This window comes from Chenopodium quinoa, unplaced genomic scaffold, assembly GCF_001683475.1.
Source record: "Chenopodium quinoa cultivar QQ74 unplaced genomic scaffold, ASM168347v1, whole genome shotgun sequence".
In the NCBI taxonomy this organism is placed as follows: domain Eukaryota; kingdom Viridiplantae; phylum Streptophyta; class Magnoliopsida; order Caryophyllales; family Amaranthaceae; genus Chenopodium; species Chenopodium quinoa.
The window spans coordinates 4,514,363-4,658,541 of record NW_018743331.1 but is presented as its reverse complement, the minus strand read 5'-3'; the positions used below and the strand labels follow the sequence as shown (position 1 = coordinate 4,658,541).

Genomic DNA, 144,179 nt, shown 5'->3' with positions numbered 1-144,179 from the left:
TTTCCAAATAGATTCATATATGACTAATTCATATGAAGTATAATTTAGACATATAAGATAATGCTTTAGAAAAAAAAAAAAAAAAGTTGTCAAGGGTTTGAAATATAAACTGCTACTAACTTTAGCTAGGTGATTAATTAAAAAGTTATGGAGTATTATATAATAAAAAACTAAACTATATGAAACATAAATGTAGTGTTATTATATATTTGTAAACACCTGATTGTGTCTCCCCAAAAACCAAACCCAGTGATGAGTATCTTTCACGTCTTTGATTAACGAGTTCGGTAAAGAGTTGAAGAGTCTCGTGAAGTTTTCTAAGCCCTTGATCATACCCCTAACCTTGCCTAAATTGTTTCAATCCAAAATCATTCATTTCATGTCTTTAAACCCAAAATAATTCATTACGTGTCCTTAAAATCATTCATTTCGGGTCCAACAATAGAAACATCCGATTATTTTGGTCCATAATCCTGGTCAAATTATTTCTTAGTTGGATGGGTCTTGAAAAGATCTTTCCAATGATATATTATAAGCCCAAATCTGACTCAAAACGAATAAGTTATGACCAACATACTAAACCGAACCCAAACCGAGCCATTCTGATTTTCGTACCTCATAATTTTTATCCAGAACTTGGATAGTTGGATATCCCTTGAAATTATGTTTCCAATGATATATCATAATCCCAATTCCAATTAGAAACGAAAAAGATATGATTAAAATACTAAACTCTATCCAAAACTAACACTGTTTCACTATTTTTATTATATCTTAAATTCTATAAAATATATCAATCTGATTCTAATTGGGTTGGAAAGTAGACTTCCAAAGATTTCCAACGATATGTTATCTACTCTTATTCCGATTACTGGATCAGTAGTTATGATAAAAATCGCAAAACTGCAGGACCATCATGTCGCGATAAGGCCAACGTGTCGTGATACAACTGTCGCCCCGCATTGGAAAGAGTTCTATTGCGTTTCGAAATATGATTTTCTTTATAGTACTTTTTTCCTATAAATAAAGGTCGTTTTCCCCCGTTTTAGATCATGGACAATAGCCATCAACAACCATCAACAATCACCACAATCATCATAATCATCTATTCTCTCTCTTGATCCCCATGTTCTTAGCCTTAGCCTAAACACATCCTTGATACTCTCCCAAATCATCCACAATACCTCCTTCGCGAGATTCGAGTACTCCTAGCCATCCTCGACGTTGCCTTCGACCTCAACGTGAAAGGTTGATAGTTCTGAGGATTTGGTCCCAAATCTATATTTCAATTCATAGTTGATTTATTTACTTTATTGATTTAACTTTCTTGAAGTTTACTAACGTGTGTATTGTTTTGATAGCAAGAAAATCGAGGCATCAAAGTGAGTAGTTCCACTATCCTTATTCTTTGATTTTGGAGTAGAAATCATGTTATAATTCCTAGTATCATGCTTAGGATGTTTTTATGATTTCTAGTATCATGATTAGGATGTTGATTTTGATTTCCAGTATCATGTTTAGGATAACGCTTTGATTTGATTATTAGTGACATTCTAGGATTTGTTATCAATCCGTTTAGTATCATGCCTAGGATCTTACTATTAACGATGTTTTGATGATGTTGTTATGATGATGATTGTTGTATTAATCATATGCTGCTTGATTATTCATGATTTATTGTTATTGCTTGAACACGCCCCTTTTTGAAGGTTTAAAGGGAATTTGTGTTTGAAATAACGCCTAATAAGATAATTAATAATTTGATTTTAGGCTAATATGATTTTAATTCAAGTGATCACCAATAATAGATTTGATTGTGCATTAATAATCAATCAACGTAGATTAAACAGGTTTAGGGTTAATTTGATGTATGTCTGTTGGTCAAAAAGCGCACATGAATATCATAAGAATTAAGTAGAGGCCTATTTAGGGCGGATTCAATCTCTTTTAGGTTGGGTTCGTACCATCATCACCGAACATCCAGTCATTGTTCCAGACCACTATGGAGTAAGCGATCTCCGTGATTGTGAATGGGGTGTAACCTTCACACCGGTGAACGGTTTACAAGTTCCTAAAACTTGTTGGCGACTCTTTTATCTCTAGCTTCTTTTCCTTGGAACGTCGCCATGTTTAAAAGCATGAACCACAGCAGGGCTCAAAAATGAGTTTGAAAAATTCCCTATAATATTCTTTTAATGTATTTAAAAAGATAGTATCCCTTATGGTTTTCTTTACCAAATACCCCCGAGTTTTCATTTAATTTATCATATACACATAGTTTTTTTTTTTTTTTTTTTTTTTTTTTTAATCCCCGACCTTTCATAAATTTCCTAGATACCTACCCTTAATGACTAACAGTTGTTAGCTTCGTTAGTCATTAAGGTTAAATATGTCACGAAACCACCCCATATTCCTTACACCACCCCCAAAATCAACCCACTTCTCTTCTTCCACCCCTAAAACCACCCCAGTTCTCCTTCCCCCACCTCCTAAATTCAATCATATTATTAGGAGAGGGGATGGGGTAGGAGACTTGGGGTGGTTTCAGGGGTGGGAAAAGGGAGTGGGGGTGGCTTCGGGGGTAGGGGAAGGAATCTTGGGTGGTTTCAGGGAATAATCAACTAGATTCTGCTCATTGTGTAGTCATTAATGATATTTGATGCAGTTTTGTGAAAATTCTGGTCGGGGTATATATGTTGTATTTAAAAAACCCCACGGGTATATGGTGAATTAAGTGGAAACTCGGATTCGTATGGTGAAAATCATATTCCTAAAGTATCTTATAAAAAGTAAACACACTTAGTTACTTAACTAGGTAAAAAAAGCAAAAAACAAATTCTTTTATTTTTTGACAGAAAGGTAGAAAACCAAATTGTAGGGAATTTTTCAAACTCAACCTTGAGCCCCACCGTGATCATGCATTTAAGCATGGTGGCGCCCAAAGGGAAGGAAGCTAGAGATAGAAGAGTCGCCAACAAGTTTTAGGAACTTGTAAACCAATTACGGGTGTGAAGGTTACACCCCATTCACGATCACGGAGATTGCTAACTCCATAGTGGTCCGGAACCATGATTGGATATTCGAGGATGATGGTACGAATCCAACCTAAAAAAGATTGAACCCGCCCTAAATCAGCCTCTACTTAATTCTTTTGATATTCATGTGCGCTTTCCCATCAACATACGTACAATAAATTAACCCTAAGCATATTTAATCTACATTGGTTGACAATTAATGCATAAATAAATCTATTATTAACGGTCACTTGAATTAAAATCATATTAACCCTAAAACAAAATTATGAATTATCTTATTAGGCATGATTTCAAGTACAAATTCCCTTTAAAGCTGCAAAAAGGGGCATGATCAAGAAATTACAATCAATCATGAATAATCGAGCAATGTAGTAATTGACACAATAATATCATCATAATCACCACATTATCAAAACATCATTAGAACATTATTAGCAAGATTCTAGGCATGATACTAAACGGATTAATAACAAACCCTAGCATGTCACTTATAAAAATCAAAGCTTTATCCTAAACATGATACTAGAAAGCATGAGATTAGAAATATTAATCAACACCCTAAACATGATACTAGGAATCAAAATCAACATCCTAACATGATTTCTATATCAAAGGAATATATAAGTAATCGAATTACTTACTTTGATGCCTCGTATCTCTTTATATCAAAACAATACACACGTTAGTAACTTCAAGAAATATTAAATCAAACAAAACAAATAAATCAAATAAGAATTGAGATATAGATTAGGGACCAAACCCTCATAACTATCAACCTTTCACGTCGAGGTCGAAGGCAACTTCGAGATTGGCTAGGGGTAATCAAAGCTCGTGAAGGAGGTATGGTTTTTGTTTAGGGAAAAGCATCAAAAGATGTATATTTGGATGTGTTGGGGATGTGTTTAGGCTAAGGCTAGAAATCAAGAAAGAAGAAAGAGAGAAGCTTTTAGCTTAGACAGAGGATTAGATGATGATTGTTGGTGATCAAGCTTGTTGATGATTGAAAACGGAGGAAAACGACCTCTATTTATAAGGGAAAAAGAGGGTCGAAGGATCAAAAAAGAGTCAGAAATCAAATCAAAGTAAAACAGGTTCCATCGCGGCGCGACAGGACTATAACGGTGCGATAGACAACAGTTTTTGCGGTTTTTGTTTTTATCATAACTTTTGACCTAGAAATCGGAATAAGATAAATAATATATTGTTGAAAATCTCTAGAATTCTACTTTCCAACACAATTAGAATCAGACTGAATTGATATATTTTGCATAATAAAATATATGATCGAAATCGTAGAACAATGTCAGTTTTGGATAGAGTTTGGTATTTCATTCATATCTTTTTCGTTATAGCTCGGAATTGGGATTATGATATATATCATTGGAAAGATAATTTCAAGGGCTATCCAACCATACAAGATATGAATAATAATTGTAAGGCACGAAAATCATATCTGAACATATTTAAATTCGAATAGAACAAGGATTATCAAAAAGGGGAGTTTTTATTCAATTTCAAATTCTTTGATCTTTATCTTCCGAAAATGATAGATTAGAACCTTCTAAAGAATTATAGAAGTTTCTAATGAATCCTAATTGGTTTAGGAATGGTATTAAGGTATTTGGACCCTCACATGATCATTGGGTCGTAGGTAAGGTGGATCTAGGTCCGGTTTGTTCTTGGATTAGTATTTTGGCCATAATTTATTCATTATAAGTTGGATTTGGGCTTATAATATATCATTGGAAAGATATTTTCCCAACTACATAATTATTGGACCAGGATTATGGACCAAAACAAACTGGTTTGGACGTTTTTATAAAGAAGACACGAAATGAATGATTTTGAGGGACACGAAATGAATGATTTTAAGGGACACGAAATGATTGATTATAGGTTTAAAGACACGAAATGAATGATTTTGGTTTAAAACATATAAGGAAAGGTTAGAATATGGTCAAATATTAAGGGAATTTCACGAGACTTTTCAACTCTTCACCTAACTCGATAATCAAAGACGTAAAAGGTACTCATCACTAGGTTTGTTTTTGGGAAGACATAATCAGGTGTCTACACAAATTAAAATAATGGGTGGATTTATTAGTATACATATAAAAAAAAACTCATAATGATGATTTCTATAAAAATATGATAATTCTCTGTTATGGTTACAGCAATGATGCTAGAATTAGTTTCTATTAGGTTTAATTTCTTTGTTTGTTCGTCTTGCCATAATTGAAGATATAGAATTTTATAATTTTCGGAAGTATCTAGAAGACCATATGAGTATTTTCACTCAAACAACTATGCATTAATGGATTTCAAACGAATTAGTGTTAACTCACATATTGCATTGCTTTAGATGAAGTTTTTTATTAAGGCGATTGTTGATCGAATCTACGATGTAATTAGTTCTAAGGTAATATGTACTTATATTGAATTTTTAATTTCTTAGGAATTGTTTGTAACTTCCATTTGGATAAAAAAAATGATGCTAGAAAAAATTATTAATAACTTTATTTGGTTGATTAGGTGAAATGTTATATAATTGAGATATTTAATTCATTTAGTAGTTACTTGAAATTTACTTTAGGGTAGTAATAATGTTATTCAAACATAATCTTATAGCTTTGTAATGGACGAAAATGCAATCCAAGATAACAACAAAGAGCTTAATGGAGGGGATATAATAAGAGGCGTACGTTAGACAATCACACGGCTGAACAAAGAGAATATGCGAATAATGTAGGACTTTAGGTACTATAAGCGGAATTTCATGAATCATATTCATACGCACCTAAATCAGGATCACAAGCATAACACACAAGAATCACATAATTATACCTTTGAAGTGTGAATTCCACGTAGCTATTCGATTGATAAATAAGGGAGAGAATAGAGCCCCAAGCGTGACTCCTCTACTTAGTCCACGGGATTTGATCAAGCATCCACCAATGCCAGATTGGTCGAGTGAAGGAAAAAACCACAATCACCACTGTTCTTGGACAACCAAACACCACACGAATGAAGGGTTTATGTCTTCGTCAAGTGCAATTACAAGATATATCAAGGATCACTATTATGAAGATAATTAGTTCATTCTTTTGGGTCGTCATTGAATGTTACTAGATATGATAAATGATCTTTGGGCTAGTCAAATAGTCCAAAGCCCAATAGAATGGATCCTATGAGGTCACACACAAGGGTATTGGATTGAACAAGTATGAGGCCCATTAATGGGCCTCATGAGGTAATGACAAACCATGTAAGGAGTTGGGCTAGAGTAGTTAGAATTAAGTTAGGAATTTGGGCTTCACATGGACTCTAGTTATAGATGTGATCTATAAATATAGTCCTTGCCTGGGTTTTAATAAGACATCACAATTAATCATACAGTAAAGTGTGAAGCAAGGCAACCAAACTCCATTACCCCATTCTCTCTCTCACGCACAGCCCTCCCCCTCTCTCCTATCCGTACGATCGCCCCCTCCTTGGTGGCGCGTGGTGTTCGTGGTTAGATCGTTCCTTTCCTCTCCGTAGAAGGTTGATTGAAAGGATTTGATCATGACTAACTAGCGTTAGTGGAGGTTCAATTTGTGCCCGTGGACCAAGTAGAGGAATCACGTTTGGGGTTCTAGTTCTCCTATTGTTCTTGCTCGATCACACATGGAATCACGCTTCAATGGTATAATTTCATGTTCTTTATGTGTTGTGCATAGATCTTGATTATTAAATGCTTACGAATATGATTCATGAAATTTTGCTTACAGTATCTAAAGTCCTACAGTGGTATCAGTTAGCCTTATGCATGTACACATATTGAAATTAATTCAATTAAGAGGGAGAATAATTTAATTATGGGTCAATTACTATTTTAAATGTTGATTTAACATATAGAATCATTAAAGTGTTTAATTTTTCTCAATTTTAGCCTAGAATATGACCGATTTTTGCCCCCTTTAGGTTCCCCCCCCCCCCAACCCTAATTTCGAAAAATCCAAAACCCTAACCCTAAATTTTGATTTTGTGTTTTGGTTTTTTAAATAATTTCGAATAGTTTATGTTTCATTAATTTAATCTATTTGATTTCATGTATAAATTGTGAATTTTGCATGATCCAATTATTTTATTTAAGTTTAAATTGAATAGGGAATTAATTTCATGAAGAACCCTAATTTTGAGATTGAATGTGATTTAATTTTGAAATTTCTTGGACCAATTTAATTAATTATAACAAGTGTTGTTTAATTAAAACTCAAAAAAAAATATATGTATAATTTTGGGGCAGTTTTTAGGCGGCAGCCACGGCTGGGTGGCGTCGCTGCACAACAACGTACAACTGACGGTGTACGGCCACCGTGGATGGCTTCGGCTGGCCACACCACGATAGCTAGCGCAGGTTTTTCAAAAAAAAAATTAAAAATTCAAATTTAAAAATCAGATTTTAATTTTGAAAGATAATTGTCAAAATTAAAGTTGTTAATTTTGATAAGTTTTTAGGATATTTTGAGCAAAAGATTCTGTATGGATAATAATTGATTAAATAATGAGATTATCCCATAATTATTTTAGGAAAAAATTAATTTAAAATTATGTGCTTGGCTAAGTAATTAGGATAGAATCTCCTAAATTGGTTAGGATAATCATGGAGAATAAATATGATTTATCTCTCCTGATTAAAATAAGATTTGATTCTATCTCATACCTAAATTAAAATACATGATATTTTATAATTGGTCATGAATAATATATAATATTATCTAATTACAGTTTAAAATATGAGATATTTAGGTACCATGTTTCCTTAATTATGAACATTCGATGTTGTAGTTTAGGAAAGCATGTTGAGTTACTTATTATATGACAATTCTATATATGATACTATATGTGTGTGTGTGTGTGTGTGTGTGTGTGTGTGTGTGTGTGTATGTGTGTGTGTTTGTGTGTGTGTAGACTAGTATGGCCCTTAGATTCTAAATACAATATGCGCATCGTGATGTATTTTTGTAATCTAAATAAATACGGTCTGCGTACCGTTAAGTATTTTTATAATTCATTTTATTTTATTTAAGTAATAGATAAAATAGAATAGTATTACAGGTTGCAGTTAATCCAAGAAGCCAATGGTGTAAAGGCCCAAAGGAGCAGGTGGATGAGATCCATGAAGGTTCAAGTGGGAGTTTTTTGCTTTATTAGTTTCTTAGGATTAAGGGGCCATACTATGTCATGTTTTATTTATGCATTAGTAGATTATGCATGTTAGATTTTATTGATTCTTGTGATGATGCTCTAGAGTTCACTAAATAATCACAACATAATAAATCTAGGTCCCGATAATATTGAGATTGCTTTTCCAATTAGATACCCAACAATCCTTCATCGTGAGTGGTGGGTCTGCCTCCGCACGGTGTTACTTGTTATCTTAGATAATTTGGGGTGGATCACGTTCTACACATTTAATTGGTTATACTCAACAAGGTTACCTAAAGCGTTTAGAACCTTGAAGCAAGGGGTAATAATTAAACATGTGATGGGTAATTATTCAACCAAGAGTTACAAGAGTTGTAATTAGTAAAGAGTTTACTTACCTTGAAAATGTAATGCTTGATGGTAGGGCCTCAGTCCAGTTAACCATTACACAAATAAAGGATCTTGGAATCACTTAATTCAATTGGGATCAATTAATATTGAATAAAGTGTTTTAAAGTAACCAATTTGATTCGCTTATGGTGCTTTAAATTTTATTAAACATAATTATTAAACTTTGCCTCCTTTTTGTTTATAGATGAATAGCTTTAACGACAACACTAACTTGCCAACCAAATTGAAAACAAGGCTAAATCTCATAAATTTCAAGGATTGGGAAAATGAGCTAAGAAATGTTCTTAAGAGCCACAAGCTCGAAGCTCGGTTATACATTCCCATTGAAAGCAGATTCACAGTAGGGTTAACTCTTGAAAGGCATGCGAAAGATGTTTCAAATGCAGAGAAAATCAGGAATCTCATGTTAGCTTGAATTTCAACCTGTTGGAAGAAAAGGTTTAAGGATTATGAGCCAACCTTACTGCGAGAATGCCTACATGCTATCTATAGAGGTGGCATAGGGACATTAGGAAGTGGAGGCATCATTGACAAGAATGTCAAGGAAATTGTTGATTCGATTCCCACGGTATATTACTCCTGGACTAACAGTGTAAGGTTTGAGACTTACAATATTCATTGTAAGATAATGGCTAAGAAACTCATACCTGGTCAGTCAATTAGGACCCATGTCAAGGAACTGATTGAGTTACTCAATTGGATGGATATCCTAGGGAGACCAATTGATGATGATTCTGCTCATGACACTATTCTGTTTTCACTCCATGCTGGATTTGATCTCATCAAGCTAATTCATGATGATGAATTCTCTACAGTCACGCTTGTCGACTTATTGATCAATCACACAGAGGAGTACTTGAAGAAAGAAGGAAGCCACTGCTTCTATTGCGCTAGGTGGTCTTACCACTTACCAGGATGTCCCCACAACATGTCGTTGAAAACGGAAGGTAAGGAGTTACCTAATGTTTATGTTGTAGAAATTAACCTTACTTCCTCTTCCAAATGGGTATTCGATACCAGTTGTGGTGCTCACATTGTTAATGACATGTAGGGCTTAAGAGTGAGTAAAAGGCTAGCAAAGGGGGAGATGATGCTTCGAGTAGGAAATGGAGCAAATATTGCTGCATTTGCTATTGGAAGCTATGAACTAAAGCTCCCATCTGGACTCGTTTTGGTTCTTAATAACTGTTATTATGTTCCTGCAATTACTAAAATATTGTTTCAGTTCCTGTTTAGACACTGAAGGTTTTTTTTTTGAAATTAAAAACAAATGTTATTTTATTTCAAGGAATAACATGTTATATGCTAGTGCAAAATTGGTTAATGGTTTATATGTATTAGATCATACAACCCATGTCTATAACATAGATCATAAAAAGCAAAGAACAGATGGTTCAAACCCAACTTACCTATGACATTGTAGGTTAGGTCATATTAACCAATCGCGCATATAAAAATTACAAAAGGATGGACTCCTTTCATCATTTGATTATGAACCATTTGAAAATTGTGAGTCATGCTTGTTAGGTAAAAAGACTAAGTCACCTTTTACAGGAATAGGTGAAAGAGCTAGTGACCTTTTGGGACTCATACATACAGATGTGTGTGGACCAATGAGTTCAAAAGCTAGAGGTGGGTTTAGCTACTTCATTACTTTAACTGATGATTTAAGTAGATTTGGTTATATCTACTTAATGAAGCACAAGTCGAAAGCCTTTGAAAAGTTCAAAGAATTCCAGAATGAAGTAAAAAAATCAACTTGGGAAGACAATTAAAGCACTACGATCTGATAGTGGTGGAAAATATTTGACTCAAGACTTTGATGTTTATGTGAGGGATTGTGGAATAATTTCACAATTAACTCCCCCAGGGACACCACAGTTAAATGGTGTGTCAAAAAGGAGGAATCGAACCTTGCTAGACATGGTTCGATCCATGATGAGTTTTACTGATCTTCACATATCATTCTGGGGATATGCATTAGAAACAGCTGCAAACAGAAGCCCGTCCAAAGCAGTTGAAAAGACTCCATATGAGATGTGGAATGGAAAGGTTCCAAAGTTGTCTTTTCTCAAGATTTGGGGTTGTGAAGCCTATGTAAAGTGTTTACAAGGTGACAAACTAGGCCTTAAATCACAAAAATGTTTCTTCGTGGGTTATCCCAAGGAAACAAGAAGGTATTACTTCTACAATCGCGAAGACAAAGTGTCTGTTGCTCGCGATGGTGTCTTTCTAGAAAAGGAATTTCTTTCTAAAAAGCCAAGTGGGAGTAAAGTGGTTCTCGAAGAAATTCGAGACGAGCAACAAATGGATGTGGATAACACCACGTCAGAGGCGAGGGCACATGAGTCAACTAGTTTGACAAATCATGCGTCGTAGCAAGCTAATTCAACTAGCAAGACTCCTATCGCTTGCGAAAATCTTCAAAGAGTTGAAGAGAATATTTCTATTGTTGCTCCTACCCTACTTAGGTCTAGCAGAATCAGAAACAAATAGTTTGTTGATGTTCTATTAACTGAGGATTCTGAAATCTTCCTGTTGGAGAATGAGGAACCCACAACCTACAAGCAAGCTTTGGTGAGCCCCAACTTAGAGAAATGGCTTGAGGCCATGAAATCCGAAATGGACTCCATGCCTGAAAATGATGTGTGGGCCCTAGTAAATTACCTAATAGGGTCAAACCTATTGGTTGCAAAGGGGTCTACAAGATCAAAACAGACAAAGATGGAAATGCCTACATCTATAAAGCAAGACTGGTTGCAAAAGGGTTCAGACAAATTCATGGTATAGGCTATAATGAAACCTTTTCCCCAGTAGCAATGCTTAAGTCTATTCGAATTCTTCTAGCGATTGCTGCATTTTTCGATTAAGAAATCTGGCAGATGGATGTCAAAACCGCCTTCTTGAATGGGTTCTTGACGGAGGATGTGTATATGACACAACCTGAGAGTTTTGAAAATCTAGAAAATCCTGGAAAGGTATGCAAGCTTCAGAAATCCATTTATGGATTGAAGCAAGCATCAAGGAGTTGGAACATTCGTTTCGATGAGGCGATCAAACAGTTTGGTTTTCTCAAAAGCGAAGAAGAACCTTGTGTATACAAGAAGTGTAGTGGGAGCAGCCTAGTTTTCTTAGTCTTGTATGTAGATGACATACTGCTCATTGGGAACGATATACTAATGCTTGAGTCGGTCAAGGAATGGTTGAAGAGTTGTTTCTCCATGAAAGACTTGGGTGACGCCGAGTACATTTTGGGAATCAAGATCCATTGAGACAGGTCTTGAAGGATGATTGGACTTAGTCAAGAGACTTATTTTGATAAGATCCTTGACAGGTTTGACATGAAAGACTCCAAGAGAGGATTTCTTCCCATGTCTCATGGTATTACGCTTAGTAAAACTCAGTGCCCTCAAAAGCCAGAAAAGTTGAAGCGTATGGCTAGAGTACCTTATGCCTCTGCAATAGGGTCCATTATGTATGCCATGATATGTACAAGGCTGGATGTTGCATATGCTTTAAGCATGTGTAGCAGGTTTTAGGCAAATCCAGGTGAAGCACACTAGACAGCTACCAAGAACATCCTTAAGTACTTGATAAGGACTAAAGGAAGGTTTCTAGTATATGGTGGCTAAAATGAGTTGGTTGTCAAGGGCTATACGGATGCGAGTTTCCAAACAGACAGAGAAGATTTCAAATCCCCGGGTACATTTTCTGTTTGAATGGAGGAGTAGTGAGCTGGAAGAAGCAAAGCACTGTCGTAGACTCTACGACAGAATCTGAGTATTTGGTCGCGATTGAAGCAGCTAAGGAAGCAGTTTGTATCAAGAAGTTCCTTACTGAGCTGGACATTGTACCAAGTGCTCAAGAAGGAATAGAGTTGTTATGTGACAACAATGGCGCCATTGCTCAATCAAAGGAGCCAAGGTCACATTTCAAGTCCAAACATGTTGAGAGGAAGTATCACCTCATTCAAGAGATCCTTGGCAGGCGAGATGTTAAGATGAGCAAAGTTCATACATATGAGAATATCGCTGATCCACTTACTAAACCCCTTCCACGGCCCAAGCATGAAGCTCATACTAGGGCAACTGGATTGAAGCAGGTGATATAATTTAAGTTGTATTTGTTTTGAGAAAACTTATTACATATGTAATACATTTACTTGTAGAATTATGTTTAATCAAAAATTTATTATTTCTCTTATTTAATTGTGGTTTTTGAAATTAAATAAAATGTCCAAAATAATTATGAATTGATGGGTTCATCAAGTTGATGACTTGGTCAATGAAACCCCATAGGTGAACTAAATTCATAAATTATTTAAGTTCCTAGTTCGAAATCATTAAATTGGACATAAATGATTTCAATAAATGGACTAGCATGTAAGATTGATTGGATAACGCAGTTTCATGGGCAATAGGGGCATAGAGATGCTCGGTCAATCACATGGGTATGCATAAATGATGCATGATTGAACTATTGACCTACTTTAAAGTTCAAGTATAGAGCTTCCGGATATATTAGTGGAGAGTGGAACATTAATTTCATTCAATGATTAATTTAACTGTGGTACATCCAAACGTCATTCCGTAAAAGGGGACTATAAAAGGTGTTTCCTGGTTACTTCAAAAGTTTAGTGGGAGCCTTGGTTGCCACAAGATTGGACTGAGTCTACCTATTTAATTAGGAATGTGTCATGGCGCTTTGAAGTGGGAGAATTCAGAAAAATGCATGGCCGTGCTCAAATGGATTACATAGTAATCATTTATTTTTGTAATTCTAACTCAGTTTCAAGAAAAGATTTGTAGATTAATATGATCATGACATGAGATGCAATCATATTATCAAATCGACACACATTGACTTAAGGAATTTGAATATTGTGCACTTGTCTCAGACAAGTGGGAGATTGAAGGGTTTATGTCTTCGTCAAGTGCAAATACTATATATATCAAGGATCACTATTATGGAGATAATTAGTTCATTCTTTTGGGTCGTCATTGTCTATTGCTAGATATGATAAATGATCTTTGGGCTAGTCAAATAGTCCAAACCCCAATAGAATGGATCCTATGAGGTCACACACAAGGGTATTGGATTGAACAAGTATGAGGCTCATTAATGGGCCTCATGAGGTAATGGAAAACCATGTAAGGAGTTGGGCTAGAGTAGTTAGAATTAAGTTAGGAGTTTGGGCTTCACATGGACTCTAACTATAGATGTGATCTATAAATAAAGTCCTTGCCTGGGTTTTAATAAGACATCACAATTAATCATACAGTAAAGCGGGAATCAAGGTAACCAAACTCCCTAACCCCATTCTCTCTCTCACGTACGCCCTCCCCCTCTTTCCCATCCGTACCGCCGCCCCCTCCTTGGTGGCGCGTGGTGTTCGTGGTTAGTTAGTTCCTCTCCTCTCCGTAGAAGGTTTATTGAAAGGGTTCGATCACGACTAACTAGCAATAGTGGACATTCAATTTGTGCCCGTGGACCAAGTAGAGGAATCACGTTTGGGGTTCTAGTTTTCCTATTGTTCTTACTCGATCACACGTGGAATCACGCTTCAAAGGTATAATTACATGTTCTTTATGTGTCATGCATAGATCTTGGTTATTAGATGCTTATGAATATGATTCATGAAATTCCGCTTAAAGTATCTAAAGTCCTACAACGAACACCACCACCATGAGCATATTACCGACGCCTAGGGAGGAGGAGAGGGTCGTGTGAGAGAGGGGAAGTTTGATAGGGTTGGGTTTCGTGTTTTCTAATTAGGGTTTGATCTCACTGATCATGAATTATCAATTCAACCCTAGACACCTAGTCTATTTATAATCCTACTATAATTAGGCTAGAAGCAAAGCCTAAACCCTCCTAAACACCTCTATATGGCCGGCCACCTAGGGGATGAGGCCCATCACGGGCCTCGTCCTCTTATGCTTGATCTAAGCCCTTTGTGTGACCTTATAGGTTCCGTCCAATTGGGCTTTGGCCTATTTAACTAGCCCAAAGATCGTCAGTACCTCTAGCTATGATATAACGACGACCCAGATGGATGAGCTTAATTATCTCCATAATTTGATCCATTATATATCTAGTAATTGCACTTGACGAAGACATAAATCGTTTAATCTCCAACTTGTCTGAGGCGAGTGTGCAATATTCAAATTCCTTAAGTCAATATGTGTCGATTTGATAATATGATTGCATCCCATGTCGAGGTCATATTAAACTACAAATCATTTCTTGAAATTTGAGTTAGAATTACAAAACCAAATGATTACTGAGTAATACATTTGAACGCGGCCACGAGTTTTCTGAATTCTTTCTCTTCAAGCGGCCATGACACATTCCCTAATTAAATAGGTAGAGTCAATCCAATCTTGTGGCAACCAAAGCTCCCACTCAACTTTTGAAGTAACCGGGAAACATCTTTTATAGTCCCCTTTTACGGAATGACGTTTGGATGTACCACAGTTAAATCAATCATTAAATGAAATCAGTGTTCCACTCATGTCAAAGGAATCCACTAATATATCCGGAAGTTCTATTTTGAACTTCAAAGTAGTTCAATAGTTCGATCATGCATCATTCATGCATACCCATGTGATTGACCGAGCATCTCTATGCCCCTATAGCCCATGAAACTGCGCTATCCAATCAATCTTACATGCCAGTCCATTTATTGAAATCATTTATGTCCAATTTAACGATTTCGAACTAGGAACTTAAATAATATATGAATTTAGTTCACCTGTGGGGTTCCATTCACCAAATCATCGATTTGATGATCCCATCAATTCATAATTATTTTGGACATTTTATTTAATTTCAAAAACCATAATTAAATAAGAGATATAATAAATTTCTGATTAAACATAATTCTACAAGTTAATGTATTACTTATGTGATATGTTTTTTCAAAACACATACAACTTAAATTACATAATTTGCTTCAATCCAAGAGCCTTAGTATGACTCTCATACTTTGGTCTATGGAAGTGGTTTAGTAAGTAAATAAGTGATGTTCTCACTCATATGAAACTTTGCAGATCTTGACATCCCGCTAGCCAATGATCTCTTAAATGAGATGATACTTTATCTTAACATGTTTGGAATTGTAATGTGACCCTAACTCCTTTGATTGGGCAAAGGGGTAATTTTGTCACTAGATAACTTGATCCAAACTTCCTACTTAATTGCTTATACTACAGCTAAACATTTCATATTCTGACATTGAGTCTGCAACAATGCTCTGCTTTAATTTGAACTTTTCAAGCTCACTGTTTCTCCATTCAGACATAAAATGTATCTAGATCTAAATCTAAAGTCATCTTTGTCTGTTTGAAACTTGCATCCGTATAACCCTTGTTGACAACAAATTTACTTTTGCCACCATAAACTAGAAACATTCCTTTAGTCCTTCTCAAGTACTCAAGGAATTGGTCTTAGCAACTTTCAGTGTACTTATCCTGAATTTGCTTGAAACCTACTACACATAACCGAGGCATGTGCAACATCTAGCTTTGTACATATCATGGTATACCTAATGGAGCCTATTTCAAAAGCATGAGGTACATTATCCATACATCTCAACTCTTCTGGCTTTGAAGGCACTGTGTTTTACTAAGACCATGAGACATGGGAAGAAATCCTCTCTTAGAGTCTTCCTTTTCAAATCTGTCAAGAACCTTATCACCATAAGTCTCTTGATTTAGTTCAGTCATCCTTCGAGACCTTTCTCGATGAATCTTAATTCCCAATTTGTACTCGGCATCTCACAAGTCTTTCATATAGAAACAACTCTTTAACCATTACTTGACTGACTCAAGCATTGATATGTCGTTCCCTATGAACAGTATGTCATCTACATACAAGACTAAGAAAACCAGATTGCTCCCACTAAACTTCTTGTATACACAGGATTCTTTTCGTTCTTTAAGGAAATCAAACTGTTTGATTGCCTCATTGAAACAAATCTTCCAACTCCTTGATGCTTGCTTCAATCCATAAATGGATTTTTGAAGTTCGCAAAACTTTTTAGGATTTTCTGGATCTACAAAACCCTTAGGTTGTGTAATGTACGCATCCTCCATCAAGAACATTTCAAGAAGACGGTTTTGACATCCAACTGTCAGATTTCGTAATCGAAATTAGCAATCGCTAGAAGAATCCGAATAGACTTAAGCAACCAATAGGTTTGACCCATGTGCAAGTCTATCAAGGACTAACACATCATTTTTTTGACATGGAGTCCATTCTAGATTTTATGGCCTTAAGCCATTTCCTGAGTTGGTACTTACCAAAGCTTGCTTGTAGGCTGTGAGTTCCACATATTCCAATAGGAAAATTTTGAAATCCTCAGTTTATCAGAATTTTAACAAACTGTTTTTTTTTTATTCTAATCTACCTGCTTACTAGTATGAGCAGCATTAGAAATATACCCATCAACTCTTTGAAGTTTTTCACTCTAGTGGGACGATAGGAAACTCGCTAGTCGAATTATCTTGCTCCGACACATGATTCGTCAAATTAACTGACTCATGGGACTCGCCTCTGATATGGTGTTATCCACATCCGTTTGTTGCTTGTCTCGAATCTCTTCTAGAACCACTTTACTCCCACTTGGCTTTGTAGGAAGAGATTCCTTTCTATAAAGACACTATCGCGAGCAACAAACACTTTGTTATCTGTGCGATTGTAGAAGTAATACCTTTTTGTTTCTATGAGATAACCCATGAAGAAACATTTATCTGATTTTAGGGTCTATTTTGTCACCTTTGTAAAGAGTTTACATAGATTTCATAAACCAAAATTTGAGAAAAGACAACTTTGGAACATTTCCACTCCATAACTCTTATGACATCTTCTCAAGTGCTTCAGACGGGTTTCTTGTTTAGTATATTTGCAATTGTTTTCTAATGCATATCCTTAGAACGATATGTGAAGATCATCAAATATCATTATGGATCAAACTAAGTCAAGCAAAGTTCGATTCCTCCTTTCCAACACATTTGTTTGTGGTGTTCCTTTGATTGTGAAGTAATTCGACAATCACTTACATGATCATAAAATTCTTGAGTCAAATATTCACCACAACGATCAGATCGAAGTGCTTTAATTGTTTTCTCAAGCTGATAATTCCTTGAGCCTTTCAATGATTCCAAATATTTACTTAAATCATCAATAAAAAGTAATGAAATAGTTAAATCGATATCTAGGTTTTGAACTTATTGGTTCACATAAATCTATATGTTAAAGTTCCAGAAGGTCATTAGCTCTTTCACCCTTTCAACTAAAAGGTGACTTGATCATCTTACCTAACAAGAATGACTCACAATTCTCAAGTGATTCATAATCAAATGAGGATAAGAGTCCATCCAATTGTAATCTTTGGATGTGCAATTGGTTTTTGTGACCTAAACTTACTATGTTATAAGTAGGTTAGTTCTGAATCATCTATTTTTGCTTTTGTGATCTACTTATATCAATATTATAAAACAAAATTAACTCATAGCTAGCCAAATGAAAACAATTTATTACCTTGCCATGGATCAACACTTGTCCATGCCAAGTAAAACCAATCAGTATTTCAACAAAAACTGAAAAATTGTCTCATTAAAACCAGAAATAGTCTAAATTCATCATAAAATAATCTGAAATAAAACTATGAAGCTATCTCTGGCCACTTGAACACCTCTCGTGCACCTCAAGCTCCATTTCCAATGCTAGCCTCACTTCTTTGCAGTTTCTACACAACATGAACTTCAACTTGGTATCACATACCTAAGTGAAAGTTAAAATGTTTATAACAAGAATATTAGGTAACTCTTACCTCACACTTCATCGTAGTGGGGACATCCTTGTTGAAGCGTTGGCTCATTCTCCTTTCATGTAATTCTTTGCATGATTTTTGAGTAAATCAATCAACTTGATGGCTGAATCGTCATCATCATGTGATAGTTTCTCAAGGTCAAAACCATCATGCAATGAATGCAGAATTATATCATGAACCTCATGATCCTTGAATGGTTTCCCTAACATACTCATGTAGTTGAATAGTTGAACTATCATATCCACATGAATTTGTACAGACTGTCTTGGCATAAGCTTTCTGGTAATAATTTCACCAGTAATTTTGAAAGTTTCATGCCTAATACTTCCAATCCAGGAATCGTCGTTTCTAGGAACCATGTTAATGATTTCCTCGACGTTTCCATCCAATTTCCCATCACCATGGGACTTTATTATTCCATTACAACTATCACGTAAGCTGTTGAATAGGAGATAAGGTTCATAGTCCATAAATCTTCTAGCCCAATCTTCCGGAATAGAAGATAATATGACAGACACGAATCTCTTGGTTTCTGAAACATTTCTCAAATATTTCTCTGGAGTCATGCCTAGACTGAATCTGCCCTTGATTGGTAAGTCTAAACGAAATTCAAGCCTTTCATTCCTTAGAACATTTCTAAGTTCGCTTTCCCAATCGTTGAAGTTGAGAAAATTGAGCTTTGTTCTCATTGTTGGTGGTAAAGAGGTGTTGTCAGAATTGCTATTCATCTATGATAAAATAAGGTAAAGTCTAATAATTATGTTTAATTAAAATTAAAGTACCATAAACGAATTAAATTGGTTACTTTAAAGGACTTTATTCAATAATAAATGATCCCATTTGAATTAAGTGATTCCAAGATCCTTTATTTGTGTAATAGTTGACCGGACTGAGGCCCTACCATCAAGCATTACATTTTCAAGGTGAGTAAACTCTTTACTGATTACAACTCTTGTAACTCTTGGTTGAATAATTAACCATCACATGTTTAATTATTACCCTTTGTTTCAAGGTTCTAAACGCTTTAGGTAACCTTGTTGAGCACAACCAATTAAATGCGTAAAACGTTTTCTACCCCAAATTGCCTAAGATTTCAAGTGACACCCTATGGAGGCGGACCCATCACTCACGATCGAAGGGTTGTTGGGTATCTAATTGGAAAAGCAATGTCAATATTACCGGGACCTAGATTTATTATGTAGTGATTATTTAGTGAACTCTAGTGCATCATCACAAACATCAATAAAATCTAACATGCATGATCTACTAATGCATAAATAAAAACATGACATAGTATGCCCTTTAGTCCTAAGAAAACTAGAATTGAAAAACTCCCACTTGAACCTTCATGGATCTCCATCCACCTTGATCCTTTGGGCCTTCACTTCATAGGCTTCTTTGGACTAGACTATTTAAATAACTAATCTATTTACTTTAAATGAAAAGTTACAAAAATACTTAACGGTACGCACACCGTATTTAGATTACAAAAATACGTCATGATGTGGAGATCGTATTTAATCTATGGGTCATACTACTCTATATATAGCAACACAATATCATATATTATATAAAAGTGCCATATAATAAATCACTCAACATGCTTGCCTAAACTACAACATCGAATGTTCATAATTAAGGCAACGCGATTCCTAAAATATCTCATATTTTTAATTCATAATTAGATAATATCGTATATTATCCATTGACATCCATAAAATATCATATATTTTAAATATGGCATGAGTTAAAATCAAATCTTATTTTAATATGGAAAGATATATCATATTTATTTCCCATGATTATCCTAACTAATTTAGGAGATTCTATCCTAATTACTAGTCAATCAATTAATTTTAAAATCAATTATTTCCTAATCTAATTATGGGATAACCACATTATTTAAATCAATTATTATCCTTTTGGAATATGCTCAAAATATCCTAACTAATTTTATCCAAAATTAACCACTTTAATTATGGATAATTAATCAACGTTTGAAAATTTGATTTTATCCCCAAAAAAAAATTTGATTTTATTTCATTTCAAAAAATATTTTTAAAAACAGATTTTTTTTTTTTGAAATACCGTACTGCGTCGCTGCCCATTGTGGTTGGCTAGTCGAAGCTAGCTACGATGGCTAGCCGCTTTACAACAGCCCCTGCCGCCCTTCCAGCAGGGGCAGCCACGGCAGCAGCGTGCAACGCTTGCACAACTGCTGCCCAGCCACCCCCGGACCACCTGCCATTCCTTCCCCCCCCCCCCTCTTGGACTGTCTCCAGTCGGCAGCCACCATGGCTGCGCCACCCAGCCGTGGCTGTTGGCCATTAAAACCTTTTTTTTTAATTTAAATAAAAACAACTTTTGTAAAATTAAATTAAATAAGTCCAAAAATTAAAATTAAATCCCTATTTAATTTTAAAATTAGGGTTCTTCATAAATTTAATCCCAATTTAATTCTAACTCTTAAAATTAAATTGATAATCATACACACAACATTTTTATGCATGAATCAATTCTAATTAAAATTATGAAACATGAAACAAATCGAATTTAACCAAAAACTCAAGCATAGAATCAAGGGCTAGGGTTTTCGAAAATCCGAAAATTAGGGTTTAGGGTTTGAAATTTTCGAGCAAACTAAGGCAAATTTTTGGTCCTCTTTATGGCTACTTTGAGCAAATTAAATCACATTTAATCAATTCCAAGAGTTAACTCACATTTAATATAATAATTGAACCATAATTAAATTCATTTCTCCCTCTTAATTGATTATAAAATTATGAACATGGACTTCAAATAATCATATTATTATAATCAAGCATGTTCATGAAAGAGGCTAACTGATACCACTGTAGGACTTTAGGTACTATAAGCGAAATTTCATGAATCGTATTCATACGCACCTAAATCAGGATCACAAGCATAACACACAAGAATCACATAATTATACCTTTGAAGCGTGAATTCCATGTAGCTATTCAATTAACAAATCAAGGAAAGAATAGAGCCCCAAGCGTGACTCCTCTACTTAGTCCACGGGATTCGATCAAGCGTCCACCAATGCAAGATTGGTCGAGTGAAGGAGAAAATCGCAATCACCACCTTTCTTGGACAACCGAACACCACCACCACGAGCACACCACCAGCGCCTAGGGAGGAGGTGAGATCCGTGTGAGAGAGGGGAAGTTTGAGGGGGTTAGGTTTCGTGTTTGCTAATTAGGGTTTGATCTCACTGATCATGAATTATCAATTCAACCCTAGGCACCTAGTCTATTTATAATCCTATTATAATTATACTAGGAGCAAAGCCCAAACCCTACTAAACGCCTCCATATGGCCGACCACCTAGGGGATGAGGCTCATCACGGGCCTCGTCCTCTTATGCTTGATCTAGGCCATTTGTGTGACCTTATAGGATCCGTCCAATTAGACTTTGGCCTATTTTACTAGCCCAAAGATCGTCAGTACCTCTAGCTATGATATAACGACGACCCAAATGGATGAACTTAATTATCTCCATAATTTGACCCATTATATATCTAGTAATTGCACTTGATGAAGACATAAATCCTTCAAATACAATTAGGCGAATCAATTATGTAAATGGATATCAAACTAATACTAGAGCTCTAATTTGTGTACATAAAAGACTAGTACTCCCTCCGATTCTTTTATGTTCCCCATACCCTTGGGCACATAGTTTTAGGTAAAAGAATAAAATAGTATATAAGTGGGTATGGTTAGGATTAAAAAAATTTGGAAAAGAAAGAGAGAGAAATATGAATAGAGACCACTAGAAATAATGTGAAATGGAGAAAATATTATAAAATGATAGTGGGGTTAAAAGGAAGAGAGAGAAATAATGTATAATGTGAGTGGGGTTTCCTCTTTTGGTAATGGGGCACTTAAAAATAACAGTCGTTTATGGGATGTGGGGCACTTAAAAAAATGGAGGGATACTATTTAAGCCAACTCCATCTCGTAATTTTATTTTTTAAGTGAAATGTTTTAACCTTTTCACTATTCATCTAATCTAATTTGATTAATGTTAGTGATTTATACATAAGAAACAAAATATATAGTCTTGTTGGAATCTTCTCAATGAACTATTTATCACTATTCAACTGTTAAAATTTTACATTATTGGGTAAAGTTTTGCATTGACATACGTGTCTAGGAGAAACATTTCATTTAAAAGATACAAAGGGAATTTACTTAGTGATCCCTCAACCAATTAATTAGATTATTCAGAGAAAAAAAATTAAAAATTTGTTGGAGAAACATTGATAGAGTACAAGAGATAGAGATAGAGCAATGCATATAACGAACCAGAGGAAAGTAACCTTAGCTCTTTGATTTTAAACCAGAATCAACATCATGGATCTTTTTGTGGCTAGACCATTTGAATTAGAATCAGAGGTTTTTTTTATTATTATTTTTTTTTCTTTACAACAGCAAAACACAAAAGAAATAACAAGGAAATCTAAAATACATCAAATTCAATAGGGAAGGAGAAGGAGGAAACTACTAGTCGAGACTGATTAGCAATTTGGTGGGGACGCTTAACCTCTTCTCTATCAAATTTTAGGAGTGTGCAATGTTGAAAGGTACGACCCATGTCGCGAAACTCCTTCAAGGTCCAAAAAAGGGATATATTCGAAAACCACTTACCTTGCAATGAGTTTACAAGCAGGGTGTGTAGACACCTAAAAATGTATCCCCAAAACCAAACCCAATGATGAACAACCTTTCACCGTCACTATTGGTCGGGTTGCATATAGAATCCGTGGAGTGCTTAAAACTATATCCTTATCCTAATATTTCATTTATTTTCACCCAAACCAACCCAATTCCTAGCCCATTTCCCAAAACCACAATCCATTTTTCTCTTTTCGTGACCACAACTAAAAAATCGAATGAGTACCTTTCACGTCTTTGACTATCGAGTTAGGTGAAGAGTTGAAGAGTCTCATGAATTTCATTTAGCCTTAATCATTTCTAAACTTACTTTAAATGTTTTAAACCAAAATCATTTATTTCGTGTCTTTAAACCCAAAATCATTCATTTCATGTCCCTCAAAATCATCCATTTCATGTCCTCTTTATAAAATCGTCTAAATCAGTTTATTTTGGTCCATAATCCTGATCTAATTATTTTTTAGTTTGATGGGTCTTGAAAAGAGCTTTCCAACGATATATTATAAGCCTAAATCCGACTTATAACGAAGAAGTTATGGCCAAAATACTAAGCCGTGCCTTACCTACGACCCAATGACCATGTGGAGGGTCCATTACCCTTAGAGGTGATCATTGGGCGAGTCGGGCCGGGTTTGGGCCTGGCCGGAGCTAAAAAAATTATGCCCATTTGTCGGGTCGGGCCGGGCCAAGCTTCGGCCCGGATTTTTTTGTGCCCAAACCCGCCCAAAATGGTCGGGCCATGCGGGCTTTTCGGGCCGGGCCTAAAAAATCAACTAAATATGCATAAAAACGCATTCCCAAACCCGTCCAAAAAAAAAAAATCGAGCTGGGCCGGGTCATACTTGATCATCTCTAATTAACCTTAATCTCATTCCTAAACCAATCAGGATTTATTATAAGCTTCTAGAATTCTCTAGAAGGTTGTTTTCAATCCTAAATCCCTTAGGTTTTATTATTAGCTTCTAGAATCCTCTGGAAGGTTCTAATTTATCCTGTTTTCGAAAAGATAAAGGCTTAAGAATTTTACTTTGGGTGAAACATCAATTTTTCAATGATTTTAATCCCGGTCAAATTAGAATACTTACGGAAATTTGATTAACCCAATTCAATCTTTTCAAAAACTATCGCTAAGCGACAGAATTACCGCGACGCGACATGGCTGTCGCGCCACGATGGAATCTGTTTTACTTTGATTTGAATTTTGACTCTTTTTCTGATCCTTCGACCCTCTTTTTCCCCTATAAATAGAGTTCGTTTCACCCCGTTCAATCACTAACAATCATTATCTAATCCCCTCTCTAAGCTAAAAGCTTTTCTCTCTCTCTTCTTTCTTGATTTCTAGCCTTAGCCTAACATCCCAACACATCCAAACACACATCTTTTGATAATTTTCCTAATCAAACACCATACCTCCTTCACGACCCTTGAATACTCCAAGCCAATCTCAAAGTTGCCTTCGACCTCGACGTGAAAGGTTGATAGTTCTGAGGGTTTGGTCCCGAATGTATATTTCATTCTTATTTAATTTATTTGTTTGATTTAATCTTTCTTGAAGTTATTAACGTGTGTATTGTTTTGATAGAAAGAGATACGAGCCATCAAAGTAAGTAATTCGATTACTTATTTATTCCTTTTATATAGAAATCATGCTTTCTAGTATCATATATTTTAATTAGTGTATTTTTTTAATAGAAAGAGATACGAGGCATCAAAGTGAGTAGATCTACTATCCTTATTCCGTTATTATAATTCCTAGTTTCATGTTAGGATGTTGATTTTGATTCTTAGTATCATGTTAGGATGTTGATTTTTTATTCTTAGTATCATGCCTAGGATCTTGCTAATCAAGTTTTGATAATGTTTTGAGAATATTATAGTTTAGGGTAAAAATACCCTTTGCCACGTGGCCCAGTAGCATGATGACACGTGGCAGCCCACCAGAGGCCCAACGGGATCCAATCGGATACTGAATGATGACAAGTGCCTCTATTTCTTCCGAGAAATCAGGAAGAGGTCTAGATTTGAATAGGGAGAAGAATCTGAAGCGGCATTTTAGAGGTTAAAGCAACACTTGCACTCTTTGCCAAGGCTAGTGAGCCCCCTGCCCCAGGAGGTTCTCTACATGTACCTAGCCATCTCAGATAACTCCCTTAGTGTCGTTCTCCTTGCTGAGAGAGAGGGCAAACAGCTCCTAGTGTATTTTATCAGCCATATACTCAAAAATGCTGAGCTCCGGTACCCAATGATTAAAAAATTTGGGCTGGCCCTCTACAAAGCAGTCAAGCGGTTGAAACCCTATTTTTTGGCTCATCTGGTGATTGTCTATACTGATCAACCACTCAAGCGCCCAATGACTACTATAGAGTCATCCGGCAGAATGATCAAGTGGGCTGTTGAAATACAAAGCCTGGAGATAACTTTCGAACCTAGGCGTGCAGTGAAAGGTCAGGCATTTGCCGACTTCATTGTTAAAATGACTAGGCCGGCTCAGCCGGAAAATACCAATCAGGTTTGGAAGTTATTCATAGAGGGTAGCTCTGCAATGAACGGCTGTGGTGTAGGCGTAATTTGTAAATCTCCGGAAGGGGATACATACGAGTATGCACTCCGGTTCAAGTTTCAAGCTTCAAACAATGAAGCTGAGTATGAGGCCCTGCTAGCCGGTATACGCATGTGTAAGGCGGCAGGGGCAAGAAAAGTTGACGCCTGCTCGGATTCTCAATTGATTGTTAGCCAATTCAATGGTGACTATGAGGCCACCCATCCGGCAATGATTAAGTACCTGCAGGCGGTCAAAGATGAGGCTAGGACACTTGATGAGTTTCATCTAAGTCAGGTGCCCCGGTCAGAGAACAATCAGGCGGATGCTTTGTCCAAACTGGCCTCATCCGCCACTTGTGATACGCCTAGGTCAGTCTTTTGGGATGTCATGGAAAAAAGAAGCATCGAACATGATCCCATTGGAGTTCTTGACCGAAGCTCTACGTGGATGGACCCCATCTGGGATTAATTGGTAGACGGCACTTTGCCGGATGCCCCTTCAGAGGCGGCATCATTGAAGAAGCGAGCTCTGAGCTTCGAAATGTACAGGGGGGAGCTCTTCCGGAAGGGCTACCTCCAGCCGTTGTTGAAGTGTGTTACCCCTTAAAGGGGAAAAGAGGTGCTAGAGGATCTGCATGCGGGCTTTTGTGCTTCACATATAGGCGGCAGAACTCTAGTAAAGAGGGCCAGGCGGCAAGGCTATTTTTGGCCCACTCTTGAGGCAGACGCCATGGAATTGATGAAGAAATGTGACAAGTGCCAGAGGTTTGGTCGGCTCATACACCGTCCGGCAACAGATCTGACAGCCATCTACAGCCCGGTTCCATTTGCAAAATGGGGCATGGACATCTTAGGCCCTTATACACCTGCATCAGGCGGAAGAAGATACATCCTTGTGGCTGTGGATTACTTCACCAAATGGGTTGAGGCAGAGGCGGTCAAGGGCATCAAGACAAAGGATGTCATCTCCTTCATTTGGAGAAACATCATCACCCGGTTTGGGTTCCCTATGTCTATGGTCTTTGACAATGGCCTTCAGTTTGAAACGCCTACCCTCAAGAATTGGTTGGAAGATCAAGGGATCTCACATTATTTTGCATCCGTTGCCGGCCCCAGGCAAACGGCCAAGTTGAAGCCCTCAACAAGCTTATCTCAGACGGCATAAAAAAGAAGATTGAAAGAGCTGGCGGTCTTTGGGCGGATGAGTTACCTCACGTCCTTTGGGCCATCAGAACAACTGAAAAGGGGGAAACCGGTGAAACCCCGTTTCTCATGGCATACGGCACTGAAGTCGTCCTGTCAATTGAACTTTATGAGCCAACACTCCGAGTCATGCTCTATGATGATGAGGCTAATTGGGAGGCCATGCATCTTGCATTGGATTCACTCCCAGAGCGCAGGGGCAATGCCGCCTTGCGTCATGAGATATACCGTCTGAGAATGATGAGGGCCTACAACAAAAGAGTACACAAGCGGCCCCTCAAAGTGGGGGACTTTGTGCTACGTAAGATGGAGGCAACCGGTAGGGCAAATGAACAAGGAAAGCCAACCCCTAATTGGGAAGGCCCCTACCGGATTTTTGAAGAAGTTAGAGGCGACACCTACCGCCTGGAAACACCAGACGGCAGGCAGCTAGCCAAAATCTGCAATGTAGATAACTTGAAAAAATACTACTTCTAAGGAGTTGTAAATATTTTTGTAAATAGAGTATATTAATGAAAAGAATACTTTATCTCAATTGCTTTTGTATATAGTCCCATGTGTAATGCACAGCCGGGCACCTTCTAAGTCCCTTGTGCAATGCACAACCGGGCACCTTCCAAGTCCCACATGTGCAATGCACAGCCGGGCACCTTCTAAGTTTCACCTGTGCAATGCACAACCGGGCACCCGTTTGTTCAAAATGAGTAAAAGGCTAAGTACCTAACTTAGCTATTCAAATGGCCCAAGGCCAACACATTTAAAACCACCTGCCCTAACCATGAGCAGGCATCCGGCGACGCCCATTTGGGTGAAATCGTCGAAGAGAACATCTCCCTTCCGGGTGGTACATTGTTCTACACGTCATAAACTCAAACGGATTTAACCGGTTAGGTTAAAGATAACCCATGGCCGTTCGAATGACCTGTCGCAATTAGGATACACCCGGTTATTGCCCCAAGGCAACACAGACGGTGAATTAAATCTTGTTAAGCAACCGGCTTTTGCCCAAAAGAACTACAGCCGGCTCCCGCTTCTATGCTGAAGTTCAACCCTCTTGACTTCAAAATTCACCTAGCTAACCGCCCCAATGCAATACAGCCAGTGAATTACATCATAGATTGCAACCGGCTATTGCCCCAAGGTAATACAGACGGTGAAATCAACCTTCATCAGCAGCCAACTTTTGCGAAAAAACACCCCAACCGGCCCAAGCTCCCATACGTAAGGTCAAACCTTGTTGGCCTCAGCATCGACCTGGCTATTGCCCCAAGGCAATACAGGCGGTAATCTATATTTTAGTACGCAACCGGCTTTTGCGAAGAAGCATTACAGCTGGCTACGATTTCAAACATTCGTTCATCCAGATGATTATGGACGGTTGCCTGCTTAGAGTTGGTAAATATAAGCAAACAACCATCCAGGGGCAGACAGAGCCAATGCATCCGGTATATAGCAAATTTCATTCATAGCAGAATTGCAAGAATTGAAGCAAAAAAGAAGTGAAATGAACAAAGTAAACCGACATAGTCGGCATATATATATATATATATTAAAAATTCAAATGTTAACCGGACCCCCGTCCGGTGAAATGTGATACACAAATACACGGCTCGCAGGCCAGATGAAAAGTAGGAGTTGGAAAAAAGTAGTTTGGCTACTGCTGCTGCTGCTGTTGTTGTTGTTGCTCCGGCTGCTGGCCCTGACCGGCATTAGGGGCATCTTGGGTCTGCTGGGGATGGGCCTATTTTGCCCCACCCGGCACTCTTTCCTCTGCCTGCTCATCCCCTATACCGGCCCACTCCTCGAAGGGCGCCGGCTGCTTAAGCCCGAGTACTTGAGCATCAAATACCTCTGTTGCGTATTTGTACCTCAAGTCGAAGAAGGCATAGTCGGTGTCCGAGTGGATCATGGACCATTCCATCTTCATGCGTGCTTCGCAGTCACGCTCATTCTCGGTGACCAGCCGGGTCTACTCAGCCGACAGCTGGTCCAGAGCTTTCTTCTTGGACTTAACCAGCTCGTCCTTAGTCTTGTCCAGCTCTTCTCTTAGCTGGGTGACTTCATCCTTCAACCCAGCACTCTCCTTTTCAGCCTCCTACAAAGCCTGGATGTCGGTTTTGAATTGGTCGATTTGGAGCTGCCGGTCGGCAGCAGTTTGATTGGCTGTATCAGCAGCAGCCGTAAGCTCCCGGTTGTGTTCCTCCTGTTTCATCTCCCGGGCTTTAGTTTGGATTTCAAGCATTAGGGAGTTGTATTGACAGACATCAATTAATTCGGCTGCCCGTTTTCAGGAATCCCTTACCTCCTCTTGCTTCTTTCGCAAGGGGGTTTTCATCCCATCCACCCTTAGCAGCACCTGCAGAGTTAGCCGGAAAAGAAGTTAGTTTCAGTCATAAGCAAACCGGCAACTAGCAATTTTGCACAAAAGTACCCCATCCGGTAAATCAGCAAAATTTCATGAAACTACCCCAACCAGTATTTTACCTCAGCTAGCAGTGAGGTGATCCAGTCAAGGTTGACGTGGTTGATACTCGGCACCGCCTTCCTCTCGGACCGGGTGAGGGTTCTCAGCATTCTCTTGGCGTAATTTTGCATATCCAGCCAACGAGAAGCAATATCTGCATCATGAGAGATATCGCTTAAGTGTTGGGCATAAACGGCTCCTATATTCAGCCGTTTGCCGGAAGAATCTCCTGACTGAGAAGCATGATACTTGACTCGAACTGGCCCAAGCGGCCAGGGGGGGTTAAAAGTGAAGTCCATACCTTGGTTATCAGGCTGAGGGGTGCCACCACCCCCAGCCGCATTTGAGCCGGATGCAACAGAAAGCACCCGGCCAGTGAGAGCCGCAGGCCCCTTCGATCCGGCCTCAGCCGACCCTGAGCTTAAACCCAGGCTTTGTAGACTTTTGCCTGCGGCTGAAGTTGGTCCAAGGCCTATTGAGACCCTCTGCCTCTGTGAAGCCGGCTGAGGGAGTTCCTCCCCTGGCCTCCTCACCATCTGCCTTAAGGTGCGAGGCACGTTCTGGCTCCCCCGTCTGCAAAACATAGCAAAGCAACAAGTTAGAATCAAAACTGATTGCAAGACATATAGATGGTTAAATATCAGTCGGTGCTTACCCCACCGCCTCTGGCCGCAAGTTGGGCCCGTTTCTGCTCGAGCTGCTCCTTCCTTATTTCAGCGGCTGACTTAGCCGGCGTTTTCTCTGGTGCAGTCATCTCAAGTCCTTTCTCTGCAAAATAGAAAAGGAAGAAAAATGTTAAGAGCATTCAAACACCACACTCAGGCGGCATAAATCGCCGATTAAGCAGTAAACCTTTGTCCCAAAAGGTGCTGAGACCATAGGCGGAAAGGAACGCCTCGTCTCTGAACCAGTCCGGATGAGGGACCCAGAATTTGGGGACAATGATTTGTGTCCCATCATCCATTGGTTGTGTAGTTTTCTTAAACAGTCCTGGCTCCATAATGGCATCCCAAGCCTCAGTCGGTACTCTTGGGAGGGCGCACTTCTTTCCCAATAGAGCCGGGTTCTTGTTGTAACGGCGCAGCCGGTGATAAGCAGCCGTAGATGGGGAAGAGACGAAATAAAATTTGCTCTTCCCGCTTGTCCATTTGGAGGGCTTCTCCAATGTCATCATGTATTCCGGATGCGTGGTGAGTGTGTACCACGCATTCCAGCCACCTGGGACACAGCTCAAGTAGTGCATGTGTGCGAACGCCTCCCAGCTAGGCGTCACGTCCTCCATCTCGCAGGCGGCAATATATCCCAAAATATTCACCCAAGAGTTGGGTGTGAGCTGCTAGACGCCAAGGTCGTAACCCCTTAGAATGGCTTTGATCGTTTTGTGAAGGGGGAACCGGAGGCCGGCTTTGAATGCCGCCTCGTAGCAGCCGAAGTAATTGTCGGCATGTTCTAAGTCGTCATCCTAGATGACGGTTGCATCAGCAGGCGGGACGCCAACCTCCCAGACGGCCCCTACCGGGTGCTTCTCCAAAAATGTCGGGAGTGTTGCGTTTAACGTCACAACATCCCGGGCGCTCATGTGCGCCTCCGTTGGATTATTTATTGAAGGCCAGTTATATTCCTCCTCATCATCTTGAGGGGCATCCGGTGTCATGGTAGCCTCAGTAGATCCATCTTCCTGATCGGTTTCTTCACCGCTTGAGCTCCCGGATTCTTCAAGAATCTCATCACCGGGCGTACTCGGGACGCCCGGTTGGTCAAAAAGAACATCCTCAACCAGAGTTCCGGCTGAATCATCTGATTGGTACTCGGGGTCAACAGTCGTTTTCCTTGTCCGAGCCATTATGTCCTGCACATGAACAGAGACGGTCGGATTCGTAGAAGAGTAAGGGTGGTCTACACACCCCCAGACGGCATCCCCAGTCCTAGATTCAGCCGTGTCCGGTGACCGGTTGACAACTGCCCTAAGCCGTGTCGTGTGTGTATTGGGGGAGTCCATTATTTTCTAACAACCTATACAACCGGTAAACTCAAAAAGTTTCAAGGGCGCAAAGGTGATACCTTGAATTTGTGAAGACGTTTGTAGAAGACTTGGTGTGCCTCAGTCGTATGCAACCAAAAATATCACAACTAAGCTAACTGCAAATAAACGTAGTTAGGGAAGTCGAGTTCGAATCCACAGGGAAAAAGGGACTAATAACTGGAAACCTAAGTGGAAATACTCTAGGACGGTAGTAACCTAAGTAACGAGGGGGGTTTTCACGAGCAATGATGATAAATGAACTAAGTAAGAACAACGAACGTAATGAATAGGTAATCAATGAGAAGAACGGTCTTGGTTATGCGAAATCCACTAATGAACATACAAATTGATCATAGAAGTCTCCTCAATCAAGCTCTATTGAACACCTTGTTGTAGAATTCCTAGATTCTAAATTCTCATAAATAGTTAGAAATAGCAAAGCGCTCCTTTCTAACCCTTTCCAATGCACAATTCAAGACAAGCGCTCTAAATTATCCACAAGAAGAAAATAAACGGAGAAATCAACAAGGATTGAATAAATTAACACAAGCGGTCTAATTTCTTCAATAATATTATTCCCTCTTCAAGTTATCAACCAAAAGCATGCATCAATAACCTAAAGTTGCTACTTTGGAAAGATTAATTAGATGCAAGCGAATCCAATAATTCTAACCTAGCAATTGATTAAAGCAAATCATGAAATTAATTCAAGGAACAATATATATTCAATAGATATTAAGAGAAGAAAGATCTCACAATTCGTAGCTAAAAGCTTCAATCTTTAACCAAGAATCCGGAAGATTAAGCTTCCATGGATTCTAATTCCAAAACAAAGAATTCTGAAAATTCCAAGAAAACCCTAGAAAGCTTTTTTTTTTCTCAAAACTTAATTCTCCTTTTTTAACTTAAAACTTAATTAAAACTAAGCTATTTATATGTTTCTATATTTTAATAACATAACACAATAATAATAATAAAATAATATCCAAAACACGAGCCAAAATAAAGCCAAATTGCTGAAAATTAACCAAAACAGCCCGAATTTCTGCCAGAGCCGCTGCCAGCTGCTCTGGACCCGCTGGCAGCTGCTCTGGCAGCCCCTCACTCTGGTATACCCGCTGCCAGCGGCTCTGGCCAGCTGCCAGCGGCCCTGGCAGCGGTTCCTGCTGTTTTCGCCTTCTTTCCTTGCTTCTTCTTCTTGCTTTGCTTCACCTTTTCCTCAAGCTTTCTTCCTTGCTCTTCCATGCTCCATCACAACTCTCAAATCACGAGCCAAGGTCCATCCTTCTTACATAACTCTTCATTGGTTCCCGAGCTCACTCACTCACTTATACTCATAAATCCCGCCTTTTGCACATAAGTGAGATCACAGCCCAAAACTCACAAAAGCTAACAAAAGTACATATAAAGCATCAAAACACACCCTAAAATGCTTCTCTCAACCCATGATAAGAAGGCTTATCAAATTCCCCCATGCTTGAACCTTTACTCGCCCTCGAGTAAACTTAGAGAATAAAACACATCCTCCTCACTAAGGTTCAAAACAGAAGATGGTGGAATCAAACTAGCTCTATGCACTCAAACTCAACAAAACATCCTAGTACTTATCAACCAATCACAATCACACTCCCCCATACTTCACACTTTGAATCTCCCTTTTTTCTTATTTATCAATTCATCCCCAAAATCAACTTGGAACGATAAACGCATAGCCATGAGTATGAATATTCTCAACCGCCTAAAGAAATGAAATTTTTGATAAAATTGGGCAAACAAAAACTCAACTTAACCAAAAATCTCATAAAAACACTTCCACATTCAAGAGTGAAAACAAACAACTCATGCTCTCAAATTCCTAAGATGATCAACAAATTCCCCCAAAATCTCAACTATCTCCCAAAATCACCAAGATGAAACCTACCCCGACACCTCCTTATATCTCCTCCCCTTATGACACCGACTCCGGCAAATAGATGCGAAATTTCCTTGAAAAATCAAATTCATGAACATTTCTCTCTTTTTTCTCTCATTTTGCCTAGGAGCCCTTTCGGGTTTTCATCCTAGCCTCTCATCTTTTTCCAAATCTCACTACCTCACCCGCTCATTAGCCACCTTTTTTCTTAGGTCGCCCTTTCGGGTTTTCAACCTAACCGGGCCCCCATTTTTGCCTAAGCCGCCTTTTCAGGTTTTCGACTTAGAGGGCTTCTTTTTCTTTTTCTTTTCTCTTTTTTTTTCAATTTTTCTTCTTTGTTTTTTTTTCTTTTTTTTCATTGAAACATAATTGAAATAGCTATACAAAACCATTAAATTAGGATAACTATACAAATTTCAAAAATATGCAAGAATTGCTTCCCCCCCCCCCTACTTGAATGAGACATTGTCCTCAATGCAAGAACAACAACAATAAAAACAAAAGTAAGGGAAAGGGAAGAAATAAGTACCACCTTAATGGGAAGGATTCCCGAAGTTGGAAGATTCGGCATTATCAAGGATTTCAAAACTCTCGAGAAGAAAAATGAACTATGGGGACCCCAAGTGTTGCCCATGGGAAGATTATTCCAACCAAACGCATTTCTAATTACCGCATAAGGCATGACATAGTTCTTATTGTTAAAATTGAAAGAAATTCTTGACATCCCTTAGTCAAAGTGGAAAGGAATTCATCTATACCTCACATAAGTAGGTGCGCTCGTGCTCCATCACTTCCTCCAAACCAACCACTTGCAATGCCTCCAAATCGACGACTTTTGTGCATTGCACCATTCTTTTGGGCTGTTGAAGTTGAACCCATGTAGTCTTTTCTTTCGTAGTTAGACGAATGCCCATGAAGTCATTTGCTTGGGGAAAAGAGGGTGATACACCCTCCCTTGAAGTATCCCCTTGTTGTCTACCCCCTTGCAACCCTTGTAGGTGAAGAGGTTGCCTTCACTTGTTATGTCTTCCCATTGCACAAGAACGAATTGCACAAATCTCACCTCCTCTTTCAAAATACAATGAGCAACCCACCAAACCTCCAAACACCAAGGTTCACAAAATTCCTCAAATTTCAAGTTTAGAATTTAGAAATTGAAACAATGTTAAGGTTTAATTGGACTTGAAATTGAGGGAAAAGAGGTTAGACGAGGGGTTTTTAAATTTCTGAATTTTGGATTGAAAATGGGGCAAATGGGTTGTTTTGGATAAAGAATACTTGCTAAGGGATAGAGGGAAGTGATTAATTGGGGTTTTGGATAAAGACTAGAATGAATTGGATTGTAGGATTGAAGAAAAAGGGGTTTAAAAGGGCAAAAATTCAGGTATGCAGGGAATGCCGCTGGTAGCGGCTTGGGGCCCGCTGCCAGCGGCTTAAGAAGGAATTTAGGGTGAATGTTGCTGGAAGACCCGCTGGCAGCGGCTTGGGACCCGCTGGCAGCGGCTGCTGTAAAAAAAAATATATTTATTTTTCTTTTTTTTTTTTTTTCTTTTTTTTTCTGAAGGACACCCGCTGGCAGCGGCACCAGACCCGCTGCCAGCGGCTGGGGCAGAACTTTGGGATTTTTTGGCTGCTTGGAGAGCCGCTGGTAGCGGCTACAGAGCAGCTGCCAGCCCGCTACCAGCGGCTCCTGCAGGGGCTGCCTCCCAAAGCCTGTTTTTACCTGTTTTGCTCTGTTTTTGCTCACAATACGTACTCCCAAAGCATCCTCCTACATAAATCCACCAAAAGCACTTGGTACATCAAAAAAAAAACAATAAAAACTAAAATAAATGAAAACGGGGAAGAGTTTTCGGGTTGCCTCCCGATTAGCGCCTTTGTTTTACGTCGTTGGCTCGACACAACTCATGAAACTTCGTTAATCAATTGATGGCTCGTAGAGATCGATGTTCTCCAAATTCTCGACCTTGAACCCTTCGTAGTATGGTTTAAGCCTTTTTCCATTCACTTTGAACATGTTGTTGGTCTCTAAACTCCGAATTTCTACCGCTCCATGCGGATAGACCTTGTCAACTTGAATTGGACCCTTCCAACGGGAGCTTATCTTGTCATGCCACACCTTATTCTTTGCTTTGTGGTATACCTGGGATAATTTCTTGCCCAGAAATGATGACGGGGTGGGTGTTGCCCCTAGTGGTATAGGTGGAAGCTTGGACTGTTCATTCAATTCCGCCACCTTCACCTGCACATTAGTAGGTATAGAAGAATCCAAGCAATCACCAGACACAACATTAGTAATAGGTGTGAGGAGCTCATCCCCATGATCAATGTTAGAAACATCATGCAATATTAGATCGACAACATTTATAGAATATAAAGAATGAGTATCAACAGGATACTTTATGGTATCATAAATGTTATACACAATTGCTTTCCCATCAACCTCCATAGTCAAAGAACCGGTAGACACATCGATTTTTGTCTTAGCAGTCTTTAAGAAAGGTCTTCCTAACAGGATGGGGGCTGCTTGTTTGTCATGTTCCATATCAAGGACGTAAAAGTCAGCAGGAAAGATCAATCCATCAACCTTAACAAGTACATCTTCTACTACCCCCTTAGGATATACATTGGACCTATCAGCTAACTGAATTACTACCCCAGTTTCATGCAAAGGCCCAAGTTCTAAAGATTTAAACAGGGAGTAGGGAATGACATTGATTGATGCACCTAGGTCCAACATGGCTCGGTGTAATGTGGTGTCTCCTATTGTAACAGGAATAGTAAACATACCAGGATCACCACATTTTTCTGGGAGTTTCTTTTGGAAAACTGCAGAAACATGAGCACTCACCTTCACTTTTTCTTTTCCTCCCAACCTGTGCTTTCTCTTGATCGTACACAGTTCCTTCATAAACTTAGCAAAACGAGGAACACTTTTAATCACATTCAAGAGGGGCATATTTACCTCACATTTGCTGAAAGTCTCATAAATATCCTTGTCTTTCTCATACCTTCGAGTATCTTGCAAGGCTTCTGGGAAAGGTGGCACAGGCTCATAAGAGGTAAAGGTTGGCGGATTCGCCTTAGTTTCTTGTTCTACTTCCTCCTCCTCAACTCCAATCAAGTCTTTAGCCTTCTTAGGTGCAACTACAGTTTCTTGCAACTTTTTGCCACTTCTCAATGTTATTGCATTAACTTGTTGCTTAGGGTTCAGCTCCGTTTGGGATGGAAGCTTTCCAGAGTCCTTAGCTTCAAGTCGGCTTACTGCACTTGAGATTTGACTGACTTGATTCTCCAGGTTTTGAATACTTGATCTGGTTTCTTGTTGAAACTGCATCATATTCTGCTGCATGGTAGAAACATTAGAAGTTAGTGATCTAATCATTTCTTCATTGACATATTACCTGAATTAGAGCTTTGGCCTTGAGGTGTTAGGAACGGTGCCCTATATTGCTGAAACTGTTGTTGACCTTGAGCATGCTGATGTTGTTGGTTTCCTTGGGAATTCCCATATCTCAAATTTGGATGATCTCTCCATCCTGGGTTGTAGGTATTTGAAAAGGGATCATATCTTCTCTGCGGACCTTGCCCTTGAAAACCTAAGGCGTTGGCCTGCTCATTCTGCTCCTCTTGTAATTGAGGACATGCATCAGTGGGATGTCCCATGGAGGCGCATAAACCACAAGCATTCAGTTGATGTGGATTCCTTGAGTTCACCATGAACTCACGCATCATAGAAGTCAAATCAGCTACTTGACTCTCTAACTCAGTTGTATTCGAATTTGCTAAATTCACCCGGCGCGTGGGAGTTCTCTGACTGAATTGCCTAGAATTTTCTGCTAGCTCTGCAATCAACCTAGTTGCATCTCCTGGAGTCTTATTCACTAGCCCTCCACCACTTGCTGCATTCACCATACTCAAGTCATCATCAGTTAGACCTCCATAGAAGTATAGGATGAGGTCTTGATCGGAATACCCATGGTAAGGACAACTAGCACACAATCTCTTAAATCTCTCCCAATACTCATACAAGGATTCATCTTCCTTCTGATCCACATTGCTGATAGCTTTCTTAAGGCTTGCAGAAATAGTGGCTGGGTAGTACTTCTCAAGGAAACACTTCTTTAAATCTGCCCAAGTTGTTATGCTACCTGGGGGAAGATAGTAAAACCAATCCTTTGCTGCATCTTTGAGAGAAAAAGGAAATGCTCTCAACTGAATTTGTTCATCAGTCATCCCAATCGGTTTCATGCTAGTGCAAACTACATGAAATTCTGCCAGATGTTTATTCGGATCTTCGCCTTTCATGCCATGGAATGCCGGCAATAGATGAATTAGACCGGATTTGATCTCAACATTAGTACCTTCCTCCAACTGCTGGTATGCAATGCACAACGGTTGTTGGTTCAAGTTGGGAGCTGTGAGTTCCCTTAGAGTTCGATTGTCAGCCATCTCCTCTTCTTCTTGAATATTGAAGGAGTATGTTGATTCACTGGGGGTTGTTCTTGCCTCTTTTCGCAACCTGGAAATATTCCTTTCAATTTCTGGATCAAACTGCAAAACTTCTTTGTTAGCAGAACGGGTACTTATCATACCCTAGCGAACAAACAAAGAAAGATAGCTAAGAACAGTCCTAAAATAAATTCTACTAAGATAAACAATTAAAAAGTAACGCCTTAAGTCCCCGGCAACGGCGCCAAAATTTGGTGTGCCTCAGTCGTATGCAACCAAAAATATCACAACTAAGCTAACTGCAAATAAACGTAGTTAGGGAAGTCGAGTTCGAATCCACAGGGAAAAAGGGACTAATAACTGGAAACCTAAGTGGAAATACTCTAGGACGGTAGTAACCTAAGTAACGAGGGGGGTTTTCACGAGCAATGATGATAAATGAAATAAGTAAGAACAACGAACGTAATGAATAGGTAATCAATGAGAAGAACGGTCTTGGTTATGCGAAATCCACTAATGAACATACAAATTGATCATAGAAGTCTCCTCAATCAAGCTCTATTGAACACCTTGTTGTAGAATTCCTAGATTCTAAATTCTCATAAATAGTTAGAAATAGCAAAGCGCTCCTTTCTAACCCTTTCCAATGCACAATTCAAGACAAGCGCTCTAAATTATCCACAAGAAGAAAATAAACGGAGAAATCAACAAGGATTGAATAAATTAACACAAGCGGTCTAATTTCTTCAATAATATTATTCCCTCTTCAAGTTATCAACCAAAAGCATGCATCAATAACCTAAAGTTGCTACTTTGGAAAGATTAATTAGATGCAAGCGAATCCAATAATTCTAACCTAGCAATTGATTAAAGCAAATCATGAAATTAATTCAAGGAACAATATATATTCAATAGATATTAAGAGAAGAAAGATCTCACAATTCGTAGCTAAAAGCTTCAATCTTTAACCAAGAATCCGGAAGATTAAGCTTCCATGGATTCTAATTCCAAAACAAAGAATTCTGAAAATTCCAAGAAAACCCTAGAAAGCTTTTTTTTTTCTCAAAACTTAATTCTCCTTTTTTAACTTAAAACTTAATTAAAACTAAGCTATTTATATGTTTCTATATTTTAATAACATAACACAATAATAATAATAAAATAATATCCAAAACACGAGCCAAAACAAAGCCAAATTGCTGAAAATTAACCAAAACAGCCCGAATTTCTGCCAGAGCCGCTCCCAGCTGCTCTGGACCCGCTGGCAGCTGCTCTGGCAGCCCCTCACTCTGGTATACCCGCTGCCAGCGGCTCTGGCCAGCTGCCAGCGGCCCTGGCAGCGGTTCCTGCTGTTTTCGCCTTCTTTCCTTGCTTCTTCTTCTTGCTTTGCTTCACCTTTTCCTCAAGCTTTCTTCCTTGCTCTTCCATGCTCCATCACAACTCTCAAATCACGAGCCAAGGTCCATCCTTCTTACATAACTCTTCATTGGTTCCCGAGCTCACTCACTCACTTATACTCATAAATCCCGCCTTTTGCACATAAGTGAGATCACAGCCCAAAACTCACAAAAGCTAACAAAAGTACATATAAAGCATCAAAACACACCCTAAAATGCTTCTCTCAACCCATTATAAGAAGGCTTATCAAGACTTGGTTGAGATTCCAAAAGGTGGCTTGAAGATGCCATAGGCGGAACGGTCTGGTTGCGTATGAAAAGCTGAAGCACAAAGACAAACAGTCAGGCATTTTGGAAGAAAATCACTCAAAGATACCTTAGATGGTATCAAAGAAGCTTGCTCAAAGATACCCCAGACGGTATCACAAAGGCTTGCTCAAAGATACCCTAGGCGGTATTAATGAAGATTTCTCAAAAGACCCCCAGGCGGTATAATGACCGGCTGTGGGTCTATACAGGGCAACTTATGAAGGTTGCTCAGAAATGCCCCAGACGGAACATTTTCGGCTGAGGGCCCATTGACTGGTTTTATTGAGGACTTCTCAAGGATACCCCAACCGGTATCCGAGAAGAATCGCTCAAAGACCCCCCAGACGGCATAAGGACCGGCGGAGGATCTTATAAATACAGATCAAGAGCGAATTATGAGGTAGGTTGCTCGAGCATACCCCAGACGGCATAAGCCCGGTTGAGGGTATGATGGATGCAAACTTTGAAGAATCATTTGTAAAAAGATACCCCTGACGGTCCATAACCGTCTCTGGATCTACTTTGAAGATCAATTGTTTGAAGATGACCCAGGCGGAATATTTCCGGTTGAGGGTCTATTGAATGCAAAATGTTTTAAGACTATTGTCTGAAGATGCTCCAGACGGCATGTAACCGTCTGCGGGTCTCTTGAATGCAACCCCTTGAAGACAATTGTTCAGAGATGCCACAGGCGGTATATCACCGTTTGTGGGCCTATGGAATGCATTATTGGAAAGTCCATTGTTTGAAGATACCTCAGACAGTCCATAACCGTCTGAGGGTCTATTTTTGAAGACCATGGTTTGAAGATACCCCAGACGGTCCAAACCGTCTGTGGGTCTACCAAATGCAAGGCATGAAAGAAAGGGCTTAAGGTGCCCCAGACGGTGTAAGACCGTCTGTGGTTCTACTCAGATCAAGAGAAAATCAAGAGTCAGCCGGTACCTAAATGAGTTGATTGAACAAGCACTCAACCGGTATTTGGATGCGTTCGAAAGAGGAAGCTGGTTGCACAATTAAGCAGCCAGTATCAGCTCTCAAGAAATTTTTGCAAAGTTTGTAAAGTGAAGAGGAGAGAGGGGGTGTGTCTCTATTTATAGACAAACCCAGAAGGCGAATCGCCACCTTCTGCCTCAAGCATTCGAATTCAAACTTCAAAGAAAAAAGGCGGGAAGCAGACCAACCATCACCTCCCCACCACTTGACACCTGTCACACATGACACGTGGCAAAGCCACGTCACACTTGTGAGGGGCAAATGTTTAGGGTAAAAGTACCCTATGCCACGTGGCCCAGTAGCATGATGACACGTGGCAGCCCACCAGAGGCCCAACGGGATTCAATCGGATACTGACACGTGGCATTGTACTCCCAATGGGGGAGCAGATCTTCATCTGCGATAAATAGAGGAAATTCCTCATTTATTAGACATTTAGGAATACAAACACAAAACCGAGCAATATTAATTGCGGAATCTCTCTGAATCAGGGAGAAAAACCCACTTACTTTCCGCACCTTTACCCATCCGGAATCATACTAACTTGATCGTCGGAGGCGAAACTCCACCCAACCGGAATTTCGTAGTTTTGCAGGTACAGACGTCAGGCGCGCATACTCAGGATTGTAACTCTCCCGAGGGACTCCAAAAACCCCCGAAACAATTATGATGATTGTTGTGTCAATTAGTTATACATTGCTTGATTATTCATGATTTATTGTTATTGCTTGATCACACCCCTTCTTGCAAGTTTAAAGGGAATATGTACTTGAAAGCACGCCTAATAAGATAACTAATAATTTGATTTTAGGCCTAATAGGATTTTAATTCAAGTGATCGCTAATAATAGATTTATTTGTGCATTAATAATAAACCAACGTAGATTAAATATGCTTAGGATTAATTTAGGGATTTGTTAAACGTCGCCCGCAAATCTCCACATAAAGCCCACAAATATTTTTACTTTGACTCTTTTGCCCTTTTTCTAATTTTTACCGAAACCGTAATTCACTCTCACGAAGAATGTGGAGCTGGAGTGGATCGCCGAGGGACACCGAAGAGCCGTCATCGTCGCCGGAAAGCGAGATAATCCGGGGGAAAAATTACGAAAAGTAGGGGTGGCGTCTGGTCAGGACGCCGCCACCATGGCTGTGGCGTCTGGTCAGGACGCCGCCACCATGGCTGTGGCGTCCTGGCCAGACGCCGCCACCATGGCTGTGGCGTCCTGGCCAGACGCCACTCCTACTTTTTGTAATTTTTTTTTTTTTTTTTTTTGTAATTTGTTATTTTTTTATTTCTTTTTTTTCTTTTTTTTTGTAATTTTATTTAAACTTTTTGTAATTTTTTTAAAATTTTATTTAAAGTTTTTGTTTTTTTTTAATTAAACATTAACACAAAAAATTCTGATTTAAAAAAAAATATATACATTAGAAATAAAAACATTAACACATAAAACAAAAATATTAAACATTAACAAAAGAATTCTGATTTTCCAAAAAAAAAATATTAGACAAAAAAAAAAAAGTGGTAGGGCGCCTGGCCAGGACGCCCAGCCCCTGGTGGTGGCGTCTGCTCCGGCCGCCGGGACCAGGGGGCTGGCGTCTGACCTGGACGCCCAGCCACGGCGGTGGCGCCTCTGGAAAACGCCACAACCGTGGCTAGGCGTCCAGGTCAGACGCCAGCCCCCTGGTTCCGGCGGCCGGAGCAGACGCCACCACCAGGGGCTGGGCGTCCTGGCCAGGCGCCCCCACCTCTTCTGGAGTTTTTTTTAAAAAATACCCTGCCACCGTGAGCCGTCCTTCCCTCCGCCGCTGTGGCCGCCAAGTCCTTGCCTTGCCGCCTCAACATTGCCGTATTTTCGGGTGATTAGAGTGTGGGTATGGGTTAGATTTTTTTATTTTAGGTTTAGGGCAACAAGGTAAATTCAATATAGATTTGTGGGCTTTATGTGGAGATTTGCGGGCGATGTTTAGCAATCCACTTAATTTATTGTATGTATGTTGATCGGAAAGCGCATATAAAAATCATAAGAATTAAGTAGAGGCCGATTTAGGGCGGATTCAATCTTTTTTAGGTTGGATTCGTATTATCATCCCCGAATTTCCAGTCATGGTTCCGGACCACTATGGAGTTAGCGATCTCCGTGATCATGAATGGGGTTTAACCTTCACACCCGTAACAGTTTACAAGTTCTTAAAACTTGTTGGCGACTCTTTTATCTCTAGCTTCCTTCCCTTTGGACACCACCATGCTTAAATGCATGATCACAGTGGGGCTCAAAGTTGAGTTTGAAAAATTCCCTACAGAAGGTTTAATCTTTGTATGTGTGATAGTGCACGATTACATTTATAAAGCAATTAAACTACACTAGATTATTGTTAGACGCGGCGTTTGATGGTAATTTAGAGGGAACGACCTTATTTTAATTAGTGTGAGCGGCTCATATTAATTCTACTAAGTATGTGATTTGATCAATACAAGTTGTTTATTGGGTTGATAATATTTTAGCAAGATTCTAGTAGTTCTAGTGAGCAAAGTAACGGATAGTCCGCGGCGAAAATCCGGCAACCTAAATGCTAAACCGAGTATTGAATAAAACTAAAGGAATGAAAATAAGAGGTTAAGTTGTGTCTAATTTATCAATGATCGAACTTCAACTATGTTGGTTACTTGTTTGTCGCTTGTAAATATTAGACTATTTATAGTTTAGTTCGTTTAGTTCATTGTTTATGATCCTTAAACACCCCCCATCTTATGTATATAGTGTAAATATTATTCCTTTTATTCTTATATGCGATGCAACGACCTCATCATGCATAACCAAATCGAGGCAAACTAATTGTTGGTTTGCTTCCCAATTCATTCCCATAGCAGCATTCATCCTATTAGCAGTAAAATTACCAAGCCTCAATTTTTTGACAGAGCTTGAACCCATCAAATCCAAAGAAGACGACAGAGAAGGAGACTTGCGCTTCTTAGCCCGATCTAAAATATTAGTATCCACCTTCAAGCCCCATTGGTGAGCCTTCATCGGAGATGGCTTTAGAAATAAAAGTTCGGTTAAATTCCCAGTAGCACCACGTCTCCAGAGAGCAAAACTGCCTTTGTCTGACAACCTGTGCAGAGTGGCTAAGCGGTTATTTTTGCCCCAATTAAGATCAGCGAAGCTGCTCCTTATGTTCCGGCCACCTTCCGATTGAACATTTTTTTCTATTTCAGTTTTCATCTTTGAATCAGTACTAATATTTTGAATTTGCCTTGAATTGGGAGCAGGGGAGTTGAAGAGATCATCCACATTAATGGTGGCCACCGGAGAAGCAGGCAAGTTTGGAGGGTCGAACTCAGTCAAGGGCAAGTTAGGAAGCTTGCCCCCGAAATCCCATTGAAAGAGGAAAAGTGGATTTTTGCACAAATCCCATTGAAGTATGAGTTGGTGATGGGCTCTTGGGTCTATTCTCAATAAGATTCAAAGACGCTTCATGCATTTGGTCGACAAGACAAGGATCACTACCTGTTGTACCATTCGCAGCAGCAGATAAACAATTCACAAAAGAAACAAGGTTAGGGTTAATGTATAGAACTCTTGAAAGTTCATTCGAGAATCTAGGAGAAGATCTCTCGCAAATTTTAGCAGAGAGAAAGAATTGAGCATATGGATCTCTGCCAGGCCCAACCTTGTTCCTAGTAGGGTTGAGCAAAACTACCCGAAAACCTGATCCGTAACCATTTCGAGAATTAAGGTACCCGATCCGATAAATATAACGGTTCAGGCACTCGTTCCGATAATTTGTTATCGGTATGGTTATTGGGTATCATTTTAAAATTAACGGTTCCGATCCGATTCGATAAACAATTTTTTGTTTTTTTTTCCTACTTAAATCTATTTTTCCATAATCTAACTCTTACTTTACTTCGTAATCACTTTATAATATCAATGATTAGTAATATTATTAATAGTTTGGTCAAGATCGTGTGGTATTGTTGTTAATTAGTGTTAAATGATATCATAATAACTAAATTATTAAGTTTAATTATCATTATTGGATATCTTATTGGTACCCGATAACCGATCCGAAAATCCGGGTACCCGAACTTATCGGTTCGATTTATGGATATCACTTTTAATGATATCCCTCCCTGTTCAGATGAATCCGAGAAATTATCAGAGCAAGTGAAGTAGATATCAGTACCTCCACTCCCTAAATTATCATTAGATTCATTAGAGGCAGAATCACCATCACTACTGAGATTACGGTTTTCAACGGCACATCCTCTGGTTCTTCAGGTCGAACCAAATTAGCTTCTGGGTTCCTGTACCTATCGTTGTTAGGAAATCCTCTAATGAAGTTTGAGTAATAATTGTACTCACGAGGGCCATATAAGATCCTCATGCCTTGGCGTTCAAGAGCAGCAACTCGGTTTTTTAGCCTTTGTATGGCAACTGCCTTTTTAACACCGCAGTTCTTCCTTGAATGTCTTGCAAAACCACAACTTTTCCTCGTATCTAAAGTGAACCCAAATAATTCGGTCACCTTCTAGAGGCACAAAACAACCAGGAATTAGTGGTTGAGTGAGATTAACCACTATTTTAGCACGCATATCCGTAGAATGGGGTAAGCCTTGACCCTTAAATTCAAATTCTTCAATATAGTCAACATAAGAAAGAATTTGAGTAGCCCATTCATGGGGTAGATAGAGAAATGGTAAGCCATGAATTCTTACCCATAGAGAAGTGGAATCAAAGTTAATACGATGAGAAATAAAAGTACAATGATACCTTCAAAGGTTAATAATTAACCCATTGAAAATTCCAGACTGTAGGCAGAATATGTAGTGAGATAAGAGGTGTTGTACCACTCAAAGATGTAGTATGCACCTGCCTTGTGCACCCTTATAATGCCCCCTCCTCCTCCACTTTGAGTTAACAATATTTTGGATCTACTCAAACGGAGGGAGGACGCAGCCCGATCCGATGAACATTTCGACAACACTCAGATTGTAATTAATTGGCCCAGTAAAATTAAAATTTTGTGGTGGAGTAGCAAGACCACCCATTCGTAGACAATCATCAGAATCCGAATCACCCAGGTAATTTGGGGTCTATAAGGCGGAATATTTGCCATTAGAGAAGAAGAAGAAAAGAGGAGGAGAAGGCAAAGAGTTGGAGATGAAGAACACTAAGAACCAAAGAGCTCTATCTATAATTGGTATGTATATGAAAGATGAATTGCATGCAGGACAAGTGGCAAATTCAGAGGTTGAATGAGTTAACTTGTAAAAGTACTTGCAATGATTTGAAAGATTTGGGTAACTAATATTTGAGAAAAGAAGAGTATAAGCTCAAATCAAATGCTATTGGTTGCTTCAATTTGCAAAAGAGAAGTTGAAGAGATTTGCATTCGTGTGACTGGAAAGAAGAACAACGCAAGTTATTGGTTGCATGCAACAGTATTCAAAGTTGAATTGAATAACAAAAACCCACGTCTTAATGGGAGAAGCTCTCAGCTAGATAGAGAAAGTAAATCTATATAAAATAGTATTAGTTAATAATTATTTAGAATCAGAGTTAGAAACCACTTAGGAGCACCTTTTCAATCCCAAATTTTAGCCTATTTTCTAGCAAAAGCATGAGGCTAGTAATCAAGATTATTGGCAAGAGGCTTTTCTTTGCCACCATTGTCTCACCAAAGCAATTTCTTCTTGTTTCATTGTTGTAATACTATGCTCACCAAGATAGTCAGACATAAGTTCAAAATAAGGATCTAAGCACTTGTATGACTCAACGTGTAATGAGATCTAGAGTCATCAAGGACCTCGTCAATATCAGAAATTCAGAATTAGTTTGTTTATGAGCATCACCATCAGTTTCAGGTGGTTTGGATGGTTGGTTAACCTTCTCCCGACGGAATATCTGTTTTCCGTACATTTCATAACTAAATCTATGTTCAAATGGGGAATATGACACAGTAGAATTAGGGGACACACTCATGATCACAATGCTTGAGCCATTGAAAAAAAAAAAAAAAAAAAAAAACCAAGTAACACAATCAACTCACTAAGTCACAATTGCATAGGTGTAATACCCCGTATTTTTATACAATTTATAAACTAAATTATTATTTTACAAACGTATTTTATTGATTTGAAATGAATTATTCATTTTATTTTTAATTATTTTAAAGGTTTATTTAAATAATTAAAAACTCATCAATCATTTATTAATACGGTTTTGGAAATATCTTATTTCTATACTTAAAACTTTGGGGCAGTATTTAAATTATAAAGGAGTTTTAAAGTAAAAAAGATTTAAAAATAAAGTCAATAGCTATTTTGAGTAGGAGTAGGATTCATTAAGGATAAATAAGGAAAGCCTATGAAAGGAGGGTTTTAGAGATAGTATAAATATTCACCCAAGAGCAAAAATCAGACTTTTGCCCCAAGGTGAAAAATACCCAAGAGGTAACTCCCTGTCTCTCTGGCTCTCTCTCTCTCTCTATCTCTCTCTCTCCCTCCTCTTATTTTCTTTCCTCTTTTTCCCCCCTCTCCCTCACGACACACACATACACTACCAAGCACTGACGGCTGGCTGCCACTACTACCACCATAGTCAGCCGCCGGCAGCAGCAGTAGCCGCGAAGAGGTGGCAACAACCGTCCTCCCCTCCCCTCATATACGGCTTTGTATAAAAAAAATGAAAAAAAAAATAAATAAATAAAAAAAAAACCTCTTCTTGCTTTGATTTTAATTAAGCCTTGATTAATTATTGACTTTGAGTATTATGTGATGAGATTATGATGATTTTAATGGTGTTTTATATAAGTAATTTTTAGATTATGTTTTATATGAAGAGGCCCCAAACTAGTGAAACCCTAGATTTTTAAATTAATGATATTTTATGGGAATTGATGGTGGTTGGTTTATTTTATTGAAATCAATGCTTAAAAGAAATTTACAACAAGTTTTAATGGTTTTATATTGTTGTATGTAAAGGCCAAATTATGAGTTTCTTGAAGGAATTTTAATTACCCATTAATTGAAAATCAAACCAAGTGATTATAAATAATTTTCAGCATGTTTTGAGAGGTTTAAAAGTGTTTTAAAGTGTGTTTATATTGTTGGAAATTATTTAGAGCAAGTATTAATGTCTCTTGATATTTGTGGGTTGTAAGAGACTTCCACGTGAGTGACTCGGTAATTATTAAACGTGTAGAAGCATGCTAGGAATTATTTTGATTCATTCCAAGTTAGTATCATGCTAGGAATTGGTTGAAATTGTTGGATTGGATTGGTTGTATGGAATTGAATTGATTTGGTGAAGTGTTTATGAGGCATAAATATTGTGGAATGATTTGTTGTTGGAATAAATAATGTTTGCATGTATGGACCACATTTTTATTATTGGCATGATTAAGAGCATGTTTAATTAAACTAAATGTGTAATTGAGTGGGAAATAATGAAATGGAATTTATTTATGGTTCATATAATTTTATTGATGCTTTAAGCATGAGGAATTGAGCTATTTAAGTGTCTAAGTACACGAGAATTAAATTATATTAAGGTGCCTACGTGCACTTAAGGTGTTCTAAACACCGACGGATAGGATTTGTGGTGCATTATGCGCTTAATGTGTTTCTACGCCGAGGTAGTTTAAAAAGGGTTCAACATTAAATTAAATGTGATCACTAATTATTCAAGAATTAAACTGGAGTATTTGATTGTTGAATGAATTATGTTGATTGAGAGTCATCACCAAGTCTAAAATATGTAAATAACGTAAAGTGAAAGAGGTTACGCACAAAACTCTTGGAACGTATACACCTAGAGTATGAACATATGGGGGGAGCTTCGTGACTTTATATTTGATCATAACTTCTACTAGAAGTACTAGACATTGTATTTTCCTTTTTATAATGCGAAGGTGTAGTCACGTAATTGTGTCTCTCCAAAAATCAAACCCAGTGATGAGTACCTTTCACGTTTTGATTGACGAGTTCGGTAAAGAGTTAAAAAGTCTTGCAAAGTTTCCTTAAGCCTTGACCATATTCCTAACTTTACCCAAAGTATTTTTAACTCAAATCATTCATTTCGTGTCCTTAATCCCAAAATCATTCATTTCGTGTCCTTAAAATCATTCGTTTCGTGCCCAAACCAAGAATAACATCCAAACCAGATTATTTTGGTCCATGTTCTCAATCCAATTATTTTTTAGTTGGATGGATATTGAAAAGAGATTTCCAACAATATATTGTAAGCCCAAATCCGACTTAAAAAGAATACGTTATAGCAAAAATACTAAACCGAGCCCAAACCGAGTCTAGGACCACCTTAGCTATGACCCAATGATTATATGGAGTCCAAATATTTTATTAGGAACTTCTAGAATCCTCTAGAAGGTTTCAATCTATCCTTTCCAAGAAGAATAAAGATCAAAGAATTTTGAGATTGAATAAAACTTCTCATATGATAATCCTTGTACCATTCAAATTCATAGACGTTCGGATATCTTCTGCAAACATAATTTCATTAGAAAATCAAATATCTTACAACTTTGTTATCCTTCAGAACCAACACACAACGACAGGGGCATCGCGCCACGACAACACTGTCGCATCGCGACAGGTGCCAACGTGTCGCGACAACCCTGTCATGCTACGACATAATCTGTTCTATTTTATCTAGAATTCCTGATCTTTTCTGATCGTCCAGACTCTCCTTTTTTCCTATAAATAGAGGTCGTTTTTCCTGTTTTCAGATCTGCTCGAATTAGCCATAAACAACTAGAATTAGCCAAAATCAGTTAGAACCATCAATAACTAGCCACAATTATCAACATTCATCATCATCAACAATCATAAAAAATCAGTCACAATTAGCCTAAAAAATCCCCTCATCCCAGAATTCTCTAGACTTCTCAATTCCAATGCTCTTAGCCTAAGCACCCCAAAACAAACACAATACTTCCTTTGCGTGATTCGAATACTCCAAACCATACTCGACGTTGCCTTTAAGCTCGACGTGAAAGGTTGATAGTTCTGAGGGTTTGGTCCCAAATCTATATTTCAATTCATATTTGATTTATTTACTTTATTGATTTCACTTTCTCGAAGTTTCCTAACGTGTGTATTGATTTTATAGCAAGAAGGTTGAGGCATCAAAGTGAGCAATTTAATTACCCTTTATATTATTCTTTTGATTTTGGAATAGAAATCATGCTTAGGATGTTGTTTTGATTATTAGTATCATGTTTAGGATAACGCTTTGATTTTGTTATTAGTGACATGCTAGGAGTTGTTATTAATTTTCTAAGTATCATGCCTCGGATCTTACTACTAACGATGTTTTGATGATGATTGTTATACTACTCATATGTTGCTTTATTATTTATGGTTTATCGTTATTGCTTGATCACGCCCCATTCTGCAGCTTTAAAGGGAATTTTTACTTGAAATCACGCCTAATAAGATAATTAATAATTAGATCTAGGCTTAATATGATTTTAATTCAAGTGATCACCAATATTAAATTTGATTGTGCATTAATAATCAACCAACGTAGATTAAACAGGTTTAGGGTAATTTGATGTATGTATGTTGATCAAAAAGCGCGCATGAATATCAATAAGAATCAAGTAGAGGCCTATTTAGGGCGGGTTTGGCTTCTCTTAGGTCAAATTTGTACCATCATCCCCGAACATCCAGTCATGGTTCCAGACCACTATGGAGTTAGCAATCTCGATATGTAATTGTGAATGGGGTGTAACCTTCATAATCATGAACGGTTTACAAACTTGTTGGCGACTCTTTTTCTCTAGCTTCTTTTCCTTGGAGCGCCGCCATGCTTAAAAACATGACCCACATGTAGGGCGCAGAGGAGGAAAAACTCCCCACAACAGGCATTCCGCCACCTTCGAGTGGTTTATTTTATACTAGCACGATTAGCTCCCATGTTGGTACCCCTTTATTTGGGCTGGTTTGGGGGAAACCTGTTTGATGCATAATCAATATAAATTAATGCGTAATCAATACAAATAAATGATGAATTGTCTTGTGAATTGTGTTGTTGGTTGTATGTTGAACTCTGAGCCAAAGGTTAGTTGGATTTTGCTAGAACAAATGCATGTTAGTGTGTTTTGCTTACGCTTATGTACTCAGCATTGCTGATTGTGTGTTTGTTTTGCCATGTCTTTGTCTTGGCCCTTCAAGGACCCATTTCTTATGGCGACTAGTGGGGACAAAATAAAGAGAAGCTTTTTAGGTGATGCAGCATATTCATGTTGGGGAATTGAGTGAAGAACGATCTTGTTTAGTCTTTATGAGAATATAATTTGCTTCATTTGCTTTGAATATTGTTTATTTACTTGTTGAAACTAACGCATTGTTTTAAATATTGGTTTGAAGTATGTTTAGGTTTTTAAAAGGGCCTACAATGGTTCCAAGTTGAAGGTTGACTTTGGTTTAAATTTACTTTCGTTTGGTTTGACTATCGAAGTTAGTTTTATTTTGAATGTTTTTCTAAAAGAGTCTTCCACTGTGTGTCTTTGATAAATGCCTTAACCATAATCACGGTGGCAGTAATGTTTTAGATTTTTCCTATTTTATATTTTAAAAAGGGCAAAATAGGTATTTTAAAGGAAGGGAATTTCTAAAGTGTTACAATAGGACATATTGGAATTTACAAATCAACCACCAAATTCTTACAATGCTTCATGTGTAACTACAGAATAGAGTCGCATAGCATAGCACATAGGATACATATGACATCTAATTTTGGAAGATCAGTTGTCATTAGTCACTATCATTATTATGTCAATGCAACACATAGTCTATTAAAAAATGTCAACAATATAGAGAACATTAAACAAGACTTTAAAGGGAACATTACATGATTTATATCCCAAGTCATATCATAGTTAACAAAGAGATCAATAAAACAAATAGATCAACTAAACATAGGGGTCAACAAACAACCATGTGTTTAATTAATAGGATAATTGATTCCCAATTCATCTCTTTCAAAACACAGGGATCATTAAAGGTTCATACATGGACAACAATTAATCATAAAGTACTCTAAATACCAACCACGGTACAGAGATTAATAAAGGATCATAACTGAACAATCAAACCCTCACTAATCAATGAGTAAAAATAAAAGATCAACAAAAGTGGCTAATTCACCTTACATAATCAGTTTATGATGCTAAACAGAGTCATGAACATAGGTCACTCTATGTGTACAGATTAACCCAAACTGAGGGTTAATTCAAATGAGTAGATACTTGGAGCAACATAAGTCTAAATCACCCAATAAATTAACATATCTTGCATAAATGAGTAAATACTTAAACCAAATTAAGTCTAAATAACCAAATATTTACAGATCAAAGCTTTATCACTCAACAAAAATCAAAATCAGCAACAAAATTGCACAATCACCTGCATAACAAAACTCGCACATGATTCGGCATAATTAATTGTTTTTTTCTTTAAAATAAGGTAAATCAAAACCTTAACTTATGTAAATTCAAAACAAACAATCAAACAACAAACTAGAGGTCAATTCATCATGAAAATCAAACAAATATGCCAAATCTAAACAAAAATAAGAGAGAGAAAAATGCAGGCAAAGAGAACGAAACCTAAACACCTTCAAACTCATAAATTTTGCCACATTTTTTTAAGGGCTTTAATTTGAAACACTTCAGACAACATCAATCTACAATTGTTTTTAATTGACAAATTTGAGTTAAATTTTATTTAGAATTCTTCTCTACACTGAATAAAATACAAGAGAAATTGATAAGAGAGAAAAACTAAATATAGAAAATAATGATAACACTAAAGACATGAAGTGTATAGAAAATGATGTAATCTAACTTTGTTTTATTTATGTTCCACTAGGTTCAACCTTTGAGCTAATCTAAATTCGGGGCTCAGTTTTGGGTGCTTAAGTTCCGGTCCCCTCCCAATTTTTGTTGATTATGTAAGGTGCTTAAGACAATATATGAGGATGTTTTATGAAGTTCAAAGGATAAATACAAAAAAAAACTAAGGGTAGTTAGGTAATTTTATTATGTTTGAAAATAGTGTAAAAAAAAATATACGAACAACATTTAAAGCGTCCGAAAATAAAAATGAAACTATATTTGAGGATGAAGGGAGTACGTTATACATGCCAACATAGGGATGTCAATGGGGCGGGGCATGTAACACCCTAGATTTTCCTTTCCTTTAAAATACTTGTTTTGCTCTTTTTAAAATACAAAATAGGAAATTCTAAGACATTACCACAACCTTGAAAACGGCTAAGGCAATTATAAAAGACACACAGCGGGAGACTCACTTTAAAAACCATTTAAATCAAGTCAGCTTAAAAAGTCAAACCAAACGAAAGTAAAGTCAAACCAAACTCAAATAAGGTCAACCTACAACTTGGAACCATTGTAGGCCCTTATCAAAACCCAAAACGAATGTTAAAACCTTTGTGTAAGTCTCACAAGCAAATATATAATACTCAAAGCGAATAAACACATCATATTCTTATGGAAACTAAAAAGGAATCGCTCTTCACTCATGCCCATCATGAATATGCTTCATCACCTGAAAAACCTCCCTTTACTTTGTCCCCACTACTAGCCATTAGAAATGGGTCATCGTAGGGCCAAGATAAAGACAAGGCCAAACAAATATATAAACACACAATCAGTAAAGCTGTGTACATAACCGTAAACAGTACACACTAACATGTTTTTATCCTATCAACACACAACTTACCTTGTTGCACCTGTTTACAAGCACACAACATACTATACAACCAACTAATAAATAAATGAATTGCTTATTTAATTTGATTACGCATCGAACGGGTTTCCCACCAAATCCCTGCCCCAAATAAATTGAGGTAAACTACACCGGGAGCTAACCGGGTAAGCAAATACCACATGAAAGTGACTGGACGTCCTACGCATAAAATAAATAAAGAAAATACGGCGTCCTGTACTCCCAGTAGAAGCTATGGTTAAATATAAAACCCCATAACTCCCCCCATATGTTCATACTCGAGGTATATACGTTCCAAGAGTTTTGGCGTGTAATCTCTTTCACTTTACGTTATTTACATATTTTAGACTTGGTGATGACTCTCAAACCATGACACAATCAATCATAATAAATCATTCAAGCAATCAAACATACCAATTTAATTCTTGAATAATTAGTGACCACATAAAATTTAATGTTGAATCCTTTTAAACTAGTTGGCGTTAAATAACACCTTAAGCGCATAAAGCACCACAATTCCTATCCCTCGGTGTTTAGAACACCTTAAGTGCACTTAGAAACTGCATTTCCTTTTATTGCTATGTACTAAGACACTTAATAGCTCAATTCTCATGCTTAAAGCGTCAATAAAAATTATATGAACCATAATAAAATTCCCTTTTCATATTCCAAACCAAATTAAACATTTAGTTTAATCAAACATGCTCTCAATCATGCCAATAATAAAAGTGTGGTTCATATTCACATGCCAACATAATTAATTCCAACCATCAATTCACCACAAATAATCCATACTTCACAAATTAATCACCAGCATCAATCCAATCGACAATTCCAACCAATACCTATCATGGTACTACCTTGGAATTAATCAAACAAAGCCTAGCATGCTTCTATACACTTAAACAATACTGGGTACGCGAACGTACCTCGCATATGATCTCAAAATCGCCACGACTACACGAAATCACTCACTTGGAAATCTCCTACAACCCAAGATTACAAAGAGACAATAATACCTACTCATAATAAATTTTCAGCAATATATACACTCTTTAAATCATTTTTAAACCTTTAAAAAAATGCTGAAAATTAATTTAAACCACCTACTTTTATTCCCAGTTAATGCGTAATTAAAAATCCCTTCAAGAAACATAATTCTAACCTTTATATAAAAATTCCAACTTTATAAAAACTTATAAAATTGTTGTAATTATGTTTAAAAACACCTATTTCAAAAATTTCAATCAACTACAATCAATTTCCATCAATATACATTAATTTAGAAACCTAGGGTTTTCAATTTGGGGCTTTTTAATTCAAAAACTAAATCTGAAAATTAATTACATAATAATCATTATTTAAACACTATAAAATCATCACACACACCAAAAACAACGGGATTTGTTAAACATCGCCCACAAATTACTACATAAAGCCCACAAAATTCACTTGGTTTGACAATATTGCCCTTGACCTAAAAAAAAACACTCACACTCTCATCACTCACACTCTCATCGCTCATCTTCTTTCAACCTCTCTAAAAAAAAAATTTCAAACAACGGCAATGTCGAGGCGGCAAGGCAAGGAATTGGCGGCGGCGGCGGAGGGAAGGAGGTCCCAAGGAGGCAAGGTACAATTTGTAAAAAAAAAAAAAAAAAGGGAAAACCGTCGTGACGGAGGTGGGGCGCGGTGGTGGCGCCAGCTGCAGACGCCGCCACCAGTAGGCTGGCGCCTGGGCTGGACGCCATAGCCACGGTTGTGGCGTTTATTCAAGGCGACGCAGCCGTGGTTGTGGCGTCCAGCCCAGGCGCCAGCCCACTGGTGGCGGCGTCTGCAGCTGGCGCCACCACCGCTGGCTGGGCGTCCAGCCAAGGCGCCCCCCCCCCCCTTTTTTTCTTTTTTTTTTTTTTATATTTGTTTTAAAATATTGTTTTTTTTTTTTGTGTAATATCTTTTTGAATTGTTTTTATATTTTGTTGTTTATTTTTATAAATTTTTTCAATTTTTTTGTATTTTTTCTATGTTTATATTTTGTTTACAATTATTTGTTTGTTTTTTTTGTACATTTTTATTTTTATTCTCTATTTTGATTTGTTTTTATATTTTTTTTTGTGACTTTGATATTGTTTTTGGTTAGTTAATTTATTTTAAATTTTATTATTGATATTGTTTTTGGTTAGTTAATTTATTTTAATTGGGAATGAATTATTTATGTTTATATATATTCTTCTGTGTTGGTTTTATTTCCTTTCTAAGTGTATTTTTTATTCTATTATTTTTATTTAAGTGTTTTGTTAATTTCTTTATTATGTTAATTTGTTAGTATGTTTTTAGTTTATTTGATTTGGGTAGTGGTAGCTATTTTTCGTATAAATTTTTGTATGTTTATATATTTTAAAATTTTGTGTAGAATTCACTGGGTCGTCATGGTGCGGGGAAGAATGTAGAGCTTCTTAGTAGAAGCTATTCAGTGGAGAGGTCGGGGCATAGACATGTCAGATCCCGTGGTATTTCGGCCTCAGCTCGTAGAGAACGGATCCACCGTCGGGATGAGACGATGATGATGCTGAGGAGGGTGACCAGGAGGAGGAGCAGGAGGAGGGCGCAGATGAGGATGAGGATGTGGACGATGGCAGTGGACCGTATGATGATTACGGTCCATTTAGTCAGAGGGTTGATGACATGTACGAGACACATATGGTGGAGGTGCGTAAGGGTAGGGGTGGTAGGTTTGTTAGTAGATCTGGCACATCATCTGCGTCCACTGTATCTGGGGCAAGCAGGAAACGGTCGAGGGCCAGTAATGATTCTTGGGTTGTTAGGAGTGAGGTGCCCGGTGGGCCTGTTGACGGGAGTGTGATTCCTAGCTTTCTAGGACACATAGCTGCCCGTATTTGGGAGGACCAGGAGAGGCCTTCAGTTACGGGGTTGTTGAAATGTCATACCCGGGAAAAGACTTGTAGCTTTTTGCGTACATGGGCTGAGGCTTGGCCGGCGGAGAGCGAGATGTTCGAGCGAGATGTTCGAGCGACTGGAGGGCACTGGGGTGAATCACGTTCCTGCCACCATGCACGATAAGATTGACAGTACGCTGATCACGGCTTTCATTGAGCGATGGCAGCCGGATACAAACTCTTTCCACCTTCCGTTCGGTGAGATGACGATCATGTTACATGACGTCGAGGCCATTCTGGGGATTCGTGTTGAGGGTAAACGACTTTGTGCTGTGGCTGATGCGGATCAGGCAGATTTGCTGGCGGAGTTGTTGGCGGTGGACAGGGCTGAACTGTACACCGATGCGCTAGGTGTTTGGGAACACGGAGGTGTGAAGATCGCATCCGTGTTGAAGCGGTGTTTGTACCCCAGTGCACGTAGGACGCACGACGCACAGCTGAGTGCTTATGTTTTTCTACTCCTCGGATGTACCTTGTTTTCGGATAAGAGCGGCGGAAACAAGCTCAGGCCACGCGACATAGTAGAGGCGTGTGACCCCGACAGTGTAGGCCAGTTTTCCTGGGGATCGACTACGTTGGCGTATTTGTATCGCTAACTAGGATTTGCGAGTCGAGCTGACGCGACAGGTATCACTGGGTGTCTGACTCTATTGCAGACCTAGATATACGAGTACTTTCCTGCATTGCGACCACATCGTGACCCGGTTCCTATTGATGAGGGGATGTCGCGTGCTTGTGCGTGGAGTCCGCGCTCGGAGAAGAAGTCCGTTGACCGCCTCCGATCGATACGGTTATTGCTGGACAGGCTGTCCCCCTTAGAGGTAACGTTTATAAATTGTTTCTACATTTTATTATTTGCACATATTATATTCATGTTATTAAATTTTAAAACTATGTGCAGGTGAACTGGATGCCTTTCGGCCCGAACCCTAGTGTTAGGGTACCCAGGACCCTGTACACGGGACTCATTCAGTATCGTGAGATCGTCGAGGCGTACATGCCCCAGCGTTGTCTTCGCCAGCTTGGATTTGTCCAAGTTGTCCTTCCTCCCCCGGCATGCCCGATGAAGGCGGTCCGACCTGCATCGTCGAGGGACTACGTCGTGCAATGGCCGGATATCATGACCGGGACGTGGGACCAGTTTCCGATGGTGGCCCGCTTATGGACTGCGGAGTTGCAGCGGCCGCCCTTTGGGGTTCCTCCCATGTGTGACCATTACTACATGGAATGGTTCAACAGGTATTCGCACCCGAGGTTGATCGCAGATCTCGACCACAGCGATGATGATTATGTGCCACCGCCTACTGCCATGGAAGCGGTATGTCTCATATTATATTTATCGTTGTCTTTTAATTAAGTTTTATATGTTGTTATTGTATTTCATCTTTTGTTTTTTGTTGTATGCAGTGGATGGGAAAGATAATGCAGGATGTACAGAAACTCTCTCTTGAGAAGGACAACATGAGTGCAACAGGGAGAGTTGTTGTTGATAGTCTGGAACAGACCCTTGCGCAGTGGGAGTCGTCGTCGAGGAGGGATTACTGATGGTTTTGTCATTTTATTTACAGAGCACTTTAAATATTATCGTTTTAATTTATTAAATTGGACATTATGTTGTAAGTTTGTAACATTTTAGATTGTTCTTTTAGCTTCCAACTTAAACATATTATCATTGCTGTTTTTAAATTTTGATATAACCGTTCGTGGATCCGCGCAACTTACCCATGCAACATATAGAATGCAGTAAACAATACAATATAAAAGATTAAAGTTCTCATTACTAGAGCAACGTACAAATAAGATTACATAGGAAGAATGTAAACATGAAAAACTAAAATGCAGCTAGGGTGTTCCATTCGTGGATCCGGTCATGATATAGCGCATCCCAACCCTCTACGCTCGCTGTGCAAATGTTGTACCACCGAGGTATAATCAGTGGCACTGGAAAATCGGATGACATGTCTAGTCGGATGAAATGTCTGTATGACGACCCAAGAAACGCAATAGCTAGCTCTCTGACCGGTGTGGTGACAGTCTCACGCGACCGCCAAGGGAGAACTGTGGTACAAGGATAATAAGCTTGACTATGCACTCCCAAGCCGAAATGCATGACTGCGCATTTGTAAATGTTTGCAACGGCAAACAGATCTAGGGGCGCGTCAAAATAATGATTTTGGCCGCAAGGTCCACCTCCCCACCGGATACGCCGCAGAGCGACATCCAAGTCATCCTGGTACACATGACGATAAACATTTCGGTTAGAGGCAATTTCGCTGTACATCAACTGACGCACCAAACCGTAGTTGTCTTCGCCCATTTGAAAAAACATCAGCCACGACCCGGAATCCGCAGTTACCATCTCCGACTACATCATTCCACCCTTCCAAGTACGACATGATGATCGCAGGTATCCTTTCCTTGTACGGAAACTGATCAACATCGTTTCTTCCTATTCACCATATAATTATAGACAGTTAAGAAGGCAGGAGTAACACTTTAAAACTATGTGCAATGTAAACAACCAAAACATACCAGTTCTCAGGGGCATATTCACAGACGATGAAGATTGACTACGACTAGATGACGATGTCCGACCACGACCACGACCACGACCAAGACCACAGATATACTCAAACGCACTCCTGTTCCGCCGTTGTCGACCTCGAGGACGGTCAACTCCTTCGGGTTCCTCATAATCTAAGGTAGACGTGTAAAACATGTCATGAAGTACATGAGTAGCGTCACGAATAATAGAAGGATGGCTGGAGGACACTCGGTCGTACATCGAACGAAACTGCTCCAACTCCTCCTGTTCACGGTCGGCCGTTTGAGTGTCTGCATGCTCACCAATAACAAGCGTCCTCCAGAATGAATGGACCCGATCAACATGTATCGACGCCCTTTCTTTTGTAATAACGCGGTGAATGGTGCATGCGCAAGGTAATCCATGAGTTACTGAAATAGCACACCCACACCGAGCATACACTTCGTCAGCCAAGTCCCTCATCCTGTTCAGCTCAGTGAGAATCAACCCCAAGCAGTAGTGCGACACACGACCATGGAGAATCTTAAATATAAAATGGCTATACATCGTACCATGTCGTCGTCTGGAGTCCTCTAGAGAGTTCCTGATGCCGTTCTTCTAAGTTTCAATTGACTTGTTAAGTCTATCGAACAGTGTATCCAAAGCAGCGGTCGATGAATCAATCCAGTCCTTAGTAGCTCTATGAGCGCTCTCAACTCTACTTGTTGTAGTGTTCCCGAAATGAAGTACCTGGTTTGTCCAATATTTGACAAAATTTTCCCTGTGAGGGACCCATTGCTGCATCACATAGTCCACCAGTGCCGGACACCACTGGTACGAATCCCTGAAGTTAGCCAATGCTCGCTCATACGCTTCCTCTGTGGTAGCCTGTAGGATCTTCCGCCACTTACCATTCACCAATCTCTCTGCCATTTCCAAATTCTTGTTGAAAAGGTTGTAGGCTTTCACTTTCACGCAATTGTTGATGTGCCATGTGCACAATAAGTGGTTCGATTCTGGAAACAGCTCTGCTATGGGGGCAAAGAGACCTCCCTCACAGTCGCTGACGATGGCTGCTGGATGAACATTAGGCCCGATGTAGTTTCTCAGCTTCTCCAACACCCAATAATAACTTGGAGCCGTCTCATCCTTGATGATTGCATGACCAATCAGAAAGTTCTGGTTCGTTGGAGTCATCCCCATGATCTCAACCAGTGGGAACTTGTACTTGTTTGTCTTGTACGTTGAGTCGATCAAAATCACAAATGGCCAAGACTTGATCATATCAGCACAATCAGGATGCACAAGGAAAAGATGAGTCACCTCCGCTGTATCTTCATCAGAATCAAACCAGAATAGGTAACCACGTGATTGTGCCTGGTGTAGCAGCTGCTGTATAGGGTTCCTTCCCTCTGACCGTTCAAACTTGAGTTGCTGTCTGACGTTGTAGATGTGTCTTCGGTTTGGATGGTCTTCTGGAAATTTCTCTAACACAAATGCTAATATTTTAGCAGGCTTGACTTGAGCATCACTCATTTCTTTCACAACTAGTTTCGCAGCAGGACTTAAGCCGCTCAGCTGTCGATGACCCTCTTCATATACTATCATCTCATGGTTGTGATACCCCCATTTAGAGTAACCAATCACTTCCCAACCGTCACGACTCCGTAGTTGTCGAACCTTTACTCTGAACTCACACCCACAACCTTTCCGCTTTGTATCAAACCGAGTGGTTGTACGAAAATCTCTTTCTTCTCTTTTGCGATAACGGTCACATCTCAAAATGCGATCCATTCTACCATCCCGTTGAGATTTATGAGTTACTACTACCAAGCAAAATCCAGCTGCAATTGCAACGTGTTTTGCCCAATCAATCGCCTGTTGAGCTTCTTCGAATGGACCATCATGTCCAAATATCCCACTGTAATCATTTCCGTCTCCACCATAATCCTGCATCAATTATATATTACAATAAATACATTTAACGGATAATACATTTAATTTCTATATTTACACAGAATTAACACAAAAAAAAGCATAATTATGTATAATCAAACTTAATTTTTATAAAAACCCAATTCGAATTTTCAAACTAAATTTAAAAATATACCATTTCGAATTTTCAAACTTAATTTTAAAGAAACCTATTTCGAATTTTCAAAATTAATTTAAAAAAAAACCCATTTCGAATTTTTTTAAAAAATCATTTTCGATTTTTTTTTAAAAAATAAATAAATAAATAAAAAACAATAACAAAATAAAAAAAAAATAAATTAATTTATAAGGGTGGCGTCTGCCAGGGCTGCCACAGCCACTGGACTGGCGCCTGGCAGGGCCGCCTCAGCCAGTAGAGTGGCGCCTGGCCAGGACGCCAGTCTGGTGGTCTGGGCGTCTAGGCTGGACGCCACTCTGGTGGTTCTGGCGTCTGGGCTGGACGCCACTCTGGTGGTTCTGGCGTCTGGGCTGGACGCCACTCTGGTGGTTCTGGCGTCTGGCTTGGACGTCCAGGCTACGGTTTGGGCGTCCATCCTAGGCGCCGGAGCCACTCCGACGGTAAACCGTGAATTTTAACGGTGACTTACCTCGTTTTCCGTCGACGACGACGTACCTCCGGCGTCCCCCGCATCTCCGGCCTGCCCTCCGGTCTCCCCCGGCGAGCTAGTACGGCTCCACATTTTTTAAACCGAGATTATTTCAATTTTAGAAAATGGGCATAATGGTCACACCAAGTCATATTTGTGGGCTTTATATGGTAATTTGCGGGCGATGTTTAGCGATTCACAAAACAATAATTAGATCAAAGTTAGATTGAATTAAAACAAAGAAGAATTTTTTTTTTTAATGAGGGTGCTGCTGCCGGCGCCTGCTGGTGGCGGTGGCCGACCGGTGGGTGGCTGTGGTGGTGGCTGGCCACTCGTGGGTGGCGTGTGTGGTGTGTGGCGTGGAGGTGAGAAAATAAAAGAGGAGGGGGGAAAATTAAGGGGAGAGAAAATTAGAGGAGAGACAGAGAGTTTACCTTTTGGGTATTCTCCACCTTGGGCAAGGTCTAACTTGCTTATGTGATGGGTATTTATACCCTCTCTCAAAACCCTCCTAGCTTAAAATTCCCCTTATACCCTTGATTCCCTCTCCTATTCAAACTAGTCTTTGACTTTTTTTAAATTCCATTGACTTTAAAATTTCCTTTCATAAAATAATTATGCCCCAAAGTTTTTAAATAACAAAATAAAATATTTTCAAAGTAATTAAATAAATAAAAATGGACCTTTAATTAAAATAAACCTTTTTAAATTAATAGAATACTATAAATAATTCATTTCGAATTATTTAAATACTTCATAAAATAATGATTTAATTGAAAATATGTATAAAAATACGGGGTATTACAAGGCGGGGCGGGTCGGATGTTGACCTTCCCATCCCCATCCTCGCCTATCATTCTCATTCCCATCTCCATCCCCATCTCTGCGACGGGTCCAATATTCATCCCCATTCCCGCTTCGCGCGTGTACAATTTCAAAACCATCCCCGCTCCACCCCCCGAATATCCATCCCCACCTAAGACCCGCTTCCCAAATACAAATAATATTGATGACAATTAAAAAAAAAATCATTGTTAATATTACACTTTTTTTTTTTTTTAAATATTATAAGTCTATTACAAAGTACTTCGTATTATGCTTTCTATCATTACTTTACTTAATATTTTTATATTAAATAGTATAAAAGTGTACGAAGTATAATTTTATTTTTAAAATATATGAATGTGGGTATCAGGCGGGTACGAAATGGGGGCGGGGCGGGTATGAAGTGGTTCGGGGAGGGGATGGAGCGAGTACAACCTAAATTCCACGTACCCCCGTCCCATCACCCATGGCGGGTATGGTTTTTATCCCCATCCCCGCCCCACCACCCACCAAACCGAGATCCATCTCCGCCCTACTGACATCCCTATTAAGGACTCGTTCTCTTCACCTGAAACAAGGAAATCTGGTCTAATTTTAATAAGGTCTGATCAGAATTTTTATTATCTGATGTGGTCTGATCTGATTTAATAATTTGACTAAACTTTGACTGTATTTTAATGCTAATCTATAAAGAAAAATATTATCAAAATGAATTTTGTTAGATTTGTCTCATTATGAACTTTTCAAATGTGTAATTTTCATAAATTTTTTTAATACACAATTAACGATATTTAGCAATATATAAATGATAATTAAAAATTCTGATCTGGTCTGATCTGAATATTTCTGGTATGGTCTGGGCTGATCTGAATTTATTTAAGAATAAATAATAAGTACCTGAAATAAGTCGAAGAGAACGTGTCCAAACCAACGTTTAAAAAAAAATTAAAAAAAAAAAAAAAAATTAAAATCTGCATAACCAAAACCCTTCCACTCCCGCTCTTTCCCCTTCAATCATCCTCCCAGTTTCTCTCTCCTCTCTGAAACTGCAGAATCAAACAAAGAAAAATGAGGGAAGAAGAAATAGAGAAGCTAAGAGGAGTAGTGAGAGACTGTGTTAGCAAACACCTCTACTCCTCCGCCATTTTCTTCGCCGATAAAGTCGCCGCCTTTACCTCCGACCCCGCCGATATTTATATGCAAGCTCAAGCTCTCTTCCTCGGCCGCCATTTTCGCCGCGCTTTTCACCTCCTTAATGCCTCTCACGTTGTCCTCCGTGACCTCCGCTTTCGTTACCTCGCCGCCAAATGCCTAGTTCGTACTCTTCTCGCTTTCTTTACCTTTTTTTTTATTTATTTATTTTTTTTATTTTAATTGAGTGTTTTTTTTGTTGTGTTGATTGTTTAGGGTTTTTGTAATTGATTGTATTAGTAAGATTAGTACGTTATGGTCTCGGATTGGTGGTGTAGAGAGAGTCGCAAAGGGCAAATTGATGTGGAGGGGATTTGATACCTGATATGTAAGACTTTGACCAATTAAGTTAGTTGATATCCATAAGTTTGGTCCCTCTCCTTTCCCTTCCTTCCCCCAATCCTTTACCCAAACAAGAGAGTTTGTCCCCCTCCCTTTCTCTTCCTTTCTTTTCCTTTCATTTCCTTCTATCCAAACAAAGTGTGAGGCTTTGTCATTGCTGTCGTTTTGTCGTGTAATCAGAAATGAAATTCACTGGTGCAGTATTGACTGTTCGGTTGGTTGAAATTGAACAAATGGCGGTTCTCAAAAGATTCTATGGTGAAATTGGAGAAACGTTCTTGTTGGAGCTAATTGTGCTCATTCATGGTTGCTTTTGCATATGTAGTTCGGAATCATTGTATTATTAAGTATCTCAAATATGATTGTCGCTAATGATTGGTGTTTTTAGTTTGGAATAACAGCTAAACTAGTGAGCTTTGTTATGTTGAAGAAATGGCTAACCTATAACGCTTAGATGAGCTGATTGATACTATAGGGTCTATTGGCCAAGGGTAGGGATGAAAATTTTAGAAAACAATAATCATAGGTTCAGAACTAAAATGACTAAATTAAGTTTGGGGGATATCCAATGGTGTATACTTAATTTATTTATTAATATTTTGGAAAAGTGAATTTCTTAGTGAGACAATATAATGTTGGATTATATAATCTTTCTCGAAAGGAATATGACTACAAGCATGGCATTGTGGCATTTTCCCGAAAATAATTTGCTTTCAATGATGAATTGTGAGACCTATATAAAAATTGATTCCATGTTGTGCAGAGGACTGGAAGTTAGATGTGTAGGATGTCTTTATATGTTAAATGCAATGCAAATTATATGGAATAGTTCAATGGTTAGTGTCTGATCATGATTCAAGATGCTCTTTAGGGCTATCTGGATCGATGAGCATGATTTATAAAGGGCAGACCTGATGTCCGTTGGGGTACATGTATGACCTTCCTTTAGTTTAATCATTTGACACACAAGTTTGTTAGTTTTCGATTCACCGATGTAAAGAAGATGATGAGGGCTTTGCCTATACTGCATAGCACATTTATTGTAAGCTTAGTCCTATCTGTCTGTCTATCTGGATAGGCTGGTGGGACATCTAACCTAGGCCAAACTCAATAGAATTGCTTGGTAATTATTACACTTTTGGTGCATAATCCAGGAGGAGCTAAAGGAGTGGGATCAATGTTTACAAATGCTAGGAGATGCTAAACTTGATGAACATGGTAATGTAAGCGACACAAAAGACAGAAGTGTTATGTACCTTGACAAGGATGCTCAAGACCATGAAATCAATGTATGTTTTCCCTTTGCAGTGGCTTTCAGTTTTGCATGTAATTGTTGAATATTTTTTTATTGGGAAAATCGGAAATTTTAGATATGAACAATGCTAATAATGTAGCAATCTCAAAAATTAAATGTTTATGAATAATGAATTAAATGAAATCAAGTATACATCGCAACTATTGAAGTTTCATGTTTGCCAACACACACAACTTTGACCATTAAAAAAATGATAAATTGTTGTTTTGAAAATGTACTTCAAAACTTATCATAATATTTCACATAATAGCATATTTTATTATATTATATTATTTATTTTATTTAATTAATTTATGTTTTAGGTTATTTTTATTCAATAGTTTATCCAAAGTTATTGTGGTTAATGTAACAGTCAATTAACGTTTTTAGCTTCAACAAGGCTACAAAATTAAGTTTTTAATACTAGAAGGCTACCATTGATAACCAAAATAAAAAATGGCTACCAATGGAAATAAGCAAAAACAGAGGGTTACCATTGAGAATTTCCCAATGTTTATTGTAGTTAATGGGTTGTGAGGACCATTTCTTTTGTTGGAGAGTGGGGATGTGATTTATTAATTGTTTTCATAGAAATACACCAAAACACGGGGCTTATAACATATGTCAACAAAGGGAAAATAAATAGAATTATGTCAACTAAATATAAATGACCTTATAAGGAAAACATATGAACTATATAGGAACGTATAGACTATTTAAAATAAACATGCCTAAAAGTGACGTGTAAGGTATTTGTGATGGAGGTTGTGTATATGTATATTTTTAAACTTATTTTTGCTAAAATTGTTCAAATAAGCTAAGGAGAAGCTAAAAGGAAAACTGATTCTGATTAAAATTGACTATAAAATTTTTTTATGCAGATATCTGCAGCTATATGTTTTCTCCGAGGTAGAGCATATGAGGCTCTGGAAAATCGTGCTCAAGCACGCCAGTGGTGAGTCTCAGCCTCTTTGTGGTGGTTTTAATTTGTCATCTAATGCTTTGACTTGCACCCTTTGTCTAAAACTCAGTTTTTTTTTCTTTCACTATTTGGGAATATTTGTGTGCGTAAGTAAGGGCTTCTTTGTTTTATCTTTTTTTAACTTATTTTATCTTACTCAAAACATAAGTTCATATAATTTAAATAACAAAAAAACAACAAACAACAATCAAAGCCTTAATCCCATATATAAGCTCATATAAGTTTTAGTTTAGTTCGTAAACATGTTCAAACAAGAGAAGTATTTTCAGAAAATTATTTCAGATAAGTTCAGACAAAATAAGTTCTAATAAGTTTAGACAAAATAATTTAAGTTCAGATAAAATTAAATTACTGTAGATAACTTTAGACAAATTAATATAAGTCCAGACAATATAATTTCAAAAAGCTCATAAAAACTAAACGTGTCCCAAGTCAATGTTGAGTTGCTTTATTCTTGCTATGTCAATTTGTTTCTTTATAAATGACTGTGGTGTCAATCTTGACGATCATTGAATTAGAAGATAATAATATTTATAATGAATGATTTTCTGCTACATTTTAGTGTTACTTTTATTGCATAGTTGTAGTATTATGAAGTTATAACCAATGAGACTTAACAATTCTCCTTTTGTTGTTTATCATAATGCAATAAAGCAAATCAGAAAAGCAGCAAAAGTCGCTGCTCTAACCATTTGTTGCAATTAGCTGCTTGGATGTTAGTAGATATAAAGTATTAGTCACAACCTCATAGGGCACATAATGTAAAAAAATTTAGTTTTACTGACCAAACTGTGTATACAATCCTGTCTTTTCAGGTATATAGCTGCAGTCAAAGCCGATCCTTTGTGTTATGAGGTATGCTTTTGAGACTGGCTGACAAACTTTCCTAGATTGTCTCTTATTTAAAGTTCATAATTTTTCCTTTGTGAAAATCTTATTATTTGAGAAAGACATCATATTACTTTTCTGAATTGGGCCTTTTAGTGATATATATGCAAAGTGGATAAGTTACTTAATCCCTCTGTTTTTAGCCACCTGTCTTTTTGGCATTTGATTATTAATGGTTGTATTTAAATTTTTATTGTGGACTTGTGGTTGGATATATTGCATGAATATCATGGACAAAATCACTAAATGTACAGATCTTACAATTTTTTTTCCCTTGTTTTGTACAGGCATTGGATCGCCTCATTGAAAACCATATGCTTACATGCAGTGAAGGTTGGACAATTTTTATCGTTTATAGCTTAAAAATCTTTTACTTCCCTCTTTCTTTAAGGAGTTATAATGGAGAAGGAAGTTAACAAAATATACCTGATAAAAAATAATATTTTTAATCTCTGTTTGGTGAAAGTATTTGAAACTTGCAAGTTCTTGAAGAAAGATAGATTCTTGGATGGTTTCTTGTAATTATAGTGTGTTAAACCTTAGCTGAAACTCACAAGCCAGTGACAAAATGAAGGATAGTACCTTAACCTCAAAGGGCTAAAATCTGTTGTCAACCTAGGTGAACTCAAAATAGCAAAAAGCTTTCAAGTGTTTGATTTAGCACACATGTAGATATAGCAAGCCAAGGCTTAAATTTACTCAAATCACAAACTGATTGCCGTTTTGTTAGCTGTAGGAATTATTACTTTTTAGAAAGTTAAAATGCCTATGATGTTTTATTGCCTAAAAATTGCCAAAGTTTGGTAGTTGGATGTTGGAAGCTTACTTCCCATGTAAAGTTCTACTTACCTAGGGGGGACTAGGTAAGCAACTTCATCCATTTGGTGAGAGTTAAAACATCATAGGCAATTTCATTTTCTAATTTCTATGTTGCCACCAACCGAACATATAAAACAACCACTTAATTGTTTTAACTTGGTGCTCCCTAACACTCTATACTTACCTAGAAAAATAAATACTACCTCCATTTCATAATGTTCTTAATTTTTACTATTTTCATAAGAATTAAGGCAAGGGGAAGGTGGGGGTGTGTGTGTATGTATGAAAAAGCTGGATAAAGTAAGAGAGTGTAAAAAGGTGGGTGGTTATATGAATAAGGTAGGTAAAGTGGGATAGTGGGTGAAGAGACGTAAGTATGGTGGGGTAGGGGATAAGTTAGTAGAAGGGGTAGCTAAAAAAGGAGTTGATATGTTAAGAACATTATGAAACCGGCAAAATTGGAATATGTTAAGAACATTATGAAACGGAGGTAGTAATATTTTTGGAAAGTAAGTATACTATAGAAAAAAAAGGAAATATGTGAAGGATGCCTTGGAGAGCAAGCATGTGCATCACTTCCACCCTCTAATTCACCACTCCTACAGTCCTACTTGCAACCCAAGTTGCCCTCCCATTAGGTTTCTTGGTTCCTAAGCAAAGCTGAAATTAGCCCTATATTTAAGCTAAGCCCAAATGACTAAACCAAATAACTTTGAAGGTCAAAAGACCCCTTAAACAATTAGTATTATTAATCGACATGTAAAACTTCCACTAGAAGGGTAAGGTTAAGTCACATTTAAAGATGGTAAGGTGCTCGATTTGTATCAATATCCAATTATGGAAATCCCGTAGACATACCCATGTAAGCAAATATACAACAATATACCCAATTATAATATATGTGAACAAATGTTTATTATTTGACATCGGATGTGGAAATCTCCAACAACAAAATTAGGTCAGACATTAAAATCTTATCAACGAAAGGGGGAAAAAACTGTTATATATCAACTCTACTTTCTAGTATGTGTGGCTTGATTTAACTGCCGGAGATTCTACATAAGTGGTATATGTCTGTATACTCCGTGTTTCTCTAGTTAGGCATATTTTGTTATATATAATTAAACTTATCAATGTTTTCTGTTGGAAAATTTGCAGTAGAAAGATTTGAATCCTGTTCTTAGATCTTTTTTTGAGAGATACTACCAGCTAAGCTAGTTTCTTTTAGCAAGCTTAGGGCTGATGACTGATGTAAATCATTGATGATCTTTAAAGTAAAATTCAATTAGGAGTAGATTTTGAAAACTATACTGACTGTTAGCAATTTCCAAATAACATCTTGCCTTGTCATGGAAACCTTTGGATTAGCTTATGTAATATTTTAGTGAAGACAATTTTGCATTTTTCCAATGTCTTATGTCCAACTGTCTCCTTTTTCTTTTTTCTTCAGAATCCTCTCTACTTTCATCATTGCAATTTAGCCATGAAGACGGGTGGCTTTCTTCATTTTATACTTGTCTAATAAAGAAGGTAAGCACCTTTTTTTTGGTGTACAGATAAGTATGAGGACATCTTGTTGGTGGAAATATCTGGTTTGGTGCCTCCTTATTTCTTATTTTAAGTATTGAAAATCCTTTTCTTTGAAAAACAGTCATATATATAGAGGAATAAAAAATAAAATAAACTCTATCCATATTGCTTTTCTAATAGCAATTCATGTTGAAAATGGGCAATTCATGTTGAAAATGGGCAGCAATTAATGCATGAACAACATTTGTGAAAGAAGAATATAGATTGATTTTGTCATATTTATCAATATTATTGAAACTGTATAATTTTTTTTTTTTCATGTCCTTGATTAGTTTTATTCGTATGTATGTGTTTAGCAAGATAAAGAGAATGTTGTAGAAGCTATGTTTGATGATGTTGAGAAGGAAAATGCCTGCAGTCCTTCATCAGATTCATCCTTTAATGGAACTTTGAAGAATAACACTGACTTGTTGGCCTGTAAAGCTGAATATTACCATCAATGCGGTGAATATCAGAAATGTTTCGAACTAACTTCATTGTGAGTTTCTAAATGTTTTATATGACGTGTTCCTTTATAGCTAACTCTATTCAGACTAGGCTGAAGTTTCTCGTCTTATATTTTAATCCATTCAGATTGCTTGAAAAAGATCCCTTCCATCTGAAGTGTACTTTGGTACATCTAGCTGCTGCCATGGAACTCGGCCAGTCAAATGAGCTCTATATTATGGCTTGCAATTTGGTCAAAGATCATCCTCAAAAGTGAGACATTTTCTCTAGTCCCTAATGGTTATTTAGGGTATAATTATATCTGCTTTGTTAATAACGCACCTCTGAATGTTTGCTACTTTACATTACGTGCTCCTCTTGTGCTTGTAATGATGTTTATCTTACTTCATTCAACTAATATGAGTACATGACCCAGTGGATCAATTCAGTAATTATTGATTTGTGAGGATTTTTGTCCAGAAAAAGTGAAATCCTATATTGTATCCATTAATCCATATATACTCTTGGTACAATTGTTAGAATAGATTGTTGGCTTGGGGGGGTGGGGGTTCAAACTTCTGTTCCAACTTTTGGTTTGCTTTGACCATATTTTAGCCTCCCTTATGCATGTATTGCATGCTTTATTGTTTAAGCCACCTTAATATACCTTTGTTTCATAGTACTCTTACCATTTGATGTTTGCAAAAGAATTAAGGCAAGAGAGTGTGTAAAAATGTAGGTTGATGTAAGAAAAATGTGGACAAGGTAAGAGAGAGCGTAAAAAGGTGGATAAAGTAAGAGAGTGAGTGGAAAGGTGTAAATATTGTAAGGCTAGAAGGGTAAGAAAGTAAAAGGGGTTTGCCAAAAATAGAATAAAGTAGATATGCTATGAACATTATGAAATGGACAAAAACAGATTATGTTGAGAAAATTATGAAATGGGGGTAGTATTTATAGATTTTCTGTTCTAGCTCTCTTCTATGGAAATTGTTTCTAACAATTTACATAAGGTTTGAAGTTACCTAAACTGCAGTGCCAAAAGTTCATGGATGAAGTTGCTTTACTAAATTTACATTGATGCTTGTATTCCTTTTGAATATGTATAAATTATACTAGTCTTCTCTGAACATCAATTTCTTTAAGAGCTGACCAATGATAATATGGCGTTGCTTATTTTCTTAGCTCTTTCCATGATGTCTTTTCACTGATTTATTATCATCTGCAATTTTGTTTTTGGATGAAAAGCACTATTGATACTGTGGTACAGTTGCTCTCTTGATTAGAAACTGCATATCGAACTCTCCCACCTGATGATTTTTCCAAACAATAGGGCTTCTCACTTTCTCCATCATAATAATAGAATAGTGAGAGGATCCCAACATTTTTTGTCCTCTGAGTTGCTCAAAGCCTCAAAGTTGAAAGGCTCCTCCTACTAGACACAATATTGTGACTTGTGAGGGGATTTCATAATGCATTCCTTCCCTCTAATTTGTTGGAAGCTGAAGTGTACCTTTTGCATAATAATAGCACTTGTTTCTAAGGAAGTTGCAGAAGTGCTGCAACTTAGTGGTCATCATTCTCTAGAATCTTTGATTTTATTCCTTTTTTTTTCCGTAAACATCTCTTCTTACACATTTATTTTGTTTTGGAAATATCTGAATCAGACTCTATGGAATGATCATGTCATAGGCGGAGCTAGAAATTTCAAGCCGGGAGGACAAATGGACATTGTATAATTTTACAAAAATGTAGAAAAAATATTCTTGACAGATAGATAGTTTTTATTATACAAAATATTTGTTCATACAATCCAAAAAAGATGAAAAAATATATATAAATCAGACACTTGTCTATGAGGGAAGTCATTCATGCATTTTTGGTTGGCAAGGTTTATTTTAGAATATAAACTATTCTCACTGCATTTCTTTGATTTGGAGAATAATTTATTTTGCTCATTCTTTTTTTCTCGGATCATGAGGAAGAAGTTATTTTACCTCCGTTTTCCTAAGTCTTACTCCCCTTTTCGTTTTCATTCGTTTTTCTAAGTTTTACTCACTTTTACTTTATTTCTTTTATGACAACTTTTTTTTTTCAGTTTTTATCATCCACACCTCTACTTTGTGGGGCCAATTTTATTTAATAAATCACTTACTCCCTATCTCTCTCCTCTTTATTACAAAAGTACCCATATGTAAGGTCCCTATTTTTACTTTTCCTTGATTTACGTAGCTATAGTAACTAACTTAGCAAAACGGAGGTAGTACATCATAATATCAATTCTTCCTTCTCTGGTGGTAGATTACTAGTACTTGAACCATTTATTTCCATATTATTTTCTTAAGTTTGGGGGAAACTAAATGAAGACAATCATATCCTTGGGATTTCATTCTCTTAAATATAAATTGTTGAAGATCGGGTATTTTGTCCCGTTGTCTTGGATTTGTTTGAATTAAGTGAACATTTGACATGTTGTAATTAAATTGAAAAATATAAACCAATAATTCAATTATCATATCATATAATCAAAATTATTAAACAATTTGACACAAGTAAAAAATTAACAATCGAACAACCCTAATTTTTTCATAAAATAATAAATTCTATAATTCTATACAAAACAAGTGTGTGATTCAAATTTTTTTCAAAACAGCTCAAGTAATCCAAAGTTCTAAACTACATATATCAATCAATTAATAATCAAAGCCTTCATCCCATAAGTAGGTTTGGGTACATGAACCAAAAGTGTTTATTCTGTATAGTCATCCACAAAAATCTTTCCTCCTTCATCCCTTACAAATATACATGTAAGATATTAACAAGCAAATATCTTCCTCCTCCATCCCTTACGAATATACGTGTAAAATATTAACAAGCAAACAATTACAAATTGGAATTTAAACAATAAAACTTTAAAAAAAAAATGAATTTTTTTTAGTTTATTTTATTTTATTTTATGAAAAAACTTGGAAGAGAGGGTGATTGTTTGAGAGTGACATGAGTGCTTTGGGGAATGAGGAAAATATGGTGTTGGATAGGGTGGTGTGGAGAGAAAATTCATGTCAACAACGTGTCTTGATTTTATATTTACTTTCTAAATTTATTTTCTTATTTAGTTTTATTATTTTATCCCACTAATGTTTTATGAGTTGTATTGTTTTCCTTTGCTAAAGTTTTCTCAAACCTTTATGTTTTTTTTTACTCCAATGTTTTAGCTACTCCTGTAAAACTTTCTTGAATTTTATTCTTGGTTCTCCTTTAAAACTCCCTTAATTTTTCTTGGATGCTCTTTCATTTGCTCACTTTACTCACCTTTTTTTCAAACTCTTTCAAATGATTATCTTGTTATGTCACTTCCTTTATATTGTACGGTCCTTTATGACAAATCATGTTAGCTGACCCTAAATCATTTTGGGACTAAGGCTTTGTTGTTGTTGTTGTTGTTGTTGTGGGGCTCCGCCTCTGGATCGTGTCCCCCTCTCCCTTTGCCCCTGGATCATGTCTTAATTCATTGGCATCAATTTTATTTTTGGTTCTTGGGGCTCTGTGCTCCATTTTGTCAGGAAAAGCCTTTTTTTTTCTATTTTTTTAATATATTTCTATTCCTGTTTTGATTTTTTTTTCTCTTTTCTCCAGGCCTCTGTCATGGTTTGCTGTAGGATGTTACTATTACTGCATAAGAAAGTATGACCAATCACGCCGGTATTTCAGGTATTACTTTCTTTGGCAACATTTTTAATATCAAATTATGAATCTGCAATCCATGCAATACAGTAAGAACATAAGGAGGCTAAGATCCATAAACAATGTGGATGATATTTGATTACTGGTGGGAGTTGGGAAATTTTTTTAATTTGTTGTACTTGCAACTTATTATTCAGGACTTATGCTTTTATGTCTACTTTGTATTTCTTGCTTGAATGACTGATCCTGTTTCTCAAAGCTTTGTTTTGTGCCTTTTGTTTTTCTCTAAGCTATTCCTCAGATGTTCAGATATTTTATCTGGTTCTTGCTAGGTCACCTAAGTTTCCCATCTCTTTGTTTTAAGATGGTCTGCACTTTCAGATTATGTGCCAAAGCCATTGTCCTCTATGAGCTAGAAGAGATATTTGGTGAAAGTTTATTTACATTTCTTACATATGAAGATACTTCCTGGTGCATTTGTTTCATTGCCAATACCTTATTGAATCATCAAAGTGAAGAGTAAATTTTTCCTTGCAATTCTCTAATTTCAAAATATGCCAAATTTTTTTGTTATTGTATTTGTAGATAGATATAAAAAAGATTCATAAACTGCACACCAACATTCGTAAACGCATTCATATAATATTATTGAATAAGTAAATAGACAGTAGTATGCTAGTATCTTTTTTTATCCCTGACTTCAAGGTACTTTTTGATGCAATTATATAAAAGATGATGAGATGTACCACTATAATTAAAGCCTCCTCAGCATAATATTATGTAGTTGAATATTATTGGAAATTTGTAAACATCAGCTTTACAAAAATGCTGTAAAAGTACTGGTAGTATGCTGGGTTAGTGTTTAAGTTTTACACATACACTTATTATTGTATGCTTGATTGTCTTGCTTTTGATGGGCATACCCCTATTTTGTTAGTGTGCTTGATTTTATTGCAGCAGCAATCTTGATGGCCATACCCGTTAATTATGCCTGACTGTGCTAAGCTCTGCCAACATATACTAACTATTGGTAATATTAAATGATAGGATATATTGATCGATGGTTAGGAGAAGCGGTGGTTGCCCATTTGTACCAGTTATAGCTATATTGGTGGTATTTTGGTATTACTGGCTTAACTGGTAGCCCTTGGCCCCTTGCAGCTGTTAAAGCTATAGGCATCAAGAAAAAAAGCTATAGGCATCAAGAATAAAAGTTATAAAACAGAGGTTAATCTCTGTAGGTGGATAATCATCACCATCCTTTCAAACATGAGTTACTTTTAACAGCTTTAGGGGCACAAATTTAAATGAAATTTAGGATAGGTTTGAAGCAAACATTATATGAAAGGGTTAGTGAAGGGAAGGGGGGGGGGGAGTTAACAAGGTAACTAGTTAATGGAAGGGTAAAAAGGAGTAAGTTAAACCAAGGATAACTAGGGAAATGTAATTATATATCATTTAAAGAATATTGGTTTGAATTTAGTACGTACAAATTTAAGTGGTTGTTCCTTGTGCTAAGCTTGATAATTAATCTTTATGTTATAGGTTTCATCACGTTTTCATTTCTAGTAGGGAAAGTGTTAACCTGGGAAAAACGTGTTTTATTCACTTATATGCTTGGCTTATGTGCAAGATAAAGTTTTGAAAATCAAGCTTGTCTGTTTACAGGGAGAGGCTCGTGTTAATGGCAAAGATAAAGCCAATTAAAATGTTGAATAAGATATACATCACTATGTGGGTTAGGGCTACTGATTCTGTATGTAATCTTTCATTTGATTCTGTGCCTTTTATGTAGGAGATCAGCATATCTCCCTTGGTCTATGTATCAAAGAGGGACTTATGGGAATCTGACTTTCATTCCAGCAGTTATTGTTAAATATGCGAAACAATTAACTTCTCAAGACTATTTTTTTAGAACTTCTGAATATTCACATCATGGACTGGATCCATGTCATGTAAATGGAAATAGGGAATGTTTACCTTGCTGCCACAAACTTGTATTGTTTCTGGAATTGATTCTTTTAACTTAACTTTGTATGACATGAGACTACTGAAATATAATCTCGTACCTTCTATGTTTCAATTTTCTATAGCAAAGCAACAAGTCTAGAAGGAACATTTTTATCTTCTTGGATTGGTCAAGGGAATGCATATGCTGCTTTAGAAGAAGGTGATCAAGCAATGTTGGCTTACCGCACTGCTGCTCGTTTGTTTCCTGGGTAATTTTTATGGTCTTATCTAGTCAAGAATTTTTTTTCCCCCCCTTATGTGTTCTTTGTCCTCAGCTAACTGCTATTATAGCACTTTTATTCGTGGAATGTGATATGACTTCATAATTTTATTGTACTCACTGTGGACTGAGCATTTTATTTTGACTTTAACTTTTCAATTACTTGTACCCCTGTTGAATTTAATTTGGTTTGAATATTGTCAATGTTATTTAGTTTTGTCACCAAAGTATGTATCTCACTCATTGAGAAGATGGTCATTTGTATTGCCAACAAAGCCATGTATAACTGTGGTTCTTATAATTTCTTACTATTAGTTGTCCAGCTATATATTAGGTGTTATTACTACAGATACTTTAAGGGTCTTACACTTAATTTTTCTGTTAGCTGTTGTCAAAACCTGCCTTTGGTTGCCCTTGCTTTGGCTCTGTATTGTAATTTTTATTTTATTTTTTTAATATTTTATTTTTAATATATTTTTTTTTCATCTTGTCAATGAATTTTATTTGGAACTATAAAAGTTGCTTTGCAAGCCTTATATGTCTTTTTAAGTTTTCTTATCACCATGTATTTGACTATTTTCCCTGAAATTATCTTCTTACAGGTGTCATTTACCAACCTTGTATATTGGCATGGAATACATGCGAACACACAGCTTCAAACTTGCAGAGCAGGTGAGCCACCATATATTGGCAGTAAAGTAGTTTTAAATTTCATGTGATGCATGAGAGGCTAGTATTCTAGTTCTATGTCTTTGTTGCAAAGTACAATAGCCAGTTATTTCCGTGGCAATCTTGAAGAGAAAGGTTTGGTGAGTTTGGGAGAATAAATTTTAGCTACATAAGTTTGGGCTTAAAGTAAAGCAGCATTATAGGTGAGAGTAACAGAAAGATTTAGGAGACTTACAACCAATAATATTAAATTAAGTAACCTTAAACATTATCTAGGTCGGTTAAATTTCCCCTTGTTTTTCATTTGGCCTTGGCTTTGTGTTTCTAGCTGTTTAAAATTTATTTGATTCAACAGTCACGATTCTGCTATCAGATTGATTGATGGTATCAAACCTTTCTGTCAAGATGTTTTGGCTCAAGTATTGGCATTTGGCTTGTTCATTGTGTAAAATTTTGTTTTTATTGTTTGCTAAGATAAAAAGAGAAGGGAATCCATTCGATGCAATATCTTACTAACTCTTAAGTCCTAACTTATACCTTGAGTGGTGTTAATTGTTATTTTAGTGTATAACATGGCACCAAAGATGCTAGTCAAGTGGAGTGTGCCATATGGACATTCTGCAGAAGAATTATTATAAATATAGATTCCAATTTACAAGGGTAAATATGATGGATGCCAAATAACTGGATCATAGAACTGTTGATAAAACTCTTTTTAGCTTACTAAACCAACTAGGAGTTTAAGATAATTTGAAAAAGGATTACACTATTAGAGCTTAACTTTTGATTGCTTATCCTAAAGGTTTCAGTTAGTAACCATCTCCTCCAACCCCAAGCCATTTTTTTATAGAAAAATCTCGGGTACACTGTTTCCTATTCCTCCTATTAAAGGCACACGACTCATATGTGGAAGACCGAACATTCTCCTAGGTTTCGTATTTACTCCCATATACTTCTTCCGTTTCATTCTAGTTACAAAACTTTTACTTTTTAGGTCAAAATCAAAAATCTTTTACCATATATGATCATCAACATATAATATTATACATTGTTATTTTTCATGTAGGATCTTATTAGATCTTAGATCCGCCTTAATGTGTATTTGTAAGATATTTATTTTTATGATTTTACTATCTCTGTTGTTTATCAAACTTCTCATTTCTCACAAAATGCCTATTTCCCAATAACTTTCTGATTTCTCATTTTGGGTTGGATTTATGAAGTAAAATTTTGTTCTTAATCCTCTTATCTCCCCACCTTTGGCCCTCAATAACTCTCACTTTCTCTAAAAAATACTAAACTATACCTACTACTTTTAGTCACCTATAATCAACAAAATTCCACTACATTTTCTCTCCTAAAAGAGTTCAACCCAAATTTGATGTTTAAAGGGGTGCAAAGGGAGTGATACTTAAACAAAGAAATCAGGTTGTCCTTGGAGAGTAAGCATCACTGCAACACTATGAAAATGCAAATAATTTTGAAGCCTTAATATGAAATGAGGAATCCTTACAAGAGGTTCTGATTAGCAAATTTCACGATTAGGTATCATCTTTAATTCTTCACATACCAGAAAGGAATTCAACAATGATGATGCACCATTAGACGTGAGCGGAAATGTGAGCCCGTGGATGAATCATAGACTAGAATAAAAATCCATGTTTATAGCTAACCAGTTTGCATAGCAAGATGAGATAAATTATCTATGTTTGTTTGATATAAATTTTGTAATTAATAATTCTGTGGATGTACTACAAAGTTCAATTTGTTCTGTCTATTTTCTTCTAAATTAATTACAAAATTCTTTTGTTGGGTAAGGCGTAAATGAATTTTTACCACTTAATTTAGACAAAATTAAAAGATCAGTCTGCTGACTAAGTGCTCCTTGTGAGCTAATTGTTGTACGCCTTATTAGGTTTAAAGCGTTATATGGATCATGGGTGAGAACTTAATTTCTCCCTGTCTTTGCGTCCTTGGATTGCTCTTGAATATTTAGCTTAAATTTTGAACTTCTCAAGTTATTGTTATTATGCTCTGGACATGAAGGGCTCTGGGAAGATGTCCTTTGTGTTCAGCCTCTTTCAAGGAAGTTAATTAGATTTTTTCCCAAAAGGTCCACTTCTTCCCATTGAATGTGTATAGTCTGTTAGATTTCTTGTTCCATGTTCATCTCATTGTTTAATTATGCACTCTTATCTGTCGTTTTTATCAACCCCCATTGATTGATAAAAAATTTTCTCAATAGTTTTTGTCCTGTACTCTGTAGATTTAAACTGATTTTTTTCTTACAGTTCTTTTTGCAGGCCCAAACAATATGCTCTTCTGATCCTCTGGTGTATAATGAATTGGGTGTTGTTGCATATCACATGAAGGAGTAAGTTATCCCCCCCCCCCCCCCCCCCCCCCCCCCCCCCCCCCCCCCCCCCCCCCTCTTTCTTTTTAAGTGATGTTTTGGTTCTTTCTCTAATGGTTTTTGTTAAATCTGGCAATAAATATAAAAGCTGTCCACTTACGCATTTGTTAATACTGAGACTTGTATAGTGAATGGTGATTGTGCTTTCTCTGAATCTATTTGATCAATCTTATGTTTTCTTCTGTAGAAGGTGCAGCATAAATGCATAATAATGTACTACCTGGCTACCTCCAAAAGTTCTTTACACTTTTACTTTATTCCAATTTTGGCAACATATTTCCAATCTCTCATACTTTTTCCAAATTCCAACATTTTCTTAAACCACCCACCTTTTGTACTCTTACCTTTACCACCTTTTTCTTACCTTCACCCACCTTTTTACACTCTATCCTACTCTATCCACCTTTTTTTTACACTCACTCTCTCACCAGTTACATTACTTGTGTGCAAAAAGTAACCGCAAAAAACTTTCGGGAACAAAGGTAGTACATAGAACTGGTAAGGTTCCTTTACTGCATAGGTGTACAGGAACAGTATTTCCCAGTAAAACCCGTTTATAGTTGATCTGCTTGATCAAGCAGTCATATCTATTGCAGTTGGTCCGCATAATGTCTTACACTCTAGTTAATCACCCTGCACTTTTGTCTTAGCTGCTACCAATCATCTTTTAGACTGCCGTCTAAAATTTAACACAGTGATTTAGGAATTGTGAGAGCTTTATTATGGTGAAGGTTACATAAGTGAAATAAGCTCTCTTTGAGCATATTTTCCCTTCTCTTTGTAATTGTTTTTTTTTATTGTGAATTCGGTCTTGATCATGGACTAGAAGGCAACATCAGCACAGTAGTGCAGTTATGCTTATGATTATGATATATATGAAATGCCAAAAATTAGGTCAAGAATAGATTGAGAGCCAAGTTAGTGGAGGGTGGACATTTGGAAATATTCAATCAATCAATCAATCTCTCAGAGTGTTCCCGCACATCCACCTTAATATGCGCATTTCCGTAACCTTCATCTTTTTAATGTGCTCCTTCTTAGAAGCCCAACATTCTGTACTATAGAACAACACTGGTCTTACGACAGTCCTATAGAATTTTCCCTTCAACTGTAATGGAATGCTTTGGTCACATAACACTCCCGTGGCCGCTCTCCACTTAAGCCACCCCGACTTAATCCTGTGGGCCACGTCTTGATCAATGTCACCATTTCCATCCAAACTCACCACATCATCGCTTGTCCCTCCTCTGAGCACCAAAGCGGCGTACCAACTATTCCGTCTTACTCCGACTTAGCTTAAACCCTCTACATTCCAACCTTTGCCTCAATTGCTCCAATTTGTCATTAACCCCATCTCTAGTTTCATCCACCAAAACGATATCATCCGTAAACAACATATACCATGCAACCTCATCTTGAATTGGTCTGGTTACTTCATCTATAACTGTTGCAAAAAGAAAAGGGCTTAATGCAGACTCTTGATGCAATCCAATTGTAATATGGAAATCTTTTGTTAACCCTCCACATGTCCTCACGTTTGTTGATACGTCCTGACAGGTTCACGTACCTTCGTGGGATACCTTTCTTCAACATTGCCCACTAAAGTACCTCTCTTGGCAGTTGGCACCTTGTCATGTGCCTTCTCTAAATCAATAAAGACCTAAGATCCTTCTTCTTTACCTTTTAAAACTCCATTATTTGTCTTATTAAATGGATTGCTTCCATAGCAGATCTACCAGGTATAAAACCAAATTAGTTATCCGAATGCTTGTGTAAGCCCTCAACCTAGGTTCAATCACTCTTTGCCACAACTTCATAGTGTGGCTCATAAGGTTGATCCCTCGATACTTAGAACAATCTTGAGTGTCTCCTTTGTTTTTATAAAGCGGGACCAAGGTGCTCTTCCTTCAATCTTGCGGGATCCTTGTAGCCCTCTATATTTTGTTAAAGAGGTCTGTCAATACTATTCTTACCCAAACACCTCCACACCTCTATCGGTATACCATCATGGCCAATCGCCTTCTTAGGCTTCATCTTCTTCAGTGCAATCTCCACCTTTACTCTCCTAATCCTCCGCACATACTCCATGTTGATTTCTTCATCACTGATAGAGGTATCTCCTGTTACAACTCCATGGCTTCCATTAAACAATTCATCGAAGTACCCCTTCCACCTATCCTTGATGTCCTCATCTTGTACTAGAACAATTTGGTTCTTATCTTTGACACACTTTACCATGCCAATATCTTTCCTTGCCTCTTGTCTTCTCTTCGACATCTTATAAATCATCTTTTCTCTTTCCTTGGAGTCAAGCTTTTCATGGACAATGAATAATGGTTTGGTTGGAGGGATACTATGGTCAGTCACTAATTTTTTCAAATGCTTACTCATCAAGACCTAAACAGCAATATTTTTTAAGGCAAAGTATTAACAAAGTGTGACTTGAAAGAGCTAATTCCCTATTGAGTTTTTTAAGAGTTGAGATTCATTAACCTGACAATTGAAATGTCTTGTTAGTATTGAATTTTATATATTGCTAATGTTATTATGAAAAAAGATATTGGTATATAAAAGCCAATCATGATTTATATAGCAGTTTGGTAACCAGAACAAGATAAGGAAATTGAAATGACACAAGGAATCCCTAGCACTTGTAGAATCAGACTATTAACTGTAGCTGGTAGCAAAGAAATACTGAAACACGCCTGAATCTCCAAAACCAAAGGTACCTAGCAGGAACCCCCCCCCCCCCCCCCTCTCCAAACAATTTTCATCAAGGAACCATCCATTTTAAGTAAACTATGGTTTAGTTTAAGGCTTCACTACTTGAACTTGGCTGACAATGACTGTACCGTATGTTCACTTAGTAGGAGACATGATCCTTCAAATAGGGTGCATGAAAGAAGGGATTATCTAACTTTCCAACCTTGTTCTACTTTAATAAACGATGGTCAATTGCGATACCAGATGACCCTAAGGTTTAATAGAATGAGTGGGGTCAAAAGAATTAAAAAAAAGAAAAGGGAAACATAGATCATTTTCCATAGAGAGAATGAATTAGATACATGGCCTTAGTAAACATGGGATTTTCTTTTTTAGCTTTTAAGTATTAACCTCACTCATTCTCTCTATTTTCTTTGGAAAGGTACTAATCACGTGATGAGTCTGGTAACTTCGTAACTATTAGGAAATAAAATCATTTTTCTAACTTCTCACATACACGCAAACACTTCATTTTATCTTTAACAAGGAATGGAGATACTTTAGTTTTCACGCACTAAAAATTATTGAATTTTATTTTTTGATAGAAAAATTAAATAAATAAAGGCTGTATATTTAATTTAAAATTTCCTTTTGAAAAACATTTTTAAAAATAAAGATTCTTAAAAATAAAGACTTTCACCATGTCCAAAAGTCGGACAGAGTCCCCATGTTTAGAAATTTCAGGATTGACGTATCCATGGTTCGAAAATGTGGTTTCGGTCGCGATCGTGGAAACGGTCGCGCTGATTATGTAACGGAATTGATGCGTTGATCGCGGATCGTATCGCTGTTGTCGCGTAAGAAGTTAAAATATATTTATGTTTTAAACTCTGTATTTTACAATGATTTTTCTCATGAATTTTAAATATCTTATATTCTTATACAAATATACTGCTGTATTTCCCTTTTTACTACTCAGTATTCATATACTCTTTATATTTTAGAATTAAAATATATATATATATATATATATATATATATATATATATATATATTTGGTTGTTGTGGGGCTTGGGAAGCAAATTAGTACTCCCTCCGTCACATAACTAGAAGCCTATTTCCCGTTTTCACGGAAATTAAGAAAGTTGGAGATTCCTTAAAACACATGATTGAGAAGTACAAATATGTGTGTGGGGTTAGAGAGAGATACAGTGAAAGAAAATGGAAGTTGGTAATAATTGATGAGATGGAGAGAGAAAGTGTTGGAAAATGATGTAAAAACGCAAAAAAATAAAAGAAAAATGATGACAACTCATCGAAAAGAGTGGAATATTGTCAAAAAGTACATTCTTTAAATAGAGATAGGCATATATTTTTACCCCAAAAAGGAATATAGGCTTCTACTTATGTGACTGAGGGAGTGATTGAAAAAAGGGACAAAGAAGGGGTGGCGGTCACGTGGGATGTGAGATAAGAAAAAAGCAAAAGGAAAGAGAATGGGTGGGGTTCGGTCAACTTCAAAAGAGGTATAACCAGCTGTAACCGACTCAACCCCATTTTATTAAAAAGATTTCTTTTTTATTCGGTAGAGAAAACTCCTCGACTTTTATGGAGATTTGAGAACCACTTGTTGGAAAATGTCTAGAGAGCTTAAATTCGGTGTTTTTTCTTCGGTTTTTTGCTGGTAATGTTTGATGCGGCAGAATTTCAGTTCAAAACGGCCATATCGGCCGAAATCGCGGGGTGTTGTAAAGCGGGTAAATATCTTAACGGTAACTTCGAAATCCATTACATCTTGGCCGATTCGCGATGTAACGGTCGAGTTTTTGAACCATGGACGTATCAGACACTCAGATCCGTACCAGTATCGTATCCTATTATTTAAGTCCATGTAAGGCCCTGTTTAGTTCACCTTATTCTTAATGAACCAAATTATTTTTGCTGAAATAAAATTATTTTTGTTGAAGTTAAATTATTTTTACTGAATTGAAATTAATTTTATTGAAGTGAAATTATTTTTATTGATTTTCTATTATATTTCTTTTATAATGGTACTAATTTTTACCGAACTGAAATTATTTTTACTGAATTGAATTTAATTTTACTGAATTGAATTTAATTTTACTGAAGTGAAATTATTTTTACAACATATATATATATACATGTAGGATGAAGTGAACGAGCCTAACACAGGTTGGGTTCTAATATTATAGGTCTCTTTTAGATGGCATAAACACACTTGTTTATGATTAGAATGTTTATGCTAAAGGTAGACCCTTCTACCTTGTGCTATAAGAGTTTGACTCTTAATGTAATAAAAGCTTGGAGTAGTTGGGTTTTTGTATTATTGGTTTCTTAAAAAGGGACATAGTCACACTTGGTTGTGGTGAGAATGTTAATGCTAAAGGTAATTTTTTTTTTTTTTACCTTGTGTCTTGAAAACGTATTTTATCATCATATATGTATATATATAATCTTGGCCGAAATTGATGTACTATAAAGGATCTAGAATGTGCCCGTACTAATGCATGGATATACTTGCAAAGGAAAACATTGTTGAAAGTAATAATGTGTTGTTTTTAAAAATTGTGTATTTATAATGATGTTTATGCTTATTATGCTATTATTTGTTTCCTATTGTTGTCTATGTGCTTTTGTTTATCATCAATGTGCTTCTATAACAATGTATGTGCTTTTATTTTAATGTTATGTGCTTTTGTTCAATATGTTTGTGTTTCTTTTTTACTGTAATAGATTAATATTAAAACTGCTTTTTAAAAAAAAAAAAAAAAAAAGAAATATATTAAAACTAACCTGTGCAACCAGGTGTATGTTCCAATACGCTACCCCTGTGCAACCCAGGTTTTTGGTACATTTCTTGTGATAAAAGCACATGTGTATTGAACAAAAGCACATAACATTATAATAAAAACACTATTATTATTATGAAAGAACATTGATAATAAATAAAAGCACATAGACAACTACTCCCTCCGTCCCTTTTTAATGTGCCTGTATTATTTTTTTGGTGAATGTTGTGTCTGTTATTAAAAATAGCACATAATCATTACTTTTTATTTTCCCATACAAAATACACATATATCCAAATAATCATTACTTACTTTTTATCTTTCCCTTACAAAATTCTTTACTTTTTATGATTCCCTTACAATATTCTCTACTTTTATCTTTCCCATACAATATTTCTCTATTACCTCTATTCGCCATAATTATCGTATTTTTTGAGAAATAGGCACATCAAAAAGTGACGGAGGGGGTAGAAAGGAATGTAGCATAAAGAGCATAAACATCTTTATAAAGGCGCATAACATTTTTAAAAAAATAAATAAAATGCACATTATATGATTATAAAAGCACATTAGGTTGTTTTACTAGGTTGCATGTAGATTTACATGCAACTGAGTGTAGCTTCTCCCAGCAAGCATTGAGCAAAGTTTTTTGCTTTGTTAGGAATACGAACCTAACAAGCCGGGGAATAACCTAGAATTGTTGTTTACTTGAATTGTAATAGTACCAGAACCTATCCTAATGTTGTCTTTATGATGATAATAGTTAACATGATATTGGTTAACAGTTATCACTCGTGTTCTTACCCATGTCCTGCACGATTAGGCTTTTTTTTTTGGGATTTTTTACTTGTAGTAGTTTCTTTTATTTATTTATTTTTTTATGTCTGGAATACTGTTCAGATTATGTTAGCATGGTATTAAATCATTGCCGCATCTCCGCATCACGAAGCTACAAAGAATTTTGAGCTTACCACAACCAACATGTTAGGCCGCAATAGCCACTTTCCACCCGCATTGCATGCGAATGTGGTTACGTGACTGTTATAGTTAGGCCCTGGTCATTTCACCTTAAAAAAAATAATATTCAGTAAAATAATTTCAATTCAGTAAAAATAATTTCAGATCAGCAAAAATGATTTCAGTTCGGTAAAAATCGGCAACTTCAAAGACGAAATATAACAAAGAATCAGTATAAATAATTTCTATTCAACAAAAATAATTTCAGTTCAGCAAAAATAATTTCAGTTCAGTAAAATTAATTTCAGTTACGTAAAAATAATTTAAGTTCGGCAAAAATAATTTCAATTCAGTAAAAATAAACTCACTTTAACAAAAATAAGGTGAAGTGAACGGGGCCTTACAATGAATGTGGCTGCATCCAAGATTTAAAACTATGTGTGTTAGTGTACGATTTTTTTGTATCTTGAACTAGTTTCTGTGTTTTCACCTCTGATTTGCTTTAGAATTCATGGTTAGATTTTTATTTTAGATTTGTTTACTTATTGCACTTGGTGTATTAGCATGATGAATAGGGAAAGACTAGACTTCCTCAATATGCTTTCAAAACTTCAGTATATATGTTTTCTTAGGGTTTTATCTATCCTCATTTTTTAATTGCAGCTTCTATGCAATTTCAGGTACAAAAAAGCAGTTCGGTGGTTTGAGAAAACATTGGCGAATATCCCAGCATCCATGAACGCAACATGGGAACCCACTATTGTCAATCTTGCGCATGCATATAGGAAATTAAAGTATGTTCATTCTTATAGTTAATTATATTTGCGATGCAGGTGTTGAGTTTTTACATAGTCCCTGTTTTTTTTTTTTTTTTTTTTTTTTTTTTTTGTTTTTTTTTTTCCGTTTGTAAATATTCTATAGGAACTTAGTCTGATTCCATATTACTTTATCTTTACGGAATTCAGTTCATCTTAATTTATGCCCATCTGTCCCGTATGTGCTCTAATTTTCTTGTATCTTCTGGTTGTATCTTCAGAATACATTATTAGGTTTTCAATTCCCTGCTACTTGCATTTTTTAAGGTGTTTGTTGCCATAAGTCCCCATAACCTTTATGCTCGTGTAATGAGCATTTAGTGGGAACTGGCAAGTGAAGAAAGTGAGTACCCCCTTGAAAACCTCAAAAAAAAAATGAGGATTTACTTATTTAAGTCCTCTCGGCTCCCTTTTGCTTAAACTTCTTGAATGTATTAGTAAATTGACTGCATTTGATTTGTGTTTGATGTTATGCGGTTTCATATTGCAAATATACAAGAAGTCTGCCTAATTTACTATGCAATGAGACCCATGGCTTCATGGTATTTTTTTTGTTATTATTTTTCAGGATATATCCTGAGGCTATCAAATATTATGAGAAAGCACTAAATTTATCTACCAAGAGTTTAAGTACTTATTCAGGTCTTGCTTACACTTATCATTTGAAGGTGTGTATTGTTCAAATCTATATTCTTATGGGTTTGATCTGAATGAGCCAATGTCATGTTTTAGCATTTGTAATTAGACATCCTTTCCAATAACTCTAGTTTGATATCTGAAGTTTCCCTATTCTCTCTCTCTCTCTCTCTCAGGTTTGATCTGAATGAGCCAATGTCATGTTTTAGCATTTGTAATTAGACATCCTTTTCAATAACTCTAGTTTGATATCCGAAGTTTCCCTATTCTCTCTCTCTCTCTCTCTGGTTTGATCTGAATGAGCCAATGTCATGTTTTAGCATTTGTAATTAGACATCCTTTCCAGTAACTCTAGTTTTGCTTCCCCTTCTCCCTACCGGCTACCCCCAACCAAGGAATAGAAAGTACAGCCTCAAGATGTCTACTTTATTTGTTCATCAGCGATAATTTAGCATGCCTGTACACTTTGTAGTTTAGGAATATGCAGGGATCATTGGCCTTCGAATTGAGTATGCTAATGAACGTAAAAAATAAATGTTTTTTCTATGCTGTAAATAAGGCTAGAATGATTATAAAACTGCTTTCCCCTTGCGATGTCTACTTGAATTGTTCATCAGCAATAGTTTAGCATGCATGTTCTTCACATATAGTATAGGATTATGCAAGAATCATTGGCCTTAGGAGCGTGCAAGTGAGCATGCTAATGAACTAGACTCTGCACTTGTTTATTTGGGTATCTATCTTTCATCAAGAAACAAGGCTACTAGACTGATTATAAGACTGCTTCTAGTCTCTCAGTGATTTACTTCAGTCATTCTATTTGGACACATAGCATCCTAGAAATGACAGTACGGACACTTTGGTAATGTTAACAATCTGTTGTTTCAATGTTTCACGCAGGGAGATTATAGTGCTGCCATTACACATTATCACAAGGTAAATTTGTGTTTCATGTTTGTCTTTTGTCTGAATTATTGCCGCAAAATAATGTATATCAATCTCTTCTGCATGAGGAGAATTTGGATCACGTTGGCTTGTTCAATATCAAACAGCAACATTTCAATATGAACATCTTGTGTGTCTTTCTTTTGTTGTCTCTCTCCCCCATTGCCTTTTGTTTTGTGAATTCTTTAGCAAATAATTTCACATCTTCTCAACAGGCATTGTGGCTGAAGCCAGACGATCAGTTTTGTACAGAAATGTTAACTCTAGCACTTGCGGAGGAGAGCCGTTGTGATCCTGACTCTATTCCAGGATTGATCTCCTAGTACAGAGTATCCTTTTAGTTGTAAGTTGTGTAGTCTTAGAAACAATTCATTCTTATATACACAAAATGTATCAATATTGTGTTTAAAAGCTATGTTAACATCATTCCAAAATCTGAATCACTTATAGCTATTGACAAAATTTGACACTGGAGATTAGAGTTTCAAAGTACTGTGGAGGTTGAGATGTTCTTCTCGCACAATTAGAGGTGTCAAACCCACATCCGATCTGATATGAAATCGACCTGAAAATATCCGATTCAAATTTTGACTTGTGTGAACACAATAATTTAGGAGGTAGACCCAATCGATCAGTTTGATAAACTTGGACAAGTTTATCAAGGATTAAAATTGTCATTTTCGCAATAAAGTGAAGGGTACATTTGTAAATTCATCCTCTTTCTTCTTCCTTCATCTCCTTCTTCCTCCTCTGAACACCATCAAAACCACCGCCATCTTCTTCCTTCATCTCCTCCCTCCTTCGATCCACAACCAGAAACTGACCACCACCTTCATCTTCTAACTATGAGCCGACCAGTGACCACCATCTTCATCTTCCTTGTGAACCAACACTGACATTAAAGGTGGTTTCGCTGTCGAATTAAACAAAAACCCTAAGGAAAATAGAGTAATTTAGGGCATGGTTAATCCTTCAAGGGTAGGTGAGCTTTCTCTCCTCCATAGCTTTCTCCATTGAAGATGAGCTGTCACTTCTTGATGAATTAGATGTGAGCTTTCTCTATTAATGGAAGCAAACATAACAAAATTATGTACAGAAGTTGCTAGGTGTATTGTTGCACGAATATCAAAGCAAGTTATTTACCTAATTGCCACAAGATAAAAAGTTTATCTTGGTGATAAATTTGGAATTCATTATAATTTAGCATGATTCGACTTTAAAAATTGACTCGACCTCACTAAAGCCGATCCAAACATCTAAATTGACACCTTTACGCACAATAACATATTGCATTGTACTTTATTCGTGAGGTAGTAATCTCAAAAGCGTTAGAGAATTTGGGACGTGTATAATGTCAGACTAAGAAGTGAGAACTTCTAAAGTCTTGAGTTATAGCACCTGTAATCTAAAGTGGATGTATTAGAAGTTTAGACTTTAGAACACTAGTTGTAAATAGGGCCAAAAATATCAGTACCGAGTGGCGTGAGATTTTTTTTTTTTTTTTTTTTTTTTTTTTTTTGACATACGGTGGCGTGAGTTCGTAGCAACGTAGGTATAGGCAATTATAGCGGCTACTTTGTAAAGTTTCACTGATAAATAATTTCTGGCCTATTTCTTGATTACAAATGCAGTGTACGAGGTACAAGACTACAACTATATTTTACTTCCTCTGTCTTACTATACTTTTCTCAATTATGAAAATTTCACGTGAGTGAATTAAGAAAATTGAAATATGGTGTGCAACTTCTATTTTACATTTGTAATTGTATTTTTATTAATCCATTTTTTTAATTGTTATGTTTTGATTTTTGTGGACAACTATTATAAAATTACACTATTATAAAGATAATTAACATATTATGTTAGATATTGTTAGATTCATTTTGAAATGACTTTTCAAATTTCTTTTTTTATAGTTTTTTTCACATTTAATTTTATTATTCATGATCAAAGATTTTCAATGAAAACTGTAAAATAAAAAAATGTAACATATGAAAAGAATCAGGATTAGAATTACACATTTAATATTGGTAGGAGATATAAGTTTAAATCTTTTTTCTTGTATTCAACTCATTCTTGAATTAAAAACATAAAAAATGGAATCCAATGCATAAACTATTTTATGTGTGCATAACTTACTTGGATTATAGATATGACAAAAGCTAATGAACGCCTCGAGAACGTTGGATAAGATAACTAAAAGTAGAAAGATTAAATTAAAATAAACATTAATTACACCGATTAACACGTGATTTTGTCATGCATTCCCAAATTAATACCACTTTAGATAATATGTTAAATGCTTATTTAACGCCACAGGACGTTCATTAGCAAGATCTAATAGATATAAGAAAATTATTTTAAGACACCCAAAAAGGAAACAGAACGGAGAGAGTATTTCTTTCGGTCACCTTTGTTTTCATGTAAACTTACTATTGTGAAACGGACAATTGCCATGAATTTTATGACGAAATTGAGGAACAAATTCAGGAGATTTAAACAGTTGACATGCTTTTCTTTGGCCTTTATAGGCAGTGATAAGATTTAGTACGTAGATATATATATGGTCTTATGTTTGGATCAACTACACCAAACTTTGTTAATTATTGAAATTAAAGATGGAAGATGAACAAAAGGAAATTGCTATTAAGGTGGCAGGAGACAAGTATAGAACTATCTTGCATGAAGAAACAGAAAACAAAGACATCCAATGGAGACATGGTGGTCCTCCAATTTTCTACGAGGTTAACAAGCTCTTTGAAGAAGGAAGAACAAAGGTACGACGTACTCTCTCATTCGATCTCTTACATGTACGAGCTAATCCGTCTCTTAGCTTGTAATGACGAGTATAGTTGATTCACAAGCAACTCAATTTTGGCTAGGGGTAAATGAGTTAGAACGTACAAAAGCTTGACTCGAGTAGCTTGTGAACAAGATTGACATGTTGATTATTCATAAGTTTCTTGTGTAGTCATTGTCTACAACTTGAAACTGGTCTAATAGTGCATGTGGAACTTGGCCCGGTGACTTTGAGGTTTCAAGTTCGGCTATCCATTAGAGCATTATGAAATTCCAAACTCTAATAATGAATAATTGTGGAAGTTTAAATACCTCCCTCTTGAATTAATTATTCTAAAATATGAGAATCGTGGTGATTAATTATAATTACATTAAGATATAAGTATTTACATGCAATATTTTTTAGTAAACTAACTAAAAAAAATGATTTCAGGTTTGGCCAAAAGGTTCACTTGAAGAAACAGTCCAAAATGCAATCAAGACATGGGAGATGGAGTTTTCCCACAAAACTCGTTTGCAAGACTTTAAATCTATTTGCCCTGAGAAGTTCAGGCTCTTTGTCAATGGTAATTTGTTATCTATTTATTATTTTATCTTCCATTTGTAGGAATTTTTTTTAATGCCTTTTCTCATTATTTAGCCGCTTTGAAAATACAAAAACTAAAGTTACGAGAGGTTAACCTAGTCTAACATAATTAAAGAAACAAAACAAGTCATAAAAGAAACAAATTACTACATCACAGAAATATTAATTATAAAAAGGCCGCCCCAATTAATCTCCGTGGTAAACAAGTTTCGTTTATCAAAGAGCAAAACCGAGTAGTGGTTTTAAGGCAAAATCGCTACTTACCCATTTTTACGGAAAAAGTGACACTTTTGCCCCTGTGATATACATATTTGTTTATTAAAGAGATAAACTTGTACTCCGTATTTTCACATTATAAAAAAAAAGAAAGAGAATATAAGTAGTTCAAATGAATATATGAAAGGTCTAGATTAGGTCTCATGCCATACACGTAACTTTCAATAATTATTCTTTAATTAACACTATATTTAATTATATATAAAAAAAATTCTAGCTAAGTTATTAATTCATAAAGTGAATTTATTATGAAATACGTAGTAGTCTATTATTATCAAAATAGATATTTTAAAATACGTATATAGGTATATTTTATATATGTTTCACCAACAAATTTATATCATTTTCTTTTTGTTTACCAAATGAATATCTTAACAATATGTATTTAACCCGTAAATAATAAATTTCTTTTGCACAATATTATTCATTCTCTCTTATGTAGTACCACTATATTTTCTCTCAATAATCAACCGACTTAAAATATTTATTCATAATCTTTCTTGGCAAGCTTTTTATACATAGTTAAATACAAAAATCTCTTAAAAAAAATCCTTGATGTTAAGAATTTGAATTTTTTTTTTTTGACACACTAGAAAATGACAAAGTGTCATATAACCAAAGTTTTTTTTTTTATGACATTGAATATTTCTTAGGAAAAATTGGTATCATTAATCCCAACGTTGGGCCATTTACTTTAATTAACCCAACTTTCGATTATTTAATCTCAACTTTGGGGGGGCATTTTCTTCTATCAGGTCTTGATCGGTCAACAAAAGTCAATGACTTATTGTAATAGGTTAGTTGATATATGTCAAGCCCTGATTGATCCAAAAAATAAAAATAAAATTAAAAATTACAAAAATTATAAAAATTGGAAAAAAAAACCAAAAATCCCAGCCTCTCCCCTTCCCCTCACCAGACCACCGTAATCCCCTCCTTGACCGCCCAGTTCTAGTCCCCTCCCTCGCTGGCCCCCCGACCCTCACCTACTCCTACGTCGCCCCTCCACCGCCCCTAGTCACCACCCCTTGCGTCGCACACAACCACCTCGATCTCCCTCCCCCACTCACGAAACCACGCAACCCCCCTCCCCTACTCATGAAAACCACCAAACGCCCATCCCCCACCATGCCGCTAGGGTTTTCGATGGTGGGGGAGGGACGTTTGGTGGTTTTCGTGAGTGGGGGAGGGAGATTGGGGTGGGAGAGGAGGGCTAGGTTGCGTCTGGGCACCGGCGAAGGGGGGAAGATGAGGGGAGGTGGGAAGGGGGATCTGCCATCGGCGCAGGGAGGGAGGTGAGTTAGGGTTTTGGGCATCGGCGTGGTAGCCAGCCGGTGGAGGCTAGGGGTTGGTAATGGTGGCTGTTTTTTTTTTTTTTTTTAATTTTCTGAATATTTTTGTTTTCCTTTCATATATTTTTTTTAACCAATGATAATAAGACATGTGGCATTTAAAAAAAAAAAAAACCCATCATCAGGTCACCGGTCATTTAGCCTGTTAAAATAAAATGACCCCCAAAGTTGGGATTATTCAAAAATAATCGAAAGTTGGGATTAATTAAAGTAAATGGCCCAAAGTAGTGATTAATATTTACCGGTTTTTCCTTTTTCTTAGTGATTACTTTAGTATATAGTATAGGTTGATACGGAAAAAGAGTCTTAAAAATAATAAGATTTTAAAAGGTTTTTATTTTTTATTTTTTTTTATTTTTCCTCTCTTCTAACTCCTCTCTGAAAAACCCTAAATAGAAATATTGTGTTTAGTGGACTACTAAGAAAGCAATATTTCTGTGATTATTGATTTAACTAAAGGATAGGTCAATAATTTGGTATTTAATGATAGGTTAACCATGAAATTAGCTTATTAGGGTCACTATGTATATTATTAGAAAGTTGGCTGTCACTTTATAGAATAAATTTTTTACCCACCCACCATATAGACTTTTTGAAACTTGAGAGATATCTTATACAATTTCCCATAATTCTATTAGTTGAATCCTATTACCAAAAAAAAGACGTACTTTAATTAAACAAATATCTTCTCTATTATATTAATTTCTTTAATTTGGTCCAAGTGGCAACATCTAGGACCAAATTTTAATCCAAACTTTCAACCAAAATCTAATACCATATCACTAATAAATAAAGCCGGTCTCACAGCCAAGCAACGACACAACGACACTTGACATTCCAGTTTTTCGTCAAGTGTCGCGCCACGTAGGAGATAATAAATAGATATTATTGTGACACATATGATGCTAAATATGCGATTTTTGGATAGATTTTTTAAGATAAAATTATTGCATAGAGTTATATTATCGATAAAATTCTAATATTTCATATATACAAAATTAATCTCAACTTTTAATAAATATCCTATAACTCAATTCTATTTCAATTATCAAATTCGTTTTAAAAAGTTCTTTAAAATAAGATCGATTAATAATATATTTAATTACAAACATTTATACGTAGCTGGCCAAACCGTGTCACCAACTATTACAAGACCAGAGTTACTTCGTTAGTGCTATAGGGGTTACTTGGTCAGTGTTATAGTGGTTACTCAATCAGTGTATAGATAGGGGTTACTTAGTGTTAGAGGTTACCCAGTTAGTATTACAGGGGGTTACTCGATCAGTTTTATTGGGGTTCTTTTGTCTGGCCAGATGGTGTGGTTAGCCGCATACAAAATGCATTATTATATATTTAAATAATTATTTTAAAAAAATATTAAAGAATCAGTAAATAAGTTTTAATCAATAAAAATAATTTTAGTTTGGTAAAAATACTTTCAGTTCATTGAAAATAATTTAAGCTCAATAAAAATGATTTCAAGTCAATAATAACACAGATATCTATTTACAAACAAAACTATTCAAAGCACACTCGATATGATATCGTATGCCTAAATACCCTACACTGTCAAAACGAATTATTTGACCATATTTAACATTGGTAAAATATATAAATTCAATAAACCCTTATATAAATATGTTATCATAAAATTTTATCAACCATTTGGGCATCGCACAGGCACAAAACTAGTATATATATAAAGGGGAGTTTTTTCCCGAGTTTTTAGAGTGCCACATAGGATTTTATTTTCTAAAAAGTTATTAGAGCGCCACTTAGGATTAATATTTTAAAAACGCTACGTAGGATTATAATAAAAAAGAAACACCACGTAGGATTAATAATTTTAAAACGCTACAATAGGATTATGCCATGTAAGATTAATTTTAGAGCGTTACATAGGAAAATGTTATATTTTTAGGCAATGATAAAAAAGAATTGAAATTTATTTAAAATAAAAAATTTTATATTAATTATAAAAATAAAATCAACGCGTTTTTTGTGTGGCTGACCATATCGTGTGGCCGGCTGGAACACACCCAAACACTGACCGAGTAACCCTTGACCGTCCGAGTAACCCCTGATCGATTGAGTAACCCTTGATCAATCAAGTAACTCCCGATTAAGTAATCCTGACCACACGGTGTGACTAGATATAAATTTGATCGATTGAGTCACATATGAAACATTATGAAATAAAATATTATCTTTTTATATTACGAATTTTATCAAAACATGAGAAACAAAGTTAATAATTCATTTTTATAATAAAAAAATTCAAATAGTAAGCAAGCGAATATCACAAAGTTTATTAGATAAATATATATTTAGTAAAATATTTTATTTGAAAAAATACAAAGAAATCGTGCATCACACGGGCTTCTCTATTAGATATCTATTTACAAACAAAACTGCAAAAAGTAAACTATTATATAAACAAGCGATATGATATCGTTTGTCTAAATAATCTACAATATTAAAAGAGAATATATGATTGTATTTAACATCCAAACCAATTTTTTTTTTTTTTTTTTTTTTTTTTTTTTTTTTTACAAAATTGTTATCAACAATCTGGACATCGCCCGGGCACAAAACTAGTTTATATATATTTTTTTTGTTGTATTTCATCTAAAAACACCAATTGCTTCAAGTATTAAAAAAAAATAGTTTAATTAAGAAAAATATATGAGTGGGTGAAGTTGAAACCCAACTAATAGTCAAGGAGAAACAAAACCTTTCTTAAAATTAAAAAGTCATATAACACGAGACAATTCATAATGAAAAATATAAAAATGGGATTAATATGTTAAAATCTGCATTAATGGTATAATCCAACTAGTTAAAATTTGGATTTTTCGACTTTTACCACCAAAAAAATTAAGAAATTGTTTCTTACCACCAAAACTTCAAAAACTTTTATTTTACCAAAAAAAAAAAATGATTTTTACCACCTGCCGTCAAAAAAAACCGGTTAACCTAACGGAATTTTTTAAATGCTTTGATTTTCGCGCCAAACACATGGTCTTTAGGGGCTTTGGGGGGCATTTTGGGCTTATGGGTCCAATTTGAGGTCAGAATTGATAAAAAATAATCGTAAATGGCTCGTTTTTCCTACTAAAAAATACCTCGATTTGCGTGAAACACGCAAAATAAGGCATTTTCGATCAATTTTTGTCAATTTTGACCTCAAATTGGACTGACCCTACAAAATGCCCCCCTAAACTTGTGTAGAACATGTTTTACGCACAAAAATCGAAGAATTTTTTGTCCAACCGTTAGATTTAACGGTTTTCTTGACGGTAGGTGGTAAAAAAACAATTTTTAAAATTTTTTTGGTGGTAAAATAAAAGTTTTAGAAGTTTTGGTGGTAAAAATCAATTTTTGTTTTTTTTGGTGGTAAAAGTCAAAAAAATCTTTAAAAAATTAAAAGGTATAATTCACTAATTTCTATAACTTATGTTTTGTTACATTTAATAGAATTGACCTCTTTTTTTTTTTTTTTTCCAAACTATAAGTTCGTCATTATTGGTAAATGACATAAAAATCATAACAAATACTCTATTTATTATGAAACTTTTCTTTTTGGCACACAAATTTATTTTCATAGTCATAACAATACTCTATTTGGTCTAATCATTTAGTGATTAGAATATTTGAACACACTAATACCTTAGATGTGTTCACTTTACAGTAATTGACACTATACAATATTGATTACACATGATTGCAAATTGGAAAGGTTGAAGTAGAATGAGTAGGCAAAAGAAAAGAAATGAAAGACACTAACATCAAGAATAAACCTAGTGAATTCATTTTGAGGAATTTTTGAAGACGGATTAAATAATATAAGAATTGAATCCTTTATATTGGGATGATTAAGGGGTGGGAATGTTACTTTCATAGGCGAATATAAAACCTACTCGTATAAATGTAATCATATGTTTCCCTTCTTCATATTTAAGGTATTCTGATATGGTATCGTTTTTATGATCTGACCTGGTCTGATCTGATTGTCTAATCTCGTTAGATTCATCCTAACAAGTATTTTTCAAATATATATTTCGTAATTTTTCAAATAAAAAAGTACTGTAGAATGAAAAATTGTCCATGCATTTGTTTGTTTCTTAGAGAGATATTTACTTAGAAATTCTAGATCTGTCATTGATGTGGGTGTTATTCATAAGCAATTTTCTCTCTCGTTAATTGTTCGAAACTTTTAAAGAGTGTATCGATGTCTCAGATTTTACTACCACCATTGCTGATGTTTTTGCCAAAGTACGATTTCTATTTATTTAATTTACCGATGTTTTTAGTGATAGTGGTGGTGGTGCGGTGCAATAGGCGGATGAGAGAGGTGTCAAGTGGGGGTGGAGGTAGTAATTATGAGGAACGAGATATAAAATAGGATGGGTAGTCAATTGATTGGGTGTGAGAGAAGAGAGAAGTCTGATATGAAGTGCAATTTATATTATATTCGGGAGCACTGTGATATTTGTGCTCACTGTACTAGAAAAATAATAAGAAAAATTACATGTTCTAAAAACTAAGCTGAAGCTAATATATAACATGTTTGAACATTGTTATTTTTTTAATCGACTTGGTTACTATTTTTCAATCAATTGTTATTTTCGTTCTATCATGTGTTATTTACGTCCAATATAATGTTATTTTGAATTAGTTAAAAACATATGCGGTATATTTCCGAAAGACATATGTCCTTTTTGTCCGATTTCATGTTATTTTCAAGCTTATTATATGTTAGTAAATTTATAAGAAAATTGGTATTATGAAAGCATACATTATAAAGAATCTAACAATGTATTATACAACAACATTTGTTTCTTTCTATATTAGTAAATAATCAAGTCAAAACCACTATGTGAATAGTGAAAAAACTCAAACTGTAACACTTATTAAAACACAGAGGGAGTAATAATTTTAAAGAAGAAATTTAATAGAGAATCAATAACAATAAATTTAGTTCAGTAAAAAAATTTAAGTTCAGCAAAAAATATTTCAATTCAGTAAAAATAATTTCAGTTCAACAAAAATAATGTGAATAAAACAGGACCTTACTATATGCGACTAAAAAAGAATTGAACGGAAAAGCATCATTCTCATCAATATTTTTTTACATATATCTTCCTACCAAAACTCATGTATAACTAGTTAACTATCTAAATTTCTTATAAAGTACACGTCACATAAGGTCATATTACGATTTGGAGACATTCTCATAAATGCAAAAATAGACCCTAAATACCTTGAAAGACAATTTTTTTACAATAAATAAAGTATTACAATTACGTTACGATTGTTTAGTATAGAATAATATAGAGCAATTCGGTTCAAAACATCACTATAATACTAGCAAGGTCATGTTCTTTTCACCTTATTTAAATAATTACATATCTGAATTCTCTGGATTCAGAACAAATCGATTTATTGCCGTCACCTCTAGAGTTATTTCATCTACAAGTACTATAGATCTCACAATGGTATAATATATGATATACCATTTACATATCTATTTGTACCACTAGCAGAAAAAAATTATATCTACCAGTATACCATCTAATTGTACTATTTACGTATTTTGTGTTATCTTATGTACATATCAAATATCAATATTTACAAAATGTCATGCTATAGGTTTTGCAATCAATATCATCAGCATTGATTAGGTATTCGTGCGTATTCCTCCAAAATATTTTTTTAATTGGATTCGATTATTGTTGAGTGAATTTATTTTCTTTATTGTTGAAGTATTAGACCATTAGTGTACATAAAAGAAAATGAATTCACTAGTGGTTTGCTTCAATGTGGCTCTGCCCTGGCCTATATGTACATTGTATATGGAAGTTAGTACTTATAACAAATGTAAACAACATCTTTACCAAAAACAAATAATGTAAACCACACTAACAACTTATTATAATGATAGGCCACTAAAAGAGTATATATCATATATGTATGTTGTGTTTGTAACAGGAAGAGAAGGGTTAACGGGGGAAGAAGTGCTAAGGCTTGGGAGTTACAATTCCTTATTAAAGAGTTCAATGCCAGAAGAATTCCAGACATATTACAAAGCCAGTGAAGAGACATTTGAATCATCACACGACTCGTTTCGAGCTGCGTTACCTAGAGGGTTCGCATGGGAGGTGATCTCTGTGTATTCAGGACCGCCTGTTATTGCTTACAAGTTTAGACATTGGGGTTACTTTGAAGGACCTTATAAAGGTCATGCTCCTACCGGAGAAATGGTTCAGTTTTATGGCCTTGGCATTTTGAAGGTACAACTTTATTATACGAAGTATTGTTTTATCTCCTTAACTTATTTTACTAAACTTAACTTTTTTGTGAAATAATAAAGAAATAATAAAAGAATAATGAAACACATAAAATACGAAATCCTAGGATTCTAAGATCTTATACCATGTGAAATAATACGAGGACTCACTCTTTGTTGGAGCCCCAACAAAATGACATTCATATTATAATAGGCAAAAATTAATTTATTTTTTTTCATAGTGAAATACTTCGTATACATTTAGGAGGGCAAGTTGTAGGTGCTCACCTTGATGGTATGGACTCTTGACTCTAAATTTATTTGTGTACAACAATGAATATATTGAATTTCTATGTAGGTGGATGAATCGATGAAAGCAGAGGACCTAGAAATCTATTTTGATCCTGCGGAGCTGTTTGCGGGGCTATTAAAGGGTCAACCTTTATCTGATCAACCAACCACTATCAGCCACCGCGATACTGGTGATATATGCAGAGGCGATGACAACAACCACCAAGAGACAATGGACTAAAGACTCTCAGAGTGCATCTTTTGTTAGAGATATGAGATATTAGAAATACTGTATAATATATCGCTCTACATCTTTGCCCTAAATAGTTTATAAGAAGTTTTTGTTGTTGCAAGATTTGTATGCTATGGTTGTGACTAGTGAGGTTTTAGTTGTTTTGCTTTGATATTTCAAGGTTGTATAACATATTTACATATTAATATAAGTTGTGTAATGATGTTACAAAATTGGGAAATAATTTCGTTCTATTGTTTCCAAAAATGAGTTTATAATCTTCCAATAAAATAAAAAAATACGAAATAAGCCGAATAAAAAATTGGAGCTTTGGCATCAGATTGGTAAACTTTGTAACATAATTGAGTAGGACTTGTAATTTTATAGAGCCTTACCAATCTTTAAAACTTACAAAGGGACATTATTCCACCAAATACTAATACGTACATATTGCTTACAAGTACATGTCACTAATTTAAGGTATGACTCGTACAAGACATACAAAACATACCCATATTGGCCATGTACAAGTAGCACAATCTCCCTAGCCAGTGAGAATCGAATCATACACCACGAGGTGAGAACTACTACTCTACATGCGTACATAACATAACCACATCGTTCGCAAGACTAAAGATCATAGATAATTTATTTCATACTTGAACATATATTAGCCCATTATTTCTTCTCCTATATAGCTATTTTCTCATGGAGGGACATATTTATACAATGGAATCTCATGGTGAGAATTGGTAGAAGACAATGGAGCACTTTCATATTCGTTTTCTTTAGGTTGGGGGGTTCCAAGCTTCTCTTCTATATTCACTCCCAAAGCTTTCATATTGCCAATCACACATATGGTTGCGATTATAAGTATTACTGTAACACTTTGAAGCTTCATTTTGTAACACCTTTTCTGTTCAGAAAATAAAACATATATAATTGATTAAATTTCTCAACGATCTATTATTTGTTCGTTTAAAATGTCAATGCACTATAATCTACTTGTCAATTGAAGAGTACTAATGCATTATATAACATATTTTAAATTCTATATACTACCTTCGTTAAATGTTTTATACAACTTTGGAGGGGTTTACAGAAATCAAGGCAAAATTTGAGGGGCAAAGATTAGGAAAAGTAATGGGAACTAATTAAAGTAAGAGAGAGAATGAATCAAAGGGGTATGTTATTAAGGAGGAGAGAGAATGTGTGGATAATTAGGCAATCACCCACTGTCACCACCAACACCAGCCAACACCACCTACACCACCTTCACCGACACCACCACGCCTTCAACACCGGCTTTACCACCACCACTACCACCCCCACAAAACCACCACCACCACCCTCATGAAAACCTAGGCCACCACCTCCACAAAAACAACCGCACGAAACCACCACCACCACCCTCACGAAAACCCAGGCCACCACCTCTACGAAACCCACCGCCACCCACACAAAATTCCACCACCACAAACTCTCCTCCACGAAACCTAGACGACCACCCCGGCGCGACGAAATCCCACCACCACAAAATGTTCAAAACTCACCCCACGAAAACCCAACACAAATCCGATGAAAACCACCACAAAATCCCCACAAATCCGACAAAACCCACCATGAATTTAATTTCTTGAAAGTTGAAGAGAGAGAAAGAAGATCTAAAGAAGATTCAAAAAGATAATGAGATTGAAAGAGGAAAGAGAAAATATGGGGGAAGATGAAGATGAAGATTGAAAGAGGAGAGAGAATTAGTGATTAATTAAATCTGATTATAGTTAGGTCCCGTTTACTTTACCTTATTTTGCTGAACTGAAATTATTATTACTGAACTGAAATTATTTTTGCAGAACTTAAATTATTTTTACTGAACTGAAATTAATTTTACTGAATTGAAATTAATTTTACTGAACTGAAATTATTTTTGTTAAACTGAAATTAATTTTACTGAACTGAAATTATTTTTGCTAAACTGAAATTATTTTTACTGATTTTCTATTATATTTCTTTTGTATAGATACTGAACTTTATTGGACTGAACTTATTTTTACTAAAATGAAATTAATTTTACTGAACAAAAATTATTTATACCTAACTGAAATTATTTTTACTGAACTGAACCTATTTTTACTGAACTGAAATTATTTTTACTAAAATGAAATTATTTTTACTTAATATTATTTTTTTAAAGGTGAAGTGAACAGGGCCTTAGTAAAATGTGTTTTAATTTTTTAAATGAGGGTAAAATGGACTTTTGACCAGTTTTTTTTTACTAAAAGAGGAAAGAAATTTTTTGGTTGCACATAATGTTTAGCGGCCAAAAATAGTAAAAGTTGCACAAAATATTTAACGTAGGTAGTATAATATTTGAAAATAATCAATATAAAACTAATGTCATGTAAATGTTTAAATGCATGGCTAAGTGTTTTTATCTATAATTAGCTTAAAAAATCATTGATGTGGACATGATTTAATATCAAATTTTTACTGTTTTAAGGTCTTGTTTAGTTCACCTTTAAAAAAAAAAAATTATTCAGTAAAAATCATTTCACTTCAGTAAAATTAATTTCAATTATGTAAAAATCAGTAATTCTAAAGAAGAAATATAAAAGGGAATCAGTAAAAATTATTTCAGTTCAGCAAAAATAATTTCAGTTCAATAAAAATATTTTCAGTTTAGCAAAAATAAGGTGAAGTGAACAGGACCTTAATATTTTACCAGCTAAGTTAATTAATTAGCATTCGCCCAAAATGTATGCTGTAGAATCTCTATAAAATATGTTTGTTTATTTATTGATGATTGCTTGGTTGATCAAAGTCGTTAGAGATGGTATAAAAGGCATAAAAACAAATTCGTCAACATCATCTATCTAATTATTACCTCTATTCCGAAATAAGTTAAACTAAGTATCAATTGAAGCAATTATGAAAAAAAAAAAAAAAAAACAATAAAAATAAATCTCAGTTTAAGTGGAATGTGATCAAAATTTAAAGCCAATTAACGAGCATATATAGCAAGAAACAAGACGATTCTCCTAAAATTAATTAATCAAAGCAACAAAAAACTTACAGATCAAAAATTGGAGATGAGTCTTGATCATATGTCTTAAACTATCCAAGAGTTAAACCATTATATAGATAATATAGCTTGTTAAAGATTGATGAGGTAATAAGTTTTTAATGGAGTTACCACAAATGAGGCAAGAATAAGTGGGTTATCAATTAATCTTCTTGATTTGAAACGAATTAAATGATTAGGGGTAAATTTTTGCGGTGATTATAATAACAAAGTCAAATTTCTCCACTTTTAAATAGAAAAAAACAAATTGAATTAGTGAAATATGATTACCACTTAAGGAAAATATAGGTTCTTAATGGAAAATTGATAACCCTAGGTCTAGGCAAATTGCCTCAAACTCTTAAGTCATTTCAACACGTCTAAATGCTCAACATAGGGTTGCTATATTAGTGTCATAATTTACTACTCCGTAGTAGCTTCGATTTCTTTTAATATACTATTTGCATTTTTTGTAAGTGAATTGGTAGAAAGTAATCCAAACTATATATGCTTGCTATGTGGAAAATAATTCTAATTACAAACTTTGACAATGATGGTAACGTGGGAAATTTCGGAATTACAAATACTAGCCCTCTATGAACGTAACGCATGCGTGAGTAGGGGTGTACATAAAATACCCGGATCGAAGATTCAGATCCATTGTCGGTCTGCATAAACCGGGCCAATCCGATTGAGGGGTTACTCGGTCAGGGGTTACTCGAGTTGTCAGGGTTACTCGAATTTCTCGGTCAAGGATTACTCGAATTGCCGGGGTTACTCTAGTTACTCGGTCAAGGGTTACTTGAATTACTCCTGATCGAGTAACCCCTCAAGTAACCCCTGTGCGAGTAACCCCTCGAGTAATCCATGACCGAACCTCTCGAGTAACCCCTGATTGACCCCTAAAGTAACCCCTGACCGAACTCCTTAAGTAACCCCTGATCGAATTACTCGAGTAACCCCCGACCGAACTCCTTAAATAACTCCTAACTGAGTAACTCGAGTAACCCATGACCGAGTAACCCCTCGAGTAACCCTTGACCGAGTAACCCCTGACCGAGTGAACCCCTGACCGAGTGAACCCCTCGAGTAATCCCTGTCCGAACCCCTCAAGTAACCCATGACCGAACTCCTTAAGTAACCCCTGATCGAACTTCTTAAATAACTCCTAACTGAGTAACTCGAGTAACCCATGACCGAGTAACCCTTGACCGAGTAACTCGAGTAACCCTTCAAGTAACTCTTGAACGAATGAGCCCCTCGAGTAATCCCTGTTCGAACCCCTCAAGTTATCCATGACCGGGTAACTCAAGTAACCCCTAACTGAATAACTCGGGTAATCCCTAACAAAATAACTCAGATAACCCCTGCCACACGGTGTGCCCTGCTGCACCAAAAAGTTGCTGATCAATCACGTCTTCGCCTTCCTCCAAAGCAGAAAAAGCACGACTCCACTATATCTCTTCCGAGTTGAAATTACAACTCTAGTCTATACTCCAACGTTTGGGGTTGTACCCCGATTTGTCGCCGGAGTTTATCACCTGACACCTGCTATCTTCGCCGCCGTCGATCGAGCCTCCATGTGCGGGAATTCAGTTCATCAGTCTTTCTCTTGATTGAAAGGTTAGCCCTAATTTTGATTTTTCTTTTTACAATAATTTTGAAAATACAATTCTAAGTGTATACTTATAATATGAAATTCTAATAAAAAATTCATTAAAAGTAGTTGCAGTTCCTATTTCATAACCCTAAATTAATTTCGTATCACTTTAATTATTGAAAATTAATAGTTATAGATGTTCTAGTTTCTTACATGCAATGTCTCGTGTTGGCTACGTCATCGTATTATCGCATCATATATATATATATATTTTCTTCGTAAGTTATATAATTTCCATACTAGAATTAATCTAGGATGGTAGAACTTTCAATTTTATTGAAAGTTTATTGTTAGATTGGAACCTATGAAATCATACTAGCTAGCTTAGTATTCTGCTAAATTTGGGGGAATCTAATATCAATAGAACTACTATGTGTTACTGTGTTACGAGTGGTGTGGGTGAAGTATAGTGAGTACTTGAATAACCAAGCAATTGTTGATAATTGATTTAATATTTTTCTATTTTGATAACAATCAATGCACTTAGTTTGTACTAATAAGTAGTGCACTTAGTTTCATACTTCCTGCTAATGCTAAAGTATGTACTAATAAGTATTGTATTGGTAAATATTATTATTATTATTTTTTTTTTCATGTTGAATGTTCTTTCATATGTCATATAATTAACTAATATATTATTCATATGACTTACTTATTACCCACTTATACTGAAGTTGTGCTTTTTACTTTTTTAGATTGTGGAAATCTCAAATTTCCCTCTTCTATGTTATATGGGCGGGGATCTTGTTGAAAAAGGAGGTGATATTTCATATGTAAGTGGAGAGACTAAGTTTGCGTTTATAAGTTCTACTTTGAAATTTGTGGAGGTTTTGAATAAAATATATGAAGTTGTGGGCTGTGATCCGAGGCATGTGGAGTTGAAAATTAGAATGCGGTATCCGATTCAATTCATAGTTCTCATGTAGCTATTCAATTAAATGATGATAATTCATTAGCAGCTATGTGAGATACTGTGAGACAAAATACAATGTCTAGTATGCAGTTGTATTTGGAACAGGTTCATAAACAACCAAGTTTGGTGACTAACTTGGGTTCTTATCCTACCATGGACTCATGGTCAGATATGAACTTGAACTTGACAAATTCAAGTGCAGAAATGGGATCATTTACAAGATTGCTCACAGATCATCAATACATTAGTGAGCACTTGTCAGATTTTGGATCTCCACGTCCCTCACAACCCATGGAAACTACCTCTTTGGGTGATTATGACTTGATACAACCCGAGATTGACTTGCAAGGTATTAATGATGTTAGGGTAGATTCCGATGAGGGTGAAGATGACGATGTACGAGAGGCTAATGAAGTTGCTATCAAAGAAAGTGCACCTTCACAAAAATTTAACAATGTTCCCGAGTTTGACCCAAAGTCCGTTGATGCTTGAACTTGGCCAGGGAACAATTCTTATGCTGTTAATGGTGAGTTTGTTGTTGGTTAGGAGTTTGATTCCTTGCAGCAATTGAAAGATGCACTGAAGATGTACTCTATTTCAAAAAATCAGACATACAAGGTGAAGGAGGTGGAGTCGGACAAATATGTTGTTGAGTGCATAAGAAAGAAGGAATGCAATTGCCCTTGGAGGTTACGTGCAATAAAAAAACCAGCCCTTCCTACCTTTAGAGTTGTCAAATATGAGCAGTGGCGGAGCCAGGATTTTCAACTTGGGGGACAAAATGCTTAACTTACGAAAAGCTTAACAAAAAATAAAAACAAAAAAAAACTCACACACAAATTGGTTAATACTTAATATTAAAATTTCAAAATACAAATATATACTTAGTCATACAATTCAAAATGATGAAAAAAATTACATAAACATTACATTAAAATTACAAGTTCATTCTTCGAGTCTTCATACTTTGAAATCGATCAATAATCTTTTCGTCGGAAACTCGTAAGAAGACATCCTTCTCAATAAAAGTGACCAAACAATCATTCATAAGTTGATCACCCATGCTATTTCGCAACTTGTTTTTGACACATGTCATTGCAGAAAACACTCTTTCAACACTTGCCGTGGCAACGGGAAGAATCAACATCAACTTGATAAGCAAATGAATAAGAGGAAAAGTCTTATGCTTATTGGTTTTAACAAGCATCATAGAAAGAGAATTAAGGTCATTTAAACCTTGAAATCTTTCATCATTTAGCATATTCTCCATGAATACATCAAGTTGATATTCAAGAGCCATCAAATCAAAGCTTGAAAATTCTTCGGGATAAAAAGAGGCAAGTTTAAGTACCTTATCTTTATCAAAGGATGAGAAGTTATCTTTAGGACTTAAACAAGCCATACATAATAGTAACTCCATATTCCTCTCATTAAATCGTTCATCAAGTTCTTGAAGATGCAAATCAATTATCTTAAGAAAATTCCAACCCGAAAATGATGTTCATTTGTTGCTTCTTCAACAAAACGTCTTGATCTTCCATGAGGAACATAAAGAGAATCCATAGTGGGAATAACAACACCATGTTTAGTGCAAAATGAAGTTACCTTGTTTAAGAGAGTATCCCATCCTCGCTCCCTCATTTTTTGCAACACCGTTTTTGTATAAGTGACAAGTTCCATGGCATTTACAATATCTTGCTCCTTTCTTTGCAAAGCAACACACAAATCATTAGTGTATCCAAAAATAGTCAACATCAAGTGAGCAACAAAAATAAAGTCAAATGACTCTAATTGTCCTAAAACAATTTGAGCTTTGAACTTATCTTCCGATGCACCATGCTTCCCAATTTGTACAAGCACCTTAATAATTGTAGGAAATAAGAGGATGGCATTTAAAAGTGACTTGTAATGAGAACTCCAACGAGTATCCCCGGGCCTACTCAAACCAAGTTCTTGATTTAAACCCGATCCACTCACAATATCCCCAACATCCAAGGCTCGAGCAACTTCTTGAGCTTGATCTTGACGAATCATTTCTCTTCTCTTGCAAGAAACTCCAACCACATTCAACAAATTTCCAAGTATCTCGAAAAGCCAACCACAACTATCATTCTTTTTAGCAACGGCAACTAATGTTAGTTGAAGTTGATGAGCAAAACAATGTATATAGTAGGCACTTGGAGTATCATTCATAATCAAAGTCTTAAGGCCATTTATTTCACCCTTCATGTTGCTAGCTCCATCATACCCTTGCCCTCTTATCATAGATGGGCTCAATGAATGTTCAACAAGTAAAGACATGATTGCATCTTTAAGAGTTAAAGCGGTAGTATTAGCAACATGAACAATGCCTAAAAATCGCTCCATTACCTTTCCACTATCTCTATCAACAAAACGCAAAACAAGAGCTAGTTGTTCTTTTTGGGACACATCACTTGACTCATCGGCCAATATAGCAAAGTAATCATCACCAACTTCTTCTATTATGCACCTAGTTGTTTCTTTGGCACAACAGTTAATAATGTCCTTTTGAATAGGAGGGGAAGTCATTTGACAATTTTTAGGTGCATTTTCAAGAGTATGTATCCTTACTTCCTCAACCTTTTCTCCTAACCATTTCAAAAGCTCAAGGAAATTACCCCTATTATATGACTCCCCACTTTCATCATGTCCACGAAATGCCAAACCTTGCCCCAAAAGAAATCTTAAACAAGATAAAGATGCTTTCAAGCGGATAAAATATTCACTTTTAATCACATCACTTGCATTGTCAATCACATTCAAGATTGATTTCTTTTTTTCATCTCTTAAATTCACATATTTCTCATAAGCAAGATTATGAGCACTTTTAATTCCACCAACATGCTTCTCAAATCTTTCCGGTTTATTCCATGCCCTAAACCCTCCATCAACAAATGCATCACCCCCCGGTTTAATACCAACTTCATTCTTGAACAAGTAACATACAAAACAAAATGCAGCATCTTTTTCAATACTATATTCAAGCCAATCCCATTTGTTGAACCAATGAACACTAAAGCGACGCAAACCAGACACTTGTCTTGTAGGGAAGACATGAGTTTTTGGTTGGCAAGGTTTTTTAAGAATATAACCCCTCCTAACAGCATTTCGTTCATTTGCGGGGTAATCCATAATGTTTATTCTTTTTCCCGGATCATGAGGAAGAAGTTCAACATCATACACCAAATCTTCCTCTAATGGTACATTACTATTACTTGAACCACCCATTTCCATACTATTTTCTTGACTTTGAGGGGAGCTAACTGAAGGTGAGTTATTGGACTCATTTTCATTGAGTCTCATTCTTTTAAACAAGAATTGTCGAAGATCGGGTTGTTTAGTTGCCTTTGATTTGTTTGAATTTGGTGAATCTTTTGATATTTCCTAGTTAAATTGAAAATTATATATCAATTTACACAAGACCACAATCCACATCATTACATAATAACAAAACCTAAGAGGCTAAGATTTTAAATTTCTAATTCAACTACAGATTTCAATAATTTACAATAATTAATAATTTAAATTCACATTTCACAAAAACAACCAAAAACTCTAACAGGGGAAACAATCAAACAAATATAAATCAATAATCATTTATCAATTCAAATTATTCAATAATCAATACCCACAAGGCCACAAATGACAAATTCACAATAAAAATATAAACAATTAAACATTTAAACAAGTAATAAAAATATGAAATTCAGAATTTCAGATTTACTGTAAATTTAAACAATTAAACATTTAAACAACAAAACAAGTAATCAATTATTCAATTAATCATACATTCATTGATTCATACCTCCATTGAAATGCATATGACGAAGTCACGCTGTCACGAAGACACGAAGTCACGAAGGACGAAGGCTCAAGGGCGGTTGTTGAACCTCGTCACTGCTGCGAACTGCCGGCGAACGGTGGACGGCGTCACGGCGAGCCGGCTAGGCGATTGACGAACAGACGAAGTCACGAAGACACGAAGTCACGAAGGACGAAGGCTCAAGGGCGGCTGTTGAACCTCGTCACTGCTGCGAACTGCCGGCGAACGGTGGACGGCGTCACGGCGAGCCGGCTAGGCGATAGGCGAGGGCGAATCGAAGAGAGAGAAATTGAAAATTGAAAAACTTAGGGTTTGGCTGGCTGGCAAATGTCGCAACGCAACAGAGCACTGTAAATCTGTAATTGCATTTTTTTTTTTAAATTTTTTTTTTTTAAATTTTTTTTTTTTTTTTAAATTTTTTTTTTTGAAAATGGGGGGACAAGTGTCCCCACATGTCCCCTTCTAGCTCCGCCCATGAATATGAGGGACCTCGTGCACCTAATTGTGTATCTGACATCAACAAAGTTGACCATCCTCTTATCACTTCTGACTTTGTATGTAGCATCATTTTAGATCTCATACGAGCTGATCCTTCTTTCAAAGTACATGCCATTGTGCAAGTCATCAAGGATCGCTTTCACTATACCATAACATATAAGAGGGCTTGGTTAGGAAGCAAAAGGCTATTGCTAGCATTTTTGGCGATTGGGAGAAATCATACGAAGAGTTGCCCAAGTATATGTAAGCACTTCAAGAGGCAACAGAGGAACCGTAGTTCATTGGTGCACAGTACATACATCAGATCCTTCTGTTCATGTGTTTAAGAGAGTATTTTGGGCGTTTAAGCCGTCTATTGACGGCTTTCATCATTATCGGCTTCTTATCACCATTGATGGCACTCATCTTTATGGAAAGTGTAAGGGAACACTTCTCATCGCTACGGCTACAGATGCAAATTTTCAATTGTTTCCTCTGCCTTTGCTGTTGTTGAAGGAGAGACTGGTGAGGCTTGGGAGTGGTTTATGGCATGCATAAGACAATTTGTTACCCAAAGACATCAATTTTGAAAACAATGACAGAGGTGGGTAGTGGATGGGAGGAGCCTTATGCTCATCACAGGTTTTGTATCTTGCTTCTAATTTCAATTTTGAATTCAAAAATGCTCACTTGAAGAACTTGTTTGGCTGTACAGCGGATGCACACCAGCAAAATAAGTTTAACTATTACTTCAACAAGATAGGTGAGATAAAGTTGGAAGCTCGTGAATGATTAGCAAATAAACCATTGAAACAGTGGTCACTTTTGCATGATGGTGGCTTCAGATATGGCATAAAGACCACAAATATGTTAGAGGCTTTCAATGGCGTGATGAAAGGAGTTCGGTGTTTACCCATCACTGCTTTGGTGAAAATGACATTCTACCGAGTGATTCGTACTTTGTGACTAGGCGGGGGTGGAGTAAGAAGAGATTTGAAGAAGGTTATGAGTATTGTGAAAAGGGTAATTCTCCAATGAGAAACAAGTTTTGTTTCTCATGGGGTATGTGTTAAGATCTGGGGCTCCCACTCATGATACATACGCGGTTCCCACCAGTGAAAAACATCACATTATTTTTCAAAAATGTCATTATGAGAAACAAAAGTGTTTCTTATAATGAGGAACTGGGGCTCCCTTGAGTGAAAAGGCTACAAAAATAATCGAACTGAACTTGCAAAATTCAGCAGCGCACACTGTTAGGCCTTTTGATTATGAACGAGGTTTATATGACGTGACAACTGGTCAAGGTAATCGTCCTTCTGGTAAAGGGGTTAAGGTGCACACTGTTTATGTGAGAAGGAAAACTTGCACTTGTCAAAAACTAATCATATATAAGCTGCCTTGTTCTCATGTCCTAGTGGTATGTCGGTATCGAAGCTTGTCATACGCTGAATTTGTTGATCCTTTCTTCACTACATCTAAGCATAGACAATCATATAGCAAAACCTTCAAACCTCTATCAGCTTCTGGGTATTTATTATTTGTTGTGCTCAAACTAATTAGAAGCAGGATGCTACAGACTAATTAAAAGCAGGATGCTACATATTGAATGTTTGTCATGAATTTCTGAAGTTTAAAGCAATGAAAGCTAGGACTAGATGCATTTCATACTATAAAAGTTTGTTTGGTCTATTCAGTTACATGGTTTATCACTTCTGGAACTGTAACCATTCTTTTTATATTTAAAAAAAAAAAAAAAAAAAAAAAAAAAAAAAACAAGTTCCCACTGTTCACTAACAATAAGAACCTTTAATAGTATTTTGCAATTTAATTATAGCACATCAGCAAGAAGCATTATAAAAATTTTAGGTATCACTTTTTCTCCAAATATATATTTGCAATTTGTAATACTCTATTATATTTACAGTTGGTTATGTATTTACTTTACACGAGTGGACTCGGCTAGTTGCATTTCATACTATCGTGATGCACTAGATCGCCAAACTGAGGATCAGGTATATTTATGCGAAAAGGCAACACTACTTTTTTGTTTAATAATGTTCTTTAACTGAAATGTGTAATGATTATAATTATCATAATTGTGACTTTTAATAGATGACATGGCAACCGTATACCGAAGAGATTCTTGCTGCACTTCCAGAGATATGTCGAGCTGATAGACATATTTGGCGCACTTATTCACCGTTGATCTGCTTTGATATTGTTGAGTACCATCATCCTGATCGAGTAACGCGCCAATTCGGATTCGAGTAGACCATACCACTTCCATGTAACACTGGTGAGTCACTCCATCGTATGGACCGACGAGGAGTACGTACTAAGAGTTCTAAAGTGATCCATGCTCAGCTCGATATTTGGAGGAGTGGCGAAAACGAGAGGACAGGGTTGTCATAGGAAACCCGATGAGGGGTCAAGCTAACTCATTATAGACATATATGTCATGGTATCGAAAGATTACGAGTCTCATTATCACCCCGACTACACTAGAGCGCCCTTCGACTCATTACCAACCCGCTTCGACCGAGTTTGTGTTGGTAGGATTTAAAACTAAAATGTTGGATTTTATTAGCTGTCTTACATTGTGTTAGGTTATATATTTATAGTCTTATTTTTGTCTATTATATGGTGTAGGCTCAGGAATTAGCCGATGTGGTGAGGAAATGCACTCGAGATTCAGAGACCGCGTCGGAATTGCCAGGTGACAAGGCATTACAGCTCACATTGCATACTCTACAAAGCCTAGCAACTTCATGTGCTGATACTTTACATGCAATTGGCAAGGGATATCTTCTCCATGACATTGGTCTTTCTCGCCCTACATCCTCCTCATCTACTGCACCATAGTCTAGCACTTCACTCTTCCCCTTCCCAACCTACTCTTACCCGACCAACTCCTCGACGTTGGGAACGTAGAGCTCCCATCGCATCACCATCTTGTTCCTCCCACACCCATCTCCTAGCTTGCTGACGACTTCTCCACCTCCTCCTCCCTCTCCACCACCTCCTCCTCATCCTCCCCCTCCACCACCTCCTCGCCCTCCACCACCACCTCCTCCTCCTCCTCCCCCTCCACCTCCACCTCAGCCCCAACACCACTCATCACTTTCTTCACCCATGTCACCTTCTTCTTTCAATCTTACTTCTACATCATTATTATCTCCAACACTTATATCTCCCCCGCTGCCTCGTACTTATGGCAGACGCAAATCCACATCCACATCTTCTGTTTTTCCCTTGTTGGACACTATTACGGAGGTAGATGAATATGGGATGGGATCTTCAGCAACTCATAAAAAGAAACGTGAATCGTAGTTGAATATAAGCTTCTTTTGTGAATTATATGTAAATATTTATAATTTAGACATACCAACATAAATATATGTACTTAGGCTTTTTGACTATATGCTGTAAATGGTGGTTTTCAGTATTGATTTTGGTGAATTTTATTGAATATTATAAATGTATTTGCTGAATTATGAAGTAAAATTACAACCTACAACAAGATTAGGGAGTGCAGGTTAAAGATCGGCTTTAATAATTTCGGTGTAGGAAAACAGGGAAAACTTAAGTTATGGTACCTTCAGCTTAGAACCGCTAATGGTGATGGCGGTTCTATCTTAGAATAAAACCGCTAATACTATTAGAGAATCTATCAAAAGAACCGCTAATGGTATTTGAGGTTCTATTAAAAGAACACCATTAGAGGTTCTTTAGATGGAACCGCTAATACCATTAACGGTTCTATTTAAGCTAGAGCCGCAATCAGTAGTAGCGGTTCAATACAAGCATAGATTTAAAAAAAGAAAAAAAGGGAACCTTGTAACCGAGCCTACGTGGACGGTACGGTAAGAATTATTTTTTAAACTAACGTATATACGGAATTAATTTTCATTTTAGCATTATCTACAGAAATCACTCTATAATTTTTCTCATTGGTGAATTGCAAAAAGACTTATTATCTTTGGAAATCATGAATTATTATATTAAGTTATTTATAATGTTAATAATAATTTTTTTTGATAAACGATCACTACACGAAATAGGCCGGATTCCGACGGACTTAAATTCCGACGGAAATTTCGAAATTTCCGACGGAATTTGGGTCTGTCAAAAAATTCCGTCGGAAAAGGTAAAAACGACGGAAAATCCCTCGGAAAAATTCCGACGGATTTTTTTTCCCTCGGAATTTACAGCTTCCGACGGAATATTCCGTCGGTAAAAAATTTCCAGGGAATATTCTGTCGGAAGCTGTAAATTCCGAGGGAAAAAATCCGTCGGAACAAATAAAACATAAAAAAAAAATTGAAAAACAGCTAACCCTAAAAAAACCGGACTTCCACCTCCCTTTCATTTCTCTTTTCTCTCTCCTCTCCTCTCCTCTTCTCTTCTCTCTCTCCGCCTCTCTTCTCTTTCTCTCTCCTCTCCTCTCCTCTTTCCCTGTGAACTCCTCTCCTCCCTCCTTCTCTCTCCTCCCTTCTCCCTTCTCCCTCCTCCGTCATTTCTCTTCTCCTTCTCACTTCTCCTCCCTTCTCCTTCTCCTTCTCCTTCTCACACCACCACTATGCAGCCCACACTACTCCTCCTTTTTCCCCTTTCTCTTTCTCTCTCCTCTCAACAACAACATCAACAACCACGCATAGCCGCAACAACCAGCCACGTGTCACCTACTCCGTATTCACCGGGAAGCCGTCGCGTCAAGCACCATCGTCCACCGTCAAGCACCGTCTCGAGCCACCAGTCTCAAGGTTTTTGTTTTTTAGATCTACTAATTTAGGTTTAGTGTAGATCTAGTTAATTTTGTATGGAATTGTAATGTTAGTTTATAATATTTATTATACAATTATATATTTATATATTTCTTTTAATTTTCGTTGGTTAATTATCGTTTTTTTAAAAAAAATTTAATGAAATTCTGATTATAATGTAGATCTACTGGTTTTGATTTTTTTTTGTGGTATTTTTTGATTTTTTTTTTGTGGTATATTTTTATTATGTTGTGCTAATTTTCGTATTTTTGGGGTTAATTTTCGGTTTTTTAGGGTTGATTTTCCTTTTTTTTTTGGGTTTTTTTCATTTTTGACGGAATTTCTGGAATGGTGGTGGTGGGGTGGGGGCTGGTGTGAGTTTGGTGCTGGGTGGTTTCGGTTTGGTGTGGGTGGGTTTTGGTAGGAGTGGGTTAGGGGGCTTTCGTGGGTGGGGATCTGGATTGTGGGGGTTTTGTGGGTGGATCTGGGCTGTGGGGGTTTCGGTGGTCTGGTGTGGGGATAATGGCGGTGGTGGTCTGAGGTTGAGGGTAGGGGGTGGGCTGGTAGGGGTATGGGTGGGTAGGGGGGCAGGGGGTGGGCTGGTGGTGTGGGCTGGTAGTAGGTGGGGCTTTTTTTTATTAACTTTTTCGACAGAAAGGTAGTAGATTCCGACGGAATGTTCCGTCGGAAGAGTTATTTTTTGTGACGGAAAATTCCGTCGGATGAGGTATATTCCGACGGAATCTTTTCCGTCGGAAAATTACGACGGACTCTCGATAAAAGGCAAAAACAGCGCCGACAGAAAAAAAAATCCGCCGGAAATTCCGTCGGAAACTAGCCTTAATTCTTATGATTGAACTCGCCCTAAATCGGCCTCTACTTAAGTCTTATGATATTCATGTGCGCTTTTCGATCAACATACATACATCAAGTTAATCCTAAGCTTATTTAATATACGTTGGTTGATTATTAATGCACAATCAAATCTGTTATTGGCGATCACTTGAATTAAAATCATATTAAGCCTAAATCAAATTATTAATTATCTTATTAGGCGTGATTTCAAGTACAAATTCTCTTTAAACCTGCAAGACGGGGCATGATCAAGCAATAACAATCAAGCAACATTTAATTAATTGACACAACAATCACCATCATAATAATAACATCAAAACAACGTTAGTAAGATCTTAGGCATGATACTAAACGGATTAATAACAAACCTAGCATGTCACTAATAATCAAGATAAAAGCTTTAGCCTAAACATGATACTAGAAATCAACATGATATTAGAATTATTAAATTAACACCCTAAACATGATACTAGAAATCATAAAGACATCCTAACATGATTTCTATATCAAAAAATCATTAAATAATCAAATTACTTAGTTTGATGCCTCGTACCTCTTTCTATCAAAATAATACACACGTTAGTAATTTCAAGAAAGATTAAATCAAATAAATAAATCAAATAATAATTGAAATATAGATTTGGGACCAAACCTTCATAAATATCAACCAAGATGTATGTTAGGACGTGTTTAGGCTAGGCTAAGAAAAGAATCAAGAGAGAGAGAAAGAATTAGAGAAGGGATTTGATGATGATTGTTGGTGATCAAGCTTTTTGATGATTGAAAATGGGGTGAAACAACCTCTGTTTATAAGGGAAAAAAAAGAGGTTCGAAGGATCAGAAAAGAGTCAGAAATCAGATCAAAGTAAAACAGGTTCCATCGCAGCGCGATGATCCTGCAATTTTGCGATTTTTTTTTATCATAACTTTTGATACAGTAATTGGAATAAGTTAAATAATATATCTTTGGAAAGATCTTGAAGTTTACTTTCCATCCCAATTAGAATCAGGTTGATATATTTTTTAGAATAAAAGATATGGTCGAAATAGTGAAACAGTGTCAGTTTTGGATAGAGTTTGGTATTTTAATCCATATCTTTTTCTTTATAACTTGGAATTGGGATTATGATATATAATTGGAAATTTAATTTCAAGGGCTATCCAACCATCTAATATTTGGGTAAAAATTATGAGGCACGAAAATCATATCTGAATGTTTTTGAATTCGAATGGAACAAGGACTTTCAAAAAGAGGAGTTTTATTCATTTTCAAACTCTTTGATCTTTATCTTCCGGAATGGATAGATTGAAACCTTCTAGAGACTTCTTGAAGTTCCTAATTAATCCTAATTGTTTAGGATTAGGATTAAGGTATTTGGACCCTCCACATGATCATTGGGTCGCAGATAAGACTTGGTTCGGGCTTGGTTTAGTATTTTGGCCATAACTTATTCGTTATAAGTTGGATTTGGGCTTATAATATATTGTTGGAAAGCTCTTTCCAATCTCCATCCAACTAAACAATAATAGGACGATGATTATGGACCATAAATAAACTGTTTTCGACGTTTTTGTGAGTTGGACACGAAATGAATTATTTTGGATTTAAAGATTCGAAATGAATGATTTTGGGTAAAAATATTTAAGGTATGGTTAAGAATATGGTCAAGTTTAAAGGAGAATTTACGAGACTTTTCAACTCTTTACCTAACTCGATAATCAAAGACGTGAAAGATACTCATCACTGGGTTTGGTTTTTGGGGAGACACAACCAGGTGTCTACAGAAACCCCCACTTTGACTGAGTTTGGAGAAACGTAAGTTTCAAAAACAAAAGTCAAAGTAGATCGATAGGGACGGAGAATGATTCAGAACGTTTTGCGATCCTAAATCATCCTTTTTAACGCCGATACCTGCAGAAAGCGTCAGTACTACAAATAAAGGAGATGTGGGAAAGAAACGAGTATCAGGGCTTACCGAGGACACGTCTCTAGGTGACATCTCATCGACCTAGGTGACATCTCATCGGATCAAATTTGTTTAGTTTGACAACCTCCACATTCTCAAGGAGCGCTGTTGATGTCCACTCGTCTCTGAACAAAAGAGGTTTGGAGGAATTTTCACTCGTCTCCGAACAAGGGAGCTTTTGGATGAAATGTCCCCTCGTCTCTGAACAAAAGAGCTTTAGAGGAATGTTCACGCGTCTCCGAACAAAAGAGATTTGGAAGAATGTTCACGCGTCTCTGAACAAAAGAGCTTTGATGAAATGTTCACCCGTCTCTGAACAAGGGAGCTTTGGAAGGGATTGTCCACGCATCTCTGAACAAAAGAGCTTTGGATGAAATGTTCACTCGTCTCTGAACAAAAGAGCTTGAAAGGAATGTCCACGCGTCTCTGAACAAAAGAGCTTGAATGAAATGTCCACGCGTCTCTGAACAAAAGAGCTTTGAATAATATGTCCACGCGTCTCTGAACAAAAGAACTTGAAAGGAATGCCCACGCGTCTTTGAGCAAAAGAGCTTTGAATGGAATGTCCTCCCGTCTCTGAACAAAAGAGCTTTGATCGATAGATGGTGAGAATGTTCGAGTGGCTGCGAATAGAAGCCTCAATGAATTGGTGTGGGTGTTCGATTGGCTGCGAACAGAAGCTTCGATGAATGGTGCGATTGTTCGATTGTCTCCAAACAAAAGCTTCGATAAATAGGTGTATCCTGTAAATCAAACATTGTCACAGGACTTTGCTTGTGGTTTTCTTGGGGTTAACCCAAGACTAAGTGTACTTGACTTATTGTGGTTGGTTGGCTTGAGGGTAACTCAAGGCTTGGTGTACTCGACTCATTTTGTGACTCAATGTGCTCAAATCGACTCGATGTGCTTTGACACGTGTGTGCAGACTCAACTCGATGTGATATGACTTGATGTGTATGTCATGCGTACGACTCGTGTGTGTAAACTCAACTCAATGTGATGATTGTGTTGTGATTGTGCTTATGCAACTCCAAAATGCAGAAAAGCAAAAAGCAAAAGTTTTCCGTCATTTTTGTGGAGGGTACCGACTTTCTCCCGAAAAGAAAGATGTGAAAAGGAAAAGAGGTAAAGTGTACGTGAAAGATGAAGTTGTTGAACTTCCTCAAGATGAAAAGAATGAGTCAAGCGATGGTGCATGTTGAATGAGCTTAATCAAGTGTATGCGTTGATGTTGTATCTCATGGTGCAAAGTTTGATGATTCGATAATGAAAGTACTTGGATAACTTAGGCGTGGAGGCTAAGTAATTCATACTTTGTGATTCAATGATGATTATGATAATGAGTGATTTGAAGATGACAAGGCGTGCTTTAAGGCTATATCAAGATTTCATGACAAAGGGTTCCTAAGGGAAAGATTATTTCGCTATGTATATGTGATGTGTGTGAAAGTGACACTAAGGTTAAGCTGCAAAGGCTAAGGGCGTGGAAAAATATTTTGAGAAGAGTCAAATGGTGACTCTTAGGCTGGATAGGCTAATGATGTAGGGATCAAGCCCCCAAGTCTAGCTCTAAATGGATAAGAATGAGCATTGGAGATCCCTCGATATGCTTATGCACGAATGTAAATGAATGAATGCATTTTTATTACCACTAGGTGAAAATAAGTAATCCCCACCGGTTCAAACCCTCCATTTAGCACCGGTTTTGAACCGGTGGGGATTTGGGGGGTGCTAAAACCCCATACATTTCACACCGGTTCTGGGGGAGAACCGGTGCCAAAAACTAAACTTTTCGCACCGATTTTGTCTTAGAACCGGTGCCAAAAGTCTCCAAAAATATTTAAAAAAAACTTTTAGCACTGGTTTTTTTCCAAAACCGGTGCCAAAAGTGCCCCATATTTTTTTTTTTTTTTTTTTTTGCATTTTTTTCACTTAAATTGTACAAATACTTATATATAATCATAATATACATAAAACACATATATTTTCTTCAATATTTGTGTCATACATCTGATAAAGAGCACTGCATCTTTGATAAATAGAATAAAAACTAAGACAAAAAAAACAGCAGACTGCAGCAGCTCCCACTGACCCCAAGCCTGCAACAAAGAATGAGACAGCACAGCCACACCACGACCAGCAACCCCAGCAGCAGCTACAAGCAAAACAGCAACCAGAAGCTACACCACGGCTAGGCAGCCAGCACCAGACCCAGCACGAGCTGTCAAAACCAGCAGACCAACAGCACAACAGTGCAACAACAGCACAAACATACAGCAACTTGTCAGCAAAGCAGCACTGAACACAGCAGCGCAACCACAACAGCAGACAGCAGGCAGAACAACAGACTAGCAGGCAGCAAACAGCAGACAGCAAACAAAAAGCCAGAAGCTCAGACACACACCACCAAAAAGAAACACAGCAAGTCAGGCACCAGCACAGAACAGGGCAAACAAGTTGAAACCCTGACCAGAAAACCATGACAGCAGCAAAAAAAAGACAAAACCCGCAGCACAGAAAAACACAATTCTGCATTGTACGATAACCCATAAAACACAACAAAATTTGCACAAACCACAGCAAAGATCCTGATTTCAAAACTGACTAACAAACCAGCTTAAACAGCACACTAAAAGAGAAGGTAAGGAGATGTTTACTTGTATCAGCCACAAAAATGCCATCAACCTGAACTAGTGGCCTAGTGGGGCTGTGGTTTAGATTTTTAATACTTCTTCCCAAAAAATTGCAGCATTTGCTTTGGGCACAAGATTTAAGAAAGGAAGTTAAAGGTGGGCGATCCCAAAAATTCCCATTTAACAACAAACAAATGAGAAGAAAAGTGGGGTAATAGTTATTATCAAATGTCTAAAGGGGTAAAATGGGTATTTGGTGTGTGAACAAAAAAGGTAGCAAATTATACACTAACTTATACGAGGACAAATTATTTTGAGAAATGGGAAAGAAACCCTAACAAAAACATTGATCATGGAAGCCTTAAAAATTGTCTCGATCACATAAAAAAATTGAAATCACTAACAGTAACAATTACTCTTCCATTTATCTCAAGAAAAATACATTTACAATAATAAATCTCTAACACGAAATTCTTTGCAACTTAATAAACATAGTCTGGTCAACTCTTACATACAAGGGGGTCATATATACTTATGTGATTTCTAAAAATCAGTTTGAGACCAGATAGCGGAGCTAAACATTTAAGAGAAAAACAATAAAAGTGCAACATTCAACCAAAAAGTGGCCTATTGGTACTTAACAGTAGCTAGATTGCCAGAACTCAACCTGAATCAAGCTGGAAACTATCTACCCATTTTCTTAATCCATCCACAAACGTCGTGTCTTGGTGTCTTGGCCGAAACATAGATGAGACTTGATAGGGATTATAGTTTTCACCATTTTTCCCTTCGTAGAGCGCAAATGAAGAGAGTTTTTTGTTGAAAAGGGCATAGGTTTCCTTATTATGAGTTTTCATCTGCAAAAATATGCATAACATAATTTAGGGTATTAACAGCTTAAGAAAACAGTCAACACATAGTAAAAGAAACCGAACAGGAAAAGGAAGACAAAACGAGAAATAAGGAAAAACAGGGGGAAAAAAAGTGAAAAATGGCAAATTTAACTGGGAAAATCAATTTACAACTCACTTGATGTTCCTTAATTAACTGGTTGCTATTGAGACATAAGCTAAGACGAGGAAGATAAAGGGTGAAGCTCTTCATCAGTCAAGAAGATGTGAATAAGAAACAAAAATTTTAAGATTATATAGTTCCAAAATATATTTAAACAAAATGATGACAATAAAAATTGAGCTTCCTGACACCACCTTGATTAATAAATATAGTGACAAAGTATTTCTTAAGTCCAATCAAATTGAAGTAAAACAAGGAGATCTTTCCACCTTTACAAGGTTAAAAATGTACACGAAAATGGGAAAGGGAAAAAAAGAAAAAAAAAGAGACACAGTCAATTACTAAGAGCACATTGTAAATCTGACCAAATTTACTTCATCACAATAACGGTAGATGTTTTATAAATAGAGACTACAGTCACCAGAAAACGAAATGAGTCGAAATAGAAGCTCCATGGAGAAAGAGTCTGCAAGTTCAAAACTTTGGAAAGTTGGATGATATCTCCCGATGCCTTAACCTGAGGAAGCTTCTCTTAAGTTTCAGCAAAGATATTAACTAAAAGTCCACAGATATTATGTGACTCATCTACAATTCTCAATGAACAAAACCAATCTGTTAAAAAACAAGAGTTTTTTAATTACATGCTAAAACAACGCAAAAAGTAGCAAATTCTTATAATCATGCGTGTGGTGATGTAGAAAAATTGAACAGATATTTTCATACAAGCTAGGATCAGAGTAACCTTTACTTGGAATTTATCATCAACCTACTACCAGCTCATAGTTGAGGGTAGCCGTAAGTCCGGCCTTTTACTCCTCATTGCCAAATTTTTCAAGCAGATCATGTCAACCGTCAAAGTTAATTCACACTGAAAACAACACATATAAATTTAAGGAAAAAAAAACTTGAGGGGGGTAACAGGGGAGATGACTAGTAGAAGTACAAATATTAACTAGTATCATGCAGATCTTAGACATAGGAATAGGATATCAAAAGCCCCAGTGGAGCAGCAACAATTGCCACCATGGATGCTCTTGTTGCTAGTGCTAAGAGGTATGCAACCTTATCCAATACACCAATAATAGCTTAGTAAAAGACTAGTTCTGAAATACTATACGAGAATCTCATAAGAATGTCGATAAGTTGACCCATATATATTTAGTAATGTCAACATTGTTAAACTTGTGTCAAGCATCAAAAGCGTTACTCATTCGCCTCAAACCTACGTCAAAGGAAAACAGAAACCAAGAAACATAAATCACACAAACCACAATGGCTTTACCATTCCCAAACATTTTACTGAGACTCTTTTCCTGGTAGGGTCGTGGTTGTGCAAGATGCTTTAACTCCATGTCAAGATCAGGATTCACCTGCAATTCTCAATAGAGCATCAGATAATTGTGGTCAGTCAAGTCCAAATCTTCCCAATACTGAGCACAAGGTAACTATAGGCTGACCATTGGTAGCAAACAAAGCATGGCAATTGTACACATCTCAACTGGTTAATGGACCAATTTTTTAATGGACCAATTTTTTAACCCCAAAAAAAAATAATTATATAATATACATAAATATATAAATAAATTAATAATGAAAAAATGAAATAATAAATCCCAAATTGACATCATAGCATAGCCATCATGCAATGCATACAATATAAATAACTGCAAATTTAGAATATTTTCATGTGCATACTATCTTATGAATGCAAATAGATCAAGTAGCATCTGCCTGAGATCCCCAGCTCGAGATCCCAACTCGACCTTGACAAATTTAGGAATAGATTTCAGGTTGTTTACCACTAAAATCACAATACTATTGCGTGTTTGTTGAAAAAATGACAAGACATACCAAAGTTTGCTTGCTAGTGTGAAGTTGTCCCAAAATATCACCTGTTAATCGATTGGGGAAAACCTCAAGTAGTGATTGAACCTGAGGTGCATGAAATAATACTTCTCTTACAGTTTGGAATGGAATTACAAAACCAAAGGAATATAGAAATAGAATAACCCCAATCTCTAATGATTTTCAGAAATTTAAGAATAATTTAGCATAACTTTCCTTGTTTAAGGACAAAGCTAACTGGGAAACACCCAAAACACAATTGGAATTTGGAATACAATTTTAGTTTCCAAGTTCTGGATTGCCAAGATATCAAATAAAAAAATAACAAAAGCTAACTTATACTTGAAAAAGCATCTCCATCGGAGTATTTGAAATTCATACACAAATTCATTGAATTTCACCAACAATTTTTCTTAATTTTTTATTCAAATGACAGTAAGCAATCATTAACAATCCATAACATGACAGGAAGCAATCATTGCAATCAAAAGCATGGTAAACTATTCACATGCAAATCAAATCAAAATTCAACAAAATCCCATTTGATTCAATCAAAATACGAAAAAGCACATATTTTTAGGGTTATTTGATTCTATTATCAAATTATGCCTGAAAAATAACATATTTTAAGGGATATTTGATTCAATTACAAATTAGGGTCGAAAATTCAGAGGGAAATTTGATTCAAACATCAAAAATAGTTGAGATTTCGAACCCTAAACTTACCGCATTGACAATTAAAATGAATCAGATTCAAACAACAAGTTACCTCAAAAGCTGCCTCTTCAATGGGATACACGGATTAGAAGGCGCCGTCTGCTTGAAACTAAACCTTAACCACCGAAACTCACTCCAACCACCCGAAATACTGAACACTCACCCGAAAACACCGACCCAGAAAATTCGAAAATCCAAAAAGACTCACTCTAAAAACGATTGATCTAGAAAGAGAAAGCGAGAGTATATATTTAGAGGGGGAAGGTGGCCGCCGCCGGTGGAGAAGGAGATCGAAGGAGAGAGAAAAGGAAAGGGAAAGAGATGGAGGAAAGAGAAAGAAAGAAGACAGAGAAAGAAATAGTACGTATTTAGAGGCACACCCGGTTTTTTTTTTTTTTTTTTACAATAGATTTCGCACCGGTTAGGTTAGAGATTTCGCACCGGTTCAAACCGAACCAGTGCGAAATCCCTTCCACCCTTATTTTTTTTCTTTTTTTTTTAATATTTCGCAATTGGCACCGATTTAAACCGGTGCGAAAAAGATGATTTCGCACCGGTTTATTAAGAACCGGTGCAAAAAGTATTTTCCCCAATCCCGCCCATTTTTTTTCCCACCGGTTTTCAAGAACCAGTGCGAAAAGTGCGCTGCGTAATTCATTTTTTATACTAGTGTACGGCCACACCCCCGTGTGAGGTTGCCTACGTATCTGTTAGAAATCAGGCCGAACGTAGCTCTAGCCGAACCTCGCACAAGTGTTTGTATACCTCAAGAAGGTCTTTCAAGGGTTGTAATGGGGTTAAGATAAAGTTTGGAGAAGAAGGGATAAAGGCTCAAGACCCAAAATAAGCCCCCAAGGTGTGCAACCTTGCATTTGAATCTTGGTATTTGTATGCTTGAGGTTTCTCATTTTTAAACTCTTTTTCTGTTTTTGCATTTGAGATTTGTTTTTTACTCTTTCTTTTGGATAAGTGTGGGCAATCCCGATCATGAGGTCTATCACTCACTTGGCATTCATGTTTCTCAGGCACGGTGCCGATCACTCGATAAGAAACGCAATCCGAGACATGTTCATATCAAAGACATTGGAATACTTGCCCTTTTGCACACTTTTATTTATTTATTTTTTTTTTCTTTTTGAACTTTTGAAATTTTGGGAAAATCACTCAAGCTTTCTCTTTGGCTTTGAAAATTACATAAGTTGCACCCCATTCCATCCCAAGGTTAGGTAGATATGGGTTGAAAAAAGAAAGATCAATCGTTAAACGAGTATTAAAGTGGTTTATCAAAAGATTGGGTATTTGAAAGGGTAAAGGTGATATGATGTGGCTACAAAGGGTGCCTCAAATCATTGGTATACCTTGTGTTTAGCTCTGTGTGGAAATTTTTTATTATTTTTTTAATAAGTAAAATGCAATATAATGATCATATGCAAAGAAATAAAATGCTCATTTTATTGAAAATGGAGAAGGAAAAAATAAAACCAAACTTATGAAATAAATCTAAGGAAGATGAAGGGTGCCTATGCTAGACTTATTGGGGAAGGAGAAATCAAAAATAAGAAAGGAATCATGAAATGTTGTAGTTGAATATCGCCTCGCGTTTTGTGTCTTATCTTTGTCAATCACATGGCTCGAACTTGATTCAACATGCATCAATGGAAAAAAAATCATAGTGTATGAGGGGAATGATATGTATGGGAAAGCATGAAAAGAAGAGAATGTGGAAAGTATTTAAGAAGGAAGGTATAAAGTATGTTACGTATGGAAAGTGATGTAAAGGAAAAGAATTTATTTGTGGAATGATATGGAAAAATCCAGGAATATAATGGACCCTCAACTCAGATGACGGAAAGGACGACTCGTGCTTGGACTTAAGACATGGCCATGGTGCGAAAAAAGTATGTACAAAGTGTGTGCAAAGACTAGTGAGTGTACGTGATATGTTCAAGACTCTTGTGATGACCATGGGACTAAGTATGTGATCAAACTCAAGCAAAGACTAAGTTAAGACTTTGTTTGATTACCAATTAATTATCGAAATTAGACTCGACACGAAGACTCGAAAAGGAAAAAAAACCCACCCATCGCGTGGCGATGGAACTGTCACGGAACGTTGTTCCATCGCGGCGCGACAAGACTGCCGCGGCGCAATGGACCTGACGTTCTGCGGTACAGACTAAATTTTGCACCAATAATGGAACGTCAATCTAGTTTGTTTTTCGGTGATCCTTTCGAAGGATTAAGCCTATGGACTGCTAGGTCGAGTATGTTTATACTTTATAGGTTCGAATTAATTAACCAATTAATTAAGCAAAGTCCTTTTTAGTCCTTGGTTAGTTTGTTAAGACTTTATTACAAGAAACAAGTCAACACAAAAGGTTAGTTTAATCACAAATAAAGTATGCACAAGTAAGAGATGCACAAGTAGTCAAGTAGTCACAATATGATGCAATGGGTTTGCAACCTAACCAAGGCTCTAGTTCTCTAAAGGCAATGATTATGGTTTCAAAGAGGGTCCATAGTTATAAGTCCGGATACATCGCACGGAAGTCTTACCTTAGAAGGGTTGACACGATGGATGGGACCCCGCAAGTAAAACTTGCTTCCATGGTTTGGAGAATTCACAAACTCGGATGCACCCATTGTTGCATGGAGCGTTCATTATGGTGGATGGAGCGTGAATTCCCAGGGGCTAAGACCATATGTAGAACGCATATGGGTTCAAAAAAGTCGGAAATACTCAATCAAGAAGTAAAATCGGCAAAACAGTATTAGAACCGAACAAAACAAGAAGAAAGGATACTGGTGCAATGTCGCGAGAATTTGGCGCGAGAAAACAAAGGTTGTCGCGCAGCGACAACTCTATCGCGTCGCGATAAAGCTGTCGTATGGCAATAAACTCTGTCATCTCGCGACAGTTCCAACGCTTTACGGCAGTTTTCTATGTTCGACGTTTTTTCGATTTTTCGTAGTGTTTATTCGATTTTAGTTGTGAAAGATATTTCCAGCTTTTCCTACGTGTAAAAATCCTATGTTTTTGACACATTACGGATGGTCTTTCCAATGCGAAACTTTTTGTGCTTATGCCACAATGTTAATCAAAATTATGCACATGAATATCTAGAATCTTTCAAGTCTCATCCACTCATTCTAAATCAATTGCCAAAATAAATTTTAGGAATCAAAATTAGAAATCCTCCCCAATGGAGTTGCCAAAAACTGTAGGGAATTTTTCAAACTAAACCTTTTAAGCCCCACTGTGTTCATGCTTTTAAGCATGGCGGCGCTCCAAGGAAAGGAAGCTAGAAATAGAAGAGTCGTCAACAAGTTTTAGGAACTTGTAAACCGTTCACAGATGCAAAGGTTACACTCCATTCACGATCACGGAGATAGCTAACTCCATAGTGGTCCGGAACCATGACTGGATATTCGGGGATGATGGTACGAATCCAACCTAAAAGACATTGAACCCACCCTAAATCAGCCTCTGCTTAATTCTTATGATATTCATGCGCGCTTTCCAATCAACATACATACACAAGTTAATACTAAGCATATTTAATCTACGTTGGTTGATTATTAATGCACAATCAAATCTATTATTGGCGATCACTTGAATTAAAATCATATTAAGCCTAAATCAAATTATTAATTATCTTATTAGGCGTGATTTCAAGTACAAATTCCCTTTAAACCTTCAAGAAAGGGCATGATCAAGCAATAACAATCAAGCAACATATAATAATTGACACAACAATCATCACCATAATAACATTATCAAAACATCGTTAGTAAGATCTTAGGCATGATACTAAACGGATTAATAACAAACCCTAACATGTCACTAATAATCAAGATCAAAGCTTTAGCCTAAACATGATATTAGAAATATTAATTAACATCCTAAACATAATACTAGGAATCATAAAGACATCCTAACATGATTTCTATATCAAAAAAATAATTAAATAATCAAATTACTTACTTTGATATCTCGTACCTCTTTCTATCAAAATAATACACATGTTAGTAATTTCAAGAAAGATTAAATCAAATAAATAAATCAAATAAGAATTGAAATATAGATTTGGGACCAAACCCTCAGAACCATCAACTAGGATGTATGTTAGGACGTGTTTAGGCTAAGCTTAGAAAAGAATCAAGAAAGAGAAAAAGAATTAGAGAAGGGATTTGATGATGATTGTTGGTGATCAAGCTTGTTGATGATTGAAAATGGGGTGAAACAACCTCTATTTATAAGGAAAAAAAAAAAGAGGGTCGAATGATCAGAAAAGAGTCAGAAATCAAATCAAAGTAAAATAGGTTCCATGGCGGCACGACAGGTCTATCGCGGCGCGATGATCCTGCAATTTTGCGGTTTTTTGTTTTTATCATAACTTTTGATACAGAAATCAGAATAAGATAAATAATATATCGTTGGAAATTTCTTGAATTCTAATTTTTAACCCAATTAAAATCAGTTAATATCTTTTGTAGAATGAAAGATGTGGTAGAAATAGTGGAACAGTGTCAGTTTTGGATAGAGTTTGGTATTTTAATCATATCTTTTTCGTTATAGCTCGGAATTGGGATTATAATATATCATTGGAAAGATAATTTCAAGGGCTATCCAACCATTTAAGATTTAGATAAAAATTATGTGGAACAAAAATCATAGCTTAACGTTTTTTAATTTGAATAGAACAAGGACTTTCAAATAGAGGAGTTTTCATTCAATTTCAAACTCTTTGATCTTTATCTTTCGAAAAGGATATATTAGAACCTTTTAGAGACTTCTAGAAGTTTTAATGAATCATAATTGGTTTAGGATTAGATTAAGGTATTGGGACCCTTTACATGATTATTGGGTTGCAGGTAAGACTTAGTTCGGGCTTGGTTTAGTATTTTGGCCATAACTTATTCGTTATAATTCAGATTTGGGCTTATAATATATTATTGGGAAGCTCTTTCCAAGCCCCATCCAACTAAACAATAATTTGACCAGGATTATGGACCAAAATATACTGGTTTGGTTGTTTTTGTGAGTTGGACACGAAATGAATGATTTTTAAGGACACGAAATGAATGATTTTGGGTTAAGAATATGGTCAAGGTTTAAGGAGACTTCACGAGACTTCGATAATCAAAGACGTGAAAGATACTCATCACTGGGTTTGGTTTTTGGGGAGACACAATCGGTTGTCTACAAGTGGGCGCCGGCGTGGGGTCGGCCGATGGGGGATGGGTTTGGGCACTGGCAACTGGTTAGGGAGAGAGAGGGTGGTTGGTTGGGTGGGGACTGTTTTTTTTAGTTAAAATAATTATTAAAATAGTTAAAAACTAACTATAGTTAAGAACTTTAGTTAAAATAAGTATTATCTTTGGTAATCAATAATATACAAGATTACCAAAGATGATAAGTTTATTTAGTAATTCACCAATGAGAAAAATGAAAAAGTGTTACCAAAGAGAATTTTCCTATCATTATCATTATCATTATTAAAACATTTGATTTTTGTGATCAAATAAATTTAACAATAGGGTTCATGACTTTTTTTTATTATTTTTTGCCATCCTATATACTCCCTCCGTTCCTAAAAGTTCGACTCACTTTGCAAATGCGCAGTCTCCAATGAATATCTTTGACCATGAACTCCGGTTGTGTACAAGTAAAAATTATAAAAAGTTGATATTTAGATTATATATCGTAAGGGGAATCTAATAAGATCTCTCATGCTAATTAATTTATATTGTATAGCTCATAATATATGGTCAAAGTTATTTTATTTTGACCACATGAATAGTAAGTGAGTCGAACTTTTAGAAACGGGGGTAGTATATATATATGCTACCTCCGTTAACAGTTATTTGCAACATTTACCAAAAAAAGGTGCTAACTATTATTTGCAACAAACTTATTTCTTTCCTATTTTAGTAAATTTTTTCTGTCAAAATGACCAAAATACCCTCATTTAAAAATTATTAGCGCATAATACTACACATAATTACAAAACATTATAACCTTAATCTAAATTAATTATCTTTCCCTCTCTTCCTTCATCTCTCATTTCATTTTTTCCTGTCTCCTCCATCTTTCATTTCATCTTCTTAATCTCTCATCTCTCTTCAAATTCCAATTCATCCTACTAGAGGGGTTCAGATCTGGTTATTAGTGGGTGGTTTGCTTGATTTGTGGTTGGATTTGGTGGCTTGTGGGTGGATTTGCAGATTTGTGGGGGTGGTTCGTAGGTGGGTTTGGTTATCGAGGTGGTTCGGGGTATTGGTGGTGTGTGGGATTTGGTGGTTTGTCGGTGATTTGGTGGTTCGTGGGGGTGGTTTTAATTTGGTGATAGTCGAAGGGTTTCTAAAGTTCGTCGATGACTTTGGTAGTTCTTGGGGGTGGTTCATCTAATCGACTTTTGGTGGTTCATCGAAGGGTTTTGGTGATTAGTCGGTGCTTCGTGGGTGGGTGGTTTTTGGGTTTCAGATCTGGTGTTGGTGGGTGCTTCGTGGCTGGCTATTTCGTGGGTGTTGGTGGTTCACGGGTGGGTGGTTTTTGGGTTTCAGATCTGGTGGTTTTTTGGGTGGTTTTTGTGGTTCTTAGGTGGATTTCGGTGGTTTATGGGTGGTTTCGGTGATGTGTGGGTGTCGTGGGTGGTGGTTCGTGGGTTCTGGGTGGCATAGGTGGTGGTTCTGGGTGGCGTGTGGTGGCAATTCTGGGCGTTTTCGGTTTAATGTAATTACTTTTTATAAAAATAAAAAAAATAAAAAAAAAATTGATTAATAGCTAATTACATGTCCATAACTTTCAATAATCATGTTTAAGAAGTTTTGCATAGGTGTGCACGCAAACCCCAGTGGCGTATACAGAATGGGTTCATTTTATTGGGTTCAAATGGGTTCATTTAAAATTTTCATTTTATTTTTTACAATTTCGAACTCACTCTTCGAAATTCCTGGATAAGCCACTGGCAAACCCCCTTTGTTGCAAATAAAGGTTAACGAAGGAAGTATATATATTATAACAGTTTTACCAAAACTAATGCATTCAGGTGGATCAAAGTGAGGGAATCCTTCATTCACCTTCGGAATGATCATATGAACATTAGTCCAACGCAAATTAGTTTACACCAGATTTTGTCATGTATTTGGATGCCAATGTTGTGGGCTTCGCCATTTTACATACACTATGTACAAAATTTACAATTATCAGATTAGCTGGACTTAGGATAAGTCAGAACCCGTAGACAAAAGCAACACTACAAAATTGAAGGTTCACCTTCAGCATACGAGCTTTGTATCGAAGATTCGGTACTTCCTACTTCCCCAGACATCATTTTTGTCAGCATAATATGATTTGATACAGCAAAGAACCCATGGAGGATTTCTTGGAGCATTCTCTATTACACCACCACTATCAACTTCAGCAACTCCAAGTAATGTATTCCACTTCCGAATCAATGCATCCATTGGCGGATTACCTTCAAAAAATACTTCCTGCCATTCAAAAACAGCAAAATTAGCATACTTCACCTCTCGACTGTCAGTATTTAAGAATGAAAGGATCTAAATGCTGCCATATCTGGCTCTCTCTCAACGAAGAAAAAAGTCACATGTCTCTCTCAAATGAGCTACGTAGTGAGATTTGGTAAACCACCAAACATTAAAGTTCCTTGCTTCAGAGCCCCCCCACCCCACACACCAAAAAAAAAAAAAAAAAAAAAAAAAAAATATATATATATATATATATATTAAACCCCACACACACAGCATAGTATATCCAAGAAATATAATCACAAGACTGGTTTGTACTCCCTCTATCAGAAATGAAGTCACGTGTAGAGGTTGTTTGGTTCAACCAAAGATGTATCAGTTATCAAACCCATGGGTATTACCTTATTCCATGTTACAAATAACCCCTTTATTACTTTTAGTCTGAACTTTAAGGGCCAAAATTGATCATTAATAATCTAAACGCAAATTGATGGTGCTTTTTAAAATTGTTTTTATAAGAAAAAAAAAAACTTTGGGTAGCTATGATTGTGGTGGTGTGATTTCAGCGGCGATTTAGGCTATCGTGGCCTGTGGGTGTTATAGTGGTGGACGTTTAGGCTAATTTTCTTTTTCTTTTCTTTTTTCACTGTCACAATATTGGCAATTTGGTGGTATTGTCAGAAGTTTTGTTGGCTGGGTTGATGGAGGTTGCAGTGAAAGTTGAGTTGGATCTGTGAATTAATTTGGATGGGTAGACTGAGGCTATGGTAGACGAAGGCGGGCGTGGAGATCGGAGTAACATTTTATTTTAATGGCTGACTTCAGGAGTAAAGATTCCCTACACCCAGGGGGGTGAGTGGGGTTTGGTCCCCTTAGTACTGAGCCAAACATCAAAAATGGGTTTGGATGATTTCAAAACCATACCTGATACCAAAATCAATTGAACCAAACGCCACAACTCCACAAGTATGTCCAGAATATGAAGGTCTATTCAATAGTTTATTTATTTAGATTTCACACAATGCCACTATATAAATAAATTAATGGGGGAAAGAACACATACCCCATCTTCAGCATATAAATAGGCATGAATTCTTCCAGTTGGGTCCTCTAAAGTAAGCCGGATCCGATAGGTTCCATCTGGAGAGCGAAAGTCCTCAATTGTCCACGGAAGTGCTGCTACAACCCGAACAATACATTTATATTTTCCGGCCACCTAAATAAATGAAGCACAACAAATTATTATACTATCCACACATGCAGAATCTTCTAAAACATTTTAATATGACACAAATTGACAAGATAGTAAAGCCAAGCGCTTTCACAGTTTGAAAATTTAATAAACAACTTTGAATATAGTCAGCGATACTATATAGACTTTGTCATTTTAGGAGTGGGTGAAAAGAATATAGGGGTAGAGATTTGTTCCTTCAGTGCTAGAAACAGGCAAACAATCTGGCAAGTATTTGGCAAACATGCAAAAAAAGGATAATTTCAAGGCCTTCTTTAATTAGCCTCAATACTGGTATAAATATATACTTAGTATAATGCTTTCCTACTTTAGGCATACAAATTATCAGTTTGAAAGTACAAGTGAGCAAATGAAATATAATTGCTAGTGATAACGTGAAAGCAAAGACAAGATCTGTTATTGTGGCAATATGCCACTTTTTTTTTTTTTATTCAATCTGCCAAAATTTAAGATTGAAAGTAAAAAACAATAACCTTAACCATTGCCATCATCCTCTTAGACTTACCGATAATTCCCAATGGCTCTACACTAAAATAATTTCTGGAGATTGGAAACCACTGCTATTTTCCCCAACTGTCAAGTACCCACACACTAATTACATGACAGGATACTCTATTTCTCCTCTACTCCTCATGTTATCACATTACCTTTTCAATTCTATCTCATATATTAATCACCTACTAAATTGTTTGTTTGAAAATGAGTGTGATAGACTCAAATGGCCCAAGCCCACCAGCACCACCAATCCGAATGTACTCTAGGAGGCACAAACAGCAGCAACCAAGGAGTGCAGCTAGTTGTAGGGGAATGAGGACAAGGGTCATTAATGTTTAACTAAGTGAAGTAGCAACAACAATCAACTGAAATTCAGATAGATTGATTCTTTTCTCAGTAGAAGACAAATAGTCATTAAGAGGGAATCACTTTTGTAGTAGGAATTGTAATACTCTTTATAGCATTTCACAGCTATAAAATTCTAATATACAAGCCCCAGAACTCTAGAAGTATAAAAGAGAAGGCGAGCTGGAATTAATATTTTACGTAAAAGCACCTCAACCTCATCCAAGACATCAAAACTGGGAAGGAAAAGAGGGTAAAGAATAGAAAACAGCCATATTCAAATTCAATAAATACGCTTCTCCTTCCCCTCTTGACATGGGAAAGAAAAGAAAAGAAATTAGAAGCTGCTATCATGCCGGATAAGTTCGCAATAAAAGCGTACAAATTATGATCTTAAAACAGGGAAAGAAGTGGGGTAGGACAAATAGTACCTGTGGATACGTCATAATGTCCATTAGGGTGACAAGAGGTACATCTTCAACTTTATCATCAACTTCTAATTATCATTCCCACAGAAGATGTAAATAACAGTTATTCATCAAGATCTTTATACATATACTAACACAATAAAGATAAGAGAGAACAATTTGACACCTGTAATACGACACGGCCAAGGAAAGCTTGTAAATGGCATCCGGTCCAACTTAGAGGATAACCTCTTTTCATAATCCCTAATGAAACATATGTACAGCCTTTTGTTGTTAAAAACAATCACACAGACCATGCAATATTGCAGATTACTAAGAGATAATGCCACAAATCTCGGATACATTATATTTACCAAATCAAAGTGAACCATGCACCAAAAGAAAGAAAGCATGTGTATTACCAACCTTTGCCTCTCTAATATCACAAGGTCTTCATTTGGTAAGAAACGGACTTTTGTTGATGAAGTTAGTACACCATACCACAAACCTTCATGTACTTTAAACATTAGGTTGATAAATTTTACCCATCTACCAGCACTAACTGAAGATATATTGAGCTTGACATTTTTTTGGTCAACAGAAACTCTCAATATAGTTCCTATAGTCGGAAATTTACACAAGGTTTCCCTGGCCAAAGGCTGAGGTTCCAATTGCAGTGGAAGTGGATTTTCCTTTTCTGTGTGTAGCCTGCACATATTCAAATTTGTTATCTCAATAACAAAGCATACACTTAAAATAAACTATACAGCCTACCCTGCTTATTCAATTTTTATAACCAATGAAAAAAGATAGTTAATGCATTCAAAAGAGCTTCTGAAGAAGCAAAGGTATAACACCTTCAGTTAATAATAATTAATAAAGGTTCTCATTTAAGTTGTTGAAATATTTGTGGGTCTTCCACAGATCCTTGATTTGATCCCCTGCTAAACTTTAAGGAGCTTGTGACTTGTGCACACTTACTTAGATAGAAGTTGAGGTATGGGAGCATCACTTCCATCCCAAACAAACAGCATCCACTCCTCTTGATCAACTTGAGACACGTGCAGAACCTATCCTCCCCTCCCCAAAAAAACATCCACGCAAAAATAAAACAAAAAGGGATTTATCAGGTATTAACAAAAAAATGGTTCTTTTACAGTCACATAGACATAAAATCAGAATCATTCTAAGATTCAATATAGTAAATGAGCAAAGGATATAAATCTTTGTTAAACTTGGTTACTGATTACGTGTCACAGCACAAATGCCAAAATCTTTGATTACAACAACAACAACCACTCCTGAGCCTGGGGTCTTTACCTGTCCAGTGCCCACTTTAAAAAAGAATATCATCAACTGTCTGTAATGTGTAACTCAAACTAACATAAAACCCTAGGAAAAAATGAGCATAAAATTGGGTGAGTAATGAAAATTGTTTACTTTCTTGGTGTCTTTTCAAAAATAAAATTGGAAAATCGAAAAGTTTTCAAACTTTATATGGACTGATTTGATTCATCAGATATTGATATGTAGAATTGTCTAAATAAACACAATCGTATGTCAGTCTCTAACTGTCAACATCAAATACTTGACACACTATAACCACTGACACCAAAATTTAATGTTACCTGTAAAAGAACAATGGTCACCAGAGATCCATGGTGTTTGTTAGTGTTGCTTACATGACTCGAATCTCTACTAAATAGATATATTGATCAGTTAGAAAAATGAAGGGCCAAACCTACACCCCCCCCCCCCCACCCCTCCCCCAAAAAAAAAAAATAAAAAATAAAAAATAAAAAAAAAAAAAAAAAAAAAAAAAATAATAATAATAATAATAATAAAATATACTTAAATAATAGTAACTATAGTTTCCCCATCTACTGACCACTCCTAAGCCTTCCAAAAAAATTTCTGTTTTCATTCAAACTTCAAATGGAGCATCTTTATAAATTCAATTGTCTTACACAAATTTTCTCGTCAACAAGGTCAATAAAACAAAATTTTAATGATTTAGGAAGCAGCAACACCTTAACAGTTACCTTGCAAACCAGATCATAACATTGTCCTTCCTTAATTTGCCTCAACAGCACAGATTCTTCTGATACTGCAGCAATCATAACAAGGTTTAATATTGTGGGAAAACCAGTAGTACTAACTTCTGGAAAGGAATCACCAACTACAGATAATCACTCAGCTTCCATATTCAGTAGATCAAATGAAAAAAGAAACTGACTGAAGAAAATCATAACCATGACAAAAGGGGTAGGTTCCATAAGTTTGCATAACTAAATGTTAACAAAACAGATGATGACATGAATCAAATAAAGATGAAATGGCTAGGAGAAGAACTAACTGAACATGGCATCAGCCTAGTAAATACAGTAAGTACTTGCCATTTACAACATCTTTATATATAGGAAAAGACAGCCAGCAAATTCTCTTGTGAATAGCCAGAGTAATCCTGATTTCTTTGGTTGAAAATGACAACTTGTATGAATAATCTTGTGTCATACTTCCTCCGTTTTTTTTTTTTTCTTTTTTCAAATTGCAGCATTTGCTTTGGGCACAAGATTTAAGAAAGGAAGTTAAAGGTGGGCGATCCCAAAAATCCCCATGTAACTACAAACAAATGAGAAGAAAAGTGGGGTAATAATTATTATCAAATGTCTAAAAGGGTAAAATGGGTATTTGGTGTGTGCAGACATGCCAAAAGTTAATGAAAGCATACCATAAATGGGAATGGTGCAATTAATAAGCAACTTCCCAAAAAGAAAAATGGTGCAATTAAAAAAACGGAGGAAGTATTATATTTATTACATATTCATTTGTCTTAGAAGATCTAAAAAAGGAGCAAAATAGTGGCAATTTGGAGTGTTTTAGTAATAGGATAACACGGCCAAGGAATCTTTGTATCAAAGGGGATAAAGGAAGTGAACAAAAAAGGTAGCAGATTATAGACTAACTTATACAAGGACAAATTATTTTGAGAAATGGGAAAGAAACCCTAACAAAAACATTGATCATGGAAGCCTTAAAAATTGTCTCGATCACATAAAAAAATTGAAATCACTAACAGTAATAATTACTCTTCCATTTATCTCAAGAAAAATACATTTACAATAATAAATCTCTAAAACGAAATTCTTTGCAACTTAATAAACATAGTCTGGTCAACTCTTACATACAAGGGGGTCATATATACTTATGTGATTTCAAAAAATCAGTTTGAGACAGATAGCGGAGCTAAACATTTAAGAGAAAAACAATAAAATTGCAACATTCAACCAAAAAGTGGCCTATTGGTACTTAACAGTAGCTAGATTGCCAGAACTCTACCTGAATCAAGCTGGAAACTGTCTACCCATTTTCTTAATCCATCCACAAACGTCGTGTCTTGGTTTCTTGGCCGAAACATAGATGAGACTTGATAGGGATTATAGTTTTCACCATTTTTCCCTTCGTAGAGCGCAAATGAAGAGAATTTTTTGTTGAAAAGGGCATAGGTTTCCTTATTATGAGTTTTCATCTGCAAAAATATGCATAACATAATTTAGGGTATTAACAGCTTAAGAAAACAGTCAACACATAGTAAAAGAAACCGAAAAGGAAAAGGAAGACAAAACGAGAGATAAGGAAAAACAGGGAAAAAAAAAAGTGAAAAATGGCAAATTTAACTGGGAAAATCAATTTACAACTCACTTGGTGTTTCTTAATTAACTGGGTTGCTATTGAGACATAAGCTAAGACAAGGTAGATAAAGGGTGAAGCTCTTCATCAGTCAAGAAAATGTGAATAAGAAACAAAATTTTTAAGATTATACAGTTCCAAAATATATTTAAACAAAATGATGACAATAAAAATTGAGCTTCCTGACACCACCTTGATTAATAAATATAGTGACAAAGTATTTCTTAAGTCCAATCAAATTGAAGTAAAACAAGGAGATCTTTCCACCTTTACAAGGTTAAAAATGTACACGAAAATGGGAAAGGGAAAAAAAGAAAAAAAAAAAAAGAGACACAGTCAATTACTAAGAGCACATTGTAAATCTGACCAAATTTACTTCATCACAATAACGGTAGATGTTTTATAAATAGAGACTACAGTCACCAGAAAACGAAATGAGTCGAAATAGAAGCTCCATGGAGAAAGAGTCTGCAAGTTGAGGTACCAAAACTTGGGAAAGTTGGATGATATCTCCCGATGCCTTAACCTGAGGAAGCTTCTCTTGAGTTTCAGCAAAGATATTAACTAAAAGTCCACGGACATTATGTGACTCATCCACAATTCTCAATGAACAAAACCAATCTGTTAAAAAACAAGAGTATATATGCAATCACATTCTGGAAAATAATAATTACATGCTAAAATAACGCAGAAAGTAGCAAATTCTTATAAACATGCGAGTGGTGATGTAGAAAAATTGAACAGATATTTTCATACAAGCTAGGCTCAGAGTAACCTTTACTTGGAATTTATCATCAACCTACTACCAGCTCATAGTTGAGGGCAGCCGTAAGTCCGGCCTTTTACTCCTCATTGCCAAATTTTTCAAGGAAATCATGTCAGCCGTCAAAGTTAATTCACACTGAAAACAGCACATATAAACTTAAAAACAAAAAAAAAAAATTAAAAAAATTGAGGGGGTAACAGGGGAGATGACTAATAGAAGTACAAATATTAACTAGTATCATCCAGATCTTAGACATAAGAATAGGATATCAAAAGCCCCAGCGGAGCAGCAACAATTGCAACCATGGATGCTCTTGTTGCTAGTGCTAAGAGGTATGCAGCCTTATCCAATACACCAATAATAGCTTAGTTAAAGACTAGTTCTGAAATACTATACAAGAACCTCATAAGAGTGTCGATAAGTTGACCCATATATATTTAGTAATGCCAACATTGTTAAACGTGTGTCAAGCATCAAAAGCATTACTCATTCGCCTAAAACCTATGTCAAAGGAAAACAGAAACCATTTAACATATAGTTTGTAATCAAAGTTCTTTAATAACATCTTCTTCCAGGACCAAGATGTGCATCCTAATTCTAGATTTGATTCTCATAGGAAGACAAATATTGTACAATAACCACAGCTAAAAGACACTTTTAACTTTAAAATCAGCCTAGCATCAACATCAGATGAGATACAATGCAGCCTAAAGCAGCAACACCACCACCAACATCTAAATCCAATCCTATTGTAAAGTGGGATATGTTACTCAAATCCGGTTACTAGTGTCAAACACGATGTCCAAATGTTGGACTCGGCCATATATGAAACATTTACATGTTTTTTACTCCAAAATGAAGTGCATTTCCCAAGGCACAAAATTGTGAATTTGTGATCATAATACTACCAACTTCACATAAACATCCCCTCCTCCTTCCCAAAAAAAGGCAGCATCACCAACAAAAGTGATACATAATGTGGTAGCTAGCATCAACACCACCAGTCCACCACCAATAACTAATACCAACCCTATTGTACAACCTACAATGTACACAGTTAATCAAACTCAGCCACCAGTATCAAACACGAGTACATGTCCAAATGTCGGATTTGACTATTACATGAAACTTTTGCACGTTTAAGGGGTTATTAAAAAGAAGAGCATGTCCAATTAAAATGTTAAACAACCATATCAAAATACTAGCCAAAAATTCAAAAATTTTAAAAACCCAACATCAAAAAATGCAGAAAAACTGGCTCAGGAAAACCTATACTCAGACTTAATCATCAATCTACTACCAAACCCTTTTCAGGGGGCAGCCGTAAGTCCGGCCTTTTATTCATCATAGCCAGAATAAATCATTTGGGTAATTTCAAAATACAATTAAAGCAAAAACCAACCAAAAAAATTTAATCTTTCTACAAAAAAATGCATGTATATGAATAAATTGAAGAATGGAATATACCTGTTCCTCTGCTTCGAGTAGGAGTACCATACTCGGCAATAATGCCGATTAGGTTAACTTTCTGATTCAAAGCAGTCATGGCGTCAGCCAATCTGAGAAATCTGTAGTCATCTCTGTTCCTCATTTTTTGGGTTTTAGGTTGTGTAAAATTGTACTCAACTAGGGGTTTTAAGGAAGAAACTGTAAGATAGGTAAGAAGACTGAGAAGTGATTAGGGTTTGTTGGAGTTTGGAGAGTTTAATAAATTTAATTTACTTCCTCTGTTTTTTAAAGAAGGAAAATTTGCTAATTACTAACACGTATTAATGTCATTTTGAAAATTGCTACACGAATTAAAAACTTGTGAATTTGATTTTACTACCAGACTCAGCTTAAGACCATTTATGACGTCACCTCTCCCTTAACTCACGTGGCCACGTGTAATCATTAGTTAAGCATTTAAATGACAAAAAAATAAATAAATAAATAAAATCCCTCTAACCCATGGTTACACCAGCTAAATTAAAACCCCTTTCTTTCTTTCTCTCTCATAATTTCACTTTAACCCTTTAACCTTCAACCTCCATTAAAGAACACTCTACAAATTGGCGTCACGAATCTTCTGCTCTGTAATGAATCCTTTACTTTGCAAAATTGACAAGAAATTCGAACAATGAAGGAAAAGGGAGGGATCACTGAAGGAGGCGAACCGAAAAGAAACAATTTACAATTATTCTACGCTAGAATTCGTTGATAGCTTAATCCAATGAAAATTCACATATTATGCTTAATTGATAGCTTAATTAAAAAAAAATTACAAAAACCCTATTGTAGACACCTGATTGTGTCTCCCCAAAACCAAACCCAGTGATGAGTATCTTTCACGTCTTTAATTATCGAGTTCGGTGAAGAGTTGAAGAGTCTCGTGAAGTTTCCCTTTTACCTCGACCTTATTCCTAAACCTTTCCTAATATGTTTAATCCAAAACCATTATTTTGTGCCTTTAAACCCAAAATAATTCATTTCGTGTCCTTAAAATCATTCATTTCGTGGCCAATCCATAAAAACGTCCAAACCAGATTATTTTGGTCCATAGTCCTGGTCCAATTATTGTTTAGCTGGATGGGGCTTGAAAAGAGTTTTTCAACGATATATTATAAACCCAAATCCGACTTAAAACGAAAGTTATGGCCAAAATACTAAATCAAGCCCAAACTGAATTTAGGTCCATCCACTACTACAAAACTTACAAAATCCAACGATTCAAGTTACAACGGTCTAAGAAGGAACCGTTGTGAATAAATTTTTTAGAAATTATAAAGAAATTCAGCAACGTTTGTCAATAAGGGATTTGTTAAACATCGCCCACAAATTACTATATAAATCACCATGTACATCGCCTGGTGTAGAAGATGCTCAACAAGCGATTGATTAGGCTAAACAGGTTGCAATTACTTCTAGTTTTTGCTTGGTAGTAGCAACTCATAAATCTCAACGGGATGGTAGAATGGATCGCATTTTGAGATGCGACCGTTATTGCAAAAGAGAAGAAAGAGATTTCAGTACAGCCACTCGGTTTGATACAAAACGGAAAGGTTGTGGGTGTGAGTTCAGAATAAAGGTTCGGCAACTAGTAAGTATTGACGGTTGGGAAGTGAAGGGTTACTCTAAATGGGGGTATCACAACCAAGATGATAGTATATGAAGTGGGTCATCGACAGCTGAGCGGCTTAAGTCTTGGTGCAAAACTGGTTGTCAAAGAAATAAGTGATGCTCAAGTGAAGCCTGCTAAAATATTAGCATCTGTGCTAGAGAAATTTCCTGAAGACCAGCCAAACCGAAGACACATCTACAACGTCAGACAGAAACTGAGGTTTGAACGGTCAGAGGGAAGGAACCCTGTACAGCAGCTTCTACACCAGGCACAAGCACGTGGTTACCTGTTCTGGTTTGATTCTGATGAAGATACAGCGGAGGTGACTCATCTATTCCCTGTGCACCCTGATTGTGCTGATATGATCAAGTCTTGGCCATCTGTGATTTTGATCGATTCAACGTACAAGACAAACAAGTACAGGTTCCCACTGGTTGAGATGATTGGGATGACTCCAACGAACCAGAACTTTCTGATTGGTCATCCAGTCATCAAGGATGAGACAGCTGCGAGTTATCATTGGGTTTTGGAGAAGCTGAGAAACTACATCGGCCCTAACGTTCAGCCATCAGCCATCGTCAGTGATTGTGAGGGAGGTCCCTTTGCCCCCATAGCAGAGCTGTTTCCAGAATCGAAGCACTTATGTGCTCATGGCACATCAACAACTGTGTGAAAGTGAAAGCCTACAACCTTTTCAACAAGAATTTGGAAAGTGTAGAGAGATTGGTAAATGGTAAATGGCGGAAGATCCTGCAAGCTACCACAGAGGCAGAGTACGATCGAGCCTTGGCTAACTTCTGGGATTCGTACCAATGGTGTCCGGCAGTGGTAAACTATGTGATGCAACAATGGGTACCTCACAGGGAAAAGTTTGTCAAATATTGGACAAACCAAGTACTTCATTTTGGAAACACTACAACATGTAGAGTTGAGAGCGCTTATAGAGCTACGAAGGAGTGGACTGATTCTTCCACCGCTGCTCTGGATACACTGTTCGAGAGAATAAACAAGGAAATTGAAACTCAGAAGAACGGCATCAAGAACTCTCTCGAGGACTCTAGGCGGCGACATGGTATGATGTATGGCCATTTCATATTTAAGATTCTCCATGGTTATGTGTCACACTACTGCTTGGGGTTGATTCTGGCTGAGCATAACAGGATGAGGGAGTTGGCTGATGAATTGGATGTTTGGTGTGGATGTGCTATATCAGTAACTCATGGATTACCTTACGTATGCACCATTCACCGCGTAATTACCCAAGATAGGACTTCGTTACATGTTGATCAGGTTCATCCATTCTGGCGGACGCTCGTTATTGGTGAGCATGCAGATACACAGACGGTCGACCATGAACAGGAGGAGTTGGAGCAGTTTCGTTCGATGTATGACCGAGTGTCCTCCAGTCATCCTTCTATTATTCGTGATGCTACTCACGTACTTCATGACATGTTCAACATGTCTTGCTTAGATCACGAAGAACCTAAAGGGGTCGAGCGACCTAAAGGTCGCCAACGGCGGAACAGGAGTACGTTTGAGTACATTCGTGGTCGTGGTCGTGGTCGTGGTCGTGGTCGTACATCGTCATCCAGTCGTAGCCAGTCTTCTTCGTCTGTGAATATGTCCGGCACTGGTACAATAACTTACTTTAATTTACGTTTTATAATGGTTTTGAGTGTACTGCTGACTTGTTCACTGTGTTTAATGATATGTTCAACAGGAAGATTTGATATTAATCAGTTTCCATACAAGGATAGGATACCTAACATCATCATGTCATACTTGGACGGGTGGAATGATGTAGTTGGAGATGGCAACTGCGGATTCCAGGTCGTGGCTGATGTGTTTCAGATGGGCGAAGACAACTACGGTTTAGTGCGTCAGTTGATGTACGGTGAAATTGCCTCTAACCGAGATGTTTATCGTCATGTGTACTAGGACGGCTTGGATAGTGCTCTGCGGCGTATCCGGTGGGGAGGAGGACCTTGCGGCCCGTCAAAATCACTATTTCGACGCGCCACTACATCTCTTTGCCGTTGCAAACATTTACAAGTGTGCAGTAATGCATTTCGAGCTGGGATTGCGTGAGACTGTCACTACACCGGTCAAAGAGTTAGCTATTGCATTTCTTGGATCGTCATACAAACATTTCATCTGACTGGACCTGTCATCCGATTTTCCTGTGCCACCGATCATACCTCGGTGGTACGCCATTCGCATAGCAAGCGTAGAAGGTTGGGATGCGCTGTATCATGACCGGATCCATCAATGGAACACCCTAGCTGCTTTTTAGTTTTTCATGGGTACACTATTTCTATGTAACCTTATTTTTGCATTACTTATTATCCTTGTATTGTATTGTTGACTACATTTATATCTTGCATGCATACTTTGCGCGTTACAAAGTAAAAAGATAATGTCAAATGTTAAAAACTGAAACGACAATGTCAAATGTTAAAAACTAAAACGATAATTTTAAATTCTGCAAAGTGCAAAGATAATGTCCTATTTCACAAACTAATATTATAATGTAAAAAATGTTCTACAAATAAACTGCCAAAAAGATCACTAATCCTTCTTAGACGCCGACTCCCAATGCGCAAGGGTCTGTTCCAACTCATCAACAACAACTCTCCCTGCTGCACTCATGTTGTCCCTCTCCAGAGAGAGTTTTTGTACGCCTTGCATTATCTTTCCCATCCACTACACACAAAAAAAAAAATGAAATTCAATAACGATATATAACACTTAAAAAAAACACAACAATAAATGTTTTATGAGACATACCGCTTCCACGGCAGTGGGCGGTGGCATATCATGAGCATCGGTGTGGTCGCCATGGTCGAGGTCTCCAATCAACCTCGGGTGCGAATACCGGTTGTACCATTCCATGTAGTAGTGGTCATACATGGGAGGCACCCCAGTTGGCGGCCTCTGCAACTCCGCAGTCCATAAACGAGAAACCATCGGAAACTGCTCCCACGTGGCAATCATGCTATCCGGCCATTGGACGACGTACTCCTTCGACGATGCAGATCGGACCGCCTTACTCGGCCATGCTGGTGGAGGAGGGACAACTTGGACGAATCCAAGCTGGCGAAGACAGCGCTGGGGCATGTACGCCTCTACGATCTCACGATACTGAATGAGTCCCGTGTAGAGGGTCCTGGGTACCCTGTTACTAGGGTTCGGGCCGAAAGACATCCAGTTCACCTGCACATAATTTTTCAAATTAGTAAGATACATATAATAGATGCATTACAGTACAAATTTAGAAATAATTTATACACTTTACCTCTAAGGGGGACATCCTGTCAAGCAATAACCATATCGATCGGAGGCGGGTAACGGACTTCTTCTCCAACCGCGGACTCCACGCACATGCACGCGGCATCCAATCATCAATTGGAACCGGGTCATGGTGTGGTTGCAATGCAGGAAAATACTCGTATATCCAGGTCTACAATAAAGTCAGACATCCAGTGATACCTGCCGCGTCAGTCCGACTCGAAAATCCTAGTTGGC

The 144,179-nt window shown here is 36.6% G+C and overlaps 7 protein-coding genes and 1 long non-coding RNA gene across 9 annotated transcripts; 2 read left to right on the top strand and 6 right to left on the bottom strand.

The window, feature by feature from the left end:
* Positions 1 to 35,233: 35,233 nt before the first annotated feature.
* Positions 35,234 to 36,667, bottom strand: LOC110737559. Its single transcript, XM_021917900.1, has 2 exons — positions 36,281 to 36,667; positions 35,234 to 36,133 (listed from the first exon to the last, which is right to left on the bottom strand). Exons 1-2 carry the CDS (start codon positions 36,665 to 36,667, stop codon positions 35,234 to 35,236), a joined length of 1,287 nt encoding a protein of 428 aa, XP_021773592.1.
* A 26,224-nt stretch (positions 36,668 to 62,891) lies between these two features.
* Positions 62,892 to 87,970, top strand: LOC110737806 (anaphase-promoting complex subunit 6-like). Of its 2 annotated transcripts, XM_021918151.1 has the most exons (16): positions 62,897 to 63,451; positions 64,825 to 64,959; positions 65,846 to 65,919; positions 66,762 to 66,801; positions 67,122 to 67,167; positions 69,104 to 69,183; positions 69,540 to 69,721; positions 69,817 to 69,942; positions 73,303 to 73,377; positions 75,444 to 75,569; positions 76,183 to 76,252; positions 78,541 to 78,623; positions 85,813 to 85,926; positions 86,516 to 86,615; positions 87,484 to 87,519; positions 87,744 to 87,970. In XM_021918151.1, the coding sequence occupies exons 1-16, from the start codon at positions 63,206 to 63,208 to the stop codon at positions 87,849 to 87,851; spliced, it is 1,641 nt and encodes a 546-aa protein (XP_021773843.1). In that variant the 5' UTR covers positions 62,897 to 63,205; the 3' UTR covers positions 87,852 to 87,970. The 2 variants fall into 2 exon arrangements, with proteins under 2 accessions (XP_021773844.1, XP_021773843.1); XM_021918152.1 differs by lacking the exon at positions 86,516 to 86,615 and having other exon boundaries at positions 62,892 to 63,451.
* Positions 87,971 to 89,920: 1,950 nt separating this feature from the next.
* Positions 89,921 to 99,581, top strand: LOC110737509 (pathogen-related protein-like). Its single transcript, XM_021917862.1, has 4 exons — positions 89,921 to 90,305; positions 90,761 to 90,893; positions 98,533 to 98,834; positions 99,189 to 99,581. The coding sequence occupies exons 1-4, from the start codon at positions 90,147 to 90,149 to the stop codon at positions 99,360 to 99,362; spliced, it is 768 nt and encodes a 255-aa protein (XP_021773554.1). The 5' UTR covers positions 89,921 to 90,146; the 3' UTR covers positions 99,363 to 99,581.
* A 108-nt stretch (positions 99,582 to 99,689) lies between these two features.
* Positions 99,690 to 102,541, bottom strand: LOC110737805. The gene is made up of 2 exons (XR_002514473.1): positions 102,427 to 102,541; positions 99,690 to 100,269 (listed from the first exon to the last, which is right to left on the bottom strand). It is a non-coding gene; the product is annotated as an uncharacterized LOC110737805 (long non-coding RNA).
* Positions 102,542 to 105,924: 3,383 nt separating this feature from the next.
* Positions 105,925 to 106,389, bottom strand: LOC110737558. Its single transcript, XM_021917899.1, has one exon. It carries the CDS (start codon positions 106,387 to 106,389, stop codon positions 105,925 to 105,927), a length of 465 nt encoding a protein of 154 aa, XP_021773591.1.
* A 65-nt stretch (positions 106,390 to 106,454) lies between these two features.
* On the bottom strand, positions 106,455 to 108,311 carry LOC110737557 (zinc finger MYM-type protein 1-like). The gene has a single exon (XM_021917898.1). The coding sequence runs from the start codon at positions 108,309 to 108,311 to the stop codon at positions 106,455 to 106,457; it is 1,857 nt and encodes a 618-aa protein (XP_021773590.1).
* Positions 108,312 to 118,827: 10,516 nt separating this feature from the next.
* On the bottom strand, positions 118,828 to 121,180 carry LOC110737556 (protection of telomeres protein 1c; the record flags this gene model as incomplete). Its single annotated transcript, XM_021917897.1, is given in 3 exon segments — positions 118,828 to 119,117; positions 120,197 to 120,386; positions 120,965 to 121,180. Coding segments are annotated over 3 exon segments (447 nt in total), but the record flags the coding sequence as incomplete, so codon positions are not given.
* An 8,978-nt stretch (positions 121,181 to 130,158) lies between these two features.
* Positions 130,159 to 139,259, bottom strand: LOC110737803 (protection of telomeres protein 1b-like). Its single transcript, XM_021918150.1, has 10 exons — positions 139,022 to 139,259; positions 137,273 to 137,409; positions 136,438 to 136,627; positions 135,141 to 135,205; positions 134,080 to 134,168; positions 133,525 to 133,806; positions 133,286 to 133,362; positions 133,123 to 133,187; positions 131,663 to 131,815; positions 130,159 to 130,602 (listed from the first exon to the last, which is right to left on the bottom strand). The coding sequence occupies exons 1-10, from the start codon at positions 139,143 to 139,145 to the stop codon at positions 130,387 to 130,389; spliced, it is 1,398 nt and encodes a 465-aa protein (XP_021773842.1). The 5' UTR covers positions 139,146 to 139,259; the 3' UTR covers positions 130,159 to 130,386.
* Positions 139,260 to 144,179: the final 4,920 nt, after the last annotated feature.

Bases quoted from the DNA above. Each gene is read 5' to 3' on its own strand.
- LOC110737803 (XM_021918150.1), bottom strand. From the start codon at position 139,145: ATGAGGAACAGAGATGACTACAGATTTCTCAGATTGGCTGACGCCATG. The intron at 136,628-137,272 runs GTACCTCAACTT...ATATTTTTGCAG, and splicing joins TCCAACTTTCCCAAGTTTTG to ATGAAAACTCATAATAAGGA. The intron at 134,169-135,140 runs GTAACTGTTAAG...AGGGGAGGATAG, and splicing joins GTTATGATCTGGTTTGCAAG to GTTCTGCACGTGTCTCAAGT.
- LOC110737559 (XM_021917900.1), bottom strand. From the start codon at position 36,667: ATGCAGCAGAATATGATGCAGTTTCAACAAGAAACCAGATCAAGTATT. The intron at 36,134-36,280 runs GTAAATATGCCC...GTTTTCCAAAAG, and splicing joins AGACTTTCAGCAAATGTGAG to AAACTCCCAGAAAAATGTGG.
- LOC110737558 (XM_021917899.1), bottom strand. From the start codon at position 106,389: ATGGCTTGTTTAAGTCCTAAAGATAACTTCTCATCCTTTGATAAAGAT.
- LOC110737557 (XM_021917898.1), bottom strand. From the start codon at position 108,311: ATGAGACTCAATGAAAATGAGTCCAATAACTCACCTTCAGTTAGCTCC.
- LOC110737509 (XM_021917862.1), top strand. From the start codon at position 90,147: ATGGAAGATGAACAAAAGGAAATTGCTATTAAGGTGGCAGGAGACAAG. The intron at 90,306-90,760 runs GTACGACGTACT...AAATGATTTCAG, and splicing joins TTGAAGAAGGAAGAACAAAG to GTTTGGCCAAAAGGTTCACT. The intron at 90,894-98,532 runs GTAATTTGTTAT...TGTTTGTAACAG, and splicing joins GTTCAGGCTCTTTGTCAATG to GAAGAGAAGGGTTAACGGGG.
- LOC110737806 (XM_021918151.1), top strand. From the start codon at position 63,206: ATGAGGGAAGAAGAAATAGAGAAGCTAAGAGGAGTAGTGAGAGACTGT. The intron at 69,943-73,302 runs GTGAGACATTTT...TCTTTTCTCCAG, and splicing joins GTCAAAGATCATCCTCAAAA to GCCTCTGTCATGGTTTGCTG. The intron at 86,616-87,483 runs GTGTGTATTGTT...TGTTTCACGCAG, and splicing joins CTTACACTTATCATTTGAAG to GGAGATTATAGTGCTGCCAT.